Source organism: Adelges cooleyi, unplaced genomic scaffold (genome assembly GCF_023614345.1).
Source record: "Adelges cooleyi isolate 19-005CV unplaced genomic scaffold, UGA_ACOO_1.1 ACOO_flye_CR_arks_rails_tigmint_CR_PRNA_9, whole genome shotgun sequence".
Taxonomy (NCBI): domain Eukaryota; kingdom Metazoa; phylum Arthropoda; class Insecta; order Hemiptera; family Adelgidae; genus Adelges; species Adelges cooleyi.
In genome coordinates, this window is record NW_026096579.1 from 8,713,073 (window position 1) to 8,834,968 (window position 121,896).

At 29.8% G+C, this 121,896-nt stretch overlaps 7 protein-coding genes, 1 long non-coding RNA gene, 5 other non-coding genes and 1 pseudogene across 17 annotated transcripts; 7 read left to right on the forward strand and 7 right to left on the reverse strand.

The window, feature by feature from the left end:
* Positions 1-2,985: 2,985 nt before the first annotated feature.
* On the reverse strand, positions 2,986-9,852 carry LOC126846889 (uncharacterized). The gene is made up of 16 exons (XM_050586738.1): positions 9,705-9,852; positions 9,358-9,432; positions 9,088-9,165; positions 8,843-8,896; positions 8,596-8,661; positions 6,335-6,412; positions 6,065-6,142; positions 5,806-5,871; positions 5,560-5,625; positions 5,077-5,157; positions 4,962-4,994; positions 4,814-4,870; positions 4,690-4,758; positions 4,510-4,629; positions 4,384-4,449; positions 2,986-3,495 (listed from the first exon to the last, which is right to left on the reverse strand). Exons 1-16 carry the CDS (start codon positions 9,760-9,762, stop codon positions 3,002-3,004), a joined length of 1,539 nt encoding a protein of 512 aa, XP_050442695.1. The 5' UTR covers positions 9,763-9,852; the 3' UTR covers positions 2,986-3,001.
* Positions 9,853-26,641: 16,789 nt separating this feature from the next.
* Positions 26,642-26,763, reverse strand: LOC126847295 (U5 spliceosomal RNA). Its single transcript, XR_007687039.1, has one exon. It is a non-coding gene; the product is annotated as a U5 spliceosomal RNA (small nuclear RNA).
* Positions 26,764-28,357: 1,594 nt separating this feature from the next.
* On the forward strand, positions 28,358-28,477 carry LOC126847271 (5S ribosomal RNA; annotated as a pseudogene).
* A 1,739-nt stretch (positions 28,478-30,216) lies between these two features.
* LOC126846894 (squidulin-like) lies at positions 30,217-34,068 on the forward strand. Its single transcript, XM_050586744.1, has 7 exons — positions 30,217-30,387; positions 30,695-30,872; positions 30,957-31,021; positions 32,523-32,682; positions 32,746-32,810; positions 33,639-33,792; positions 33,866-34,068. Exons 1-7 carry the CDS (start codon positions 30,295-30,297, stop codon positions 33,967-33,969), a joined length of 819 nt encoding a protein of 272 aa, XP_050442701.1. The 5' UTR covers positions 30,217-30,294; the 3' UTR covers positions 33,970-34,068.
* Positions 34,069-38,694: 4,626 nt separating this feature from the next.
* LOC126846891 (uncharacterized) lies at positions 38,695-44,426 on the forward strand. The gene is made up of 15 exons (XM_050586740.1): positions 38,695-38,800; positions 39,434-39,503; positions 39,586-39,615; positions 39,677-39,739; positions 40,021-40,098; positions 40,365-40,394; positions 40,736-40,765; positions 40,854-40,880; positions 41,055-41,105; positions 41,435-41,467; positions 41,775-41,864; positions 42,268-42,324; positions 43,672-43,758; positions 43,877-43,894; positions 44,019-44,426. Exons 2-15 carry the CDS (start codon positions 39,440-39,442, stop codon positions 44,246-44,248), a joined length of 888 nt encoding a protein of 295 aa, XP_050442697.1. The 5' UTR covers positions 38,695-38,800; positions 39,434-39,439; the 3' UTR covers positions 44,249-44,426.
* An 8,646-nt stretch (positions 44,427-53,072) lies between these two features.
* On the forward strand, positions 53,073-53,191 carry LOC126847254 (5S ribosomal RNA). Its single transcript, XR_007687007.1, has one exon. It is a non-coding gene; the product is annotated as a 5S ribosomal RNA (ribosomal RNA).
* A 4,605-nt stretch (positions 53,192-57,796) lies between these two features.
* On the forward strand, positions 57,797-59,356 carry LOC126846896 (uncharacterized). Its single transcript, XR_007686944.1, has 2 exons — positions 57,797-58,326; positions 59,228-59,356. It is a non-coding gene; the product is annotated as an uncharacterized LOC126846896 (long non-coding RNA).
* Positions 59,357-60,368: 1,012 nt separating this feature from the next.
* On the reverse strand, positions 60,369-61,668 carry LOC126846895 (uncharacterized). The gene is made up of 2 exons (XM_050586745.1): positions 60,956-61,668; positions 60,369-60,832 (listed from the first exon to the last, which is right to left on the reverse strand). The coding sequence occupies exons 1-2, from the start codon at positions 61,010-61,012 to the stop codon at positions 60,482-60,484; spliced, it is 408 nt and encodes a 135-aa protein (XP_050442702.1). The 5' UTR covers positions 61,013-61,668; the 3' UTR covers positions 60,369-60,481.
* A 22,439-nt stretch (positions 61,669-84,107) lies between these two features.
* On the reverse strand, positions 84,108-90,567 carry LOC126846888 (uncharacterized). Of its 3 annotated transcripts, XM_050586735.1 has the most exons (13): positions 90,320-90,567; positions 89,603-89,774; positions 89,379-89,488; positions 89,118-89,280; positions 88,951-89,060; positions 88,517-88,688; positions 87,884-87,993; positions 87,179-87,350; positions 86,284-86,399; positions 86,179-86,223; positions 86,071-86,115; positions 85,338-85,500; positions 84,108-84,388 (listed from the first exon to the last, which is right to left on the reverse strand). In XM_050586735.1, the coding sequence occupies exons 1-13, from the start codon at positions 90,419-90,421 to the stop codon at positions 84,255-84,257; spliced, it is 1,614 nt and encodes a 537-aa protein (XP_050442692.1). In that variant the 5' UTR covers positions 90,422-90,567; the 3' UTR covers positions 84,108-84,254. The 3 variants fall into 3 exon arrangements, with proteins under 3 accessions (XP_050442692.1, XP_050442693.1, XP_050442694.1); XM_050586736.1 differs by lacking the exon at positions 86,071-86,115; XM_050586737.1 differs by lacking the exons at positions 88,517-88,688; positions 88,951-89,060.
* A 5,715-nt stretch (positions 90,568-96,282) lies between these two features.
* Positions 96,283-104,296, reverse strand: LOC126846230 (calcium-dependent protein kinase 4-like). The gene is made up of 8 exons (XM_050585497.1): positions 104,144-104,296; positions 100,412-100,482; positions 99,586-99,748; positions 99,440-99,504; positions 98,208-98,349; positions 98,081-98,145; positions 96,474-96,627; positions 96,283-96,395 (listed from the first exon to the last, which is right to left on the reverse strand). Exons 2-8 carry the CDS (start codon positions 100,475-100,477, stop codon positions 96,283-96,285), a joined length of 768 nt encoding a protein of 255 aa, XP_050441454.1. The 5' UTR covers positions 100,478-100,482; positions 104,144-104,296.
* Positions 101,228-101,346, reverse strand: LOC126847255 (5S ribosomal RNA). The gene has a single exon (XR_007687008.1). It is a non-coding gene; the product is annotated as a 5S ribosomal RNA (ribosomal RNA).
* Positions 102,996-103,114, reverse strand: LOC126847256 (5S ribosomal RNA). Its single transcript, XR_007687009.1, has one exon. It is a non-coding gene; the product is annotated as a 5S ribosomal RNA (ribosomal RNA).
* Positions 104,297-108,662: 4,366 nt separating the features above from the next.
* On the forward strand, positions 108,663-108,784 carry LOC126847294 (U5 spliceosomal RNA). Its single transcript, XR_007687038.1, has one exon. It is a non-coding gene; the product is annotated as a U5 spliceosomal RNA (small nuclear RNA).
* A 7,915-nt stretch (positions 108,785-116,699) lies between these two features.
* Positions 116,700-119,795, forward strand: LOC126846892 (uncharacterized). Of its 3 annotated transcripts, none has more exons than XM_050586742.1 (6): positions 116,700-116,874; positions 117,622-117,707; positions 117,837-118,332; positions 118,434-118,718; positions 118,808-118,909; positions 119,576-119,795. In XM_050586742.1, exons 3-5 carry the CDS (start codon positions 117,838-117,840, stop codon positions 118,895-118,897), a joined length of 870 nt encoding a protein of 289 aa, XP_050442699.1. In that variant the 5' UTR covers positions 116,700-116,874; positions 117,622-117,707; position 117,837; the 3' UTR covers positions 118,898-118,909; positions 119,576-119,795. The 3 variants fall into 3 exon arrangements, with proteins under 3 accessions (XP_050442699.1, XP_050442700.1, XP_050442698.1); XM_050586743.1 differs by lacking the exon at positions 116,700-116,874 and adding an exon at positions 116,889-117,138; XM_050586741.1 differs by lacking the exon at positions 116,700-116,874 and adding an exon at positions 117,127-117,249.
* Positions 119,796-121,896: the final 2,101 nt, after the last annotated feature.

Sequence of the window (121,896 nt, forward strand, 5' to 3'; positions counted from 1 at the left end):
CGGTACCGAAAAAACGGTTAAAAGTTTATCCAGAGAAATTTTTGAGACTTTGGGAGTGAACGCCGACGACGAGACGTTTAATATTGCCGTTAAAGGCATCGAAAATTTCCAAGAGTTCCAACTGAACGAGTTAACCGCGTTGACCGAACAAGTATGTGATGAATAATTCGGTTACGTGTCAAGTCTTCCCAAATATAATGTATGATCTAGTTAATTTGCTGCCATTCTATCCGTAGATCCTATCCCGGCCCGATCTAGACGAAGAAATTCGAGATTTTGTAAGCAACTGGATTCCGGGAGTCGAGTATCAGTTTGCGCAAAAATACTACATAAGACACGGGCCCAATCCCAAAGCCCTCCATTACGGTTATGTGGCAATTATTCAGTACTTTGTATCCGGTTGCACGTACATAGCTAACAAGTTTGTCGACGACCAAAGCAAAATCGAAATTGCCGACTTCTGTAAAAACGTCTTAAACCATTTGATCGACTGCCTTAATAAAGTCAAGGTAAGAGTTCATCTGACTTATGTTCAACGCTGAAAGTATAATATATGTTTGATTATGTTGTGTTGACGCGTTCAGAGCATTTGTGTAAAAATATAATATAGTGCTGTAACATCATACCCAACCTGGCCTGTCGACAGTGTGACCACTTGAAATAAAAATAAATACTTGTTTCATAAGTCGTTAAACACTGCACAGTAGAACTCTTATCAGCTATACAGATAAATACACAAATTTAAATTTAATATGACAATATGATAATATTATAACTGATAGATTGTATATTTTGTAGTAGTTAAACAAAATTAAAAATATACATACCAGAAAAATGTGATTTCGTCATTGTGGTCACACTGCAGTTCGCCTTCTGGCTTACTTTATAATATTTTACTTATTGCGACTTCTTGGTTGAGAGTTAAGATAACATAAATTTACTGATTCCTTAAGAGGTTCGGTATTGTCAAATTTTTGTTTAAATCTTAATCTAAAAACACAACTTCTGTGTAGGTACTTTTGTTACAGTTCATTACTTACAAGGTCTTTGCGTGTAATTAATTTTTTTTTCTTTATTATTATTATTCGGATATTAACTGTCCTATTTTTTTCCAACACCCATCATAGAATCATAAAATATTTGTGGTACTTAAAAAAAACAATATTGTACGACGAGCATCGTTCAATTTTTGACACTATAATTAAATACATTTTTATTAAAGTAAGTAAAAACAGAAAAAAATTGTATTTTAAAATAATTGTTAATAGAAATTAAGCTATTAGAGATAACGATAAAACGGGAAGACATATTATTATGGTGTAAAATATTGCTTCTATATGTTTGCAAAATAAGAACAAATTTACGACTATTGCAAAAAAGAAATGTAGTACGGTTTTAGGCAGATTTAGATATTTGATACATTTTTCTAAAGTATATTATTTAAGTACATTTGTACTCGCTGGCCAAGTTATATAAAAATCCTTTATTTATTTTTTAATTTCTTGTAAGGTTTACACAAGAATAATAGTAAAATACGATTTAAATATGATTTATTTGTTTAATAAGTAAAAAACCAATTTGTCTTTTTTTTTTAGGAAAACATCGTGGAGTATCGTAAGAAATAGATATTTAAATTTGAAGACGATACTTGAGCAACCTAAAATTGTTTAACTTAGTCCGTAGGACAAATTATGTTCAACGAAAAATAATTGTTTAAACATGGTGCAATAATTAACTCATTTATTATATTAACGTATACTGTATACATATATTGTACAATCATTTTTTATTAAAATAAATAATGAGAATATCATTATTATTTATTTGCTCAAACTACTAGACTGATTTTTTCCCCCCTGTCTAAACAATTCAAACAATAAACCCTAAACGATAATTATTTTTTAACAAGACCGAGTCTACAGATTCTCGTCGAAAGGTTTTTTTAAAAGTGATTGTTTCACTATAAAAACCACAAAATAAAATATGATATCGCTGAAACGCTTTTTTCAGCTGAACGAGTCCGTTTATTTGTTCAAATAAATGATTACACCAACTGTCATGAAAAATGTAATTCTAGTATTTTGAATTAATCTAATTCCTCGCAGAAATTGGAAACCCTCTCAATTTGTAAATATATAATGACATTATTTATTTAAATATTATTATCGAAATTCCAAAAAATGCTCAAAAAAAAAAGATGAATATGTTGTATAATTTAAGAACATTAATTTTAATAATTGCATTTTTAATAAGACTTTTATAAATAGACTACTAAGCAATTTTCAGATCATGTGCTTTAAAAATGATATAGACCACGAAACAATGAATTTGCAATATTAGTTGTTTTTTATTGTATGAACCACAATTTTTTTTTTTTTTTGGCAGCAAGTGTTTTCTTTAAATACAACCATGTGCCATGGTAATATGCTGCGCGTTTGATATACTTAATAAACAATGATATTTACTAGTACCCAAAATGATACAATATATTTTTGATCTTGTAAAATACTTTAAATTCTTATAATTTATTTATAAAAAGTACGTATCTAAAACAGGTCTGAATTAAAGTAAATGGCTTTTTAATCACCTGTTGTGCTACATCTACCACGGACAAGGTTTATGTTCCAAAATAAGAGTTCCTAATTCTTTTATATCATGGAATATTTCTATTCGGTTACCATTAGATGTAATTTATTTGTCTAGAAGTGCAATACGTTCAACTATTTGAGAAATTTACTAGACAACCAAAGCTTTTCAGGAGTCAGGTGGAAACGTGATTGGATGCGATCACCAGACTGTGGTTAAAGAATATCAAAAGAAGTGTGATCACGCGAGGAGAGCAATTATTAAACCATTAATAACTTTTGATTTTTGCTAATAATAAGTGCATTTTGTGGTTTTTCACAGAGTGTACGCGTTAGTTTTATTGAAAATGAGTGTGATATTACAATAAAAATGTTTATAGTTTTAGAAAATATAATCCATCACCTCCAGGTGGTCCCTAACTACCACGTTTGGCTGTAGGAACTGGACGCCGGCTGCTTCCCGAACCCCTACCTCGTCCACCTCCCTGGCTGGTTCCATGGCTGGGTTGTCCGGTCGAGGAAGCTGCCCTTGTCCTGCGCGCGGTCGGAAACGGCTCCTGTTGTCCCTCACGTTCTGGCAGTGGTTGGACCGTCTTGCCCGGTCCTGTGCCGGCTGGCGCCTTTCTCTTCGGTGGTTTTGCCCCTGAGACCGTTGTCTCCGCACTTGCAGAGGAAGGTCCCTCCCCGCTCTGGTCGCGACTAACCCGTCCGTGATACCGCGGTCGTAGGCGGCGCCCAGTTGTCCCTTGGCTCGCAGCTCCCGCAGCTTCACTACTCGGATTAGGCGGGCTACCGCTAGCAAAGCTTCCTCCGCCGTCCTGCGGAGCCACGCCACGTGGTCGTCTACCTCTCGTCGAGATGGTCGTGGGCGCCGGTTGTTGCTGAGGCGTCGGGATTTCATCGCGTGCTCCTGAAACAGCGGACGTTAAAACATTTTTACGGAAATGGGTATTTGCCAGTTTCATTCGCTGATGAATGGAGTCTAACCGGGCGTTTTCCCCCGGGACCCATATTTTTTTCTAACCTAACCGGGTCTAGCCACTTCGGGACGAACCCCACGGGAAATTCCTTCCCTGCGTTAGATAGGTGGTGTGCCCTGCGATATATCCAGTCCCCCACAGATGGAGTTTTTCTCGGGTAGTTGAGGTCATCGCCGGTTCGGGGTAAGGCTGGCCTTATTGCCACCCGTCTCTACTCCCCGCTGATCAACTTGTATTTTAAACCAAAAAAACTAAGAACTTTCTCTGTAGAGTACACGCTAAGTTCTATGTCCTGCTTAAAGCTAGGTTCTTTAGAATTAAATTTAAAGGGTGCGCAAAAAAAAAACAAAATTAATGATATTATAAAAAAAAAAAAATTTTAATTTTGCACTAACCTTAATAAATCCTACCGACTGCGCCAAATGTTGTGACCGTGGTGAGTATAGGGGTAGTGTTTGAAGAGAAAAGGTACACCGGGTTCGGTATCACGGATGACTTTATTTTTAGCATTAATAATATAATATTTACTACTATTGTGGAAAGGGTGGTTTGGCAAAGGTTGACTTATATCAACAGATAACATAGACAATAAAAAATAGTTTATTTATTCTTAGCTTCAATGCGAAGCTGAGTATCTCTTTAACCGTATAACTACTCGTATTTTCGAGAAGTGTTAGGTCTTTAAAATACAGATAGAATCCAAAAAGGTACTTAATTATAGCCAAATATGCAAATGGAGAAAGTGGTAATGTTTGTTAAAAACTTAATTTTTCGGACTATACTATTGGAATGATATAACGTCATATACATCGACTTACTATTGTTAACGGTGCCACCAAATCCTGATCCGTAGTACGAATTAGTTGACGGTCCATAGTTTCCCACTGAAAACAATATTAATTAGGTCTGATTGATTTGACTTGCTTTCATAGTTTGAAACATACTTGGAAAGTTACTATTTGGATAAACAGTATTTATATAATTAACGTAGTCTGGATCATTTGCTCCATGTACTGGTAATGGTGGTCCATTATACCAACTAGATGACGGTCTATAGTTTCCCACTGAAAACAATATTAATCAGGCCTGAGTGATTTGACTTGGTTTCGCAGTTCGATACATACTTGGAAAGTTAGGATTATTATTATTCCAGCGTTCTCCAGATGGTCCAAGTGGTGGTGATAGCGGATTTCCTAATTATTCAGACTATTAATAATGATGTAATATTTTTTATTTAAAACGACTTACTAATATTGTCGTTGCCAGCCATTCCGTAACTATTCGCAGGCTGTTCAGTGTTGTTCCCTGAAAATATATAAGTGGTAATGTTGGCGGATAACTAATTATTCAGAGTATACTATTGGCAATAATATACTACATGTATACATCGACTTACTACTATTGTAGAAAGGGTTTGCCCAAGGTTGACCTATATCAACAGATAACATAGACAGTAAATAATAGTTTAATTATTCTTAGCTTCAATGCGAGCTGTGTATCTCTTAACATACTTGGAAAGTTAGTATTAACATTATTCATATAATTATTCCAGTGGTCTACAGATGGTCCAAGTGGTGGTGCTTGCGGATTTCCTAATTTTTCAGAGTATGTTATTAATAATATATTTTTTTTAAGCGTATGACGTATATTGAGAGGCAGGCCAAAAAAACGATGGATGTATGGAGTGCGTCAAGATCTAGAGAGATTAGAAGTAATGGACTGGGAGCAAGGGAACCATAATACTTAGAAGCTTTTACAAATTAACTGATAAATTAATTGACATGGTCGAAATTGATTAAAACCTCTTTTATCTTAAATATTGCCTATACAAATCTCCCTAAAAACAGAATGCATGCTATACCCTTACTATTTATACCTCGTCTCTCAGCGTGAAAAGTAACTTATTAAAAATGAAATTTAAAATCCTTATTTCTGATACCTCTATCACACGCAACTATACTATTGGGAGTGAAATAATATATACATCTACTTACTATTATTTTCGGGGCCAAGAACTCCAGGTTGGTAGTAAATATTAATAAGCAGTGGACTCTTTCCCTCTGGAAAAAATATTAATTTAGTCTAACTTGTTAGACTTGATTTCACAGTTTAAATAATTTATATAAGTTATTACAAATATATTTATATTATTATTCCAGTATTTTCCTAATGGTGCTTGCGGAAATCCAAATTATTCAGACATAACTATTAGGAATGATATAATATAAACGTCGACTTACTATTATTGCCGGTGCCATAAACCACAGATTGGTAGTAAATATGAATATGCGGTGCTTGGTCTCTATCTAAAAAAAAATATAAATTTAGTCTAACTTGTTATACTTGATTTCGCAGTTTAAATAATTTATATAAGTTATTAAAAATCAATATATATTATTATTCCAGTCTTCTCCTCATGGTGCAAGTAGTGGTGTTTGTGGGTATCTTAATTATTCAGACATTACTATTGGGTATGATATAATATATCCATCGACTTACTATTATTGCCACGCAAATCAAATTCAAAAATGTTTTCCTCAACTCCGTAAGTATTCGTAGGTGATTCACTGTTTGCCCCTGAAAAAATATTAATTTAATCTGACTTTTTGGTTTGCTTTTACATTTTGATGTAAACTTGAACATTTATTAAGAACATTATTGATACTATTATTCCAGTTTTTTCTAAATGGCGCAAGTGGTAATGTTTGCGGATAACCTAATCGTACAGACTGCACAATTGGTATTGATAGAATATGTAAATTGACTTACTACTATTATTTAAAGGGTCTTGGTGTTGGCTGACTTGGGTTTCACCACCGATGTAAAAATCGAAAGTCGGTGGTACCTCTGAAAACAATATTAAATTAGTCTAAAATGTTTGACTTACTTTCGCTGTCTTAGAAACAAATACTATGACAGTTTTTTAAAAATAATGATTTTTATACTACTATGGGAATTATAGTTCCTAGTGAAACTAGACAGGTTGATAACCAGCTTTTTTATCGGCCAGTCAACTTTTTCAGTAAAATATTCTTAAAATAAATAACTATATGTTTTAGGCATAAGTAAATTTTTTTAAATGTTTGTATATCATCAAAATATCATGTGTAACATGAAATTCTGATAACACTGTTAACAGAGATGGGCAAAATTAATAAAAAATCTTTAATCGATTACAAACGGATTATGGATTACTTTCAAACCGGGATTAATAAAAAAAATTGGATTATATTTATATCAGTAATCTTTAGTTTACGGAAATTTTTTTTCTCCCAAATGAAAGATTTTATAAAAATCTCATGAAATATTACAAAATAATAAATTTCATAAAAATTATAGAACCAAAATTATAATGTAGCTATACTGCTTCTAAATGTTTGATAAACTAAAAAAAACCATTCACAGATTGTTACAAATCTTTACCTCGAAACATTCATTAGTCTAAATACTTAATTAATTGATTAATTTTGATCTGCTTTTAACCAGTATTTCCTTTTTTCTGGATTGGCAGAATAGTTGTTTCCATTAATCCGATATATTGGAATAATGGATTTTTTTAATCCTATATTACTTTAAATAATCCTGTAGATCTCTGTCTGTATTGTCGCCTACTGTGAGTTGTATTGATTAAGAAGTGTTATTAATGTCGTTTTTATAATATCATAATATGGCATTTAAAAAAAAACAAAAAAAAAATTAACAAATTTCCGAACTATTTTTAATAACCTTTACCTCGAAAACGGCAATAATTTCTATTAGGTAAATATTATTATACGTTAATAAACAAACCCAAAGTTATTATAATCATAAAAACCGGAAACCACTCAACCCTCGCAAATTTTTTTCAAGTTTCAAGTTTATGAACTGAAGTATTTTATTTTAAATAGACTTTTTTCAATTTTACAATTTTTTTTTAAGGAAAACAAGTTGGTTTTTTGAAATAGCTTATTTTTTTGTTATAATATTTTGTTACAAATATTATAGAGACTACTGTTTTTTTTTTTATAAATGCCAATAATTATTTGAGTTTACATTGGGACGATTTAATAAAACAATTATTATTATTATAATATTGTATTGTATCATTATGTACAAAAAAGTTATTTGCTATAATTATTGTAACATCAGGGTTCTACCGTGTAAGAAAAATGTTCAAACATTTGAATACACAAACGGCAAAACAAAATGCGTTAAAAAACACTTGTTTGTAGACAAACAACAAACCGTTACAATTCGTATGGTAATGTTTGTAAATCTGCAACAAATGTTTCTTAAAAAATCGCATGTGGGCTGATTTAGACCAAAAATCCACACAACATTCTAACTACTAACTAACTGCTAATATTTTTGATATCTTATTTTTTTTATGTATAAAATTATCAGGTTTTAATATTAAAAGAATTACAAATTACATTTTTTTAATTACAAGACAGTGATATGTTTGAATAAAAATTGGCTTCCTGCATAACATATACCTAGTAAAGTAGCCGATAAACCCGAATCACATTACAAAAATAAATTTGGACCATCCTATGTAGTCGACATTTTGTCTGGCTTTTTGTTCTAAAAAAACCAAAATGTCTTAGACTAAAAAAAACAAATTGTTTTAAATTAAAAATAATACTTTAAAGCATTAACAAATTAACTGGTAAATTAATTGACATGGCCGAAAGTAACTAAAACCTCTTTTATTTTAAATATTGTCTATACAAATCTCCTTAAAACCAATCCACATGCAATCCCCTTAAAATTGACCAGCTATTAAAGAAAATTTGTTTTCGTATACAAAACCGTAATAAAAGTAAACAAAAATAACTGTGTTGATATTATAATGTAAAAAAGCGTATCGAAGATGAGTCATAGATTATGTACCTATATAATGCTGATATATTATGTACCTTTTGTAGCTCGTGTCTCAGCGTGGAAAAGTATTTTATTAAATTTAATAATTAAAATTTAATATCTCTACTTCTGATCTCCCTATCACTCGCAACTAAACTTTTGGGAATATAATATATACATCGACTTACTATTTTTTTCGGGGCCATCAACTCCACATGGGCAGTAAATATGAATATGCGGTGCAGGGTTTTCCCCTGAAAAAATATTAATTTAGTTTAAGTTGTTTGACTTGGTTTCACAGTTGAAATAATCTATATAAGTTATTAAAAATCGATTTATTTTTTTTTTCCGTCTTTTCCTAATGGTGCTTGCGGATATCCTAATTATTCAGACTTTACTATTTGGGATGATATAATATTATATACATCGACTTACTATTAGTAACTCCAGGTTTGTAGTAAATATTAATATGCGGTGGACGATCTCTCCCTGAAAAAAATATTATTATAGTCTAAATTTTTACAGTTGATTTCACAGTTTAAAAATCTATACATGTTATTAAAAATTTATTTTTATTTTTATTCTAGTCTTCTCCTAATAGTGCAAGTAGTAGTGCTTGTGGATATCTTAATTATTCAGACATTACTATTGGGTATGATATAATATATCCATTGACTTACTATTATTGCCACGCAAATCAAATTCAAAAATATTTTTCTCAACTCCGTAAATTGTCTTAGGTGATTTAGTGTTTGCCACTGAAAAAATATTAATTTACTCTGACTTGTTGGTTTGCTTGCAAATTTTAAAATTCACTTGAAAATGTATTAAAAACATTATTAATACTATTATTCCAGTATTTTCTAAATGGCGCAGGTGGTAATGTTTATGAATAACCATATCATTCAGACTGGACTATTAGTATTGATATAATATGTACATTGACTTACCAGGATTATTGTCAGGGCCATTGATCATGTTAACATGGTGATGACGATTGATTTCAATATTAATAGAGTTCCTCCCTGAAAACAATATTAATTTAGACTAAAATGTTTGACTGACTTTCGCTGCTTTAGAAACAACATTTTAAGACATTTTTTAAAAATAACGCTTTTTAAAAAATAGTGATGTAGCATTCTACATAAGTTCAACATACATGTAGAAATTAATCATGACGATCGACTATCCTGTCAATTCATATCTTTATTAACCAATATTAGATCGTTAGACCAAAACCTTATTTACGTATATAATGTTTTTAATTATGTAGAACGTGCCATAACTTATACATTACTTTGGATAACTCCCATCGTAGCTGACAACAGAATAATACAAAAGAATAAGATCTTCATGATTATGATTAAACACCTATTTAGTAGAACGCCAAATACTTGATAGAAAAGTAAATTGAATGATAGGAAACTTGTAAGAACCACAAGAAACTGAATTCTATAGCTTCAAATTAAGAAATACCATATTTTCTTGCTGGCGCATCCAAGCTGAAGTAAATAAATTTAAGAATATTTTGTACGTTTACAAATACAGCTATATAAATAACAGATGTCGCAAATATTCGCTACATTGTTTCAATAACAATGTTTTTATAATAAACACATGAGTTGAATTTAAAATAAAAACAATATTTTCATGCTGATTACTAAGTTTTTAATGTTTGTAACAGTTACAAAAATATATATATATATATTTTTTTTTAAATTTAAATATGGCTTCGACTACTAGGTCATTAGCCTTTAGTTTACATTTACATTTACATTTTTTAGTACAATATTGAATTTTACAGTTTATTACATAAGTTAATTAATTTAATGAATTTTAGAATGTTTTCTTCGTTGTTTTCTTTTAGTGCGTTTTGAATGTTGTTTGGCTGGTTGAGTATGTGACGTTCGTTGTTGTAGTTGTTGCATTCTATAATGATGTGTTTCATGGAGATTGGTTTATTGCAGGTAGAACATATTGGCTGAGGTTCGTGGTTGAGTAGGTGTGCGTGGGTAAGGTGGCTGTGTGTATATATTTATACACAGAATTAGCACTGTTTTTATAATTTAAAACATACTGATTATACAAAATAGGTCCCTTTTATTAATTATGAAAAAAAATTAAAAATTTCATAGGTCATCTAGGTATTTGACTAACTTGTAAAATAAAGTTGATATTTTTTTTATTTGATTAAGTTATAGCCTATATGACTGTACTATTGATCAAATTTAAATCAATGTATGTACGAATCTATAGTAACTATAGTCGGTGGCAACTGGTTTACGTCTATGCAGATTTTAGGTGTAGAAGGAGACTAAAAATAGTATTATTATTATATATTATTATGTGTGCCAATATATTTTTGGTGCGTTCAATTTTATAAACATATACATTTGCCGCACAGGGGCACACTAAGTAACATTTTTGACCAAATTTGTTTTACGATAAACACTTATTTAATAATAATAATGGACGCATTACTATTCATAATAATTGTGTTGGCTTTATGCAAACTTCTAAGTTTATAATGGACGAAAAGATTTATAGTTTTTGCTGGCGGTACTTTTAAGAAAACTTCACGTGGCTTATCAGGTTTGTCATAGAGTTGAAACAGTTTTAAAGTAATACAAAGCAATTTTTATAGCACAATTGTTAACTCTGATATTGCATTAGAAAAACTATATCAATTGCAGTTTAATGACGTTGTCGAGTTCATAGGAAATGACGATTTAGTAGTTGAATCTGAAGAAAAGGTATAATAGTCTAAATTACAAATAAAAACGCTTAATTTTTTGGTTGTATCCTTACAATTATTGTTGGTATAATAATGTATATTTTAGGCATTTCAGTTTATCATTAGTTGGGTAAGCTTTAATGTGAATGAACGAAACCATTTGTTACCATGACGTGGTCGCATCGCGACTCCGGTGGTGGCCGAGTACTAATCACACTCGCCACCGCCGAATGACATACATTTACACCTATTAACATTCAAAAGTCAAAATTTATAAAAAAACAAAAGCGATTCTGAAAACCGAGGCGTTAACGATAAATGGGTAACTGTGGCACTACATTTTTTAGCCAGACGATCAACCCTTATCGTATCCACCCTTAAGGGGATTGCCTGCGGTCGATTTTTTTATACGAAAACGCCAGACAAAATTTCGATTACTTTGGATGGTCTGATTTTAATTCTGTAATGATATTTAAGTTCTTTGGCAACTTAACAAGGTTATGTAGGAAACAGATTTATGGTTTTATGCTTTTTTTTATGTAAAAAAATTGGGTTTTTTATCCCATGCTTTTGGTACTCCTTTAATATTAACACTCTCCCACTTGTTTATTGATCTTCCCATCTGTTTATTTTTTTCACAAATTACATTGATATTAATAAACAATGTCAATAACAATTTAATAGTAAATTAAAAACGAATTTTAAAAGTAGAAGACAAAATGTTTACACAATATCTACCTGATAGATCAATCCAACTACTATGGCTATATGTGATTAAATCTGGATCTAATTAAGAAAAATGACCTACCAACATAATAATTTTAAAGTTTACGGTTTTTAATTAAAAAAATAAATAGCTTACTTAAAGACAACAAATAAAAATCCCCTTTTACTACACAAAAAATGATGTGTTACAAAAACTATGTTATTGTATATTTTGCAGTTATAATAGTTTTATCAAAATTGTTTCTAATGTTACAACAGTTATTTAATCATTAAAATATTATTAGTGTACCATGTATTTTACTAAAACAACTCTTTTTTATTTTTGACAACCAGAGCAGACGATACAGAATCATAATAGAACCCGAATTTCTCGTGATGGTTTTTAAAGTTATGTGTTTCTATTTTGACTTTCTCTTCTAGATGTTTTATGCAGTCTGCGGCAGAGTTGGTTGGCTCTAAAAGATTTTGAACTCCATAAGTAGCAGTAGACATACCCGTAGTTCGTTGATGAACATCCAACAACCAGCAAGATCCATTCAGGAATAAGCGCAAATAATTTTCGACGAAGGACAGGATGTTTTCAATCGTTTTCAACTCGTTTGTGACTAGATCAGAATTTATATTTGGCGAATCGTTGTCGAACGCTGAACCGAAGAATGTTATGTTGTCAGAGTATGATTTAATGTAATCTAATATGGTGGAAATATCCGTTTTGTATGGCGTTTGCGGAGAAATCTGGTGTAAGTCCAAAAAAAAACATTTCATCGTCATTAACATTGTGTCACTCTTCTTGATAGATTGCAAGACGGTCAACAGACACTTGTACGACAAATAAGTATTTGAAAATTTCCTGCATTGAAGTCCTAGACCTCTACTGACATCGACGTAGTTCTTTAACGTTCCGGCGAACTTGCAGCTTAATGCCTGATGCACTTGTCGAAATTTACTGTCAAAGTTTTCCAACGTCACCGGTTGACGTTCAGGTCCGCTTTCGAATAATTCATTGAAACTGTATCGTTCGCCGGACTCGACTACGATGCTCAAATTGTTGCCATAAACATCCGTCGACAGCCATTCGGGTAGCCTTTCCAGAATCTCATTTAACTGGGTTATACGTGCATTCACTGATAAAGTTGTATCCGGCGAGTGCGGGTTAGGTACAGGCTTTAAATTTCGAAAACTTGTAGTGTCAGCTGATATCAGTGCGAACCCGAGATCGTTGTTTAACCTAAAAAAGCCATTGGCCAGCAATTCGAGTTTAACGTTTATTACTTTTATAGATTCAATGGGATCCTTGGTCTGGTAATAAGAATTATTTCTTGCTGCTGACTTGTTAAAGAAAACGTCAGCCAACTTTTCAGAGTCTGCCGTAAACCTGCAATTACTTATGAAAAACATGCGCAGTAATCTTGCGACATTGGATATAACGTCTTCGATTTGTTGAATATAAACCGCCATTTTAAATGATTTGATTCCTTCGCCGTTTTCGTAGAAGAATTCAGAATCTTCGAGTTCTTTATGGTTGCAGTGACTTGTGAAATACTCAATGATTTCCGTGACCTGTCGGTTGAATGCGATGTCTGGAAGAAGCTTGTAAAAATATGACAGCGAACCGATCATTGGCGAGCCAAATATTATGTTGCCCTCTTGGACGTCTTGCAGATAGTCTTGCATGCAATCGAATAACACATAAGGGTTGTTCTTTATTCTTTTGCACTGTTGGCCGAAACTCGTTTCGTAATTGCAAAATTTCGCGAACCAAAAAGCGTACTCACAACTCAACAGCTGATGTACATGCCGCATTTTTTCTTTTAGGTTTTTTGGTTGTATCTTGTTGTTGCTAATCGTTTCGAATAAGCACTGAACGTTATGATACATTCCGTTTTCTCGAATGTCCATTGGTTCCAGAGCGGACCAACCCTTGTTCTTCAGTAACCAGTTTATCTCGTCCATTAGTGGATTTGTATTTGCCGTTTGTACCAACAGAGTGCCCAAACAGAACATGATAACACACAGGAATGGGCCTCCTGTCATTTTTCTAATGGTTAACAGCGCTAAGACACTGTAGTTTTACCGTTGTTGTCAGCTAACCAAAAGTAATCTTAGATTAACAATAAAAATTTGTTTTTATTCACCAGCAAAAGGGAATAGTATCTCAACGCAATATTTTTTGTGGGTAAATAATATAACAACATTGACGCATGTACTTACCATATTATTATTATTTGTTTCGCCCTGGCTGTTAAACACATATGTTAGCAGCGGCTTGAACACATACTTATAATGTTTAAAAAAATATATGAAAATTTAGGTTACAGGTAAATAGATTTTCAGTTACGGATTTTGAAAATGTGTCCATGGATATATTATGTTTTATCTAGTAGTACAACTTGAATAAACAATATGTATTCGATATTGCACTTGTAGTTTATTCAAATATAAAAAAACATACTATTTTATAAACACAGATATTGAGATTATATAAAATATATCTTGTTGTATTACTTCTATCACTTTTGAGGAAAACATTTTTGTTTATCTATTTTAGTATTAACTAGGACTTGATCAACTTCTGAAACTTAAATGGTAACATATTATAATAACTTTTTAAGGTAAGAATAATTTTCTAAAAATGTTGACTGGTCAAAAAATGTTGACTGGACCATAAATAGTTTTAATGTAATTAAAGTTTAGTAGAGATATTTTTATCCACAAGCGTTGCCAACCGCACTCCACGTCCCGACTTTAATTTTATACTTAAATAACTTTAAAAATAATTATTTAAAAATGGTTATCGACCAGTAGAAATGTTCAGTAAATTATTCTTAATTTGAATTCTTGTAATAAAGTGATATATTTTAAAATACAGTAATTAAACATAGAACATCGGATTCAATCGTGCTTAGCTAAGGTTTGCATACGAATAGAAAACCGACGGCTGTTGAAGATTCATGACTGATCTGATCAACTTGAAGTTTACTCCTAGCAATATATTTTCTAAGTATTTAGCAAATTTTTCAGCGCATTTAATACTAAATGATGTATTGAGGTTGAACCGAATACCGTAGACCATTGCAAAGTTCGTAAGTTCAAGAGCTTAGATTTATTAACGTTATTGCTGTTATACCAGTTGAAATCCACCTCTTTTTTTTAAAAAGCTGGGTATTTTTTTGAACGAAACGGCTACTTGCAGTTTTAGATCGACGATTTCCTCTTTGGACAGATCCGATTTTTTTTTATTAGTTTAAAATCTGCTTCGTGTAAAAATAAAACAACCAAAAAACATCCGTGTGCAAATGAAGAATATTCGAATGGAATATGTGCGCTACCATGTTTCGAGCCCAAGGACAAAATTTGTCTATATGTTCATACAACTGGACGCTAGTAGGAAAGTTGTAACTGTCCGGAGTGATCAAAATTAAATGGTACAAAATATTGTACATGTACCTGCAAACGATTGCCTTATCGACCCTCTCGTTCAGTGACTGCAATCCGTCGAAAGACAACTCGTTGATGTGGTCGATTCTAGGTGATGTAGAAAAATGTAAACTCAAAAAATCCGTGTAAAACGTGCGTGAAAACCAAATATTCACATAAAACATATACATTACTTTTAGAGTATATTAACTGACATACCAGCAATTGTTGAATATTCTTTGGCGATGCCGGGTGGCAATTATCATTGTAAAAACATACTTAAAAAACTATTCTTGAAAAATATTCTAACAACATTATGGTATGTTAAATTATGAAAATACTAGTATATAAATAGTGCAGAACACTTTAATTTCACGCCCATACACTTTCTGGACACCAATACAATATTCAAACCGTTAATCAAATACAGTATTGTAGCATAGCAACTATAATTTTGTCTAAAAACACATTTCTAAAACGTGTACACAATGTTAAATTGCTGGCTGGGATAGTCTAACCGTAATTCCTAATAGATATTATCAAATTAAATATCATAAATAATGCAAAACACAATTTATTTTTTCTATTGTATCTAACCCACAAATCTAAGTGTATAACAACTTCTTTTAATTATACAATAGGTACCACTAACCACATAGCAATATATTTTCAAAAGTTTTAATAATAATTTTAAAATATTATTTAACTATATCCAATAAATATAATAATATTATAATATACGTATAATTTATGACAGAAAATCAAATATTAACAACACAAATTATTCAAAAATACTTTTTAAATATCATAAAGTTAACCAAGGTGTAGTGAAAAACAGGGTCAATCGGTATACATTTTTGAAATAATTAATCAGGATCTCTTTCGATTTTTTATCCACGAAGGAACTCTTTTTAATAAATTCAGTTTATTCGCGTTTCTTTCCTTTGTATCAGCTATATTGTCATAAATTGTCATAGATTCAGAAAATTCTACTTCCACACTTCGAAATGAACGAATCATTTTTATGGTAGTGCGACTTCCGATTAAGACATAAACCTTTGAGATGAAATTTTTCGCCACATTCAGCACATCATCTATTGATTTATTTATGGACTGCATTGGTGTTGTATCGGGAAAACCAAAAGAGCGTGAAAATGGGCGTACCGTTCGTTCAATGGAGTAAATAATATTAGTAGTTTGTTTAGAATACGTATCGGACAAGTACACTGTGTTAAAAAAATTGTAAAAGGATTCAAAATACATGTCTTCGTTTAGCCAGATGTTGTCCATAAAATGTTTTAAAATATCGGTACTGTATGTGTTGGCATAGTGCTTAGCTCTGTCTACGTCCGTTTCCATCATCTCGTCGAGAAAACCTACATACGTCCACGTTATTCGCAGGATAATTATTTCCATCGTCTTAAATACCATGTGTTGGTAAAATTTTAGACGTTCCATTCCTTTTAGCCCGTCATCGAGTACTTGGTTATACTTTTCCACTATGGAGGGCCACGCGGTTGCCATAAAGACGGGATCGTCTTCTTCTACGAGAAAGCCGTTAATCAAAGATCGAAAATTGTCAATCCCGTGAAAATATAAAACGCTGTCGGAGAACGTGTCGTCAATGCTTCTTACCATTCCCATTGCAACGTTTTCGTTGAACATATTCCGCAGTAAAGCCTTATTTTCTTTGATCACTTCCAACACGGTCGCCATGTCGTCTTTAAAGTTGCGTATACTTTTTATGCGTGCACTATGGTGCTGGTTATACTTCATATTAAAATCGTTGGAACAGTTGCAATGTGCTGTTTTTACACGTGTATCTATTTGCTTGGCCACGTATTTGTGCATCAGTTGGTTCGGTTTGAAAATATAACTGCCGTTGGCCGTCCTAATATCGTTGTTGATTACACGCTGGAAAAATTTACCAGCACTGATGGTGTACGCGTACAATAACCACACCTCGTTCATGTCTTTGGGTAATTCGCTGAATAACGAGTCGATCATAATGGTTGCTTCGTCTACGAATAGAAAGTCTTGTACGTTGTCGGAGCTGAGAACCGCACTGTTAGTCTTAGAAAATAATTCCTCCGTCAAGTGCAAATGCATCTGAGCCCCGAAAAGATACCCACATATTAGATCTAAGTACTTTTGTAAAACTACAGCTTTATCGAGATTGGTTTCGTCTTTTTCTAGTTTCTCTCGATCGTAATGGTATGTCTTCGAGTATCCGGTTTTCAATGGCTGCACTCTTAAACATTTATCAACAGAGTCTTCCACGGTTTCTTCACTTTGCCCAGGCGCCCCGCCCAAAGTATTCATCAACTGTGACACGAGGCAAAAAATTAATTTCCACGATCGCACTGAAGCCATTTTGTTTTACCAATTCGGTTGATTTGACGTAGAAAAACGAACTGTGTTCGTTTTTTTCAGTTTCAGCTTTAGCTAAAGATGTTGTTTGTTGTTTACCTCCAGTATTGCGCGTAATGTTTTATGTACTATAGTTTGTTTGAGATTATTTATTACAGACACTCGCAATAATATCCGAAAACATATTACCGTAAAATTTAAACCATTGTTATTTTTAATTTGGGTTTTTATTCAATTCGCAGTGTTTGAACCGCAAAAAATAATTTTTTAGAAAATACATTTTAATTTTTGCTAAAGGAATGGCTGTGATTATCTGACAAAGAAAATAATGACTAATAAAGAAACCGCATTACTATATTAATACTATAGTTGAAGATATATACTTAGATTTTGCGGTGGTTTGGCGTCCTCTTCAAGATTTTTTTAGCATAAAATGTTGCCTACCTACCTATATTATTTGATTTAAAAAACAATTGTTAAGTGTGTTTACTCGAATTTTTTCAATTGTGTTATTTATTTATTGTAGAGCTAATGGTTTTTGCTGAAAAAATATTTTTCTACTTACATAAAACTTGTTAAATACCAAAACGAGATACTAATATTAGCTTTACGCGTAGTTTTATGATTGATAAAATTCTGTTGGTTTAGTTTGACATTGAATCGTTTAATACAGTCTGAAATATTTCGTACTGGATAGCATTCTTGTGAAAGGACCCCATTGATAAATGTTCAGAAGTGAAGCCATTGAAAACCGGATACCTGAAGACTTGCCAATACGACCGAGAGGAACTAAAATAAAACGAAACCAATGTCGATAAAGCTGTAGTATTACAAAAGTACTTAGATCTAAAGTCTTTTCGCGGCTCAGATGCAGTTACACTTGACGGAGGAACTATTTTCTAAGACTAACCGTGCGGTTCTCAGCTCCGACACCGTACAAGACTTTCTACTCGTAGACGCAAAAAAAGTATACGAAACTTTAAAGACGACATGGCGACCGTGTTGGAAGTGATCAAAGAAAATAAGGCTTTACTGCGGAATATGTTCAACGAAAACGTTGCAATGGGAATGGTAAGAAGCATTGACGACACGTTCTCCGACAGCGTTTTATATTTTCACGGGATTGACAATTTTCGATCTTTGATTAACGGCTTTCTCGTAGAAGAAGACGATCCCGTCTTTATGGCAACCGCGTGGCCCTCCATAGTGGAAAAGTATAATCAAGTACTCGATGACGGGCTGAAAGGAATGGAACGTCTAAAATTTTACCAACACATGGTATTTAAGACGATGGAAATAATTATCCTGCGAATAACGTGGACGTATGTAGGTTTTCTCGACGAGATGATGGAAACGGACGTAGACAGAGCTAAGCAGTGTGCCAACACATACAGTACCGATATTTTAAAACATTTTATGGACAACATCTCATAGTTACTCATAGAAAAAAATTATTTAAATAAAACAAAATACCTTGAAGCTTATGCAAATTAACCGGTAAATTCATTTAAATGATCGAAATATATTAAAACATCTTTTTTTCTTAGATATTGCCTACAGAAAACTCCTTAAAAACAGACCGCATGCAATCCCCTTAAGTATAAAAACTTTTTTTTTTTTGAATATTTGAACAATACACGTGCACATTATTTTTCTACTTATTTACTACTTCTTTAGACGTTTAAGAGGCCCTCGGTTGTTTTCAATTTTTGACAAAGTCTAAATGACGTAACGGTTTTAAAATGTGTTTTTTAAACTAAACCGTGTACTATACACCTACGGTATATTATGTCATGCTAGAAAATGTGTTAACATTTCTGTAGTCTTCAGTATAAAAATTCTCGATATATAAACGTGAATATCGTTAAAAGGCTTTTGCATGGTATATTATTTCCCGAATAATCCTAGCAAGTATAATAATAATTACAATCATCGCAACAGTCTCGAAAAGCCGAAATAATAATTATTACAGAATATACATCAGCCTTAAATAAATCGCATTATGGCTTACTAGAAAAGCTCCAAATCAAAAGGAGTAGTGAACATTATTATTCATTTTTTGGCAATTAATTGATAATTATAATTAATTATCGGTAAATAAAAGTAGTTTAATTAAAGAATGCATGATGAAGGTATCAAAAAAATGTCTATTTCTTTGAATTTAGAAATGTGTTAATAATTATAAAATTTAAGTTTTCAGACTTGTCGAAGGTCATTATTATTCATACATATTTGCTGTTAAAACGAAATCGTTTTTGTGTTTTCTGCTGTTGTTGTTGTAATTGTTCTTATTTGTACTATTTTTTCGAATACGAAAATATTTCACTGAAAAACAATTTTTTTTTTGTTCGATATACTACCAATAATTTTTATAACATTATCCATATTGTTGTTTTCAAGTTTCCATAGTATTTTTTGCCCTTGAAAATGATTTTTCTGTTAGAATAAATATAAAAACAATTTTACATGTAATAGATTTACACTATACAGTAAAAAAAAAACTTTTTCGCCACCTAAAAATGTTTGCCGTTTATTTTTATTTAAAACCTTTTGAAAAATTCTATAATATGGTTTTATCATTTTCGTTACTTGTCTAAATAATAATTGTATAATAAATATTTTCTTATTTAGAAGCGTCTTAAAAATCACGTTTTAAGTTGTGTTATTTTTTTGAAATAAGAGAAAAACATATTTTAATGAGAGGTTTTCCATGCTTGTTTAAACAGTTACTTGTTAGCCAAACACCAATGCACTAAATAAGAAATGTATCGAAAAACAAAAACAACATCTTTAAAATCGACGTAGTTATGTTATATTTTGAAGTCTTCAAAGTTTACACGATTTCGATTATTATTATATGTATTTTGGGACTATTTATTTTTTACTTGAGCAATTATAAAAATAGGACAATTGTCAGTATTCTGACCAAGCCTACCCAACCCCCCCCCCCCTTGGTTCAATTATAATAAGGGTGGTATATTTATTATGCTTATAATCGTATAAATACTAGATCCGCCTCTGACTCTGAGTCCTAAAATATTTTCTTATTTTATTAGATCTCGCTCATTATTTCCTCGCTATTTCCAGCTGTTCTGTTAAAGTAATGCAGTTTCTTTCCAGGTCCCGGGTAACCCTGAGATCACTAAAAACGAGTTGATTCCATTACTAGCTCAACTTTATTTTTCCCTGATCCACATGGACTTGTCATCCACAGTTAGAAAATTCTTCAGCACTAGCAAAATAAAAAATTGTTTACAAGTGAGGCAAATGTGAAATAGTCCTCCTTTCCTCCCGACCTTTTTAATATGCCATCGTCTTGACAGCCCTAAAAACAGCCCCTAGCCTTGGTTACACATCATATCCTTTTCCATTCAAACATATGTGCATACATTTTTGTATTGTATTTAATTATATTTAAAGTTGGCTACAACCTAAAAACATAGGATGATATTACAACTTATGACGTTGTTTAATAAAGGCTAATTAACGTTTCGGATCCGAGATAAACATTAAGATGTGGGAAATATATATTGGTGTTCTTTTGAAAAGAAACATCACAGTTTTGAGTGACTGTTCTTATAACGTCATAACTTATAAGGTCGCGTGTAACCAACAGGTGTTTTTCATATTTTGTTTGCAACGCGACATTCAAATATTCAACCAGTCGTTGTGAAAATTACTGCACAACAACATAGTGTGTAAAAACATAATATGTATACCGTTGGTTTCTGTACAACGTACAGGGATTTTAACTAAAACTAAAAAATGCTAGTTGTATTATACAACTTATAAACTTATAATAATTATGTGTAAAACGCTAATTGTATCATTGTATGTAGCTGCATGTCTTTAGGGAAGAAATTTATAAATAAAATCATTCTAAACACTTCATTGGTGGTAAAATACGAATGTACAAAATAGGTATTCGCTGTAACTTAGGTAAATACACAGTACTACGGTGTAAGAAAATAGTTCAAACACAAAAGACACAAACAACCAAACGGAAAACTTAAAATGAAAAAAACAGTGTTTCTTATGCTAGTACAATATATATCTTCTCGTTTGTAAAGTGACATTGCGTCGATAAACACAAAAAAAAACTAATAACATGATACCCACATCGTTTTGAAAATATTTTGCCAACCGACAAAAATGTTCGACATTCGAACTCGAATAATTATTATCAACTATGACAAATAATTCAAAACGTTTATAATCTATGTATTCGAATACATTAGAGAAACGGAATAAGCTATTTATTAAGGGGCCAAGGATTTGGAATTTTTGACAAAAAATTAACTAGTTGCTATTTTAAATATGTCGACTTATTTTAAGGAGAAAAATATTAAGTGTTTCTAGTTATAAAACGTTTTAAGTTAATTTTCTCACAGTTAAGACGATAGTTTGATAAATAAAACATCTTAACTGTACTCAACCCGCATCTTTGAATCATTATGAAAACATTTGGTTTGAGTGTCCAATTCTATATAAATAAAAAAAAATGTGTAATAATTTAAAAAATCTATTGCTTAGTGTTATACTCAGTTTCAAAATATTTAAAATTATGGCAACATTACAATTTTGTATGAGATTTTCAAAAATTAGAGGTCTCATTTTAGGCTAATACGAATCAATAAGTCCACTAGCCATCAGAATCTGATAAATTAATAATAATAACCCAGAACGGGTTGTATATTTATACACATATATTTATATAAATGTACAGGATGATTCATTAATGATAAGACCATGTAAACATGTATACATTTTTTTTATTGTTAGAAAGTGAGATTTTCGTATAATTTCGCACAGTGGATCATGTGTTGGAAATGTGGCACCGAGCTCAAAAGTAAACCAAAATATAAAAATTAGATTTTTTATTAGGGTTTGCTTATCGAATTCCCGCCATAACGAAACAACATTTTTTTCTTGCGTTAACTCAAAAACACAATTTTTTTACACAATGTGTTTCCATTTCCACTGTTTACATAACTGAACCAAACTGTTTATAAAAATAAATTGTATACGTTCAAAACGCTGTAAACACTATTTAGATACCCATATTGAGCCTAACGTGGATAGGAGCCTAATGTGCACCTAACATCGTCAAGTACAGGATTTTAAAAATGCCCCACCTGACCTATTGGCGATTTTCTAAAATTATGAAAAATTACAAATGTGAATCGTTTATGGTTTTTACCGTACAATGATATTTCAAGGTTATTGTAATTTTTGCTCCTTTATAATTTTTGGAATAACTTACAGTAACCTGTATATTTAGGTAAGAATGCTAAGCTATTTTTATTTTTTTTTTGATAAAGTAGAATTATATTGAACTTTAAAGCTTATAACCTCAATCAAAAGAGCCGAAGCCTTTTGAAATTTCTTTTAAAAATTCGATTTCTACATTAATTGTATTGAATTTTCACGACTATTTTTAATTATTTAGTTAGATAAATTAATTATTGGTTTGTTATAATTTTTTTTTTTTTAATATAAATATGCACATTTTAATTAATTGAGGTAGGTTAAACGTCGGTTTTGTTCATATCTCTAATAGCTTCGTTATTATTATTTTAACTGTATAAAATTCAATTTTTTCTGTTATTAGCGCCAAAAAAAAAATTAAGACCAACTTTACAGGAAGACAATCATTCTAGTTTAAAAAAAGCACAGGACAAGTAGGTATGAAGATTGGCATGGTAAAAGAAATAATAAAAAAGAGATAATTCTATATGAAGGACAAAGTGTAGTAGTGTTTAGGAAAAATAAATGGATACCGGGTAAAGTAGTGCGAAAGGCAAATACTCTAAGGTCCTACAACTTATTATTATTATGATATAATATTAAAAACCCTTAACCATACAAAATTATATACTCTCCGCGTATAGGTACGACGTATTTTTTTATGGTTAAGGGTTTTTAATACTATTTCATTACATATAACTATAAGTTTTTTTTTCTAAATATTATTATTATTCTTTATTTCATTTTTACAAGTGAAGTTTTAGGGATCTTGGTCTGAAAATTAGACAAAAGGTAGATTGAACTATATAACGTGGACAATTTTCTCAAAAACTATTATTATTTTATTTTCAAACTATAACAAGAAATCATGATTTATACATACAACACCATACTTACTACAACTACTCACTTACGTATAATACTTTCTTACTGTGCTTGTTTTATACTAGATTGGTTTTAACCTACTATCCACAGATTTGCATCAAAGCGTTAATTCGAAAGTGATTTAATCACTTTTTGTTGTTATCATTTATACAGGTCTGTGAGTTCCTCTCGCCCTAATAAGCCACGACCTTATTGTATTTGCTTAATGTATTATTAAACAAATCAAAATTTACCAATAAAAAATATTATCCTATCATGAATAACTAGAAATTTGTGTTTATTTTTTTAAACGTATATTTGAATTATAATAGTCAACCAATAATTATAAAACGGGATTTTATAGCTGTGCAGATTTTGTAATTTTATAAAATGTGTATTTAACAATTTGAATATTTTATTATGCGAATAACTGTTGCGGCTTTGGATGAGGTGTTTCGAGTTCTATGGTGGCTGCGGATTTTCAATTATGCTAGACAGGTAATTCGTTTTACAGTGTGAATTTGTTTAAATTTTCTTGGAATTTTTTACGGTACGTACGTTATACGGGTTATGCCATGTATCGCATCGTACTCGAAGCCAACAGAGACCCAGAGTTCTGTTAAGCTAGAGTTGACGGTATCATCTATCCGCTTTTTAATTTCTTTCATTACGTCGAGGGGTCGATATACTTCATGCAACACCTGGATGTATTGCACAATTCCGACAATTCCATCGTCTTCATACGGTCTGCAAGCATTATTATAGAACGTACCTAAGCTTAGTAAGGCGGTGTTCATATTGCCTTGGGTAGTATTGATTATTGAGTCGTGGTAGCTTTGGTCGAGTGATATATTGTCGAAAAACCAGGTGCTGTAGAACCTCTTGAACTCTTCCAACGCTTCGGACACGCCATTGTCGTACGTTGTTATTGGGAATACATTGTTAATACACGAAAGCGTGGCCAGAACGCGCACCACGATTTGGTCGATTTTTTTTATCATTTCAATAAACATGGTTATACATACCGCGGTTATGGCGGGATCTTCAATGCCTTTACACTCGAGTATTGCGCCCAAATTGTGATGGTAACAATATTTCAGAATGCTGGCATACTGACAGCTGACAAACTGATGTACTTGACGGATTTTACGACCCGCGTTTGTGGCAGTGACCAGTTGGGGGCCGCCATTGCTGCCGGTTTCTAGTATATCTTTGGCGGACAAGATGCGGCCTTCTTCCATCCACGGCACGACTATGTTGTAAACATCGTTTTGCGGCAAATTCGTCCAACCGGGTAAATTGAATATATAATTCAAAGCGTCCACGTGGTACGGCGTTACCGGATCTACTGCTATTAAAGCGGGCATGTAATAAAGCGTTGAAAAAATAAAAAAAATATCACGTCCGGCCTTCATTTTTTTTATGTACGACGATCCACAACGCTCTTGAAGTACAGGCTTGACTAAAATCCGTTGCAGAAAAATCTAGGTATACCGACGATTTAATAAAAGCCGAACAATGGAAAATAGAGAGAGATATCAAATTCTTACTGCGGTGTGTACAAACGTCAAAAATACTGTACGCGGTGAACAACGACGATGATAGACATCGTTAAAAATTATTTTTGATACGCGTCAATCGGATTCGCTGCATATGAATATTAATCCGGATGGATTGGTGTCTAAAATGTATATATATATATATGTATATATTTTTTTTAAAGCTTTTACAGCTATTTCCCGCCACCTCATCCTATTTTCACTCTCTTCTAGCTCCGTTCCTGGTGCAACCTTTACCAGATCAGCTTTCAATGTGTCCATCCATCTTTGCTTAAAGCGGCATCTGGGTGTTCTGCCGTTGATTTCACCTATCAGTACTTGTTTACAGATACTATTGTCTCTCCATATAAGTGCCTTGCCCATTTCACTGCCCTTCATTTTCACAAATAAAGATTTGTAGGATGTCTGTTTTTTTGCATTCAAATGTATTTAAAAAAAATCTTTATTTGAATTTATTAATTGAAAGTTCCCTGTATAACTATTATATTGTAAAAAAAACACAATTTTTAAACCTGCCTGTCCATGACATTATAATATTATGTCAGCAGTCAGCCGAAAGTTTCAAGCGTTTTAAAGGGTGAAGGAAATTGATATTATGTGTTATGTTGTAACACGATCAATATTTAAATTAATATGTTTAATGTTGGCGTTATGTCTACCTGGAAATGTGTCCATTTTCTATCATTTGCCCTACTGCCCAACTCGGTGACAAAAGAGCTACAGTATGAACTTAAAATTTTTTTTTTTTTCATTTCATTTTTAAATATAATGTTTTGGTTTTTTATTGTTTTAAGACTAGATGTAACCACTAAGTCTACATAAAACGTGATGTACAATTATTTATTTGTTAATAAATTATATTTCATAAAATAAGAACTTCTTTTTAAAAACAGAAATGAAACAAATATTATAAATAAAATATTTATAGAATTTATTTCTTTTTCATTTGATAACACCAAATTATGTTATATTATAATAGTCTCTGTTTTAAATATGATCATTTTTTTATTGGTACTTTTATGGAAGAAAAAAGTTTAAAACATGAAAAAACCTGGAAATTATGCAAAACTATTACTTTTGAATTTGGTTTCTTTGAAATTTAATTCACAGCTTATCTAGCTATTTTTCGGACCATTCAGTAGAACGAACTTCTGGGCTCTATTAAAAGTTTATATTAGGATATCCAAGTATCCCAGAAAGGCATGAACGTGTCATGTTGTAAGCATTAATCGACGGACAATCACTGGCACAGGGTAGTAATGCTATGACGTATTTGCAGCACACCTAAGTATAGATTAACTGTTTTTGAGTAATGTGAGCCCAACTCGAAAATCGGGCATTAGAAAAATTATTTATCTAGACTCCTTTGAGTGCTCCCCTCCACGGAAATCTTTAGTAAAAGGCGAAAGATTTATTCGTCTTGAAAGGGAACCGGAATTGGGCTACTATTGAGCAATTATCAGTACTTATGCTCTGACAGCTGTGGTCTACCCGTTTAGTGAACTCCTCCTTAACCTTGTGTCATTCGACCGGAACTGACCGCCGACAAATGTTTTTTTTCAGCATTCGACCAACCCGTGAGTCGATGAAATGTCGCAGAATTCAAAAATTTTACTTTTAATGAGATTTCTAGTAAACTTTACCCTGAATTTTCCTATGAAAATAGGTGCTTGTTGGGAATTTTAATGGAAACTCCCAAAAACGCCATCTACCGGCAAGATAGTAGATACCGACTCGCCACCACCGCCGTCGCATTAACATCCTAATTTCAGTTCTAGAATTATTATTAATTATCGATTTATCAAAACAAAATGTTCAAATGGAAAAAGTAAAGAAGCCATAAGGCCACAAGTCCCGGGATACCTATCTGTCATTCTATATAATATGCAAGTTTTCTAATGTATTATTTGCTTTCTTAGACTTATCTCATCAAAAAGCCGCTGTAGTAAGTGAACAGTCGGTCTCCCTCCCCAGAGGGTCGCAAAGCATAGCATTGTGCACAATGTGAACAATTTACTTCTGTGTCATTTGAGTGTTTAAGATAGGTACCTAATTATTTTACAGTGAACTACTAAGGATTAAGATAACATGAAATACAAAGGATTTAGATTTTAAGGGGCTGTTTACCGTGTGTAACACAATATGACCTAATCTCATATTGAAACTTAATTTATACGAATAAAAATATTTACTTGTTTACCATTATTGTTCACTAAATTGTGTAGGTATCATTTGCAAAAAATTAAAACTATAAAGCTAAGAAAAAAGTTTTAAAAAAGTTACCTTATTTCATACATTTTGAATTTTATGCGACGGCGGGGTTCATTGATAATATACTCTTATCACAAAATATATTGTTTCAAATTTTGATGTGTGATATTAACACAGAATTAATAAAAATTAGTTATTCTGTGATTAGAGAACGTAGAATACCAGGAGGATGTGATATGGTGAAAAGTGTGTAGATAAAATATTAAAAAGTATTAAATATTAATTATTAAATCATTAGTAGCCGACATTTATTTTTGGAAAATTGAATTCATTTTTTTAAAAATTTGTAAACACTTGATATGCTTACATATAGTATACGTGGTCAAAAATGCTAAATACTCCCTAGGTAACCAAACATTTTACATTTCGAAATTCAGTTTTTAAAATTCCCTTTATCAATTTATTGCGTTGCAGTGTGATGTAACTTGGTAAATAATTGTATACCTAATCTTACAAACTTTGCTATGACTCTTAATAATCAAAATTCAAAATTGTTTCATCAATACATTATTTAACATATCAGTATGCCTATTAATCGACAAATAATGTGTTATACAAATAATTTTAAACGTGCACGATAGTCAACATATGAATATGATTTAGTTTATATTGTAAACTTTTATTTTAATTTATGCGCTGCGAAAACTAAATTGTGTGCAGTGAGTTATATATATATATATATATATATGTATAGTATATTATTAAAAAAAAAGAATAATAGTTATATTAATGCATTTAAATTAGTACAATAAACTCTTTTCTCTTGGCAACCATACCACGTTGAATACACTAGTTCTCGTCCGATCACTGAAGTTAAGCAACGTCGGGCGTAGTTAGTACTTGGATGGGTGACCACTTGGGAACAACTACATGCCGTTGGCTTTGTTTTGATATTTTTCTTTATCTGTACAGGGTGTCCCACAAAGACTTGACAAATGAAATAACTTTTGTTAGAATAATTTTTTTTAAAATTAATCTATAATCATTTGCGCTATAATAACCACCACAATTTATATTACTCGTAACAACTTTACTTTTATTAATTATTTTTTCATTTTTTTTTGGTTACTTCTATTTAAAAAATGCCAATTTGTTTAATATAACATAAAAATGCAAACTGAAGAAAACGTCAATCGCCGTAATACTTTTCAAGGGCATTTTTTAAGCAATTTAAATCTAAACAGGCGTGTACTCAAAATACTTACTTACACACAACTTACATGTTGTATGTTCTGTTTGGGGAATAACTTATTTTTCACTTATCTTGTTTATAGGAAAATATTCAAATAAAAACCGTAAAACAACAATTTCCGCCTTACATTTTGTATCACGCAGATTCACTTCCGAATGTTGTTGATGCAGTGGTGGCTCGTGGTGTTAAAAATAGGTGGTGCACAAAATAATAACTAACAAGCATTTACTATGATGTAACATGTTTTTACTGGTTTAAAATAATGTATCTTATTAATAATATGTAAGTCATTTAATAATATTTATATTTTTAGAATAATAGTCATTGGTAAAATGACGAGTATATTGCCGAGATTTTTGTTTTGTAACTTTTATTAAATTTAAATCCGGCACAGGTCTTCCCAATGTTTTAATTTTTTTCCTCATTTGTATAAAGAGAGATGTTTTTTGCAAAAGATTTTCTACTGAATTCATTTTTAAAGAAAAAATTGCGTGTTAATTCACTATGGCGGGTAAAATATAAATACATCTATTATGAATTATGAAATAATATCGACCATTCGATACAGAAATCAGAATACAAATGAAAAAAACCTCAAAATTAATCGTAGATAACGTTTTTTTTTTTTTTAAATCGGTTCACAGTAATAACTGCGCACCGAGTTGCATTGTATTTAGCGATCCCCCCGGCCCCCACTCGTCAACCATACGTATTTTAATTAGGGCTCCCTATTTCACGTGAATCACGGCTCACGGATTCACGTGAAATTAATCACGAGTTTATAAGACCCGTGATTGGAAATTGTCCGTGAATTTATAATTTTATTCACGAGATTCGCGTGATATTACGTGAATATCACGATTACGTGATATCACGTTACGTGAATATCACGTGATATCACGTGAATAATATTAATATACGTAATCACGTGAATTTCGTACAACGAATTCACGTGAATTGAATATACGGGTTTTATATTACTTTTATTCACGTGATCACGTATTACTTCACGTACGAAACCGAGACCCTTAATTTTAATACAGGCGTGCGGGGCTGTCACAGTGTTGCGCACCGATTGGTGTGTGCATTTTGCATTATCCGTTTTTACTTTAGGAGCAATAATATGTTCACGACATAATAGTTGTTTACCGAAAAATATTGTTGAATAATTTTTTTTTAATAGCACACCGATATTTTTAAAAAAACTGTTTACAACGGTTAAGTTTAAAAAAAATAAAAAATATTATTTTAATAAAATTGCATGTGGTGCGCTTGCACCTGCGCACCTACGCACGAGCCGCCACTGTGTTGATGTATATTTGTACACCGTTAACATCTAAAAACTATAGTACGTATTGAAATATAGTTTATGTTTGTTTTTTTGGTTGTTGTTTTTACTAAAAAACATGTTAGAAATATAATACTCGGTGTGAAAAAACATAACACAAAATTGTAAGAAATAGTTTAATTTCAAAGCGGACCACGTACATATTTCTAATATTACAATATGTTTTTAAGTAGTATTACAGTACTTTTGTGTGTCGTATGTTTTATTGGGAAAAATGATGCGTCAATTTCAATCGAGACCAATTCAACGGCGGTATTTATATATTATATTATCTAAAGCTCTTGAATATTAAAAAACATGTAGCATACGTGGCTAAAACATTTTCATTTCTAACAATAAACCGTAGAAGGAAATAATATAAGGTATACGGGTACAATGTAATTTTATTTTTAGTAATAATAACAAACAGTTAGCAGCACAAAAATAAACCTTCGTGGAAATGGTTTTTTTTTAAGAGTTGTTTACTAATTATATAATATTTAAACAAACTGATAGTCTCGTTCTACACATATTGGTCGTTATGTTTACTACAAAATGTATTCTCATGCAATACACTTAGGCTGTAATTACGAGCGAGGATGTTAACAATGGATGGCATGAGAAATTTTACAAGTACGACCAAGACAAGAATGGTTCGATCTGCGCAACGGAACTACAGATATTGTTATTTAACGAGTCAATCGGACTCGTCACCATTAGCCAAGCAAGCAGATATATATCTTTGTTAGATAGAGACGGTAATAATATTTAAAACAAATATACATAAACATACATATTTTGTATTACAAAATTTACTCTACAATTTCCATAAATATTTTCAGGTAACTTTGAAATTGAATTCGGCAAGCTCGAAAAAATCGAACCGATAGTGGATATCTTGTCAGAGGTTAATTCCGTTGTATTATTTGTATATAGTATTTGCATTTTTTTTGTGTTTCTGATTTCTACATTGTGGTCTATGTACCTGTACCTGTGAGAAACTTTGGACGTGATAGACATTACAGGCTCTGGATGAGTCCTTTAATTTAACAGTTCATACGTCAACACAGTGGACTCCGTAGAAAACATTAGGCTGTATCTATAGATTGGATTAAAAGCTTTCTACACAGTGGTCACTAATTAAAAAAATATCATGCTCGTATCATATTTTCTATCCATACAACGTAAGACAAAATGTCTTGATATAATTGCAATTTTAAAGGCTTTTTTTTAAGTTTGTTTATTTTATTTGACAATAAAAAACAAACAAGTACAATGGGGTCAACGCATAGTGAGAACGGGGCATATTGGGGCGGAAACCGTCAAGGGTCACATTTACAGAGTATATTTTTTCATCGTGGGCTACTAAATATCTTACTGGGTTGAGTTAATAATTACATTTTTTTTCCATAGTGTTTTTATATTATGTGATATCAATATCCTACAAATTTTCATATTTTAACTTTCCTCCCAAATTAGTTTGTTTGATAGCAACTTTTGAAACTTCAATGGAAATTATACTTTATTAACTTTTTAAATGGAGAATAATGTACCAATAATGTTGGCTGGTTGATTACCAGTTTTGAACAATTATTTTTAAACTTATAACATCAAAAATAGTTATCCAAAACTGGTTATCGAACAGTCAACATTTTTAGTACGTTATTCTCTACTTAAAAAGTTAATGAAATGTATGCGTTACCGTTTAAGTTTCAAAAGTTGATATCTAAATAATTAGGTTGGGGGGAGGGTAGGAAAATACAAATTTGTGGAAAATTGAGATCACATTATTTGAAAAAAAAATTGTATTATTAGTTAAAACCAGTGAGGTATTGAGTGGTCCGTGATAAACAAATAACCCTGTTAGATTATTGTAATCGTTGACTGTTGAATCACTCACACATAGAGCAACCTAGAATTTAAGGCTTAAAGTTTCATCTAAACAAGTGAAATAAACAAAAAGTTTCCAGCCCTTCAATTTTTATCGGCAGTCTAAAATACATTACATGCAAATTAAAAAATAATCCCACCATTTAAAAAAAAATTTAGATCGCCATTATTTTAAGTTGAAACTAAGTACATTTTTTTAAAGATTTTTTGACCGCATACTTTGGATCGAATATGAATAAAAAAATAATTTTAAGAACTTATACAAGTCTGAAGTTGTAGCGTTTTCAGTTTTGTAGCAACTGATAATAAGAAAGGAATAGGAAGAATAAAAGAAAGTTTAAAAGAGATTTTACCCTGATACTGTTTCACGTTAATTCATAAAAACAATATTATTAAATATATGTATTGTTTGTAAAAGTTATTCAAATACACACAAAAACTATTTTTTTTTTAAACTTAACCTTTCCAAATAAGTCGTTATAAAGTTTACATGTCATGCATTTTTTATAATATTTTAGAGAAAACCATTGAATGTAGAGGATAATGACTATTCATTCGACGGCAAAAAAACTATTCCGGCAATAGATTTTCTGGAATTACTGTATAAAGAATTTGAACTGATCTATTTTGACTCGCCAAACGAAGCTAAAGAAATAACCGACCTTATCGATCGAGACGGTAGTAGAAAACTTATATGTTAAAATTCGTTTAAAAAAAAAATGTATTTAATACTGTTCTTAGCGAATGGACAAATTGAATATAACGAATACGAGGAAATAGAATTAATGTTGGAAGCTTCGTTAAAGGTTAATAATTCATGTATTTTCCATAAATTTTTATGTTCCTCCCAATCCTAATTCTTATACCAGCATTTGAAACTTTTTTAGTTGAGATAAATGTACTAAAAATGTTGACCGGTTGATAACCAGTTTTGGATTTAACTATTTTTTATGTTTCTTGAAGTCTCAAGTTTAGGGCAGAAGGAACGTTGGAGTGTAGTATTATTTTTATCTGCGCTCACTTCTCCTCTTGTCCTAAATTGTAATCTCTTATTACTTTATAAAAAATGGTTTAAAACTTGGTTATCAACCAGTCAACATTTTTAGTAAAATATTCTTAATTTAAAAAGTTAATAAAGTATAAAGGTTACCATTTAAGTTTCAAATGTTGCTTTAAAAAAAAGTAATTTGGGAGGGAGATAAAAATATAAAAATGTCTGGGAAATTAAGATCACATTATATAAAAATACTATGAAAAAAAACAAAATTAAACCCTATGAGATATTGAGTGGTTCACGGTAAAATGATCACCCTCTATTTATATATATATAAAAATGAAAAAAGAAAAACATTATGGGAATAATAAACTTAAGACATTCAGAAATTTATTTATAATTTCCAAACAATATATTTACTTCAGAGAGTAAGTAGGTTACAAAAATAATATACTGAACACTAAATTTAAGTGTTAAAAAAACGAACATACGAATAATAATTTGTTTAAAACATTTTATACACATGTCACAAATGATATACTTCTGTTTTTAATTGCTCATCGAGATCGTTATTATAAAAGTAAAAACATTTGTGTTATAATGTTTTCAAAATCTTTAATATTTTATTTTTATTTTTTAGTTGGTCAGTTTATGTGAGATCTTTACTGTATTGGACATAAACAATAATGGCGTTATTACCGCTGATGTGATTGCCGACTTTATAGAATTAGTTTACTCAATACAGGTCAATTCCCAGGAAACCACAAAAGCGATAAATAACTTTGATGAAAACGGTAAAAACTTAATAAAAGAAACAACAAATTTATAGTGAATATTTTTATTGATAAATACCTCAATGTTTTCTAGGCAACAAAGTGATTGAATTTTCTGAGTTTTTAAAAAATACTGGTAATCTTAGTAAAGATGAATTTTCCATACTTCAAGAATTGGCTAAGAAGCTTGTTGCATAACTTCCAGATGAAGATTATTACTAAAGTATAATGTTTTATTTAGACACTTGTATACATTTTTTTTTATTGTTGCGTTCAATCATTTTTTTTATGTTTAATAATGGGGAACCAACTTCAAGTTACATTAATTAAATACAAAATTAATTCGCTTCATTATTATTTAATATTGTTGACTATAGATTTATAACATATTGTGCTATCGTTACAAAATATTTTGTTAATATTTAATTTAACCAATATAATAATTGATCTATCTATGATTGTTAACATAATTGATTATCTTTGCATAACTATTAAAAAAAAACATTGTCGTTAACCAATAATTAGGTAAAGTTGACGTTTTATAAACTTCTCAACTTTAATTCATTCATGTTGTATAAACTTGTATCAAATTAAGTTTGATTACATGTCAGTCGTCAACATTTTCTATTGTTATCGACTAGATTTTTTCTCTTGCTAATAAAGTCAACAACATTACTCTGAGTTGCTGCACAAACTGCCTTAACAAGTTCTTTAAACATGTCCATAGTTATAGCGTCTAAAACAAAATATATATTTTTTTAATTAAAAAAATGAATAACTGGGATAAACAACATTAGCAAAGGGTTAGCCATTGAGAAACACGGTAGGAAAAATATTATAGCGAACTTGTACATATTTTATTAGTTTAGCTCGTGCATAAAATTAATTATATTTCATTCTCTCCATATTTTCCAGTTTTATAGTAAGTTAATCAGACAAATGTAAATAATAAATATGATGGTTTACAAATATGATTGCTAAAAACAACCTAATAATATAGTTAGTATAGTATTTTGTTGAAGTGTTCAAAAGTCGAAGGATATAATAAATCATAAATTGACATTATTCTCGAATCAGACTTACTTTATTAGGATTTGTTACACAGATGTTTCAATATATATATACATATATGTCATAAAACAACATTACATTATATTACAGACGTTATGACATTGTATGTGATTTGTACACGTTTTTTTTTAATTTGTTTAATTTCAAATAAAATAAATATGTGATTACACATAATAATTATTTTATTAAAACAAAATGCATTAACCAGCTTTAAAACAAAAGCGAGATAAGATAATTTAACACTAAATCTAGGTTTTAGTTATTTTTTTAAAAAATCTGACAAATAGTTAAATTCTTATTTTTTTTTTTCAATCCGTAGATTGGTTGAATGATGAAATTCTCCTCTTCGTCCTCTCTTTTGACGACCTTGTATTGGCAGTCCCCACCCGGAGATCCGAATGGGGGACTCTTTACCTCTACAATCATCATCATTTCAATATTATCCTCTGGAAAGTTAATGCAGTAGTTTCCTCTTGCTTTCTGCATCGCAGTTGGTGAGCCATTACTTGAATTATCTTCAAACTGCCTCCTTCAAGCTTAAATTCTTATAATACACAAAAATAAAAAATAAAGTAATTCGGTAGGAATACACTAAATAGCATTTTTAAATGTTAAGAAGATATCTTATATTTTAACATCACGCTAATCTTTGTTTTTGGTCACACTATCAGTGGCTTCACAATTTAGTTTTGGAGTTACAGTTCCATCGTTAAGATCATCTATCAAAATTAAGAATTTCTAAATAAATTACTATTTTTGGTATATGTTGGTAATATATTAACGCGAAAATGCTATTAAAACCAATATAATGTAATACTTTATCTTATTTTAAAGTAAAATATATGATTAACTACTCAATAGGCGTTTACATGTTGTGAGAAAATTATAATTAAGTTTTCTTTTTAAGTATTATTAGGAAGGTCATTATTAAAGTTGCTACAAATATTAACAAAATAATTTACTAAATAGTTATATCATGCAAATATCTCTCAAACTGGCGTCAATCGGTACAATATAAGACCTTGAATGCTCCTTTATTGGTAAATAATAATGTTAATATACGTTCTTACACCTTGAGACAACTAATTTAGTATTTTTACTAGCCCTGACTATATAATCGTTTTTTACAATTTTAATTATTGTTTTCACTCTAAATTAAAAATAAATACTTTTCTGATTTCACCAAAAAGTTCCTTAATTTTCTTTGCATTTTATTTTAAACTAAAAAAATTATCTTAAATCCAATTTTTTGTACATTTTAAATTATTTATGGTTATCTTAATCGCTCTCACGTGTCGGTAGTTTTTTATTTAAATTAAAAACACCTGAATAAACGTAGACAAAAAAATAACTACATGATTGCGTTTTTTGTAGGTATATTACTGTTGGAAATAATATTTGCTATAAACTTATCTATATTTTCAGTTAGGTTAGATTCGTTATAAAAATATGTAAACAAAAATTGTTGTTAACATATTTTTTCAAATGTGAAATAATTATCGGCTAAGCAGGCGGGAAGAAGATATTTTCACCTTTATTGAAAATTAAAATTTTATTGATGTTTGTACTGATTATTATGAGAATACTTTGTAATCAAATTGTAGTGGATCAATTCTAATTGAGAAATCTTAAATAGACATATTATAACAAATATTTGGAGTAACCACCCGCAAAAAAAGAAAATATATTGTATTCAAATTGATTTTTATTTTAATAATTTTTGGAATTGAGATAAAAATGTGCTTAAATAACGCCAGGGTTTGATGCATAGCTAAGCATACGCCTTTAATCTGATACATAATATTTGGTGGCCTCTACTAAAAAAACGTTTTTATTTGTGCTACATAAAATTACTGTTCTTAAATTAGTGTCAGATTAAACGTTAAAATTTACAAGAATTTGAACCTGACCCACATGCCGTCAGAGCTTTTTGCAGTTGCAAAATAATCACACCCAAATTGCCCTAAAGTCCCTATTTAAAACCGTTTGCAAGTATATCTGTAAAAGAGTTTGCATATTTTAAATGTAGTTTCTCCCTAATAAATAAATATAGCTAAATGTCCTGCATTTAGCCCTCCTATAGTTTTAACCAGTACTTTATGTACTCAAATTTGTATTTTAAAATCATAGTTTAAATTGTTATCAGTAAATTATTCTCAATATCTCAATAAAAAAAAGTTCATGAAAGTCATACGTTGTCACTTTCCATTTAAGCCGTGTTAGGACAACATAAAACAAGTGGATTTTTTTAATACTATAACTTTTGTTCAGCAAATGATTAGTGGGTTTTTTTTAACAAATTCCTTTTAATTCAATAACAAAACTAGACATGCATGGTTTATAATTGGTAAAAAAAAAACCATAGCACAAATATATATCTTTTAGTAATATTAAACGGTTTTGTAAGATATTCGGTTTTTAATAAATACCGTTTAGAAGTCTAGCGATTTTTTTTTTTATTATTTGCAAGTAACTGGTACGACCGTATTTTCTTTTAATAATTTTAATTTAAGTTGTTATACTCAAAATCGGTCATAGATTATGAGGAGACGCTAGTGTGTACACAAATGTATTGAATTCCTTGATTTTTCAAGAAAACAAACATTAGATGTTTTTGAAATATTGTTCGCTTACATTACTAACAAAAATTGTATTTTGAAATAATATGTTTTTTGTTCATAACGCCAAACACCTATTTATGGGGTATTACAATTATTCAAAAGATAGGTTGCTTGGTAATTACTCCAACTGTTTCCACTTATTGGCCATCGCAAAAAATAGACACCAAAATAATAATAATAATAAAAAACTGAGTAAACTGCACTGAGTAACTAAAAATTGTTGTGCTGGGTCTAGATAAATAATGGAAAAAAATAAAAGGAATTTCCAATGAGTCTATAAAATGAGAGGTATGCCCGGTAAAAGGTATTAAACCTTAGGTGTGGACACGCTTTTCTTTTTATTAAAAAATTAAAGATATTTAACATATATTATAGTTAATTTTCAATTGTTTTCAAAGTAATTGACATTTTAAAAAAAATATGCTACAATTGGTAAATTGTTCTTGTAATATAATTATTTTTTACTTTTTAGTGCACTTTTTTAATATTTTTTAAAATGTATTAATTTTTATTTATTTGGTTTAGATCGGATGAAACTAAAAGTTGTATTATAGAATATATTATACATTTAAAAAGGGTGTTATATATCCGATTTTCTAGCGTTAAAGTCCAGGAAATAAATTAACTACCAAAAAAAGATTTTCGGTTTAATTATCAGAGACCTCAAGCCCTAAAACTTTGTTCCTAAAGACTTTGTCAATTCAAGAAAAAAGTTCCACCCATTCCCCAGGAAAGGGTTTACATAAGATATGTTTTTGGTTTGCTAAAGTTTACCTGTAGTGCTATCCGTCTAAAGACTATGCCATACCAATTTGGAACTAATTCGATTATTTTCTAAAAAGTTACACAGAGCGCCAAAATATTATAAGTTGAAAAATATGTCAATTTTCACGTTTTAATATTTGAAACATTTTTTGTAAGACCATGATGAAATTATCAAAAATAAAAACACTTTTCCGTCCAATAATATATTTTATTTATTTAGGTGTTCTTCGTTTCGAAATTTTGCCATAGTTCATATAGTTAGGCCGAAATTTTAAATTAATTTCAATTGCAATTTTTTAATGTAAACATTTAATGGTTACACGGGTGATTGTGAAACCTAAGACTAAGAAGTCTAAGTCAAAAAAATGTGTGTACACCATAAATTAAAAAAAAAAAAAAATGAGCCAACTGTGTAAATGGGTGAACATGTAAATGGGTTACTTCTTTCAGTTTCTGTCTTTTAGGTGGAAATATAAGTGCATCCATAAGTAACCAGAAGAACATTTTCTTTCAGAAGCCGATCAAGTCGATTATTATCTAAGAAAATATCAGCTATCAGCTCGACAATTCTAGTAAGTATTTTTATCAAAACTCTAAAAATTGTAATCACGCTAAAACTACAATGTCATAAACTTAATGAACCAAAAGTTATAGTGTAAAAAAAAACAGTAATAAGTATTTTTTATTGGCAACGTTTTTGAGCGAACAGTTTTTTACAAACATTTGTTTATCAAAACAGATACAAATATTGCGTTTCACACAATCCACATCATTGGAGAGCATTTTATAAAATAAATATTCCATTTATTCATTATTTGGCTCGTTTTATACTATAGGGATTAGGGTGTTGCGAAACAAACCTAAAGTAAAAAAAAAAAATTTTAAAAAAATATCTCCTCAAAAAAGTAATATTTAGCAAAATTATATAGATTTTATCCATCATAACTCAAAAAATTAAAGAAATATACATTTGAAGGAAACTTAATTCTGCATATATACTTGTACAATTTTATTTTTAACATTTTTTTATAATTGCCAAAAATAAAAAAAACATGCTAAAATAAGTGTATTATGGCTTTGAATTAATTTTTAAAGTGAATAGTAAAGTTGTTATTGAAAGATAACTTTTTCTTCGCTTTAGACTAGTTTATTTGACATCAAAATCAAATTTGAAAAAACAATTATATTTATTATTTTATTTGCAGATAAAAATGAAACTTTGCTGTTTGTTAATAACATATTATTTTGTCCTTGTAAGCTCAGAAGATTATGAAGGTAATCACTTTATTTTTACTACAACCATCTTATGGTAGTTATAAATTTGAAAACAAATTCATTATTTCACTTTTTTTTACAGCGGAATTTAGGAAGGAATTTTTCCGTACAAGTCAGTAATATTTTTTTTTAGTTTTATAAATATTTTTTATTATTTAAATTATGCATTACAGACCTAACCATCGAGAAAGCGTGTAAGAAGAATGTTATAATTGTAGAAGATAATTCTGTAGCAAGTAAGATATATTTACAATTAATATGCCAACATATAAGAGTTTTATTATATGTGCACCTAATTGTCAAGTTCTTTGTTGTGAATTAAAATGTAAAGCTTCTATAAATAGTTAAGAAAAGTGTGCTGGTAGCCTTTTTTAGTAATCTTATCGAAAGAGTACCGTTATGTTAAATTGCTTCTGCTAAGCAATGGTTTCATACTACTCTGGAGAATATATGATACCTAATTTGATTCTATTTTAATTTTGTGGTATAGCTCATATATTTGTCTATTTATTTCTAGGTGGATTGGAGTATATAATTGAAAAAATGGTTAATGATGATATTGATGACCATGAATATCATTCATACGAGAGTTTTGGTAGTCATAATTATAATAATAATAGAAAAAAATAAAGATAAAAGTAGAATGGAATCTAAAAAAAAACAAAAAATACTGATGATAGCACTGTCAACTAATTTGCTTCAATTCAGTCATTGTATTTTCACAAAGATTTCCAATAGATCCTAGTCTATTTAATATAGTTTTTTTTCTACTTTGACCTTTGTACTTTTATATTTTATAATGCAATAATTTATAATAGCAAATAAAAACCAATATCATTAATTTATTAATGTAAATTTCAGACAAACTTAATTTTCTGGTCGCTGTACCGGGTAATAGTTTTCGTTAACATTGTTATGAAAATATTTTATTAATATTTTCCAAAGAGATTTCCATCGTATTTCTATATACAGAGTGATCATTTTTATCGTGAACCACTCAATATCTCATTGGATTTATTTAGTAATTACATTTTTGGTCTGGTCGATAACAAGTTTTGGGTAAGTATCTATTTGTGATCTTTATCGACGTTTCAAGTTTAGGGCAAGAGAAAAGGTACATTTTTAACTAAATCCAATCAGATAATGTGGGTTTGCGATTAAACGATCACCCTGTATAAACAATGCGATGAATATGTATTTAATTTAAGCAATTTATGTGTTGTTAATTTCAGAACAAACGGATATTATCGTCAATATACCGGGTAAGGATTTTCATTGCACATTATGGAAGTGTTTGTGCTCAGTCGTTTGATGTTCTTTATGCACACACAATTTTTGTTTTAATTTCAGGATACGAACACCTTGAGCCAATGCATAGTAACCACATTTGTATAATTCATATTTGACATTTTCGACGCATATTCGTTATTTATAAATACTATGGCAATAATCATGTGTACCTATTAACAAAATATACAAATAGGACATAATTGGTTTCGATCATATACAAATATGTGGGTAGATTAAAATGTATTTTGTTTTACATTTTAGAAGCTGGTCATTTACAATATGTTATGCAACAAGAGATAAGAAATGAATTACGTAAATATAAAATTAAAAAATTTAATAATTGTACATATTTGTAGTTTAAAAGGAAAAGTATAAAAAAATCAATTGAAAGCTTAAATGCAGAGAAAGCTATGTATGTTTTATATTTAAGTTTTTCGATGATCATTTGAAATCAAATTTTAACCTTAGCTTTTTTCATTAAAATGTTGCTATTAGAAATAATTTAACATTTATACAATAATATTTTACATTCATTAATTAGTCTGACTTATTTCAGTTCTAGAGTGACTGTTGTACATAAAATATAAAATGTTTAAATCGGGTTTTATTAAGTGCATAATGTTTTGATTTATATGTTACAGTCGTTGTTATTCCTATTCCTGATGAAAGCATAGGTAATTACGAATTTTTCGACAGCCATAAATAGCCGTTAAAGGTTGTTTTAGATTTTAAAATTGCTTAATTTTATTTATTGAATGTTTATGTCGTACAATAATGTGTATGTTAGTTTAAGTTCTATGGGATTTCAAGTATAGAAACAATGCATTCGTTGCATTATACAACACCGAGTGTTGTACAAAAGATTAGTTATACCATTGTTCTTTGAAATGTAATGCAATAATTATTATGTATCTCGAGTATTTAAAACATTTTTTATTTTTGTTATTTCCTCGCAACACGTTGATTTAATAATTTTTACAGACTATGGAGCCTTAGATTTGACAACCCTTGCAGAACACAGAAGACGTTTTGTTGAACCGACTATAAAAAATATATTCAAACGTATATTAGGTAAATATTAATATGGGGTTGTATGGGGTTTGAACCATTAATATATTTATAAGATTAATAGAAATAGTTAATATTTAATAGAAATTATTCACTACAAAATAATTAGGAAACAAATTATTTTTATTTTTAACAAATATCCAAAGAAGTGATGACTACTAAGTACTAACACATACTTTCTTGTAACACATATAAATTGCATAGCTGTATAATACGGACACCATACATATTCTATTATTTTTTTATGACTTAATTTTCACAAATAAGATAGCTGTGTATTTCCTGCACCACAAAAAAATAATTAGTAACTAGTAAGCTCCTATTGACAAATACCAATATGACATATTGGTCTCAATCTTAAAAAATATGTAGGTACATTAAATATATATTTTGTTTTTAATTTTAGGACCCATGTATGACCAGTTTATGATGCAACTAGAACTAGAAATAAGAGGCACATTAAGTAAATAAATATTTTTAAATATCGATAATCATACATATTTGTAGTTCTTAAGAAAAACTAAAAAATATCGACTTAATGCTTAAAATCATAAAGCCATATATGAGCTATAAGCTATATAATATGAGAGTGGGGCACCCTGCCTCTCAGCAGCGCCTCCTAGTAGCAGAAAATTTAACTAATTTTGGCTCTAATTGACAGGAATTACAAGGTGACAGGTATCACTGAACCTAAACTAACTTAATCTAACCTATAAGAGAAAAGAGTGTAGGTATGTGTTGAAGACGGTAACATCCGAAATACGTACACCTATAGAGTATTATTTTGTGGTTTTTTTAAATATTTTATAACATATAACCACAAGTGTTGCTTACATTTTTCCTAGAACAATATTGAATTTTAATTGCATTTCATCGTACTACCGATCATACTCGGATGACGTTGTGCTCACTCTTATCTTTACGAAGGAAGTCGGATAGGTTAGATTATGTAAGACGATACTGTAACGTTGCCTGATTATACTGAGTAGGTACATAGGAAGTACACAGGAATGTGGATATGTCTTATATAATGCCAGATATCTGAATACCCGTTGCATCCAGCCATTTGAATCATCTCTCCTGTGAATGTCTTCCTCTTCCTTTGCGTCCATTGAATCTTCCTTCCTTTATGTTGGTTATGAAGGGATTATGTCTTATTAAATGTCCCATAAGTTTTCCGCTTCTTGATCTAATGATGGATAGCAGTACTCTTTTCCCCTCTACTATTTGGAGAATTCCTGCATTGCTCTTCATTTCAGTCCAACTAACACGAAATAATTTTCTCCACGTCCACATTTCAATTGCTTCTATTATTTTTGTATCCTGCATTGTTAAGGTCCAGGTTTCACAACCATACAACAAAATACTCCATACGTATCTTTTGGCAAAGTCTTTTTTAGTCTTAAGACTAAGATTTTTGTTCGCGAGTAGTTGTCTTTTTTGTACAAAGGCTCTCTTTGCCATGGCTATTCGGTGTCTTATTTCTACCGAACATCTACTGTCACTGGTTGGTGTACTTCCTTAATATTTATACCAGTACCTGATCAATTATTTTGTTATCTGATTGTATGTTAACGAAGGGGACTCTGCGCTCTTAACTTACTACCATGACTTTTGTTTTCTTTATATTGATCTTTATAAGGTATCGTTTTAATATTTCATTAAATGTAGCCAGTGATTGCTGCATGTCTTTCGCTGTCTCTGTTACCATAGCAATGTCATCAGCAAATCTAATACACATATCTATGTCAATATGTTTTATTTGTTATTATTTCTTCTCAGCGCAGTGATTTAATAATTATTTTCGTAGATTTCGGAGGCTCAAATTTGATGACAATTTTAGAAGAGAGAAGACTTAGTGGAACGTCTTTAGAAAATGTAATCAGACGTGTATTAGGTAAATATTAATATGGAGTTGTATGGGTTTAATAGTGACTGTTTTATTATATATATATTTAAAATATATACACCGGGTTTTATAAGTATCGCCTAATGATTTAATGTATTTGTTGCAGGAGTTGATAAAAAGCAATGTAAATATCGAATTTTTCGATAGTCGTAAATAGCCTTTACAGCTTGTTTTAGAGTTGAAATTCATTTAACTTTATTTATATTAATTTAAGCGTATTTTAATAAAAAAAAATTTTAATTTTTTAGACGAATCTGTTCGTGCTGTCCCTTTATTGGGGATGTGTCGTTTCATGGGAATATACTTGAGTACACGATTTCCAAAATCATACATAAAAAACCTTGTGATTGACCCCGATAATAATACTTGTATTCTGGATAACGGAACTACACAAAAAAAATTCAAACAAATTAATGGCGTATGGTGGCAAATGAGCACCGATGAACGTACACAACAACTACTTGACCAGCATTTATAATAATTTAGACCATGAACCAATGGAATACCTCTTCTAAATTTACAATATAATACTAGTGTTATTTCATTGTAATAGTGTTATCTTATTGCAATCATATCCTAATTCATATTGCACTAATAGCTGTCAGTTAATTTAATATATTTCATAATAAACAGCTTTACTCGAGATTATTATCACATTCGTTGCTTATGTGTTCTTCGTCATTATATTTTATTCCTTGTACGTTTTATCCGCAATCCAACCATCTATATCTGTCTGGGACGTCAAAGTGGAGTTAAGGACACATTTCAATGAAACTGCCATTCCTGAACTCCTACCCTTGTTATCATTTCACACGTCTTTCTATAGTTTTAGATACTACACCGTTTTGAAAGTTTCCTCGCACCCCCAAAACTAACAGTCAATATTGTGTGCAATTATTCACCATAACAAGCAAGTAACTTTACTCAAGTACTCACTTAAATATTCATTATCCTTATTGGGTATTGATATCACATAAATAAATAAATGTTTTCAACATTTTAAAATGTTTAATATCAATATGAATGATAAACAAATTTGATTTACATATTAAATTATAATATTTGATATCATTTGTTTTTTAAGTATCAAGTTAAAAATTATAGTCTAATTAACTGACAAAAAAAGAATTCTTTCGTAATTTATCAATTACAAATACAAATTTTAATTTGATTTACAAATTACTTTTTAATGGGATACATTTTTTGTACTTGAGGACCTAAATAGGTGCACTACCGGTACACCATACATACATTTAACAGTCATTACCAAAGTAAAGCTTGACCAATAAATCATAATAATTACACAATCAAGTATTAATGACAATTGTCTAAAAAAAATATAAAAAGGTTACCTCGTCCTCGGTAGGACCACTCAGTGCAGGGTTAGCAATTAAAAACATATATATTAATAAAATAGTGAACGTTTTTAAGTCCATATTAACCTTTAAGTCGCTTTTATATCTACTTAAGTTTATATTCCAACTCGACAACAAAACGTCAAAGTAATTTATTCTCTCTGTGGTTGTCACTTTTATATTGAATTAAAAAAAAAAAATTCCAACTAACAAGTATATTAAAAGTATACACTGTAGTAAAAAACAAACAGGAAAATTTAATATAAATCAACAAAATCACGTATCGTTTGTTTTATTCATTGCGAAGCAAACGGAGAATTTTTTTTACGTGTGTGAAGTTAGCCATAAACGAGCCAGCAATATTTGATAACAGAAAGTGTCATGGCGTTGGTGTATGTTGTGTTGCCAATACACTTATTATTCTAAGGGGCAGTCCATATATCCCCATACACCGACAATTATTATTATACGATATCGACTTAATTAATTAAAATATATTATAATTATCGACAAAACAGTAAGAGTATATTATTTAACTTAAAAAAATGGCACTTGGGGTTTTGCGGCCGCCGAACCCAACCCAGCAATAAAAAAGCGGCCGACCGCCGACCGAAACCGGCGGCAGTTATGTCAATTTTTGACAATGTTCCGGAAGAGGTCCCCTCAATTTGATTATACCAATCGAAAGCTTACTAAAATGTCTAAAAATTCGTCTCTATGAAAAAAGTTGGCACCGGGGGTCTTGCGGCCACCAGAAGCTGTCGAACCCAACCCAGCAATAAAAAAGCGGCCGACCGCCGACCGAAACCGGCGGCAGTTGTCTACTAGTTTTTTTAAATTGATGGTAAATAAACCAAGGTTAATTAGTGTCTTGTTTTTATTTTATTTTATATTTGTAGTATTATAAATTTTTTTATATGACTGTTAAATAAGGTTTTATAATTTTTCAAGATAATACAAATCATATTGTAACAAATTTACAGTCACGAAAAAAACTATGTATGGAATATTTAATTTTTCAGGAAATAGTTAATTATGAAAAAAAAAAATTATAGTTTGTTATTTATAATAAATAATATTATTGACTACCTATATAAATATATTATGTTAAAAATATACTATTTCCACTGAATTTTGCCAAAACAAACTAAGTGGTGGATATGGTACGTTTTGGCGCGATTCGTTTCACAAAATTATGTTTTAATGTATCGAAATTTAAATTTACATATTAACAATTATCATAAATAAGTTCAGATTTCTTTTATGCATTTTTAGAATATTACAGTTTTTGTCTATGACTTTCTTATATGCTACAACAGAAAATCGATGTCACTGGAAAAAGCGAAAAATGGCAGTAGCACGTTTTGCATTGTCGCCCTTCAATTTGGGTGTTCTTTATTATAAAGCTAATATTTAGTAGAGTAGTGCGACTGCAACAAGTACTCGGGTAAATTATATTAACTACAAACTGTTTAAAATATTTATTATGCTAAATATCCAGTTTAACCAATAATACTTTTTATTATTATACTAATATTAACTAAGTTTAAAAAGTGTTTAATTATTTAACAACGACTCCTAGTCCTGCCGATACCGTTAGTCGTTTAGTGTACTGTACGGTCCTTCACAGACGCGTACACTACAGCTGCAACGAATGGATATGATTTTTCTTATGCTACATTAAAATGATGTAGGCTGTATCCTGTAGGGCATGTGTACAAATTGCTGGAAATTATTATTCTACAGCTAAATATTAAATAAATATTATGAAATCGTGATGCTTAATTTATTTTCCTACTGCTGTAGTCTACTACATAGTACACTTACAAAAAAATAATTCTTTGGGATTTTTTTTATTTTTGCTTAAATTTGTATTTACTGGCCTATAAGTTAGCTACGCAAAATGTGTTTTTTAAAACCACCATGGACTATTTCAAAGGGATGATAGAATATCGGGTCTAGTATGATTATAAAATTAATTCAATAACACAATGTAATTATGTAATGAGCTCATAATTCAGGGTTATTGTTAATTTATGTTAATGGATTATATTATATATTAGTTTATATTATATTATTTTATATATTATAGTTAGGTTGTTTTGCAGGATGTCATGATTGGCTAAATGACATCATAGCCCATAGGCCTTAAATTTTTAAATTGTTATTACACAGTATTTCTTATTGTAAACTAGGTCACGTCTAGTTACCCCTTGTAATTATTATTAAAATTCGCGGGTGCGCGTGAAAAAGGGGTTAAGTCAACATCTATGAACTTTTCAGGAAATGGAAAGTAAGGTTTAGAAGAATATGTCATCGTAGGTGCGCGTGAAAAAGGGGTTAAGTCAACCACTATGAACTTTTCAGGAAATGGAAAATAAAGTTTAGAAGAATATGTAAGATCAGGTATTAGGATAAGATAAATATTTTTTTAATAAGATAATAAAATAACTTGTTTTATACTTTCCTGTATAAATTAAAATTAGAACACTATTAAATTGTAAATTCAAAAATATTTAAGTCGACTTATTACAAAATACACTAAGATCAGAAAAATAGTGACATCTCATCAAACACTTCTTTATTATTCATTGAATATTACACTTAGACTTAAACTGTAAAACACAAATGATAGTTTTTTTTGTGAATTTGTCGGTGCATATAACTCATTTTGCACAAAATGTTGACTTAACCTCTTTTTCACGCGCATCCACGATAATATTATTAGGCCTTCCTAGTTCTCTAAGTTTAACGTCATTCACTAATTTATATATTACTATATAAACTGTTTTTTAATTAACCACAATTAGGCCAGTTACTTATGCCAGATCATAGACAGTAATAGTGTGTCAGTAAAAGTTATAATTATATATATATAATTGTTCTTGTGTGTTTATTATAAATTACAGCTTTAAAGTCTTTTAAGTTAAAACGTGGTTTATATATATTCTCTTGGTCCTCAATTTTATGTAGTGAGCTCTGCTTACTACAATAGCATATATTTAATCTATAGTAGTGGGAAAAATAAAACAGCTAAATTGAGACGACTTTAAATTTATAAATTATACGTCATTGAACTGACGCGACGCCACCAGTTAGGTGCCTGTTATTTTTTTTTTTAGATACTCCAAAGTAGCTTAGCTGCTTTAAATAGATATTTTATATACTATTTATCATGGTTTTTTCCACGACACGGGGAACCTGCTGCGCCGGTTACTGTTGTCACGCCCAGTGCCTTTCAACATACGATAATGCTCTATTATTGTTATTATTGTTATTGTTATCAAACATACCAGTTGCCACCTAAAACCGGTTTTGGTCGCGGTGTCCGAACCCGGAGATTTCGGCGCGACCGATTCGCCGCCAGAAAAAGGGACGTTATTAATATAATATATAACGAGGAATTACTTGATGCCATTCTAGGGGGGCTAGGATTTTATAACACTAGAGATTAATGTATATTTATTTAATTTTAGTGTCAATGAAATATTAATATTTAAATCGAATCTGTTTATACAAATATATATTAAATACACTTTTATTTTATACAAATGTTTTGATTATGCATAAATGTAATGCAATGTTTTTTAAAATTAACTTTTAAAAAAATAAGTAAAAATTGATTTATATATTTTTTTCATAAAATGTAATATAAAATTATTTTAAAACAAATTATATGATTAGTTAACATTATATAAGCGCTTCTTCGGCGGTCGGTAGACGGCCGGCTGCTTATATTTTTGTGCCTGGGTTCGGCGGCTTCTGGTGGCCGCAAGACCCCCGGTGCCAACTTTTTTCATAGAAACGAATTTTTAGACATTTTAGTAAGCTTTCGATTGGTATAATTAAATTGAGGGGACCTCTTCCGAAACATTGTCAAAAGTTGACATAACTGCCGCCGGTTTCGGTCGGCGGTCGGCCGCTTTTTTATTGCTGGGTTGGGTTCGGCGGCCGCAAAACCCCAAGTGCCATTTTTTTAAGTTAAAAAATATATTTTTACTGTTTTGTCGCACAAAAGTAAGTAGCACACTCGCTTTAGTAGTAGCACGTAACCGGTACTTAGCTTGCAAAACACTTTTTCGAAACTAAGTATGAACTATGATTACTAGATAAAGGTACGATGAATTATAACGGTATACTTTAAAACGTAGTGAGCTGACTCGACACCGTAGCCGGGCACCCCCCTCGGAACTGCTGTGTACAGACATATAACATACTACGTTTAAACAAATTTTGTTTCACAAAGGTAAACCTTAACAGACATTTAGCTGACTGTCCTCTAGACATTTTTATTTGTTTTCAACTCATAAAATTAAGCGGGATGACACCGGCCTATATTGATGACGTGGTCTATAATATAACAACTTTTACCAAAGACAATTTCCATTGTACACTTTTTCCCATTGGCCAGGTTCTTATCAAGCCTCTTTAACTTTTTAAAATTTTAATTTTAAACCTGTTACCTCCTCATAGACTGTAGAGCGAAGCTCTAGTTTCTATATAATATATAAAACTATTTTAAATACTGTTGTGGTTTTTTTTCCATTTTTTCAACTTTTCTATTAATTTTTACCCCTTTTTTGTTTGTTTTTATGGAAATCCTAATTCATATATCATTAAGGTACAATGCATTAGCAATATTCGTATATATCTATCAAGTGACTATTAAAATTTAATTAATTTTTTATCTGATAATTTTCATATCTAAGTATTTTTTTATTGAACAAAAAAAAAAGACAAATACAAGGTGATCATTTTATCATGAACCACTCAATATTTCATTGAGTTTAATTGGTAACTGTTTTTTTTTTCAAAGTGTTTTTATATAACTTGATTTTAATTTTCCACAAATTTTTATGTTTCAACTCTCCAATCAAACTAATTACTTATATGAAATTTTTGAAACTTAAATGGTAACCATACATTTCATTTACTTTTTAAATTGAGAATAATGTACTAAAAACTTTTAATGGTCGATAACCAGTCTTGGATAACTGTTTTTGAAGTTATTGAAATTTCAAATTTAGGACAGAAGGAAACCACACTTACCCTCCCGTCCTAACTTTTAAACTCTTATAACTTTAAAAATAGTTGTTGAAAAATGATTATCAACCAGTCAAAATGTTTAGTAAAATATTCTTAATTTAAAAATGTAAAAAAACACATACGTTACGAGTTTTAAAATTTGATATAAAAATGAGATTATTGTTTATTTATCAATAGTTTTCATTTTGCAGTATGCATACAGACATAATCAAAAAATACCGATAATACAATTATTAAATTTAATTAACACACTTGATCGATATCTTTAGCCAAAGTGCAACTATGTAGCTTCAACTCTGCACTTAAATAACAAGAACAGTGACAAACAAATATTAATACTCAAAATGTGAAATCATAATACGAAAAAACATTGATTATGTAATAATAACTTGTATGTAACGATAACACGTAATATACACGTTATTACTATTATCGATTATAACATAATTTTTGGGAAAAATGTTTAGTTTATAATTTTCAGTCCAAAACTAGGTTTTGAATTTTGAATTATAAAAATAAATACTGTACTTATTCTAATTGGGCGACTTCAATTTACGTTGATAACTAAAATTTTGAAATGCAAAACAAAATGAAATGTTAACATATATTGAAAACCAAAATAGTTATTACTAATGTAAAATATGTCTGATAAAATAAAATTGTTGTCATTGATTTAAAAACTACCCTGGGTTTCAATATTTAATCTAAACTTTACCTATATTTTATAATTTAAAATTAAAAATTAAATTGCAATGAAATGAAATTAAATCAATCAGTTATTTTCAGTGATTAGCTGCGATGAAAATATATTAAAAATCATTGTTGCTAAAAAATGATAAATTTTAACTGCTAATTTTAAACAAATCGTATGATCACATATCTTTGGTGGACGGTCACATAATTAATTAATAGTCAAAATTGTTAATCTTCGCTAAAATTCGAATTAACTAAGTTTCGACTGACCGCCGAAGATATATTTGTTAGGCAGAGAGTCAAGACAATAATAATAAAGTAATTTTAAATAATAAAGACTAATTAAAATAATAATTTTAATAATAAAGATTATTTTTAAATTATGAGTAATAGCTAAAATATATTGTAATTGATTCTTTAGAACATTGGAATTTAAAAAAAAACATACTTTGTATTATTAGATATGAGAATCTAAAATATATGAAAATAATGTAAATACGATAATTTATAGTACAATTCAAACTATGAGAATAAAACGCAATAATAAAAAAATGGACGCACGACCAAAATATTAATTATTAATACTGATAACAAATTACTATTTCAACTATGTTCCATATAAGATAAAAATAAAATGACAATAATTGATAGCGTACATGGACTTTAACATTCATTAATTTTTTGAAATACTCGATTTATCGTTACATCAATATTATTTGAATCCGACTTATTTACAATTCATCTTTAAATTTTTAAATTCAAAATAATTACCTACGGCTATTTAAATATATTATAATTATAATACATTATAACATATTGTTACATCATCTTTTTAAATATAATTACAATTTTAATGATTTTTTCCCATTAACACAAGTTTGATAAAATATGAAATAAATATTTTGTGTATATGTGTAATTTGCCGTACATAGTTTATGTAAGTGTCAGCAGTTTAAAATATTGTAATTATTTAAAATTCACAGTACGATACAAAAAATGATTTGATTAATAAACAAATAAATAGCCATGTCAATTTTTACAAATTGCCCACTCAATTTAACTTAACATTTTCCCAAATGACATTTCTTTTTTAGGTGAAAATTCTATATTTATAACAACCACTTTCAAATTAAAGCCATACTAAACAAGATTTATCGCTTTATGTTTTAACGTCCATTATTCCCACCGAAATGACTAAGCCTTAACTTCTTAATGACTATACCTTAAAAACTCTTTAAATAAGTATAAAATATACTTTAATTATTAATTAATATTTTAACTAATCAATAGTATAAATAATAACTAATAAATGTTGTTTTTATTTTTTTCTTTGTTTAAAAAAAAAAAATTAGTTTAAATAAAATTTCCAAGAAATATATTATTTTGGAAAAACCATTTAAAATAATATGTTAGGTACTCCATTCCAAACAGTCGAATAAAAATATACTTTAAATAATAAATTACCTATTTCAAATAATTTATTACTTTTAAATTACCTATTTTTTGTCGTTAATATAAAAAACGACTATGTTCGCCTAAAGATTTATTTATAAGAATGTAAGACCTGTGTAATTTTAATAACGCACAACTTATATTTTTACACTGCCAAGACATTGGCAATAGGTCAAATAGAATTTCTTGCCGTGACTATAATACGACATTGATGTAAAACTAATAATGTTTGAATGACAAACAGATAAATTGTCGTATTTATTGTCATGTCAAAAGTTTATTACACATAAAGAAATCAATCATAAAAAAATATAGAATACACAAATGTTGGTAAATAAAAAACTAAGAAATAGATTTAAGATCCAAAAGCCAATAACAAGTGCTCAAATCATTAGTAACATTTAAAATTTGATCGATAAGAACTCAGTATAATTTAGAAAAAATTGCATTTGAAAATAAGATAATAGGTATATTATATAAAAGTCAGGTATTGATATCGGTTTGTCCTTATCTATACTCTCAAAATGATGCGCAGTCATCTCAAAATGTAGATACCAAAAAACGATACCCGAGTTAGGCGTATTTTGAATATTATTTTTAATAAAAAAAGGTTTTTTTTTATTCAAGTTAGGTAATTGTGTTAATTTAAAAATATATACATAAATAAGTGTGTAAAACAATAGGTTATTATTTATATTATATTTTAATTATTCAATAATGTTTTTTGATAATAAGTTAAATAAACTCTCCTCTAACGCCAACGACCATACCACGTTGAATACACCAGTTCTCGTCCGATCACTGAAGTTAAGCAACGTCGGGCGTAGTTAGTACTTGGATGGGTGACCGCTTGGGAACACTACGTGCCGTTGGCACTTTTTTTCTTTTTTAATTTTCTTGTTTTCTTAGCTTTGATTCGGAGCTAAGGTGTTGTAATGATCTTATTGTTTTGTGTCTGTAGACGAGATAAGTTATTAAGAAGTTAAGTCAACAGATAATGAAAAAAATTCCATTATATTGCTAATTATATATTATTATTTGGAAACCATGGCGGTACATTTTTATAGGCAGACCCTAATCGTGTTCGCCTTAATACTAAAAATTAATTTTCAAACTTATAATTGTCATTTGGTACAATGTTTTTATTGGTATTTGTATTTGTACTTACCCAATTACCAGTACTACTGTATACTGCTACTAGTAAACACACTTATTTTATAACGTCAACGGATGATTTTAATATCAATGAAATTGCTCGGTAGGTATTAAAAAATTTAATTAAAACGCAGTGCATTATTGACGTGCCAGCTCTACGACTTGATCTATGCCAACTATAACCCAAACGTTGATTAATTGGTCTGGTTATGACCAACAACCATGTGAGGTGTGTGTAAGCTATAAGCAAAACAAAAATATCTCACCTACAATCTTATTAGCGACGTGAGATTTTGTATTTATGTCTGTAGTCACTTTTTTTATAAGTGCTTATATTAAATAAAAAATATTACAGCACAGTTATCATAATCATTATTTATAGGTATGTTTAAACAGAAAAGAAGAAAACTATTATTTATATTTTATTTTTAAATCGTCTAATGCATAAAAAAGGTGTCATTTTCTTCAGCGGACAGTATCACACGAATAAATGAAAGTTCGACTGGCTTTAATGCATGTACTAGATCTTCAACGTAATCGTATAGGTTCATTTCGATACTCTCGTGCGACTCATGGGGGTCTTTTGAAACTTCTATTTCGTTTAATTTTCTATTGATGTCGGATGCACTGGCGAGTCCTAAATCTTCTGCAGCTTGACAAAAATAACTTCTCGTAATCTGTTCCCGTGCCGCGAGTTCTTTTTTGTCAATGCAATTCAGCTTCTAGAATTGTCTTTCGATGACTGTAGAAAATGGTTGAACAAACCTATACAAACCCTACAAACTGACAAACCTGTTACACTGTATGAGTTTTTGTCGTAAGTAGGTGGCAGTCCCCGGATTCAAAATCCTGTAGATTCTACAATACCCTACTTGAATGAGACTCAACCTGGCCCTGCAAACCAATGTAGCTATTAACTACAATTATTCATTTATTATTTAATATATTTCATATTTTTGCTTCGATGAGAAGCTGTGAAACATTTGAATTTAAGAAAGTACTCTTATTTGCTTGTATACAATTTTAAATATCATAATCGCCTACTAAAAAAGGGGACAAGTCTACTTTCCTAATTAGAAAAAAAATGTCTAATAGTTTTTTTTTTGAGAATTATTTTGTTTAGGTCAAGGACAGAACACAGTGGTACCACATTACCTCTCTCCATTCTAGGAAATTGTTTAACACCACAAAAAATATTAATAATATAATCTTCAATGTATATTTTTTAGGGCTGTTAGACATAATATTTTAAAAATAGATTTCAAGCTAGTGAAAAAAGTTGTAATCTTTATTCATAACTGTTCGACAAATTAATTAAACACAAAAAAGTAAAATTATATAGTGTTTTTTTTTTTTAATTATTTAAAATAAACGCACACACACATATATATATATCTATTTTATAGATTTGGTAAAATGTGTATTTTATTTATATTTAGTTATGTTCAATTTTACACACGTGTATGTGCTAGAATGGAAGAAATATTTTGATCGCATCCCCTTTGATGAAGTATTTGAGTATGCGAATTGATATAAACCACTAATCAAAATCTTCGTTGTGAATAACTGTTAAAAAAATAGTTTATACCAAATAAAAGTCGTAGAGTAATAGCTGGTAATTTTTTTTGTGGATTTATATTGTTGTTACTATTGCTTCTAACTTATTTAAACTGTAGAAAGATTTCTTTATGTTATAAAAAAAATAATAACATAAGTTAAAAAAAAATATTTCAGCTACTAGAAACGTCTTTCGATGACTGTAGAAAATGGTTGAAAAAGTCTTCAAATCCTACTATTTGACTGCGTGAATTTATGTCGAATATTGATGACGGTTCCGGTTGTCAAGAAATTGAAGCTTTCACAATATTCTACTTGAATGCGACTCAAATTGGCGCTGAAACCGAAAGTAACAATTGACTATACATAATTTACCATTCAATAATATTTTTTGGAATGGAAATATGCATTTTTTGTTATTTTTTCCTTAAGCTTGATAAATATTTATCATAAAACCTTCTTAGGTCTACATCATACCTAAAATGAATTATTTCAATATTAAATAACTAATATTAGGTTAACAGTGGATATTACGTTTCCTTTATGGCAATTATGCTATATTTAAATTTATCAATCAGGGTTTTTGTTCTGTAACCAACATTCGCCTGAATAGAACACAATCTGCGACGGTATGATATAACTGAATGCGTTGTTAGTTGGGATTTGTAAATTTGCTATTAACATAAATTAAGTTAAGGTAGAGAGCGTAGTGATATATACATATTGCTTTACCTATTATATAAATATATATATATATTTGAATTTAAATAAATTGATTTGTTGTAGATGAAATAGATTTAGTTCTATATAAGATACTCGTAAAAGGAATATGCGAGTTCAATGGGAAAACATACGCAGACTTCTTAAATATAAGAAAAAAGGCACTGGACCTACCGAAGAAAAGTTAAAGAAAAATAAGAAACGAGAATCAGCTGTCTTATAATATCCGGAATAATAATACCTACTCATATCCAAATTATGATTTTACAAATTAATTAGCTGCTCATTTGAGTTTAGTATAGTATTTATATTATTCAGCCATTAATAAAATGTAAGTAAACGATGTACAAATTCTCTTACTGTTTGTGTAAAATAGTCTTAATATAATACAAAACATTTTTTAAAAAATATAAAATTATTAAAATTTATTTATTATGGTAATGAGCACAGTGCGACTTACTTGAGTGTTATGATAAATATATTATATAGGTATAACATGCTTTGGCCTTCGCCCACCAATTTTAGGATTTTTGTTTTATTTTTAATTAATTTATACTCATTTGCGCTATAAAACCCACGTTTTTATTGCACTCAACTGTTATACTTTTTTAAATAATAATTTTTTTAAGTTTATTTTTATGCTATGTGGCAAATATGGGTAAATATAAAAAAACAATATTTTTTTTTTTTTTTATTAAATATAGTCCGCGACAGCTGTGGTCATTGGATTGTCATTATTTTACATAATTAAATAACAATCTTATGCATTATATATGAGTAATTTTATGAAAGAAACAGTTATATTTTTAAATTTTGTTGATAAGCTTGGAATTGTATATGAAATCTATGATGCTTTTGACGTTGCGTGGGTCTGGGTTCAATGACTCGGAAAAAAAAAATATTATTTTTGAAGAAACATAATGTTTGGTGTACACCAACAAGGATACAACAACAAGATATACTGGAAGGAACTTGAAATTAAACCTAACCGGTAAACAGTACAAAAACAAAAATGTCTAAAAAAATATTTTTTATTTCCATTAGAGCGCCAGTTTTGGGATCCAAGAGCTAAAAATCTCTATCTTCTATAAGTACACTGTTATTAATTATAGTTATATATTAACATGTTTTCGACATCAATCGATTTACCAACAAACTCTTATCAAACCATTTTTTTTCGAGTGATTTCTTCATTTTAGTTTGTAGTATTATGTTGTACTTAAAACTTGTGACCTCCTCGACCTCATTATGTAGGATGATAACGAATATCGTTATTTTCGTAAGTATGTTTTTCTTTTTTAAAGAAAAAATGAGGCTACCTAAAAATAACATCTAATACCGTAACGAGTCATTATAATATAGAGGTTTAAGCTAGGTTATCAGAGTTTTAAACGGACGAACGGTAACATATATAAACAATAATAAGTGTACTAATTTGAAATGAGTTTTTTCGTTATTCTTATTATTTTTAATTATGGACAGTAATAATATACATAATAATATAATATGTCAACTTTTAAACATTTATATGGAATATACTGGCACAGGTTTCGTTTTTAGACTACATATTGTGTCAATTTTAGTATGAAGTATGAAAATACTTGAAAGCTTTGCTGTATTTAATGACGTGAAATAGAATATTATAGAACATAATATTTATTTGTTAAATAACAGTTCTCCAATTAGAATATATTGAAAACAAAATATATGAACCATAATCAAAATCAGGTTTTTTTATATTAAATATTAAGTTTTGATGAACCCTTACTTACTGGCGTTAAAATAATTTTTTCATTACCAAACTTTTACAAGATTTTCTACTAACTTACAAGTAAGTATTACATAGTATGGGAAACTTTCGTTCAGACACAAATTGTGTTGTGGGTGATTAAAGTAATCTTGGAGGGCAATGGGAAGGGAGGGCTGAAAAGGTAATTTACAGTATAAAGTAATATGAACTGATAAGATAAATTAAATGCCATGTTGCATATTAAATTTAAAAAAAAAACTCATTCGATCTCATAGTGTGTGAGTTATACCTGATATTAGAATATTGAAATTATTATTGAAAACTCTATCGGTTCTTCTTGTGTGGAAATAATAATATTATGCTAATATATTCATGGTAGATAAGTAATTGGGTAAACTTCTTGATAAAATAAAAACATCATTTATATAATCCTATCTGCGCCGACGATGGTTCAATGTACTCGATAAAAAAACCGACAATGGCCAATACCTACACTGTTACTATAATGCACGGACGATCCTTGTACTGTTTGATCTATAGGACTTTGGACCTATTTAAAAATCCTATATAAACCGCTTGAACACGCTTGCGACCGTTGTAATACGCCTTATAGTTTCCATCGCATTAACGTCGACAATTGTCTGCAGACAACTTTCATTACAAAAATTGAAAATGGCCATCGAAAAGAACTCCTTGAACATAGTCGTTGTCGGACAGGTCACGAAGGGAAATGCTTTCATCGACCCAATCGTGCCCATTTTAAAAAAAACAAATCGACGATCAAAGAAATGAATTCTGAAATTTGGTACTAAAATAAGGAAATAAAAGGTATGTTACCAGGTTTGATGTATATATAAAAAAAAAATTGTGTAACGATGTACCTTCGAATGTTAATTTTAAGAAATTAATCAGAACTCGGAAGTTTGTGCATTTGCATGTTTTTACTGGATGCTTAAAAAAAACTATATAAGATATTTTAATTACAATTTAAAGAATCCAAACTCTATAGTTTATTTTAACATATGTTGAGGTTTTTTCATACTAATGCATATTTTTTAATTTTTTTTTTATCTTAAAGTATCAATGAAATATTGAACATAATATAACAATTTTTTTTTTTAGAAGAATAGAGAATTATTGTATAACATAAATTAATATTATCAGATGAAAAACAAAAAAAAAATTGTAAACTTATTTTGTTTTCTAGGTAATTTGTTTCAATTTTTTTTTAAAGAAATTGTAATTTTATTATGTATAATTTATTAGAAAAAAATAAATATTGTATATTACAATTACTTTTTTGATAGACTTTTCGGTTATGACTAGGTTTTAATTTTATACGATAAAAAACTTACTAACTTTTGAAATTTTGCTTCAAAACAATATTTAAAAATATAATGAACAAATATTTTAAGTGCATAGTGTACAGAGTATATACTTCCTAGCCCTAATATATAACTATACTAACTATACAATAACAATAATTATTGTATACGATTTGAATTATAAAATTGGGATCCAGTTAAATCAGTATAATTAATAAAACAAAAATTAAACTAAAACTACCCGGGGTTATTTATACAATTATTTTTCGGTCTTAGCAGTACAGTAGGTTATAACCTAACTCCCTAGTTACTTACAACTTTAGCATATATTTTATAATAGGTAATATTTTTATAAGCTCTACTTATGATTTTTTACTTATGAGTTGTAATTTTATTTTTTTCAGATGATCATTTCATCCAAATCGGTTAATATTCAAAAATGACTCGTGACGACTAATATTATATTATGTAGTTCAATAAGAAAATAGTAAAATTCCAAATATAGCCAATTAATATTTTAGTCCGTGCAAACATTCTCTGTTTATTGTTTTTTTTTAATATATACCTAACCTTATATCTTCTAATAAGGAAATGTTTAACGACTATTTAGAACCTGATTGTGGACCTGTGCTCTCGTTAGTGTTACAACAGCTGTTGTTGATAGTTGTATAATAGGTACTATAAAACTTGTAAGGGTTTTTTTATTGTTGCTCTATATTGTCACGTACAATACCTACCCTAAACATAACAATATCAAGGAAAAGGCCACTTACAATAGTGGTATATTAGCTATTTTTTACATTAAGTTCATCGAGTAATTAATAAAATTGTAAACCACGCAAAATACTTCTAAAAAAATATCACATGATAATCAATAATATTTTAACAATAAAATGGTGTAGCATTTTTTAAATATACATTTAATTAACTTTGTCAGGTTGTTTTAATTTATTTGTTTTCACTACGTTGAATTCCATACATTATATAAAACAGATATATTTAACAGAACAAATGTTTTAATCTGTTAATTGGTAAGCGTTTTTGTAATATTTTTAAAGCATTACCTTTTCATAATTTCTGTCTGAGATACATTAATTTCTCATTAAACTATTTGTAAGACATTGTATTAGGTAATAATAAAAACATTTTTAATTTAAAAAAATAGTTTTTTACCGGAAATTCGTGGTTTGGTATCATTTGAAAGTCAACTACAATGAATTTGAAAAAAAATTCAGTTAGAACAGGCGTATTGTATAGGCAACTAAATGTTCACGCCCTATGTGTTGTTTTACTTATTGACCGTCTTAGATATTATTATAATATAAACGACTATTGAATTGAAGTAAAATTGAAAGTCTGTCTTTAAAGTCCTTACTTTAAAGTCTAAGTTATTCGTTTGATAAAAACTAAAATATAATAGAAATATCATAATAAAGCAAAATTAAAATATCAAATAAAACATTTAGGATATTTCTATAAAAGAAACGATAGTTTTTCTAAAATTATGTTGATTAGTTTTTAATAATGCTCAATTGCATAGCACATAACAAAAAATAGATTATTTTTCAATTTTGACATTTTATTGAATTTTTATTGTCATATTACCTTATAATATATGTATAAAAAAAAATGGTTTTCCGTTTTACTTAATTCACTGGTTAGGTTAGGTCAATAGGACTGGATGAACTTCCGACGGGTATAGAAAAAGTAACCTTTTTCGTGTTCGGCTCGTATTGAAAACCAATATTGCGCATATGGTTTGTTATGAAATCCATGGAAGAATGCAATCGGTCTACATAAAAATCGTAGAGGTTCGGTATTGCAACTTGGCCTCCGATGCGAGGTTGAAGTTCATATTGAGTCTGTAGTTGCTCTTGACTGACGATGGAGTATGCTGGTTGACAGGTTTCGTTCCAAATGTTCGCCAAGTACGTGGCAACATTTTTGATATCTTCGTAAAAATGTGCAGCCCCCAATGCCGTGAGACCGCCTTTCGCGTAGGAGCTTGGCTGCATAAAAAAATCATGAATACTTAAACAGAGTGTCGTAAAATGTATTCTCGTCGGTAAGTCTGCGGTCTAGACCAATAATATGCACGTATGTGCGCAACAATATCAATATAGTAAGCGAACCTTTTTTGAGTCTGTCGTCGAGTTTTTGCCAACAATCTCTAGCGCAATCTTCATCATCTTCTGACAAATCTTTGCACTCGGTTACTGTGTAGGCCGATATCCAGAGAAAGTCAATCAATTTTTTTCCGTAACCGCATTCCATTAATAAAGGAATTATTTTCAACTTAGAGACTAATGAGTGGACAGGATAGGTCCATAATTCATTTTTCAGTTCCAAGTCCTTAAAGGTGTTCCTATTGACGGGCGCTCTTAATATCTTATTGAACCACTTCATCTCATCCCAATGTCGTGCTTGCCAAAGATGATTGATCTCATCCATCTTGTCATCGCTTGTACATTTTTGTATGCATGTTACCACTAACGTAAATAATACCTTCATGGTAAAACGTTTTTTCATAATTAATCGTTTAGCTTTTTAAGATTTTTACATGAAAAAACGAATGTGGCCTGCCTAGTGCTTAGTCTTTAGTAATAACTAAAATGTCTAAATGTATTAAATATGCGTTGTGTAGTAGTATTTTTGTATGCATGTTACGACCAACGCGAATAAAATCACTACAATAAAATGTTTTTCCGTGGTAAATCGTTGATAACTTTAAATTTTTTACTTGATACAACGAATATGACTTGCCTAGTCTGTAGCAACAGCTAAATTGTATAAATTTGCGGAATATGTCTTGTGTAGTAGACACAATACACCATGTTAAAACCAACCGACGCCTACTCATTATTTGCTTAAGGAATATATTTATATAAATATTTTTTTATTTACAAAAACAATCTGTATACATATCCATATACAATAAGTTTTTTTTCTTATAATTTTGTACGTTGGCGTGTGCGGAAGCCACCTATTGGAAATATCTCAAGCCATACATCAAAAGAATATCATGTCACTATTGAAATATTTTTTCTAACGACAAGCTAAATGTTTTCTATTTTAACACTTGTACACGTGTCTTCGAAGTTATATTAATTTGTTCTGTCGTTTATCGGCACTAACAGTTATTTTAGCTGGTAATATATTTTAAACATATTTAATTTAGAAAAAAAAATTAAGTGTTATAGTTAGGGCGGGAGGGGAAGTGCGCGCAGATAAATGTAATACTACACTCAACCTTTCATCCTCCCCTAAACTCGAAACTTTAGTAACTTCAAAAATAGTTATCCGAAACTGGTTATCGACTAGTCAACTGTTTAGTATTCTTAATTTAAAAAGATAATAAAATGTATGCGTTATCATTAAAAATTCAAAAGTTTTCTATCAAAATAACAAAGTTGGGATGGTAAAAGTAAAAAAAATTGTGAAAATTGAGATTACATTGTATAAAAACTATATAAAAAAATGTTTAATTATTTTTAAGCCATGTAAGATATTGAATGGCCCATGATAAAAGAATCGCCCTGTACTTAAAATTTAATTTTAATGAATACCAGCCAAAAAATGATAATACCATGACTATTGTTATATTTCCATACTTTTTAATATAATTAGTTATTTTATAAACAACCATTAATTTTGGTTTTAATTTAATAATTTTTTGAGATATTGAACACTTTATATGTAATATACCTATTATTTGTCGAAGTCATTTTTTCTCTCATAATAATTCTCCAGTCTTAACTTAAATATATGGCTTACCAGATAACACCAGCTGTTGTATTGTCAATATATTACTCCCATCTTTTACTAATTGCATTTTTTTAAAAATATTTTAAATTAGTGTTTGTTTCTTTCATTATCATCATTATCATTTTATTGATACCTAAAATGATCTGTCTTGGCCAACGCACTGTAATATTTGGTTGGTCATTAAATTGTTTTGAGAGATTTCATAATTTACATGTAGTTCACTGAATAATGATCAGTTGGGAGTTTTATATTCCATCATCGACTTTTATTTTTTTTTTATCTACTTTCTTAGTTATAAAATTAATTTGTACTGGTAAACGGTCGCTACTGAAAATATTTGCAAATTGTTCTTAATAAAATCTAAAATATGGTACACCGTAAGATTTGTACAACACAATAACATGACATACTTAATGCATTTTACTAAAATGTTAAAGCGGATTACAATATTTATATGACAAGAAAAAATATTATCTTATCTGTTTTCCCGTTTAACCATATTTATTGATGACTGGATGAACTTCCATCTATTCTGGTGGGCTTAGAAAAAATAACAGTTTTTCTGGACGGCTTGTATTGAAAACCAATATCCTCCGTATCCTTTTTTATGGACTCAGTGGTAGAATTCAGTCTGTCCACATAAAAATCATAAAGAAGTTTTGGAGGTTCGTTTAAATCGGGGCGTTCATATTCACCCTGTAACTCCTCTTGACTGATGACAGAATAAGATGGTTCACAGCTTTTATTCCATTCGATTACTAAGGATGTAGCTAAAGATTCGATATCATCGTATAACTTTGCTGTCAATCCAGGTTGTGGTCGCTTAAGTAATTTATGAATCTGCGGTAGAAATTCGTAAAACTGGTTGTCGTCGGTAATCCTTTTGTCTAATGCATTAATCTGTTTATTCATGGCCCACAATTTATATGTAATAATTGCACCTTTTTGGAGACTATAATCAAGTTTTTGCCAACAATCTACAGCGTTACCTTCACCACGACTTAACAATTCGCCACACTGGACTACTGTATAGGTCGATATCCGGAGAAAGTCAATCAATTTTTTCCCGTAACCGCACTCCATTAATAAAGGGATTATTTTCATCTTAGCGGCTATCGAGATGTTAGTCATAGTCCATAATTGATTTTTCACGTCTACGCCTTTACGTGTGTTCTTCTTGATGGGTGCTCCTATTATCCTATCGAACCACGTCATATGATCCCAGTGTTTCGGTTGCCAAAGATATTTGATTTGTTCCACCGTTTTATCGCTGGTACATTTTTGTATGCAAATTACAATCAATGCAAATAAAATCTTTACAACACAACTTTTCCTCATAACGAATCGTTTAGATTATTAAGATTTTAATATAAAAAACCGAATGTGACCTACCTAGTCTACAGCAAAACTAAAATGTCTGAATTTATTATATATTTGTTGTTTAGTAAAAACAAATACTCCACGCAAAAAGCAACTGTCATAAACTCATTTATTTGTTTAAGACATATAAAAAATATCAAGAAATAATTTGTCCGTCAACTGAATTTACTGTGTTTTAACACCTGTGCACGTTCTCCATTGTTAACTTAATTCGTTGCGCGTCAATTGACAGGCATAATATGTTTTTTTAGCAAGACATTTATTTCATGAATATTTTATTTATAATGAAAGTTGTATTTAATTATTTAAAATTGAATTTTAGCAAAATTTTAATTCTAATGGTTACCAGCCAAAAAAATTATTTCAACTTTTCTTCTACTATTTTTTCATACTTTACAAAAAAAATAATTAGTTTTATTTGTCAAAATTATAGCTAGTAAAAGTTCTAACTTTAAAACTCTTATGGTTTTTTTTTTGTTTTTTCAAATTTTAACTGTGAAAAAGTAAACTCCCCCCTCCCTTCCAAAGTACCAACTAGATGAAATTTGTGATTTATAGAGTTGCTTTTTAACCCAATATTGAAAAAGTTACAGTGTATAAAAAAACAAAAAAGCCCATATCATTGTAAGCTCATTGCAGTTGCTCAAAAAGAGTTATAAAAAGGCAAGACGGGCAGACGAAGTATTTTTTCCTCTCATAATAATTCTCCACTCGTAACTTAAATATATTGCTTACCAGATAGCACTGGCTGTTGTCTTATTTTTATTTATATTTCCTTTCTTAGTTATGAACTTAATTTGTATTGGTAAACGGTCGCTACTGAAAATATTTGCAAATTTTTCCTATCGAAAATATAATGTAAAGTGTGGTATACCTTAAGAGTTATAACACAAAAACATGACATATTATTTAATGGAGTTTATTAAAAAATTTTAAACTGGCTACAATTTTTATATGACAAAAAAAATATTATCTGTTTTACCGTTTTACTTAATTTTGGTGACTGGATAAAATTCCATCTATTCTGGTCGGATTAGAAAAAGTAACAGTTTTTTCGGGCGGGTTGTATCGATAACCAATTTTTTCCGAGTGTTGTTTTATGAAATTAATGATAGAATTCAATTTGTCTACATACAAATCATGAAGAGGTTTTGGAGTTTCATTTAAATCGGGACGTTCATTTTCAACCTCTAACAACTTCTCTTGACTGACGACAGAGTATGATTGGTGACAGTTTTTGTTCCATTCGGTAACCAACAGGTTAGCTAAATCTTCGATGTCTTTGTATAAACTTTCGGACACCATTACTGTGAGATAGGGTTGTGGTCGATTAAGTAATTCACGAACCTGCGGCAGAATTTTGTAAAACCGGTTTTCGTCGATAATCCTTTTGTCTAAATTACTAAGCCGTTCATTCATGGCCCATAATTTGTATGTAATAACTGCACCTTTTTTGAGACTGTCTTCAAGTTTTTGCCAACAATCCACAACGTTATTATCACCATCTTTTAACAATTCGCCGCACTGGATTACTGTATATGTCGATATCCAGAGAAAGTCAACCAATTCCTTTCCGTAAACGCATTCCATTAATAAAGAGATTATTTTAATCTTAGCGGCTATCGAGATGTTAGTCAGAGTCCATAATTGATTTTTCACCTCTACGTCCACACGTTTGTTCTTCTTGATGGGGGCTCCTATTATCTTATCGAACCACGTCACCTGATCCCAATGTTTCGCTTGCCAAATATAGTCGATTTCGTCCAAATTGTAATCACTCGTACATTCTTGTACGCAAATTACGACTAATGCAAATAAAATCTTCAATATCAAACTTTTTCCCATAATGAATCGTTTAGATTATTAATATTTTAACATAAAAAAATTGAACGTGGCCTGCCTAGTTTATAGCAAAACTAAACGTCTAAATTTATTAGATAAATGTTGTATAGTAGACGCAACAATCAGCGCAAAAACTAACCGTCACGTTCGCAATGTTTACTTAATGTCACTAAAAAATTAATTTTTTCAACGACTAACTGAACTTACTGTAGGTATGTGTACACCTGTGCAGTACGTGTCTCCTTCACTGTTAAACTTAGTTGTATCAGTTTTTTAACAAGCAATATATTTCAGACTTATATAATTTAGTTAAAAAAATTGTATTTAAATATTTAAAATTTAATTTTGCAATAATTTTAAATTTAATTATTACCAGCCAAACACTTTTTGTACCATTTCTATTCCTTTTTGTGCATACCTACTAAAAAAAAATTAATTAGTTTTATTATCAACCATTCATTTGTTTTTTGTAATATTAACAATAATAATGTCAATGTATCATTTTAACTTTAAATTATGTTTATTAAACCAATGCACGTTGTGTATTGAATCTTCTCGCCGAAGACATAATATATAAACGTAACAATATTTTACTTTAGTTATAAACTATAGTTAAAAGAGTGCGCTCAAAAAATATTCGGGTAATCAGAGTTGCTCGGAATTCCCCTCAGAAAGTGTTATAAAAAGATAAGACGGGAAGACGAAGTCATTTTTTTTCTCATAATAATTCTCCAACTTCAATATATGGCTTACCCGATAACACCGGCTGTTGTATTGTCAATAACGCAATAACTTGACATATTTAACGTATTTTATTAAAATTATAAAATGTACTACAATGTTTCTATGAACAAACAAAAGAACTTCCGGTAGAAAGAGAAAAAGTAACCTTTTCCGTGATCGGCCAGTAATGAAAACCAATACTGCGCATATGATCCCTTATGAAATCCATGGAAGAATGCAATTTGCCTACATAAAAATCGTAGAGATTCGGTATTGCAACTTTATCTCCAATGCGAGGTTGATGTTCATATTTATTCTGTAATTCCTCTTGACTGACGATATTGTATGCTGGTTGACAGGTATTGTTCCAAATGTTCGCGAAGAACGTAGCATAATTTTTCATGTCCTCGTAAAAAACGTCGGCCTCTGTGGCTGTAAGACAATTTTTCACACACGGATGTGGTCGCATAAGAAAATCGTTAATCGGCCACAGATTACTGTAAAATTGATCAATGTCCTTAATCCTGCGGTCTAATTCATTGATCTGTGCGTACGTGCGCGACAATATGAATATAGTAAGCGCACCTTTTTTGAGACTATCATCAAGTTTTAGCCAACAATCTCGAGCGCAATCTTGACCATCTTCTGACAAATCTTTGCACTCGATTGCTGTATAGGCCGTTATCCAGAGAAAGTCAATCAATTTTTTCCCGTAACCGCATTCCATTAACAAAGCGATTATTTTCAACTTGGAGACTACCGACAGTTCAGGTATGGTCCATAATTTATTTTTTATCACCATGGGCATATAGATGTCCTTATTGATAGGAACACTTACTACCTTATCGAACCACGTCATCTCATCCCAGTGTCGTGCTTGCCAAAGATAGCTGACCTGAATCATCTTGTTATCGCTTGTACAATTTTGTATGCGTATTACGGCTAACGCAAATAAAATCTCACCGATGACATGTTTTTTCATGCTTAATCCCGAATAACTTAAAATGTTTTACTTGATAAAACTAAGATGACCTGCCTAGTCTATAGCAAAAACTAATATGTCAACATTTGTTAGATATCTGTTGTGTAGTAGACGCATAAACCAACCGACATGCATTATTTGCTTAAAACATTTATAAATATATTTTATTTTTACTAATAAAAACAATATATACATATACATTTAAGTTTTTTTTTCTGATAATTATTTATATGGCTTGAAATGGCGTGTGAGGAAACCACCCATTGGTAACACCTTAAGACAAATGTGTAAAGACACTAAAGCATAGTTTTTTTTTCAACGACAAACTGAATTTACTTTATTTGAACGCCTGTACCCATACTGTCTCCGCTGTTAACATTAATAGTTGAAAGTTAACTTTGAATGTAAAAACATTAATTTTTTAATCATTTATAATTAACAACCTATAGCGATATTTAATCCACAACTTGTAGCTGTTAGGTTAAGAGGAGTTAGATATTTTGGATTCAAAATAGATTGGAATATTAGATGGAATTTAGATATTGATAGTACAGTCGAGGTCTGTGTTTTTTAAATATTTTTTTTCTGTTATTAATTAAATTTAACTAAATTGGACTTACTTTGTATTTTATATGTATATTTATATTATATGATACATTATAAATTAGATTCTCCCGATGGAAGCAATGTAGTAATAAGTAATAACAGATATTTGTCGGATATTCTACAAACATTATATACACATATATTTATAATATATATCACATGAAAAAAAAGTGTTTGCAGTTTTACACTACATTATTTATGTCTAATGTGTTAATGCAGAAAACACAAAATATAAACCCACGTATTTTAATATTATTTGTGTTTTTTTTTTTGTCTAACAAGTGGTTTTTGATAATTTTTTACACCGGTTTTATTTTCTCGGCATTTGGCGCTTGTTAATATTTTAGATTTATGCAATTTACATTTTAACCAAATTACAACTACCTATGCATTTTGATTAATTCTTAAAATCTTTAGTGCAATTATGCTCTGCGAATGATTTTTCTTCGCACCAATATAAAAAAAAATATATGTTTTTGAAACAAATATTTTGCTCTGGCTTTGGCCAATTACAAGAATTTATTATTACTCATTAAAATAGGAAAAATTTCACACTAGGAGTGCTATCAGTGCTTTGTTGTTTTATCGACGAGCCATCAATCATTAAATTTTAATGTATTTCATATTATGATGTTGTTACATTTAAAAATGTAATGTTATAGACGGAAATATCAATCATAATTACACCATGCATACATTGCATATGTTACAGTGACATGGGTGTTCAAAAAGTAAAAAAAAACTTTGATTTTCAGTGTTTGTTTGATACCCAACTGTTTCAAAGTTGTAAACATTTAAAGTTCAAGTTAGTGCCTTATTTAGAAAAAGTTATATGTACATTCAAATTAGATAACTGGGTTTAGGTTTTATAAAATGTATAATACTATACTTGAACTATTATTGTTAGGAAAAAAAATGCACATTTACATTTAACTAATTGCATTAATTGCTCTTTGACATTTTAGTTGATAAAATATACAGCAGAAATGAACGTTTCCGAACTTTTTAATAAGTTAAATGTTGTTCAATGAAATATTTTGCTCTTTTCCAATAATACCAGAAATTTAACATATTTATAGCATTAGGGAGGTAATTTTTTTTTGTATACATACAATTGAAGTCTACGCCCCCCAAAAGGGCTATAGAATTGTAAAAAATATATAATTCCAGTGAAGTACTAATCAATTTGAATTTAAATTATCAAATTTACACTATATCTCTTTAAAATAGTATGCACTCGACTAGTATTCACCTCGACTCAATAGAAACCTGGCTAAAAAATTGGAAAATAAAAGTAATAATCAGCTCACAACACTTTTACTCTGCCTTCCTGTGTCTTTATATGAAACTACCATTCCCCAATTCTCTAAAACCAAATATTCCGGTTTAATATTTGACTAACGCCTAACCTGGTCAAGAAAAAGGCCTAGCACTCAACTATCGACTAAATACGCTTCGGTCTCTACTACAATAAAAAACAAGCTCCTTTACAATACCCTTTTGAACCCAATATGGACCTATGGTATTATTATCTGAAGATCAGCAAAAACTTTTAACACCAAAACAATAATTCAGGACTTCCAATACATATGCCTCTGAATAAGAATTATAAAAGTGAAAGTGACAATTATTACTTTAACATAGCAGTAACCAGACTCATGGCGTCCCAAGGAGCCGTTCCCATATTTAATTATAATTTTAATTTACTATAATATAATTAACATAGAAATACTTAACCTTAAGAATTCAGACCATTTATGCTATACTCTCATAGATGCTATATTACCTAGGGTCGATCATACAAAAGTAAAACTAAACAGTTATCTGCAGACAAGGTGAGCCACATGAAAATAGATAACGATAAACTCGTATCTTTGAAAGAAACTAAAATCCTTGCGAAGCTCATAACACTTACGATCTACTTAAAGGGTTTTTTTTTATATTGTTTTATATTTATAAGACTATCTTATTTAATTATTTTCATAACTTAAATCAACTTTTGTAACTCTAATGGCCAATTGTATAATTGGGCGCTAACCAGCCATCAAATTATTATTTTTTGTGTCATAAGTACTCGAAAGAATAAGCTGGAGTGCAGTGCTGGCGTATAAAATATATTAGAAATAACGGGTTAGGGACTTAAATTAAAAAAAAAAAAATTATTTTTATTTTATAATCTTTATATGTTACTTAACAATCAAGCATTTTATTTTTTTTATTTTACATATTTTAAAAGCCAAAAAAAATTAATTAATTATCGGCATTTTTATTTTCAAAATAACAGAAAAAACAATATGTGTTTAGTTTACTTGGCTATAACTCCAGTTCAAAAAATGTTATTAAGTTGAAATTTTATATTTACACTAGTAATCATATACTAATGAGATCCTAGAAAAAAAAATTGATTTTTTGAACATTTTTAATGGCCTATTTTTGCCACCTAAATTTCATTCTCAGACCACTGTGCGCCTGATCAGTCATAATCAGATTTTTTAGCGAGCAATTTTTTTTCATGCATATTTAATTTGGGAAAAAACATTTATCTAAAAATTTTAAATTTAACTTTTTCCAAGTTTGAATTTGAATGATCACCAGCCAAAAAGTTATTTAACCATTTCTGATTACCGAAACAAAGCACTTGATCGTAGGACCAGTCAGTTGTCAGTAGTGAAAACGCTGGAATTAATTATTTAACACGACGATGTAAAAAATAACTTTTCCATATTCAAATGTAAAAATTAAAAAAAAAGTGGTCTGAACAAATGTAAAATAAACAGGTCGTTTGAAAAAAATAATCACGAGGTATATGGTGGTGACGGTTGCAAACGATTGTTTTGATAAGCTGTACTAAAACTATTATTTATTATCTTTTTAAATTGAAAATAATTATCTGAAAATATTTTTCTACGTATTTAAGGAACTAAAAACATAATATGTTTCCATTAGGAAAAACGGAGTCCAGAAAAAAAGGTTCAAAGTATTTGAAAATATATACCTGCAAGTATACGGAAAAAATAATTCTCAAAATATTAGAAAATGTATGCATTACACCGAATGGATCACCCTGTATAACAAAATAAGCAACATATAGGCTTCGATATATAGTCTAAACAAATATAACTGAATTGTCGAAATAAATTGTAAACGAAAAATGTCATTAAAAAAAAAACAAATAGAACTGAAAAATACTTTTTTTTTCTTTGACAAATGCCACAAATGTACACTTAAGTAAAATAAATAATCCAAAAGGGTCCAAAAGACCTTCCGTACTACTCATTATGCTTTTATTTTAATTTTCGGTCTTTTGTTCAAATAAATGAAAACACATTCAAATGACCAAAATATGAATTTTATTACATTTATTAAATACACCGAAACTAACAAACCACAAAACAATTATTTAAATTGGATTTAAGAAATCATTTCAAATTTTTAACAGATTACAATTATTATATGTTTAAGAAAAAAAAAATGTTATCTGTTTTTCTGATTTACTTAATTTACTGGCGACTGGATGAACTTCCATCTGTTTCCGTAGGAACAGTAAAAGTAACACTTCTCAAGTTCATCATGAAATGATATCCAATTTTTTCCGTGTGTTCTCTTATGGAACTGATGATTGAATTCAATTTGTCTACATACAAATCATAAAGGGGTTTTGGAGTTTCATTTAAATCGGATAGTTCACCCTGTAACAACTCCTCTTGACTGATGACAGAGTATGATGGTAGACAGCTTTTATTCCATTCGGCTACCAAGAGATTAGCAAAATCTTCGAAACCTTTGTGTAACCCTTCGGACGCCGTTGCTGTAAGATGAGGTCGTGTTGGCTTAAGAAAATCATCAATCTGAAGCAGAATTTTGTATTGCCCGTTGTCGACGATAATCCTTTTGTCTAATGTATCAATCTGTTCATTCATGGCCCACAATTTGTATATAATAACTGCACCTTTTTGGAGACTATCTTCAAGTTTTTGCCAACAATCTACAGCGGTACCTTCATCATCATTTAACATTTGACCGCACTGATTTACTGTATAGGTCGATATCAATCAATCAATTGTTTTCCGTAACCGCACTCCATTAATGAAGAGATTATTTTCATCTTAGCGGCAAACGAGATCTTATCCATAGTCCATAATTGATTTTTTTCTTCCACGTCCATACGTGTGTTCTTCCTGATTAGCGCATTTCTTATCTTATCGAACCACGTCATCTGATTCCAATGTTTCGCCTTCCAAAGATAATTGATTTGTTCCGCCGTTTTATCGATTGTACATTGTTGTATGCAAATTAAGGCTAATGCAAATATAATCTGCATAGTAAAATTATTTCCCATAATGAATCCTTTAGATTTGTTATTAGTTATTAAGATTTTAACATAAAAAGCCGAATGTGACAAAAACTAAAATGTCTAAATTTATTAGATATCTGTTGTGTATTAAAAACAAATACTCCTCGCAAAAACCGACCGACACGAACTCATTATGTGGTTAAGATACTATATTAAATATCAAGAAATTTGATAATTTGTCCACCAAACTGAATTGACTGCATTTTAACACCCGTGCACGTGTCGACTGACTCATAATCAGATTTTTAAGCGAGTAATTTATTTCATACATATTTAATTTGGAAAAAACATAAATAAATAGAAGATGAAAAAACATTGTAACATACAAGGGGGTTATTGTGGCCGGATTGGTTTTGGTGCAATAGCCACAAAAAAAAAACCTTAAAACTAATTATTCAGATCAATAACAGAAAATATTAAAAAAGTAGTGATTTTTTTCTAAAATCGACTGTATACTACAGGGTGTATCATAAAGAATGGTGGGATTTCAAACGGCTGTAGGTTGTGAAGTACTGGACCTACAGCGCTCTGGAGGACTTAAATGAAAGTCCGGGTTGTCAAGTTTCGAATGACTGCCACTAGATGTCTCTGGCACTAGATGTTTCAGAGACGAAACTGAATTACGCTTCTCACGAACTCGATCACTTCTCTTGTGAGGACGCTATCTCAACAAACTTAGCAATGAAGGCTGGCGACACAAACGGGAACGTGGAGAGACGCCTAGTGTCAGTCATTCGAAACTTGACAACTCCCTCTTTCATTCAAGCTCTAGCAGAGCGCTATATGTCCAATACTTCACAACCTACAGTCGTTTGAAACCCCATTATTCTTTATGATACACCCTGTATTATTACAGTGTTTATGGTACACACTGGTGTTTTTCTCCTGTATAACCAATATATAATCGAAAAAAAATCAATTCGATTTCAGTTTAGCAAAAATTACTTTTCCAAATTCAAATGTTAAAATTAAAAAAATTAACAAATATAAAATAAACAGGTCGTTTGAAAAAAAATCAAGAGGTTTGTGGTGATGTCGGTTGCCAACGATTCGTTTGCTAAGTTATAATACAACTATTATCATTATATTGGGCGATCCATCTGATGTAAGGTACTTTTTAGGTATTATTTTACTATATTTTTCAATGCTTAGACATTTTTTACTTTCTTCCCTTACACGTAAAAGAAGTGTAAATTTCGTTTCTTCAAACACAGCCGTCAGTTAATAAGATAGACAAGGACGCTTGTTTATTATTGTCTCAACACAATTTATTGTGCGAATATAAATATGAATTTTACGGGTTACTGTTTTTTCGAACAATTGAACAAATACGGGGAATTGTAATACGCTTACTAAGTTATAGAAAACGAACAGATTGATAAAAAGTAAGAATTCAAACGCTAAAATGTTTTAACATTTTTAGTTTTCATATTTATGAAATTAAAAACATAATACTATGTTTCCATTGGGAAAAACGGAGTCTAAGTTTGTTTTAGGGATGAAGATAAAATGTCCCTACCTAAAATGTATACCTATAAGTATACGGAAAAAAAAAGTTCTCAAAATATTAGAAAATGAATGTCTTACATCAAATGGATCACCCTGTATTATAAAATGAGCAACAGTCAGTTTTGATGTATGGTCGAAGCAAATACAACGGAAAAAATACTTTTTTTTCTCTGAAAAATGCTACATAGTATGCTTAAGTAAAATAAAAAATAAATGTATAAAGCAGGCGTACTTTTTTCTACCTTCTTGATTGGAATCTTAGACAGAAATATCTGTGGTGTTCGGGCAAAGGGGGATAAGTGTAAAATCGAAACTTTTGGAATCACTGAAACTAAATCACTTCAGTTACAGTTAATCCCATTTTCCAATTACAATTACATTTAAAATATCATCCTATGACATGGGATGATATTTTAATATTAATATTCACACGTGAAAAATGGGATTAAATGTAACTGAAGTGATTTAGTTTCAGTGATTCCAAAAGTTGCAATTTTACTCTTATTCCCCTTTGCCAAAACACCACAGATATATTGTGCTCTGAAATGCTGGCGAAAACTGTTTTAGGCTTGGCGTTGTTCGTTTGCCAGTCAACACATTCATCGGAAACCCGATGCAAATATCCCAATGACGTCAGTGTCAAAAATGATGTTCTCAGTTATGATTTAAAATGCACATAGGTGGATTGACACACATGCTGACTATAAAGCATCTGACCGGTCCGGTTTTTTTTTAGGGGTTTACCATTGGTGGTCGGTAATACAACCCATTACAACGTCAAAGCCTTGCTAGTTTCTCTCGATAATCTCGTTTAAAGAAAAGAAACAATAGACAAAGTAAATTAAATGTATGACGATGACAAGCTTAACATATCACCGAACTCTTTGACCTTGTTATACCCTGCTTGCGCGTATTCCACGTAAAGGAAGTTCGTACTAGTAAAAGGTTCTAAATAATAAAGGTGCTTTAACGTCAGCCGGAGCATGATGGTCGTTAGGAAACTAAATGTCAGTTCATAGTATAATTTTAGGTGTTCAAATTTGTTGCTGATCTAAAAATAATTCCAAGATTTTTTTTAATTGTTCGCCTGTGTCGGGCTATTCCACTCGCACGTTCATTAAGTCTGCTAAGAAAAAGTCTTTTGAACATATGTTGTTCATCATAAGAAATCCGATTTGTAACGGGTTCCCAACAATGTCATGTTCGTTATTTGAAAGTAAATCTTTGGCTTCCTTAAAGTTCTTGGCCATTGAAAATCTCAACTTTCTCTCTGAAGGATACCCATTTTAGATAATCTTCGTCTCGTGGTTAAATGAACTATCTTGACGGCAATTGTTTAGGTCTTTAAGCAATCTATCGATGACGTAATCGTGAGTGGCGATAATTTTCTGACCGGCTTCCTCCTTGTTCAATTAATCTGCGTAAAATTTGCTTAACATACCCACATAGACCATACATCTACATGTACATATGTAGTACCTACAAGACACCCATACGCATTACTTTAAGGCGGTACAGCAAACATATTTATTAACTTGTGAAATGGTTTCAATGGGTTGTATAACCACCAATGGTACACCCATAAAAAAGGGGGCCGGTCAAATGCTTTATTGCCAGCATGTGTGTCAATCCACTAAACATGTAATTGCATTTTTAATCATAATCGAAAACATCATTTTCTACAAAGTACAAAACAGCATAGTAAGAAATTTATAAAGAGAGGTGCAGTATTTACAATTAGTATTAAAGCGTTTCTTTGAATGTATAGTTTTCTTTTAGCACATAGCAATGGCAACAGCTTTTTATTTGGTTAAACTAACCACAACTATAAATTGAAAACTATTATATATGTATAACTAAGATATAGTAGAGCTATATCTACATTATATTTAGTAATCTTAAATATGGTTTAGATTGTGCGATTATATAATAATCATACCAAAAAAAAAAAATATATATATATATTAGCTTTGATATAAGGCTGTCAAGGTAACAATTTTACATCGATTACATGATTATTTTAATTTCGGTACTTTTGTTTAAGTCAATTAAAACACATTTTAATAATACACAATTGTTTTTATTACATTTATTAAATACGTCTAAGCTAACAAATCAACAAATAATTATATAAATGTATGTGGAATACCTTAAGGGTTATAACACAAGATCATGACATATTTAATGGATTTTATTAAACATTTTAAACTGATTACAGTTTGTTTATGGCAAATAAAAATATTATCTTTTTTTCCATTTTAATTAATTTACTGGTGACTGGATGATCTTCCATTTGTTTCGGTAGGAACAGATAAAAACACGCTTTTCCCAGTCAACGTGAAATGAAAACCAATATTTTCCGTATGATTTTTTATGAAATCAACAGAAGAATGCAATCTGCTTACGTAAAAATCGTAGAGGTCGGGTATTGCAACTTCATTTCCAATGCGAGGTTGATGTTCATATTCATTCTGTAACATCTCTTGACTGATGTTGGAGTACGATGGATAACAGGTATCATTCCAATCGTTCCCTAAGGACGTAGCATAGTTTTCGATATATTCGATAAAAATGTTAGCCTGTATTGCTGTGAACCCATACATCACACAGGGGTGTGGTCGCATAAGAAAATTATGAATCTCCACCAGATTATCGTAATATGGATTTGTGTCCTCAAGTCTGTAGCCCAATTGAATAATCTGCACATACATGCACGACAATTTGAAAACTATAAGCGCACCTTTTTTGAGACTTTCGTCAAGTTTTCGCCAACACTCTCGAGCGTAATATAGACTATCTTTTGCCAGATCTCTACATTCGGCTACTGTATAGCTCGATATCCGGAGAAAGTCAATCAATTTTTTCCCGTAACCACATTCCATTAATAAAGAGATTATTTTCAACTTAGAGGCTTCCAAGAGTTCAGGTAAAGTCCATAATTCATTTTTCAACACCGAGTCCATATAGGTGTCATTATTGATGGGAACATTTGCTATCTTATTGAACCACGTCATATCTTCCCAATGTTTCGCTTGCCAAAGATAGTTTATTTGAATCATTCGCGTCATTCTATTGCTTGTACATTTTTGTATACATACTACGACTAAAGCAAATAAAATCTTACCGATGGAAGAGTTTTTCATTGTAAATCGTTTAGAATGTAAAATTGTATTATGACAAAGAATTGTGACCTAACTAGTTTGTAGCAAAAACTAAAATGTCTAAATTTATGAGATATGTTGTGCAGTAGACGTATTTTAGTGTTCTTTTTAACACCTGTACACGTGTCTTCATAGTTAGCTGAATTCCTTATGTCGATTGACGGTCAGAATCATTTTTTTAGTAAGTAATAAATTTATTTTAAGCTTACTTAGTATAAATCAACTTATTTTGTTTAATGTTTTAAATTAATATATTTCTTTCTTTCAACACGATGAGGTGGAGGAGGAGGAGGAGGGGGGAAGGGAGGTAAGTTATAAGACAACTGCCTAGTAGAACATAACTAAAAATGTAAAATAAAATAAACTAAAATATTAGTAGTCAGTTGATGCAAAGTTTTTAAAAAATCACATTCATAAAACGCTTTGATGCAATTCTGTGGATACTGGACTCCACTTTCGTAATTTCTTACTGTGCTGGTTTGGATTGTGCTTGGTTTGAACTATTCTGGTTTATACTGTGCTGGAATTTTTACTCCTTCTGGATTCACATCGAAGCGTTTGATTGTGATAAAATGATATTTAGCTTTAATAATTCTTTTGATACAACATTGCTAAGTTGTTCTGTACTGATTTATACTGTACTTGGTTTGAAATGTGATTGGCTTACAATATACTGGTTTAGACTGTAATTAGTTTAAACTCTGCTTGGTTTAGACTAAGCTGAGTTTAACTGTGCTGATTTTTTATTATCACTATTCCCCACTAGTCCTGACTATTTTATTTTTTTTTGTTCCAGGTTTTTGGCCATGGCCCGTGTTTACTTTATCAACAATTAAATGCGACACGTCCGATGAAGAATACGATGACGCGAATCAGTTCGAAAAACAGTTTGACAATTTATATAAGAATGACGGAACTAAGTTTTATTCTATCAAAACCGGCTTGATAAGTTTACATAACACATTGTATCCTTACCTCCAACTCATTAAACTCAGTTGTGAAGACCCACTCGCTTTCAAACTTGAACATGATGATTTAATCTAAAAACGTTTGATTGCCGTTAACGAATATTCATCAACCTTTAACCACATAAATCGTTGCAAATAATATTACTAACTAATTATTCAAAGCATCGATATCATATTACTTGTTGACAACATTCACGCTTAATGCACATATTTAAAATGATCATAAACCTTGATCTCATTTATATTATATAGCTACACTTTTCAGATTTAGGTTGTTTAATATACCAAATCCTGATTGACACAAACAATAACAAACTTACATATGTATTTTTAAATTTCGCATACTTTAATTATATTAAAATAAATAATTTTAAATATTATCAATTAAAATATTCAAATTTTAAGTCACGTTTTTTAAATGAGATTATTAAAGGCTTCTGCTCTTTTGACTGATGTGTCACACATTGACCTTAAAATACATAAAGCTCGTTTTTCCATAATTTTAGAATGTCGTCAACAAGTCAGGTGAGCCTTGAAATTCTGAAGCCCATGAGTATTTTTCGACAATAGATGTACGATATTATAGTGCAAGCTTAATATCGGTACATGAAAACATAAGTTTTTTTCGAGTTGATACCTAGGTAAGAATTAGACAAACAATACTTTTGGATTCGGATTTATTTTTGAAACACACGTGTCGATGTGCGAAATTGTATTTAATAACCTCACTTTTTAACAATTGAAATAATTTTTACATGTTTGCATGGGGCATTCCACAGATAGAATTTTGATCCCTTGGTCTGAAGAATAGTGGAATTTTTAGTTCGCTTAAAAAAAAAAGGCTCTGATTTTTGGTTTTTTTAACCAATATTTAATGTTGCCGCCATCTTAAATATTTTTAAATTGGATAGTGCGAAGATGGATATATTTTTAAAATTGCAAATACTATTTTTTGTACGAATTGGACATTCATACCAAATTTTATCACAATATTACAAAGATGGGATGATAAAAATTAGTATTTTTTTTTTTTTATTATTTTATTAAACAACAAAACAAATTTCATTACAATATTCGCACCGATATTTACTATCAAATATCAGTTATTGATTTTAAATAACGGTTTCTTGTATTTAAAATAATACAAACTTAAGTGTCTCCAAAAATATAAACTGGAAAATTGGGAATATTTTAAGAGAAAATTAGTGTCTTGCCTTTAATGAATCACCCTGTATCTATAATCTCATACCTATGCTAGAAAATCGCTCTTGTTATAGGTATATATTTCGACCTATTATTATCGAAAATAATATAAGAACACTGGGTTCTAGTAATAAAGTTGAAGGTACACGAGCATTAATATAAGGTATTTGTTTTACAATAATTTATTACTTCGGTTTCTTCGTCGATGCAAAAAATAGGAAACAAACATTTGGCCAAATGTTAGGCGTACAAATAAAGATTCAAAACGCAAAGTACTTCTTGTAAAGGTCCACTAAACCAATGAAAAACAATTTTTTATAAAAATTAACGTAATATATATATCAAAGGTATAAATGAACAGTTTACCTAAATTATTATTTATTTGATATTCATTTTTTTTCAAATAAACAATTTAAAATTCCTATTTTGTATTAAAAATTGTTGAAGAGGTCTTTGATCAGTTTTACAAACAGATATAGATTTTTTATTACTTGCTTGTTGTATCGGTCGAAATATGTACATTTGGAATTTTGGATTTTAATAATACTATAAAGATCATTTTCTAATATAGTTGTTCTAAAGAAACTTTAATAGTAGCAATTTTACGCATAAGAATTATAAATTCGCTAAATTTTAGCGAAAAATACAATACAATGTGCCTAAAATAATGCTAATTTTGGAGCACCTTAACAATTTTTGTTTTGAGATTTTCTAAGAAATATGTGTGCGTTATAGCACCGTAATAAAATTAGCTACCGTCTAGTTTTTAGACCTTAAATACTAAATAGCACCGGGGAAAGGGTTTTTTTTTTTTGGTTTGTCGACAAATTACTACAGACCCTACAGATCAACCCCTAGTAGCATCCATCATAATATAAAAATTAAAATTTTCAGCTGGTTAATGACTACGACGGTTTCATTTTTGTACACGTTTTATAATACGATAAAATAATGTACTTTTTAGATACCAATAGGTTTTTGTTTTTTGATTTCGAGCTCAAAGCACCACCTGAACAAATATTAATAGGCAACGACACCGATTAACGCGGATAAAAAAAGAATTTTAATTTATGTCTATCGCCATTGCTTACCGCGTACGGTATTCTAGACGTTTATACTCAGTAAGGATTTAATATCTCTCTAATTTCTTTTGTACGGCTTTTATTAATTAATTCTACGATATACATTTTCCTGCAACGGATTTTAGTCAAGCTTGTGTTGTACTTTACGAGCGTTGTGGTCTTCGAGTAAAAATGAAAGTCGGACGTCATATTTTGTATATTTGTTTAACGGTTTACCTGCACACTTTAGCAGCAACTGATCCGGTAACGCCGTACCAAGTGGACGCTTTAAATTATATGTTTAATTTACCCGGTTGGAAGATTTTGAGGCAACACGACGGTTTCAAGATTGTCGTGCGATGGACGGAAGATGGCACCGAAAGCATTTTGTCTGTTAAAGATATACTAAAACCCGACGGTAATGGCGGCCGCGAACTAGTCACTGCCGAAAACGCGGGTCGTAAAATTCGTCAAGCACATCAGCTTTTGAGCTGTCAGTTTGCCAGCAATCTAAAATTATGTTACAATTACAACATGGAAGCAATTCTCCAGTGTAGAAACATCAAAGACCCCTCCGAATCGCTGGAATGTGTACGTAACTTTTTGGAAATGATAAAAAAAATCGACCAAATGGTGGTGCGCGTGCTAGGTACGCTTTCGTGTATTCACGAGGTATTTCCAATAACGTCGTACGACAAGGACGTGTTCGAAACGATGGAAGATTTCAAGAGGTTCTACGACCAGATGTATTTCGACGCAACATCATTGGACAAGAATTTCCACGGCTCAATTATTAATTCTCACGTAAATAATATGAACATCGCCTTAAAAAACTTGGGTGAATTCTATAACAATTTTTGCAGACCGAACGAAGACGATAGAAATGCCAGAATTACGAATAACGTCCAGGAAATGAACGAAACACATCATCCCCTCTTTGTAATGCAGCTAATTAAATACCGGTTAGATTTGATCGTCAACGTGACTGTAAAAGATTACGAAAAGTACTCTGTTGGCTTTGAGTATGACACCGTAACTAATACAACCCGTGTTACATACAACCCGTAACAAATTCCAAAAAATTTCAACGAATTCGTATAACCGAGTATCTGGCCAACATAATGGAAAATCCAACCAACATAGAACTGGAAACCCCTCATTTGCAACAAAGCCACAACAGCAATTCGCTTAATCAAATATTCAAGTTTATAAAATACATTTAAAAAAAACTGCAAAATCTGTAAAGCTATAAAAATCCATTTTATCATTATTAATTGGTTGTTATAATTCAAATATACGTTTAAAAAAACCAAAACATTTTAATTATTTAGAGAGAATTATTTTATTTTTTAGCCAATTTTGATTTTTTTTAATAATTTACATTAAGCACATCAAATAACATTTCATTAGGTTGGGACATATAAGGACAAGAGGAACTCTCAGAACTATATACATTATTGTAACTGAAAGTAATTAAATAACTTTTGTATAAACGCTTCGATGCAAATCTGTAATGGTGGAAGTACAAATATCGATAAAAACATTGTAATTTTGTGCCTAAAAATGTATTTACTATCATTAAAATCTAGTTATCACTAGATGACGGTGCATGACAAGAGGTAAGGTACGTCAGCAGCTTATAATTCAGGCAAAGCTGGGTACACAACTAGCTTGTATACAATATAATTAAAATAATATTTTCAAGTACGTGTTGACTGCCGATTCGATCATACATAGCACGGAGCACCCTAGACTATACTCTACGGTCAAAATTTAATTTTTCCTTTTTTTTTTTTTAGTTTCCCTAATTAAAAAAATATTTGATTACGGATTTTTGAGAAAATTGTATGTGCTTTAGGCTTATTCTAGATCTACCTTTTAAATTTTACCTGAAATTTGTACCGATTGGTACAAAACAATTAGAGTTTGCCTAGCCTGTACATATATTGTCTAGCTCCGATCTTTAGTAAGGATAAGATTTTTATGCTGTCTCAAAAAAATTGTAATTTTGTAGATATTCTTCGAAAATACTTTTAGTTTATTTTATTTTACAATTAGACAATATTCAAATTTGTATCATTAGTATTTAATATGGAAGAACTAACTTGAATGGTACGGGCTGCCATAAGCAAAATTTCTTTTGTCAACAAATGACATAACATAAGTGCTCACCTGATAATTTCACATTTACGTTCCCCACTCTCATGCCCCGTTGCAGGGGGTTATGTGTAATTACAAAAAAAATTCTCTTTCAAATTTGCAATAACCGCTCAATTCAAGGGGATTCAAATATGTCGAGTGTTACATAAAGTTTCAATGTTATCACACATGTGTTATCAAAAAGGTATTTGTATTCGATAAAGCAGAAAAAGGAGACAACCCATTTCAATAATAATAATAATTTATTCACTTGAAATTGTTTTAAATAATGTTTACAACGTTATTACTGTGATAGTAAAAACTTATATATCTTAAGATATAATATTCATATAGAAAAAAAAAATAAGTTAAAATATAGTCAAAATTGTGCTAATACTTATAGTGTAATTAAAGCATCTGGATTTTTATTTTCCAGTTCTTTTAAACGTGCACATTTTTCAGAATTTCCAAGCTGACCGACCAAGTTAATCGTTTTAAAATCAATGTCATTTGCTATACGCAAAGTGTTACAAGCATACTTCTTATTTTGTTCAGTTTAAATTATTATTCTCTAACAGTCGTTTTGGTGTGTTTGTGGTGCACCGTCTATATTAAAAGATACTCAAAAGCGTTTTCTTTTATTTCGTTTAATTTTCTGAATTTCGCTTCATAATAATATCACCTGAGTACACATTTGAAAATATATTTGTATGAGTACATTTTATATTTCACACCATATAGCAGTGTGTTGTTGGACTTTTTTATGTGCATTTAAATAAACCAAAACCTGGCAAGGCCCATTGGTATTCAAATGTGACTAAAAAACTACAAATGTGGATTTTAAAGGTTATTATGGCCTTACAAACTTGAAATATAGTGTATGAACTTCTATGAACTATATTATATTATAAACTTATGAAATATATGAAACACAAAAGTACTCCAAATTTAAAAGAAAAATCAAAATAATTAAGTTTAAAATATATTTTCGGAGTTATTTCAATTTGTTGAAAAAGGAGAGGTGTGGTGGAGTAGCGCTATAGGCAAAAATAATTTTTTTAAATGCCCATCTTAACCATTGAATTTCAAAATATTTAAGATGGCCACAATGTTCAAAATATGTAGAAAATGTTCAAAAAACCAGTAATCTTATTTTTGGACCTAACCGAACCAAAAAGTCCACTGATCATCAGCATCGCAATTTATCTGTGTATATATGTGAATTTATCAGTGATATAAGTACTTAATGATTTACTCATACGACAAATATTCAGTATAATATGCGGACAGAGAGCAAAAGATATTTAACAAAGGTTAATATGTATACAATTCTTAGGCGTGCATATGTAAAGTATGCGCAGCTTCATATCCTGTGACTTCAGGAAGGTCTCACATATTAGTTTTAAAGGGCCCAAAAAACTTAAATAGAGCATAAAAAAAAGGTAACAACAAATTAGTTAATGAATAGTCCATTTTTATAATTCAATTTGTTTATTTTTTATTAGCAATGAAGAAAGAAGATAGAACGAAATAGTCCATTTCAAGTACCTTCAATATCTTTACATTTATTAAATATTTTATTGTACTCTGTTAAAATTTAACATTTTACACTAATCATTTTAAATAGCAGTTTATTTATGGAAAAACAATTAATATATAATATTATACTAAACTCAAATGAGTTGCTTAATTTTATCATAATTTTGATATGAGTATTGAGTAGGTATTATTCCGGATATTATAATGTGATTCGTTTTCGTTTCTTAACTTCCGATGCGTCTTTTCTAATTTTTGCAAAGATACCTAAAGGAAGCTTATTGTCCTTGCAAATTGCTTGGACAAGCTCCTTGTATAGAACTAAATCTATTTTTTCTAAAACAAAATAAAATGTTTTTCATTAAAATATAAATATATTCAAATATACGCTCTCCACTTTAACCTTAATGTTAAACTATACTTTCTCAATCATAACTACCTAATACAACGCATTTATTCATATTATACCGTCACAGATTGTGTTTTATTCAGTCCATGATTGTTACAGAACAAAAACGCTGGTTGAGAAAAATAAATATAGTATATTTGTTATTAAAGAAACTTAATATACATTATTAGCCTAATACTAAGTTTGTTATTTTTTTGAACGATTTGTTTTATATTAGCTACAGACCTAAGAATGTGTTGTTTTAATAATGATGAGTGTTTTTTTTAAATTGTTTATTGTTATGCCTGGCTACACGATACCTTCGTAAACGATAAACCGGTTTCTTAATGTTAATAAGTTTAAAAATCAAAAATCGTACCTAAAAGGTATTTTATTGGAATAAGAAATTCTAAATGTCATCCCTTTTTCTTGTAAATGGAGAAAACCACCCGACAAAATTACATATTTTTCTAAAGTTCATGGACTGAAGATATGAAAATTAGACTAAAGATAAATCTTGAGTGGATCTAAATCTGTAGTCAAATTATTTTTTTTAAACTTTTTTCTTTTAGAGTGAATCTATCAACAGTGCCATACTTTTAAACACCAAGCATTTACCGTCGTACATACATAATATTATAGTTATTATATTTCGTTTTTATTTTGGTCCCTGAACTTCAGCAAAATGTTGTTTCAACACTCTTTGTTAATATATGTACATAGCGAGTTTAAAATTATATTTTTTGATATGTATATTAACAATGTTACAAATACAACAGGAATAACGTATTTCAAATTGTATAAACGCGAATAAGAGTAAATCCTTAGGCCGAATTACTTCACAGTTTTGCAACGAAGTTATTATTAAATGATAGATAAAGTATAGTTAGTGGTTACTTTTGTTTGTAGCGCCGGTTTGAGTATCTTTCAAGTAGCGTAGTGTGGAATTTACAGTTTGATCGTTGTTGCCAGCGTACGACAAAAATTCAAACACTGAAATAGTAGGTTCTGAAGGTTTCTTCAACCATTTTCTACAGTCATCGAAAGATGTTTCTAGAATCTAAAATATTATTTGTATTATTATTATTATATATTTTGTAACAAAAACATGTTTGTAAAATTTGAATAAGTCAGACTTTAGAACAATAGTCAACAACGCATTATGTGATACAAGTCCGGAGATTGACATTACCCGAATGTATGCTTATTTAAATTAACAAAATTAAATATTATTCTATTAATCATCGTTTATTAAATCGCTATTAAACTAATTATTCAGTAGAGACTAATTATTTTTTTTATTCACAATGAAGATTATGATTAATGGTTTAGATCAATCTGCAAATTTAAATATTTCAATTATACAAAAGGATTTTAATTTAATACATTATGTATAGGAATAAGCGTCAAAGATCAGTTAATAGTAATTTTTCTATGAAATAAAATTTAAAATATCAATTTGTAAACCACCATTCTTAGAATTATGCCATCAGATATAATTGTCTGAGAAAATATAAAACTTACATCGTGCTTTGTAGGCACCGGGACTAAATCTGACGGTTCACCCACGTGTGAATATTAGAAATTTACAATAAAATAATATTGTCTGGGAAAATAAAAAAAAACTTACATCGTCTTCGGTAGGCACTGGGACCAAATCTGACATTGCATCGTCCTAAGTATATTAGAATTATACAATCAAGTATTATATTGTCTGGGAAAATAAAAAAAAACTTACATCGTCTTCGGTAGGCACTGGGACCAAATCTGACAGTGCATCGATCTGTGTATATTAGAAATTTACAATCAAGTATTATTGTCTGAGAAAATAAAAACAACTTACATCGTCCTTAACATACGATGGTTCCTTTCTAACTCCAGCGAAATATGCTAGAGGAAGCCCAGTGTACTTGCAAAATTCTTTAAGAAACTCCTTATACAGACCTAAATCTATTTTGTCTAAAACGAAATAAAAACAATAACTATTTAATGTCGAATCAGTTCATTCGAAATTAGAAGCAGAATTGTGTTGTTTTAACAATTAGTGTGGGTCAACGATGTTTCCTAAAACGCTAACCGATTTCTTCACACCTAACAAGTCTATAGATTTTTTTATCTATAGACTTTAGATCTATGGACTTTTTAAGTCCACGCCAACACTTTCAACTATTTATCATCACCATTGTTACGAATTATAAACATATTCTTATGGTTATTATATTGAACACCTACTTCGAAACTGTAACAACTCAAAAAGTTTTTAGTTATTTGTATATTCGGATTGTATAAACGAAGTTGCATTACCAAAAAAACAAATTTAAATTTATCATGATTACTCTTCAAAAGATGGCGCTGTAGGTATCTTTTGTAAAAAATACTAATCCCATAATCCTAACTATCAAAACCATTTAAAACTTTAGTTTCTGCACGGGCATCGAGTGGCTACTGTTTTAATCTAGGTGCGCGATGTTAGGTTTATACTTTGATCACTTTTTCATTTTCATGAATATGTTTAATGGCACCTACCCACTTCCAATAATAATACGTTTTTTTCACACATGAAATTTAGAAAAATTAGTCTTTTGCCCTTTCTACAGTTGGCGATTCACATATTTAAAATGTTGTAAATGCGAATGAATCCACATTCTTAAATAATCCAAATGCTTCACAGCAGCTTTGTAACGAAATTACTATAGTTATTATTATTTAACGATAAATTAAGTATAGGTAATAGTTACATTGGTCTGTACCGCCAGCTTGTGTCTCGTTTAATACGTTCATTGTGGAATCTACAATTTGTTCACAATCGAAACCGTCATTAAAATACGACAAAAATTCAGACACTGAAATTGTAGATTCTAAAGGTTTCTTCAACCATTTTCTACAGTTATCAAAAGATGTTTCTAGGATCTGAAAATGTTTTTAATATAATTATATTTTTTATAACTTAAACAAATGTTTGTATGAATGATTTTGTAAGTTTTAACCATGAATAAAAGTTTATCCATGATCATTTTTTCAGTCATGACCAAACTAACAATTAATGTATAATCAATTATTCAGTATGGACTAGTTTATTTGTTATTCACAATGAATATTTTGCATAATGATTTATATCAATCTGAAAATTGAGATGTGGAGCGCAACAGGGGCCTAACATACCAAAAATTAAAAAACTGAGGTTATGATATATTTAAATGCAACACCAGCCTATTTTTCAATTTTTTTTGTTTTTCACTAGATAGCAGCACTGTATACTTTGTTGCATTAATTCATTTTATGTTCAATGGTGAAAATTAAAAAGCTGTATTACCCCTTTAAACCGATTTTATTGTATAGACCACTGATGCGCTTAATACTTCAATTCAAATATTTCATTGTTTAAGTAGCGGATGGAATGAACATAAATGTAAATGTAAATTAATTACAAAATTTTACAAAACCTCATCATCCGAAGGAACTTTTCTAATTTCAGCAAAGTATGCTAGAGATAGCCCATTGACCTTGCAAATGGCTTTAATAAGCTGCTTATAAAGGCTTAAATCTATTTTGTCTAAAACAAAAAAAAAATATATTAACTATTTAATGTGGAATCAATTCATTAAAGATTCGAAGTAGACCTAAGAAATTCTTGGTTTAAACATGTTGATATATGTCTTACAGCCCATAAATATATTTATTAGAGATTATATATATATATATATTTTTTTTTAATGTGTAAATTTGTCTAGAGTGGGGAGGAGTAATAGTACCATTTATTTGTTTATGTACAAAGCGTACATAATATCTACAAAGCTTATTGCAGGAAGGTTAGGTGATATTATCCTTGACTTAAAAAAAATAATTAATAAAATAACATTTTTTTTTTCTAACTAGGTACTATGACCATTAATTGATATAACCTATTCAATTTTATGCCATATTTTTAAAACCATATCGTTATTAATTCATTTAATAATACATTTTTTCTCAAACTTCATTAAAGCGAATTAATATAAATCTTTAAATCCAAATGCTACGGTTCGAAGCTTAGATAGTTGTTATTAAATGATAAATTTAGTATAGTTATGAGTTACATTGTTTAGCAGCGCCAGTTTGAGTTTTATTTATGTAGAGTATTGTGAAATCTTCAATTTTCTTACAACCGGAACCATCATCAATGTACGACAAAAATTCAGACACTGTAATAGTTGGTTCCAAAGGTTTCTCCAACCATTTTTTACAGTTATTAAAAGATGTTTCTAGAATCTAAAATATTTTTTTTTATACATATTATTATACTTGTTGTAATATACAATATGCGTTTGTTTAAATAAGTATAGAGTAGTGCCTGCGATTTTAAACGTGAAATTTTAATTACTTTACACAATTATAATTGTGTTTAAGTTTGTATAATTGAAATATAAAATTGAATAATGATTTATATCAATCTGCACATTGAAATACTTCAATTGTTCAAGTAGCGATGGCGATTAAAATGTTAATAAATTAAATACAAATTTTACGAAACCTCTTCATCCGATGCCTCTTTTCTAATTTTAGTGAAGAATTTTATAGGAAGCCCATTGACCTTGCAAATCGCATCAATAAGCTCCTTATATAGAACTATATCTATTTCGTCTAAAACCAAATAAAATATTGTTAAATGATAAAATATGAAGTATAGCTAGTGATTACTTTTGTTTATAGCGTCAGGTCGAGTATTTTTCAAGTAGTTTATTGTGGAATTTACAGTTTGACGGTAGTTACCAGCGTACGACACAAATTCTGACACAGAAATTGTAGGATTTGAAGGTTTCTTCAACCATTTTCTACAGTCATCGAAAGACGTTTCTAGAATCTAAGTAGAGAATGGGATTAAAATGTTTCCTCTTTTCTAGCATAATTATATAAAAAAGAAACATAGGTAATGTAAATTAAATATAACATTTTCAATACCTCATTATCCGATGGCTCTTTTGTAATTCCAGTGTAGTATTGTAGAGGAAGTCTCTTGAACTTGAAAAATGCTTTAACAAGCTCTTTATATAGACTTAAATCTATTTTGTCTAAAACAAAAAAAAAACTTAAACTATTTAATGTGGAATCAATTCATTCGAAATTTGAAATATCGTTATTATTGTTAAATGATAAATTAAGTTTAGTTAATGGTTACAACTTACATTGGTCCGTACCGCCAGGTTGAGTCTCATTCAAGTATTGTATTGTGGAATCTACAATTTGTTGACAACCGGAACCGTCATCAAAATACGAAAAAAATTCAGACACTGAAATAGTAGATCCTACAGGTTTCTTCGACCATTTTCTACAGTCATCGAAAGATGCTTCTAGAACCTAAAACATTTATTTTAACTAATATTATTAGGTCTTATATTGCAACTAAAGGGAAATCTGAATGTTGCGATTGTGGATGCCGCGTTAAGGAGTGTAGTTCTAAATACATGAAGTGACGCACATGCTATATTGCTTGATTGGATTAGCACGGGTTTTTATTAAGTTATCCCAGAAACAAACGTTCTCTTCAAACAGTGTTCTAATATGGCAGTAAGCAATTGTTTGTAATTGACAGTAAATACTTATCAAACATAATGTTTCCTACACTAGAACAAAAGTTATTTCATTTGTCAAATCTTTGAGGGACACCCTATATGTATATGTATATATATATATATATCTGATTGTGTTCTACTTTCATACTAAATTATAACATAATTTATGGTAAAATACAATTTTTTTTTTTACTTGAGCACGTGACTAAAATATAAGACAAAAATCGCTGACAATTGATGAAAGTATTACGTTTAATTGTCTAAGTAAATTGACCAACATTAAAAACTGTGCAATCAAGTATTCTCGTCTGATAAAATAAAAAAACTTACATCGTCGTTGATAGGTTCTGTGAACGTCTTCGGCGGTGCACTTAGTATACGGTTAGCAACTAAAAAATTATATAATAACAAAAAAGTGATTTTGGAGTACATTTCTATTGGTATATCTCTACTCGTGTTTCAAGTTTAAGCCGGCAACAAAACGAATATCTAATAATTGTCGCTTTTAAAGGGAATTGAAAAAAAAACACAATGTAAAATATTTTAAAAGTTTATACAAATGTATTGAACAAGCGGTAAATTTTAATATAAATGTTAAAATGACGTATTGTTGTGAAGCCAACCAAGATTATTTTTTTAGTTTCAAGAACAAGTGTTTTTTTTTTTACATTATGTTTTCAGGCCGGGCGTCAACTAAGAGTAGTCATGTGGTTATTTACAGGGTGATCCATTTATCGTAAGACACTCTTTCTTAAATAAAAAAACAACACTACACTCCACTCTTCCTAAAATTTAAACTTTATAAACTTTATAATTAATTATTCAACACTGGCTTTCAACCAGTCAAACGTTTCGAAATTTAATAAAGTATATACTTTGCCATTTAAACTTAGGCTTTGAAGTTATTTGTAAAAATAAATCATACATTTATTTTATACAAGATGCAAACACTATGTCAAGTAAACATGTTATTCAAAACACTTATGCTACTTACAAAATTGAAGTTTTCACTTGTAATTTTTAAAGTAAATCAATTATTCAATATGTTTAACGTAAAAACAATGTGTCATCACAAAATATTAATAGGAACAAAAAATGAGTTAAGTAAATGAAGTTCCTGCATATTATGGCTTTACAAAAGTTGTTGTCAACAATCAAAACTCTTTTCGCATCCATTTTCATAGTTATGTTGGCATTTAAGCTTTTTCCAATCTGTCACCCCCAATTACAATTTAGTCTTTGTACATCCCCCTCCTTTAAAACAAAATTCTGCCAATGGCAAAAATGAATTACATTTAAAACTAGAGCCCTACATAGAAATTAAAAAAATGTGCTCACCTAACATTCTGTGCAATTAACGTCAACCAAGATTATTCGTGTAGTTTTTCACACTTTATCTCCTCTACCCTTACCTTCTCTCCCCTCTCTTCCATAGTTAATTTTTATGCTAGTTTTTTTATTTAAGTACTACATAAAATATTTTTGAAATATTACAATTTGGTCATCCACCGAGATTACTGTATAATTATTATAAATAATAAAAATAAACCTGAATAATTTAAAAAATATGTGTATATTTAATAAATTAAAAATAAAGAGTAGTTACTGTGCATAACAGCAATGTAAACAGGTTACTGTTCTTCTTTTTGTTACATTTATGTAAATGTACCTTATTAATTTTTAAATGTATCTGTCATATTATACGGAATTTATTTCGTATTAAAGGTTATTATTATTATTATTATATCCATGATTCAATTTGTTTCGGTGGAGCGGAGAAAAAAACTATTTTTTTTTTAACTTTGTATTTATGTTGTTTTACAATACTATGAAATTATCAAATATTTACCGTAATACTAACTAACAATTAAAATGGTTTTGTATCACTAAACTTATGGTAATGAATAACTTACTTTATTTAATCGCTTTAATGCAATGTCAGTATAAACATTTAAATTTTAAAGTAAACATTTTCTGGCCAAGTAAATAGTATTATAAATAATATTGGATTATATTTCAAGTTTAATTTTTATACAAATAATAAACGCAATTTATTTTAAGATCACCGAGTTGATTTAAACTAACTAATACTTGTGTATTAAAAACAAAAATCAAACAAACATTATAAATTACACAATCTCACTGTAACACCCAGACTATAGTAGTGTCGTTTATTGTAAAAGTGAACCCCAACAAAAACCTAACAGTGAAAAAGGGCCAAGTTCCAGACCCTCTCCCAAAAAAGTCAGCTTATCAAAGTTGTGATATCTACATTGTGGCTAAGTCTGCTGTTTCTTTAGTCCATATCCTCACTTCACTCCCACTTTCACGAGCAACACTGTTCTTTCATTTGTATTGCTTAACACTTGGCCAGTTTCTGTATGAAATAAGACCTTTCTGAATGAGGTATAAAACAAACTTGGTCGCAATGTAGATACCCCTACTTTGATAGGCTGACTTTTTTGGGAGGTGGTCTGGAACTTGGCCCTTTTTCTTTTCTTCTAAATTATTTCCTTAGTTTTATCATTTTGATGATGAGTCAGTGAGTGAGTGAGTGAGTCAATAACAAAAATGAAAACTTTGAAATTCTCCCCTTTTGAAAGGGGCTTACTATTAAGGGCTCAACTTTTTACAGTATCCTAAGCTCCTCTAGCTTAATCTATGTTTTAAATTTCAAAAGCTAGTAATGTTTTAAAAGGAAACAGAGATATGTGGGTTAGAATTGATTCGTGTAAAGGTACACAGGCGTTGTTATAACTTGGCCTGGTGCACTGCTTAAAGACATTTTAATAATATTTATATTCCTTCAAAATAATCGTCGAAATAATCGTCAAAAGTCTTCTATTGGGAAAACCCCAATAGTTCAAATTAATCTAAACGGCGTTAAACTTTTGCCTAGTTATTAATTATTATTGTATTATTGCCGGTTCAATAATAAATAATAATATTCCGAGCCTAGGCCTATAATATTATATTTTGTAACATAGTAACAAAAATAACAAATGCAAAATAGTTTTGTCATTTCAACGAATTGTATAATTTATTAATCTTTGTAATTTTGTAATCTTGTTATCTAATTTTGCAATCTTTGTAATTATTTTGTCCCTTTTTATATTATATCCCGAAACACGTTTCGGTTCTACATATTTTACTCATTATTGAGTACACATCGTCCCGAAGAACGTTTATTCTGACAACTGGAAGTCCAACACCTACCTTGTCGAATTGATTTAGGTATCTCGAATCAACGGTATGTGTGCAAATACAATTTTACTACTTTCGCTTTACCTTGGATATACTTGGATAGCTGTAATAAAACTCAACATGCCGCCGTTGGAACGTGCCCGGAAACCATGGGAAGATATTGTATACGGATTTACACAACCTACGTTTCCGGACGAGGATGAGGATGAGGATGATTTCGTGGAAGAAGAGGACTGGGACATCGACATTGTAGCGGAAGCCTTACGGTAACCGCTCGAAAATGTTACACTTGTGTATTTCTATAAATACAGAAAAAAACATTACCCGTATACATTCCTTCGCCGGGTGTATATTATTTGCGAATGGTTTAAAAATATCAACTACACTTTTCTAGCGCCGGCGACCTTCGCACCACAGCAGAAGATGCAGATATCGCGTCCACGATCTCGACATCCTCGCTGGATGACAGTTCGGAGACAGACGAGTAAGTCGACCGGCTAAACAAGTCGAGGACCAAGTGTTTTTTTAATAACGAGCATTTTTGCTTTTTTACGATTAGCCATCCTGAAACCTCAAGATTTCCGGCCGATCCGGAATCGCCACCGTCCAGACTGCGGCCGGTGCAGTTGGATTGCAACTGTGACGTTTGCTACCTGAAGAATAAGTATGTAAACTTTGAACTTGAAATAAACATAATAATATTGTGTAAAATAACAACCACATTACATAACGACCACAACAGCCAAATTTTGTTTACATATATTATTTTCCCTCCGGCAAGATGATTATTATTATTACTGTTAAGCTACTAATATTGTATCTTGTGTCGCAATAATAAATGATTGAGAGGGGGGGGGGTTAGGGGTAGTGAACTGACTAAGGTCAGCGTCACCTCCCGAGTCTTGGTTAAAAATGAAAAAAAAATGTATAAAATATATATACCTTACAAATGTATGTTTAATGTTTTAGCAATCTCATCGGATATGGCGAAGTCCAAGATTACTGGCACACCGGAGTGGAGCACATGTAAGCTACCGACTGAGCGACAAGTCCTTGTATACGCTATTTACAATAATAAAGTGTATGTTTGTATGATTAGGAATCCTGACTATGCCGTAACCCACATGGACAGTGATATGAGTGAGGACGAATCCGAAACACAAGAGCGCCCACTAAAGAGAAAAGTGTCAGAAAGCGAGTCTGATGACGAGGAACTACCCGTCAAAAAGAGGGCCAATCAACAGTGAAAGGGACATTTTAGAATTTCGCCTTGAATACCATTTTGGTCAGGCGACTTAGGTGTTTCACATCTCCAATTATTGTGTTGTTCTTTAACTGTGTGTTAAACGTTTCTACTTCTTATTATTTGTCACTTCTATAATTTTATTTATGTATTTTCTTGTATACTGTACTGTCTTATTCTTACCTTTGAGCTACTCGGCAATTATTTGTATACATTTGTTGTTGTAAATTTTTGTATATTGTATGCTTTAAAACATGTTATAATATGTTATAAATGTTTACCTGTATACTATATTGAATAAATATTATTGTTAAATTGTAAACCGTGTAATTATTGTGTTTCAAACCGAATTAAATACTTGTAAAATTGTACGTTGTTTTTACTAGATTTGTTTTGCTTGTTTAGTCGATTTCGTTCAGCCGTGTGTTGTATGTATTTTTGTTTCTGTTTTCGCGATGGAAATAAATATTAAAACTCTAACTATAGCGGATCGTGTTAAATCGTGTTAATCATGGTGGTTATGGCGGACCCTTTGGGCTGGATAGGCACTTTACAGTAAAGGAAAATGATGAACTGATAAAATTAAGTAAAAATTCCATGTTGCACATTAAAAAAAATAATTATTTCTATTACACAGTCGAGTGAGTTATATGTAACTGGAATTATCAATATTAGATTATTGAAATAATTACTGTAAGCTTTTTTTAGGTTACGAGTAAAATCGTTATGAGTGAAAATAATAATAATATTGTGCTAATTTTGGTAAGTAATTGGGTACATTTTTTGATAAAAACATTATATAATCTTATTTGCGCCGACGATGGTTCAACGTACTGAAAGTGATGTTTCAAACACCCGAACCAGGTTGGATCTTTAGCTAAACATAGTACGTTCTTAGTACTCAGATATATCTGTGATCTATATTTTAATCTGGGCATTGAACCTACCTTAAAGTGTCCGTTTAAAAAGTTATATTATTATTTAAAGTCGACAACAAACGCGCTTGTTTGGAGAACGGCGTCAAGTGTAGGCAATTTAGCTACACGAATGAACAGTGTGCTTCATTGTGGTATTCACTTTTAAATACTTACATGTGTATATTATACAATTATCGAATAAAGGTATTTTCGAATGATATCATTTGGTTAAATTTAATTTCATCATTTAAGTCAACTTAACTTAAAAAATAAAATTATTTCCCGTTATCTGCTATACGATATTCTCACTCAAACTTATGAATCATCTGAAATATTTAATCTGCTTTTTACTAAAATTATCTCAGTTATGTTACGCTTTCAATCATCATTATTAAACAAATTAATTAATACTCAATTGCCGAGACTATTTTTATTGACAAGTCTTAATACATTCGTCATCATTTCCAGTAACAGAAAATATACTTTTTATTAAAAAAATATATATATAGAGCGTTGTTAAAAATGTTGTTAATGGTGTGTTTATTACCTATTAATTGTATTTAATTTAAATGAGCATTTTTATCGATTTTATGTGCTTAGTTTTATGATTTTTCTGTTTTGATTTTACATTTGTATTATTATTTAATCATTGTGGTTTGTTTTATAAATAGTATCATATAAAATATGTGCAATGATTAGTTAATAATGAATTCATAGTTAATCATAGTTATTCATAGTTAATAAATTATACCTACAGCCGTTGATCGATCAATATTATATTGATTTACTTATTGTCGATTTAAATATATTATAAAACTATAGTCAACATTTTTAAATAAAAATAAAGCGAATTAATTTTGTATTGAATTCAGTTTATTTAAAATTGGTTCCCTTGTATTAAAAAAAAGATTGAAATACAACAGTAAACACTAAAAAAGTGTTACACTAAGCTTTTTGGTAAATTCTTCAAATATGGAAAATTCATCTTCATTAAGATTATCGATATTTTGTAAAAACTCAGAAAATTCAATCACACCGTCGCCTGGAAAAAAATGTAGGTATTAATCAATAACCATTATGTTTACTATATTAATTTGGTTGTCGTCCATTAAGTATTTACCGTTTTTATCAAATTTCTTTATCGCTTCTGTGGCTTTTTCAAAATCGTCCGATTCTGAGTTTGCTATTTCCATCAAGGCCTGAACTGCATCAACGGTAACAACGCCAAGTTTGTCCGTGTCGAATATGGAAAACACCTCGAATAAATTGTCCAACTAAAATATTAAGATAAATGGAAAACATTTTAAAAACGTTCTAACACAAAATGCGCACATTCGTTGTTATTCAATGAAGAATAACATGTTTAAAATTGAAAAATATAATACTGAATTTGGAAAAAGAGATCCTATTAATTTAAGTATAAATGTATGTATGTTTTATAATATTTTTCTATAAATCATTTTATAAGTTATGATCTGTATAAAAACTATATTAATTTTAAGATAAAATATCTAAGTGATTAAAAATCTGACCAATGGGCTCACATTATTATTATATTAATTATTTAAGTAAAATATTATTAATTAGATATATTGTACTTCATTAAATTAATATGAGAGTTTGTTAATATATAAGTTAAAGCATGCCACTAGATAAGAACTGTTGTCTCCTCCACAAGTTTAGGCTTTTGGAGACAATCATTTATATTATATTTCATTTATATTATTTATTGTACACGTTTCTTTCCCTATAAATACAATGAACTATATTATTATTATTGTTCGTTAAGATTATACATGAATCTATTTACAATCACCCAGTTTTTTAAAATATTCATTTAAGTAACAAAAAAAAAAAAAAAAATACAAATCACCGCTAAAACGACAAAAAAAATGAAACTATTTCAAGTGAGAGGAAAAAGTTTGAAGTTGATAGTAATTTGTTATTACATATAAATTGAGTCACGACCTTGACAGAAGACTAAAATATGCTCATAATCTGTTTTTCTCAACTAAAAAGTTGTTGATAAACATTAAAACTGATATTGAACCTGATGTTGATTCATTAAATAATTGTATTCACTTTTACAATAACGATTTCGATGAGAACTTAAAAACAGAAGTATCTCATTTGTGCCATGTAAAAAAACCCAAAACCTAGGTAAGTACGAGCTAGCTTAACCTAACTTAACCTAACCTCCAAGGATGTTTTGGACAATTACACATCAAGTAAAGTCAGGAAAAAAGTTTTAAGCAAACTATTATTCATTTGTACTTATTTTAACACTTACATTTATTCTTCAATATATTATTTTTGTAACTTACTTTCTGGCAAGAAAATATTAACGTCCCCCTTCCTAATGATTTTATTTTTTAATTTATATACATATAATTGTATAACATGTTTAAATATGTATTACTGGCATATATTTATGAACAAACTTGGAATACTGTCTTGTCACTTAGCATATTTCTATAAATTTGATTTTCTTTTTTATAGCCTTTATTAAAAAAAATATGATGGCTCAACAATTATCTAATAATCTAGTATCTATCTAGTTAACAATGAACAATAATGACAAGAACGTTACAATACAATAAATACCTAGAGCATAAAGATATCAAAAATAGTGAAAAAAAAATGTCGGACTAATTCATTATCAATTTCTGTCGTATAGTTGTTAGAAAAAAAATAGACTATAAAAAACAAAGTAAAGTCATTATTAACCTGTAACGTAGCTTTCAACATATTTTCTATTTCCATGAACTTGTTATATTTAATTTGACCATTTTCTGAAAACAGTCGTGGGCAATATTTACAAAAACCGAATTTCAACAAATAAGTTTTGTACTACCGTCTTTATTAATAAGGTCGATTATTTCTTCAACTTCTTCCAGCGATTCGAAAATTGTCTGTTTAAAATTTTCATACAGCAATTTCTGGAAATCCGTCGACGAAATAGTTTTTTTGTCGTCCACTAAACTCAATGTTTTCCGCTAAAATAATATAAGAAATGCATGTTATGTACAGTTCAGTATGAAAAAAAAAATAATATAGTTTTTATGTGTATCTGAATAACTTTAAAAACAATACAAATATTTAATTATATTTTTTTTATGAAACAGTATCAGAGTAAAATATCTTTAAATTTTCTTTTACTTCCTAATCCTTCTTTATATTATAAGTTGCTACAAAAACAACAAACACTTGTATAAGTACTTTAAGGGAATTTTATATTCATGTTCAATTTAAAGTTTCAGCTCAATAAACCTTTCTCTGTGATTTTTTCTAAGACAAAAATTATCATTATTTGTCTAATCGGTTGTCAATCTTAGCTGTGTGTTTGCTATTTAAAGTGCTACTCCTACTTGGCATTAATTTTGAAAACAACATTTTTGTAACAATGAATCATCAAAGATCACGACATTTTTAATTTTGGTAGTTTGTACATACAAAAGATGGACCTAGGCTATCCTACTGGTTAGATTAGATTAATGAACTGGCCAATTTTACTAGTCAACCATTTAAAATATTATGATTTTGTAGCCTAAAATTAAGAGTTCTCGGCTCATACTCAAAATATTTTATTATTACGGAAACAGTGTAATAGTGTTATAAAAAAAAATTGTTCTTTAGCCGTCCTTTGCTGAATTCTATGGACGTGAATTAGTAGTAGTGAGTAGTTTTTAAGCTTTTGCCCTTTCAGTCTCTACCCGCCTAAGCCACTGCATATTATTGACCTATAATGTAAGCATATATTATTGTAAGAAAGTGTGATAAAAGAGTAATTTTGTTACCACTTCCGATATCCAAGGTCAATTAATCAGAAAATATAAATAAATTATACGATACAAGTATATTAGTTTTTATATTGGCGGCCACTGTTTAAGAAAGCTTTCAATCCAATCTACAGCCTAATGTTTTCCGAGGAGTTCACAACGATGCCGTATGAACTATTGAATTAAAGGATCCATATAAATCCTATTATGTCTGTTACGTCCAAAGTATATCACATATATACCACAGACCACAATGTCGAAATCACAACAAAAAGAAATACAAATACAATAATCATACGGACTTAACCTGTGACAAAATAGCCATTATCGGTTCGATTTTTTTGAGATGGTCGAATCTAATTTGCCCTTTGCCTGAAAAATATTAATGGCAACTGTAGAGTGATTTTAATGTAAAATCTAAAGACGTATTTGTATATTTTTTAATATTATTACCGCCTCTATCCAACAAAGGTATATAATTGGTTGCTTGCTTAATGGTGACGAATCCGATCGACTCGTTGAATAACAGTTTCTGTAATTCCGTTGCGGAGATCAAACCGTTCTTGTCTGTGTCGTACTTGGAAAATTTCTCTTGCCATTCCCCGTTTACATCATCCTTGAGTGTTTTGTGAATATGCATTTTGTTTATGTAAACATAACGATCAATTCGTGTAGAATGATAGTGAAATGTCTACAGACACTATGTCTGTAGACATCTCATCGATCCAACGACATTAGACATTTGTCTAATTTTATAGTTATTCTAAACTAGTTGCGCTGCCCTGGCTTCGCCCAAGAGTGAGGGCAGCTACGCAGTATACCAAACTGTCCAAATGTCAGCTGGGATATTTGCGCAAGTAATGCTATCTATTGGAATAAACTTTCACTAAAATTTTAAATTTTCCGTTCAACTTTTTCAATTTTTCTTTTCGCTAAAACCTTATTCGGACTGTTACGAACATTAAAAAAAAAAAAATAAGCTAAATCGGTCCAGCCGTTCTCAAGTGATACCATCAGCTACGAACATCATTTTATTTTTGTTCATATAGAAGAAGAAGATATCTGTTGACGAGAAAGGAAAAAATAAATATTTCCACGAAGGGTTATTCCTATGCTGCTAACTCTTCTTTATTATTGTAAAATTACATTGTACCCACCTTATAACAACATCTTCTACCATCTATGTTTTATCATAATGAATAGTAATATTTTAGCCACGTATACTACAATTTTTTTTTTTTAATGTAAGAGTTTTTATATAATATTATAATATACATACCGCCTTTGAATTCGTCTCGATTGAATTTAAGGTACTATTTACCTCAATGAAACGCAAGACACACATAAGTCCTATAATTGTATTTAAAAACATTGTAATTCAAAATATGTACGTGGTGTGCTGTAGATGACCTGCTTGGAAATAAAAAACTGAGTACTATATTTCTAACATTTTTTTTTAGCGAAGACAACAACCTGGCAAAACAAAACTCGAAACAAAAACAATGTACACACCTATAAAACTATACTTATATGATACATATGTTATTTTGTAAGTTAAATTCCTACAGCGCAGTTTTAAAATTTAACATTTTTCAAAATAAGTATAAACAACATATTGACTTTGTCAGCCAGTGCATATTTTGAAATACGGTTGCTACTGTACATAAGTATGATTTTGTATTTCACAATTTCCAAAATGTCGATCTAAAATCTGAAATAATACTGTTATATGTGTATATTGGCCTTTATATTTGGCAACAATACATTTTCCAAAAATATTCCCATTTTCTTGTTTACTACTAATTATTATAAAACATTGGTTTGCATAGTAACGAAAAATTAAAATTGTGTGTAAAATCAATAATTTTGTTTTCCAAAATTAAAATAAGAGCAGAATGTTTCAAACATAATACCTATTTAAAGCCGAAATGATAAAAAGAAATAACATTTTAAAAACTAATCCAACATATATTTTACCATTTTGGAAAACCACAGGGTGTAGCAATATATAATTTTAAACTTTTACGTCTTTAATATTATTAGAGTACCAGTATAAACAAGGAATATTGGAACCAAAAACAAAAAAAAAAAAGGATGCCAACGGCACGTAGTGTTCCCAAGCGGTCACCCATCCAAGTACTAACTACGCCCGACGTTGCTTAACTTCAGTGATCGGACGAGAACTGGTGTATTCAACGTGGTATGGTCGTTGGCGTTGGGAGGGAGTTTATTTCGCTTATTTAAACACAAAACTATTATCGGACACCGTCTTCCCTACAGCCCATGAATTATCCGTTCGCAGCTCTCCCTCGCAGCTGCCCGATAGAAACTCCGTCACAAGCGCAGCGTCCGCGTGTCCGCCCGTTGTCTTCTCCACTACATAGCTCAGATGAGCCTTCGCGTCGGCCATCACTCTGGCGTCGGGAGAAGTAAGTAACTTAACGCGGTGTCGACCGCCGCGATGTCTGAATCCTCGGCCAACAGCCGGATGGCACGCGCGCCGCTGACCGCCGATCCCGGTCTCAAGCCCACCGTGGTTCCGCACCCCACGCACACTACCGACGTGGTCAGTCCCACGAGGTCGTGCGTATCCCTCAGTGGCCTGATCAACGACTGTTTCGACTGCGTCCAAACAGCGGCACGTCCGGTTTTCATTTTTTACAATATATGACGATCACAACGCCCTTGAAGTACAGGATTGACGCCTTTAATTTAAATTTAAAATTATTAGATACTTTTGTTCGACCGATGGGACAGTATGCACGGTTTGTTTCCTCTGAGCCGTAGCATGCATATTGCCATCAGTAATTGTGCTATGGGCTTTTGGGGAAATTATGTATCTATATAATATTATTATGCCATAAGCATATATATTATAATATTATTATGCCATAACATATGACATAGGCATATATATTATAATATGTTATTTTTTTTTAGATCTATACTAACAGACAATTATTTTAACGACTAGTTTTGGTTGCTACAGTTTATAAGAAAATCCTACTACTTGTTATACAATATGTAAAAATAATGTAAAATCTTTAAATTCCACTTCCTCTATAGAAAGACCAAAATTCTATTCACCGAGTCTATGCAATTTTTTTCTTCTTTGTTGCTATTTTATTTATACAACTGTTTAAAATTATAATTTAATTCTACGGAAAACCAATATTTTCAAAAAATTATTATTTTACTTTTTTTGTGACCGTCACGATGGTGTTTAACAAAATATCATATTAAGTCTTATGTGAAATTTACAAAAAAACTTATACATTTTAATTGCCTAAAGTTATATACAGAATAATAAACGAATATTTTTTTTTTTTTAACAGATATAGTGTATGTACAACATTTTTAATATTTTTAGCGACTTTGATTCACCGTTTGCTGTTGTTCTAAAATTTGTGTTTTGTCTGTTTAATATTAGGCTGCTGTTACTTGATGGCAATCATTTTGAAAATAAACGATAACCATTATTTTGAATTTAGTTATACAATAGCAAACAGATTTAAAATGATTGTAGATTTTGACTTGTCCAAAATACTAGAGGTTTTTCTAACAATTATCTATTACTATTTTTCATATATTTCTATTTGCCGATGACGCTAAAATATTCAATTCAATAATATACCTAAGATATGTGATATCTGGAATATGGGTTATATTTTCAAAGATGCAACATAAAACATTTTAATTTAAAAAAAGCATACCGTCCTGTGTACTTATAAGAAGCTTAGGGCTGTTTTGATATATTTTCTCGATAAAAATAAATTTAGCCTATCCGCCTGTGGACGTACAATTTAGTTTATACAGCTACAGCTCAACAAAAAAATAGTGTATAGTTATAAAAAGCAAAAATTTGCCAACGGCACGTAGTGTTCCCAAGCGGTCACCCATCCAAGTACTAACTACGCCCGACGTTGCTTAACTTCAGTGATCGGACGAGAACTGGTGTATTCAACGTGGTATGGTCGTTGGCGATAAAACCGTGTTTTATGTTACTTATTTAAACACAATATTATAACTATTATTCTTTTTTTAATAATATAATATATGATGTAACACACTGCATACAATTTAGTTTTCACAGCACTAAAAATAAAATAAAATTGTACAATACAAACTAAATCACATTATTTTAATATTGTGCACGATAAAATATTTTAATACATTATTTGTCGATAAATGGGCAGACTACTATGTTGATTGTTGAACAATGTATTAATGAATCAATTTTGAATTTTGGTTATTGCAAAGTCATGGCAAAGTTTATAAGATACAATTATTTTACCAAATACTAAGTTACATCATAAGACCATGCGATAAATGAATAAAGGAAATTTTAAAAACTGAAATTTAAAATGTTTGGTACCCTAGGGAGCAATTGGCATTTTTGACCAAGTACATTACAAGTGTAGGAATATGAATTGATGGCAAATTTTTTAAAAACTGATTGAATTTTGCAATAATAAATGTCGGTTGCTAAGGATTTGTTTTTTAATGAATACTTCATAATATGTATATTTTATATTTTGGTGGCCATGGTGTAAAATGTTTGGTATTTGACATTTTTCAAAATAACTGGTCTTTAATTGTTGTTTAATTTTTGGGCTGTTGCGGCTTAAGCACGAGCGATAACTTTGAAATCAAACGACGGCTGTTTTTTAAATTAGTTACTATACAGTAGTCGAGGACAAAATTAATATATTGCAATTTAAACATAATATTAAACAAGTCCACAAATATTTTCGAAATTGAATAAATTTAGATTTTTCAAAACCTATGATTGTATTGTACACATGGAATTTCGAAAAATATAATGAATTTTGATTTATCCATAATAATTTTGAGTCGTCCATCGTAATTTTGAACGAGTCAAAGTAATTTTGGATCTTCCCCGGGATAGCCTATAACTTTAAAAGTACTTGTCTGATTTAGCTAGTTTTTACGCCTAAAATTAAATTTAATTTCTTCTAGTTTTTTCTAGATTCAAATTAGTTTGATTTACCTTCATATTATCAATGTTTTTTGTAAATCTATGCATAATTTCTTCTAATCTTCTTTTTTCCACTTGTAAAGATTGAAAACGTTCACTAGTCAGTTTCTTAGATGTATCTTGGGAATTAGCAAAATGTGACACAGACTGGTTTTCATTAACAGGTTCATCCGTTAAATCATAAGTGGGCATTTGATTTTTTTGAAGTAATGTATCTAATGTGGATTTAATTGTAGACATTGCACCCATAGGACCAATGTCTATATTGGAAGCAGCTTTTTTGGTTAGGGGTGCTTTTATATTTGGACCAATTATAAAAGCACCCCTAACCAAAAAAGCTGCTTCCGATATAAACATTGGTCCTATGGGTGCCTGTTATAAATCACAGATCCTGTATTTTTCTCCTATCACTACAATTCAGGTCGAACTGTTTACAGAAGAGTAACAAGCCTATGATAAAGTGTCGGAATCAACTTTTAGTTAAATCATTACTGTTAAGGCGAGCAAATGCACGCACCCTGCTTTACAAACTATATTCTATATATCAAAAAACTCCCGCACAAAAAAAAAGCAGAACGAAAATTTGGGAAAACTCAAAAAAATTGTCTAAAACGCTCGAAATATGCACGAAAACGTGCTGAAAGTTGCTCTAATTTCTTGTAAATATCAATTACAATTAAAATAATACGTTTCAAAAAGATTTCTTAATGATTTTGGATCGAATTTTTGAAAAAAAACATACCAAAAATTCACAAACTAAAAAAAAATCCAGCGGCCTCTACCGGCAGCCGCGGAAAATGCGGTCCCCACATTTGTGTATGGTCGCCTTCTCTACTGCTTTACTGTACATCCGTTAGATAGCACTACTGTTATGTTTGTAGTGATATAATATTTATTTTCAAAATTTGGAATAATTCAAAATACTAAATTATTTTGCAAAAGTCAAAATCTTACATTAGGTTTTTTTGGAAATTCAAATTTCAAAATTATTTTGGCCGTTAAAATTCATCTTATAGCGTTTTAGAAAACTCAAAATCAAAGTTATTAAAGCAAATTCAAAAAACTCAAAGCTCTAGTATTTAAAAAAACTCAAAATCCAAAATTATTTTGAATTTATCAAAAAATGTTCGGTAAAACCAAAATATCATAAAAATTCAAAATTGTTATGGTAAAGTTAAAATCTTATAATATTATGGAGAAACCAAAATCAAAATTATCATAAAAATTCAATATTACCTTATGGTAAATTAAAAATGTTTTAGTATTTTGGATAATTCAAAATCAAATATTATTTTGCAATTGTCAAAATCCTCTATTGTATTTTGAGATAGTCGAATTCCAAAATTTTTATCTTATAGTATTTTTAAATTCAAAATCAAAATTATTATGGAAAATACAAAAACCTCTAGTATTTTGGACAAGTCAAAATCTACAATCATTTAAAATCTGTTTGCTATAGTAACCAAATTTAAAATAATGGCCACCTATCGTTTATTTTTAAAACGTTTGCCATCTAGTAGCAGCAGCCTAATATTAAAGAGGCAGAACACAAGTTCTAGAACAACAACAAACTGTGAATTATGGCCTCTAAACATATTATAAATTATTATGTAACTGTTAAATATACATATATATAGTTACCGCTGGTGGACAGAGGGTGTTAGTACTTTGTTTGACAAAATTATTATATAGAAGTTATAAAAAAAAATTAATACGACGAAGCGTCAACTTGAATTGCCAATAGTTTTACGGCAAATTCTTTGCTCGGCACTCGAGTTTTAATTAAAGTTGAGCTCATACAGTTCAATAAAACATCCAATTGTCCTTCTTTCCTTTAATGTCCATGTATGATTATCTGGATGAAGAAAATAAAAAATTAGATAAAAATTGCAACAAAAAAATATAATAACATTTTTATACGCAGTTTGTCAATGAATGAAACTCTTTTATAAATAAAAAAAAAAGTTCCTTAAAAATAGTTGAAATGTGAATTTGTTAAACATAAAATGGTATAAAATTATTGTATAGCGTATTTTTTCATTTATAAAGTATATTATTAAGTTTTATATTGAACGTATTACACATAGTGAATTTAGCCTTTATATGTATTTATTTTTAAACTAAATTAATACACTCTAATTAATAGTGAAATTCATACCAAATAAATCAAGTTTATTATTTATTCAATATTCAAATAATAAAATATAAAATTATTATTATGTACAAAACTTAATGATTATGTAAAAAAAAAAAAACTGTCGGTTATCTTTATCTTGTGTTAAATTAATCCAATATAATTCGTGTGCTTTATGCTATGGATTTAAATATTTATTTTATTTTATTAAGTATTCCAATTTTTATTTTTTTGCTAAAACTCGAGTAAATTTATGAAAATAATTTTAATAATTTTTAGTAGTAAGCTTGTTGTTGTTGTATTAATCCCTTGGTGTTAGTAACTGAAAAAAATAAAAAAATTCAAAAGTAAATACATTTATAAGTAATAACTACCCATGAACTTTGAATACAAAATTCGTTGGTTAACCGTTAAAAGTCTATTTAGCTGTAAGCATAAGGAACATTTTTCATAGTTTTCAAGAGCATAAAAGTAAATGTGTTTAACATCGTTCTATACAATTAACCAAAATAATATTATAGGTACAAAAAAACAAAATACAAACCAACATTTTTGTGATATATATTTCAGTTTTTATCAAGCCAATAATAATTATAATAGTCAGATGATTTAAATATTATTTTTCGTAAATGTCAGTACCATATATGTACAACAATAGGTAAAAAAATCTATCAATACTTTTACTATCTTTAATATATACTTAAATTATTTTTGTGTTGTATGTATTGGGTTACAATTTTAAAATTAACCATCGATTTAAATATATTAGAGAAATACATTTCTAATGTACTGTGCAGTCCTTTTACATACGTACTAACGGTCATCTTGAAGTCGTAGCATTAATTAACGTCCAGCTATGCTCATCTGCTACAATATTTTGCTGAAATCCAATGAGGTAGTATTTGCGGATAACAGTTCTTATGTGTTATCTTATATGTCGTATAACATTTTCATGTTTTCTATGTAATACTCGACAAAACGGTAAAGGGAAATTTAGTCTGAGAAGTTATTATCCAAGTTCATAGTTCCACAAAAAGTTATTATTTTCAAAGCACTTTTTATACTGTGATCAAACTATCAAAAAAATTGTTCTTAATTGTTGCTTTAAAGATACAACACATTGAGCAAGTTGTGCATAAGCACTTGATTCATAAAGCATTTCTCTGCTCTTAGGTAAAGTTACGGGAGATTCTAACCGTTTTTCTGTAGCATAAAAGTAATTGACAAAGTTACTAAGGTTTGTTGGACGGTGTGATAATAAACATTTTCACTGTTGGCAGCTTGAATAATGATTGCTTTCTCGAATATTCTTTACTGGAGTTTTTGTTGAACAAGTGTTTTACTGGTGTACGTTTGTACGGTGATTTATCATTAATATTTTCTGTAGGAGACTATGGTGGAGACAGCACAGAACACTAAACAGTAAACACAACTACTAATATAAATTATAATAATTATTGATTCAAAATGCCTTATGGTCATATAATCTTCAGTACTATATTATTAATTGTGTTATCATTTATCAAGATAATATTATTATCACACACTCAAATTTGAAAGAATATATTTTGTGATAAGAGTATATGATCAGTGAACCCCGCCAGCCCATAGAATTCAAAATTTATGAAATAAGGTTTTTAAAACTTTTTCCTAAGCTTTATAGTTTTAATTTTTTGCAAAAAATACCTACACAATTTAGAGAACAATATTGGTAAACTAGTAAATATTTTTATTCGTATAAATTAAGTTTCAATATGAGATTGGGTCATATTATGTTACACACGGTAAACAGACACTTAAAATCTTCGACGCATAAATGTCACAGAAGTAAATCTTTCACATTTTGGTTGTGCCATGCTTTGCGACCCTCTGGGGAGGGAGACCGACTATTCACTTACTATAGCGGTTTTTTTTTATGAGATAGGTCTAATAATGCAAATATTACATTAGAAAACTTGCAGTCGTTCATACGACATAGGTACCCGGAGACTTGCGTGGCCTTATGGCTTCTTTATTTTCTCCATATAAACATTTTGTTTTGGTAAAATCGATAAATAATAATAATTTTAGAACTTAAAGCAGGGTGTCAGTCAATGCGGCGGCGGCGGCGACTAGATATCTACTATCTTGTCGGTAGATGGCGTCTTTGGGAGTTTCCGTTAAAATTCCCAACGAGCACCCATGGAAATCAGGGTAAAGTTTACTAGAAATCTAATTGAAAGTAAAAGGTTTGAATTCTGCGGCATTTCATCGACTCACGGGCTGGTCGAATGCTGGCAAAATACATTTGTCGGCGGTCAGTCCCGGTCGAATGACACAAGGTCATGGGGGAGTTCACTCGACGGGTCGACCGCAGCTGTCAGAGCATAAGAACTGATAATTGCCTCGCAATCGTCCAACTCCGGTTCCCTTTCAATGCGAATAAATCTTTCGCCTTTTACTAAAGATTTCCGTGGAGGGGAGCACTCAAAGGAGTCTAGATGAATAATTTTTCTAATGCCCGACTTTCGAGTTGGGCTCACATTGCTCAAAAACAGCTAATCTATACTTAGGTGCGCTGCAAATACGTCATAGCATTACTGCCCTGTGCCAGTGATTGTCCGTCGATTAATGATTACGACATGACACGTTCATGCCTTTCTGGGATACTTGGATATCCTAATATAAAGTTTTAATAGAGCCCAGAAGTTCGTTCTACTGAATGGTCCAAAAACAGCTAGATAAGCTGTGAATTACACTTCAGTTTTCAAAGAAACCAAATTCAAAAATAAAAGTCTGGCATAATTTCAGGTTTTCAAGTAAACTTTTTTTTTTTACATAAAAGTACCAACAAAAAAATGACCATGTTTAAAACAGAGAATATTATAGTGTAACATAATTTGGTACCTATCAAATGAAAAAGAAAAAAAGTTCTACAAATATTTTGTTTGTAATATTTGTTTCATTTGGGTTTGGTAAAAAAGTAGTTCTTATTTTATGACATACAATTTATTAAGAAATAAATAATTATTGTACATCGCGTTTAATGTAGACGTTGTGGTTACATTAATTGAAAATTAAATGAAAAAAAACATTTCAAGTTCATATTGTAGCTATTTTGCCACCGAGTTGGGCAGTAAGGCATATGATAGAAAATTGACACGTTTCTGGTAAAGGTTTCACTAGGAACGGAGCTAGAAGAGAGTGAAAATAGGGAGAGGTGGCGGGAAATAGTTGAAGCAGCGAAAGGCCTAATGCATGGGCTGTAAAAGCTTTAAAAAAAAAAAATACATTTTAGACACCAAATTGTTTTGTGTTTTTTTTTTTAATTTCCAGCTCAAAGCAACATCTAAATAAATATTCATATGCAGCGAATCCGATTGACGCGCAAGACGTTGTACATACCGCAGTAAGAATTTAATATCTCTCTCTATTTTCCATTGTTCGGCTTTTATGAAACCGTCGGTGTACCTAGATTTTTCTGCAACGGATTTTAGTCAAGCCTGTACTTCAAGAGCGTTGTGGATCGTCGTCATGTCAAAAAAAATGAACGCCGGACGTAATATTTTTTTTATTTTTTTAACGCTTTATTACACGCCCGCTTTAATAGCAGCAAATCCGGCAGCAACACGGTACCACGCGGGCGCTCTGAATTATGTATTTAATTTACCCGGTTGGACGAATTTGCAGCAAAACGACGTTCACAAGATAGTCTGGTCAGGCCGCAGCGTCTTGTCCGCCAAAGATATACTTGAAATCAACATCAACCATGGCCGTCCACGGCTAGTGACTACCAGAAACGTGGGTCGTAAAATCAGTCAAACACATAAGCTTTTCAGCTGTCTGTATGCCAGCACTCTGAGGATGTGTTACAGTTACAATTTCGGCGCAGTACTCGAGTGCAAAGGCATTGAAGACGCCGCCACAACCGTGGAATGTATAACCATGTTTCGGAATATGATCAAAACAATTGACGAAATGGTAGTGCGCGTTCTGGCCACGCTTTCGTGTATTAAAGAGGAATTCCCAATAACAACGTACGACGATCGAGTGTCCGATACGTTGGGAGAGTTCAGGAGGTTCTACAGCACCTTGTTTTTCGACGATAAATCGCTGTGCAAAAATTACCACGACTCGATAATCGAGAGCACCCGAAAAAATATGAACACTGCCTTAAAAGGCTTAGGTACGTTCTATAATAATTGTTGCAGACCTAACGAAGACGCCGAAATTATGGTCGGTATTGTGTATTCTATCCGGGAAATGCACGAATTATATCAGCCCCTCGCCGTAATGGCCCAAATCAAAGATCGGATAGATTCTATCGTCATCTCGAGCATAACGAATCTCTGGGTGTCTGTTGGTTTCGAGTATGATACGGTAGACAAGATAGCCCGTATTACGTATGTACCGTAACGAATTCCATTCATAGTTGAAAATCCAGTTAAAACAGAACTCTAAACACCTCATCCAAAGCCGCAACAGATATTCGCATAATAAAATATTCAAACTGTGAAACACACATTTTATAAAATTACAAAATCTGTACAGCTATAAAATCCCGTTTTATAATTATTAATTGACTATTATAATTCAAATATACGTTTTAAAAAAAAAAAAACACATTTCTAGTTATTTATGATAGGATAATATTTTTTATTGGTAAATTTTGATTTGTTTAATAATACATTAAACAAATACAATAAGGTCGTGGCATATTAGTGTGAGGGGAACTCACAGATCTAAACGATTACAACAAAAAATGATTAAATCACTTTCGAACAAACGCTTTGATGCAAATCTGTGGATAGTAGGTTAAAACCAACCTAGTATAAAACAAGCACAGTAAAATAGTATTATACGTAAGTGAGTATTTGTAGTAAGTGTGGTATTGTATGTATAAATTGTGGTTTCTTGTTATAGTTTGAAAATAAAATAATAAATATCAATAATAACAGTTATTGAGAAAATTGTCCACGTTATAGTTCAATTCTAGATCTACCTTTTGTCTAATTTTCAGACCAAGATCCCTAAAACTTCACTTGTAAAAGTGATATAAAGGGGGAAAAATTCTATCTCTTTTACGGGAAAGGGATTGTGATATGTGTTTGGGTTGTAAACGTTTATCGGTAGTGCTATGTCTTAAGAATATTCTATGCTTCATTGAAACTAATTGGACTTTTTTAAAAAAAGTTATAGAGTGATGTAAATCTAAGTCGAAAAAAAGTTTGTATCAGATTCTGATGGCCAGTGGACTTATTCGTTCGTATTGGCCTAAAATGAGACCTCTAATTTTATGAAAATCTCACAAAATTTTAATGTTGCCGTAATTTTAAATATTTTGAAACTGAGTATAACACTAAGGAATAGGTTTTTTTTAAATGAATTAAATTTGTATTTATTAGTATAGAATTGGACACTCAAACCAACTGTTTTCATAATAGTTCAAAGATAACCCAACCCATCTTTGTACAGTTAAGATTTTTTATTTATCAAACTTTCGTCTTAACTGTGAGAAAATTAACTTAAAACGTTTTATAACTAGAAAAACTTATAATAATATTTTAAAATAATATTTTTCTCCTTAAAATTAGTTGACATATTTAAAATAACAACTAGTTCAACTTTTGTCAAAAATTTCAAATCTTTTACCTCTTAATAAATAGCTTATTCCGTTTCTCTAATGCATTCGAATACATAGATTATAAACGTTTTGAATTATTTGTCCAAGTTGATAATAATTATTCGAGTTCGAATGTCGAACATTTTTATTGGTTGGCAAAATATTTTCAAAACGATGTGGGTATCATGTTATTAGTTTTTTTTTTGTGTTTATCGACGCAATGTCACTTTACAAACGAGCAGGTATGTATTTTTGCACTAGTATAAGAAAAACTGTTTTTTCTTTTTAAGTATTCCGTTCGGATGCTTGTGTCTTTCATGTTTGAACTATTTTCTTACACCGTAGTACTGTGTATTTACCTAAGTTATAGCGAATATCTATTGTGTACATTCGTATTTTACCACCAATGAAATGTTTAGAATGATTTTATTTGTAAATTTCTTCCCTAAAGACATGCAGCTACATACAATGATACAATTAGCGTTTTACACATAATTATTATAAGTTTATAAGTTGTATAATACAACTAGCATTTTTTAGTTTTAGTTAAAATCCCTGTACGTTGTACAAAAACCAACGGTATATACATATTATTTTTTTACACACTATATTGTTGTGCAGTCATTTTCACAACGACTGGTTGAATATTTGAATGTCGCGTTGCAAACAAAATATGAAAAACACCTGTTGGTTACACGCGACCTTATAAGTTATGACGTTATAAGAACAGTCACTCAAAACTGTGATGTTTCTTTTCAAAAGAACACCAATATATATTTCCCACATCTTAATGTTTATCTCGGATCCGAAACGTTAATTGGCCTTTATTAAACAACGTCATAAGTTATAATATCATCCTATGTTTTTAGGTTGTAACCAACTTTAAATATAATTAAATACAATACAAAAATGTATGCACATATGTTTGAATGGAAAAGGATATGATGTGTAACCAAGGCAAGGGGCTGTTGTTAGGGCTGTCAAGACGATGGCATATTAGCAAGGTCGGGAGGAAAGGAGGACTATTTCACATTTGCCTCACTTGTAAACAATTTTTTATTTTGCTAGAGCTGAAGAATTTTCTAACTGTGGATGACAAGTCCATGTGGATCCGGGAAAGATAAAGTTCAGCTAGCAATGGAATCAACTCGTTTTTAGTGACCTCAGGGTTACCTGGGACCTGGAAAGAAACTGTATTACTTTAACAAAACAGGAAATAGCGAGAAATTAATGAGCGAGATCTAATAAAATAAGAAAATATTTTAGGACTCAGAGTCAGAGGCGGATCTAGTATTTATACGGTTATAAGCACTATAAATATACCACTATTATTATAATTGAACCAGGGGGGGGGATTGGGTAGGCTTGGTCGGAATACTGACAATTGTCCTATTTTTATAATTGCTCGAGTAAAAAATAAATAGTCCCAAAATACATATAATAATAACCAAATTGTGTAAACTTTGAAGACTTCAAAATATAACATAACTACGTCGATTTTAAAGATGTTGTTTTTGTTTTTCGATACATTTCTTATTTAGTGCATTGGTGTAAGGCTAACAAGTAACTGTTTAAACAAGCATGGAAAACCTCTCTTTAAAATATGTTTTCCTCTTATTTCAAAAAAATAACACAACTTAAAACGTGTTTTTAAAACGCTTCTGAGTAAGAAAATATATATTATACAATTATTATTAAGACAAGTAACGAAAATGATAAAACTATTTTATAGAATTTTTCAAAAAGTTTTAAATAAAAAATGAAAATGATCGGTAAACATTTTTAGATGGCGGAGAAGTTTTCTTTATTAGATTTTTTTAACTATAGTTTTTTTTTTACTGTATAATAGTGTACATGTAAAATTGATTTTGTATTTATTCCAACGGAATCAATCATTTTCAACGACAAAAAATACTGTGGCAACTTGAAAACAACAATATGCATAATGTTATAAAAATTATTGGTAGTATATCGATAAAAAAAAAAAAATTGTTTTCTAGTGAAATATTTTCGTATTCGAAAAAAATTGTAAAAATAAGAACAATTACAACAACAACAACTGCAGAAAACACAAAAACGATTTCGTTTTAACAGCAAATGAATAGATTTTCAATTCAATCTTACGCGTCGATAAAATATATGTTTATATTTCATATTGTAAATTTCACACGTCATGAAGTACCAGCTCTGGCTGGCCTCTTCTAACAAGTCTACTGTATCAATATATTATTATATATTTGCCTACCATGTAATTTATCCTTTGTTCTTATTGTAATTACATTTATTACAGATTGTACAAATTCTAAATAAAAAACAAAAAAAAAAATATTGTAAATTAATAAAAAATTAAGAAATCGAAATAATTATAAGCAGAATGGTACATTGCAAAAAACCAAAATGTTACAAATAAAATATGGTATTTTAATAAAAATAAATGTCATACATTTTTTTCTAAAAATAATGTTACTGTTCTAACTAATCGATACAACCTATTAAATAATAATGGCCATTGATAAGCCTGAAAACTTATATTTTATAATTATTAACACGTTTCTAAATCCAAAGAAATGGAAATTATTTTGATACCCACATCATGTATTCTTTAATTAAATAATAAGATTATGTTACACATTTTAACAATGACGAGAAATCTTTAGTAAGACTATGAATAATAATATAGTTTTTACTATTTTGTTTATATAACAATTGACAAGGTTAAAATTGTTTTTAACAAGGAATCGATTTACATGTCACAAGAAATCTTTAGTCGATTGAATTTAAAAACTAGATAGTTTCACTACTGCAGTTTTAAAACTCTTTAAAAAAAACAATGGACTTTAAGTGTCGAAAAACTAGTAAATGTGATCGAGGAGCCGTTAGATTTAATAGTAAATTTAATTATATTTTATTACAAATTTATTAATTAAACATTCGAGTTTCTTAATGGCAGAATAAATGTGATAGAATAGACAAGAGATAATTTTGGCCATGCTGAAAGTGATGTTTTAGTCGTTTAGGGAAATAAACTAATGGCCTAACTTAGTGAATAATTAGCATCATAAGGAGCAGGTAAATCGGTTGTGTTGGACAGGTAGGTTAAAAAATTGCGACAACATACTGCTTCGATAAAGATACTTTAGAGAAAATTTCCAGGTCTAACGATAATGCCGTTTGCTGTCGTGTACACTTGAAGTAGTAGCAACAGTCCTAATCAAGTGCTACACAACATATGTATTACATTTTTCAAAATTTTTAATGTATTCGCATTTCATTGCTTTCTGCTTGTTTAAACGTTTTGAATTAAATTGTAATTAAATATGTTTTAAGATTTTAACAGAAGCCAAAGACAGTATTACTAATGTTTTTGTAATTGGCTATCAAACACCTTGATGAAAACCTATAAAAAGTATAAGTAATTTTAAAGTTACATACATCAATGATTTGTCACATAGTGACATACTTCTTTAGACCAAAGAAAAAAAAATATTGTACCATTGAACATTTTTTAGCCTTAATGCGAAACTGAGAATTTAATCCATCAAAATCAGTCATATCAATTTTACAATATTTCCTTTTTAATTAAGACCAATAATTGGGCCGATTGATGTAGCTAGATCAGTTGCAAACTTTATAAATATAGATAGTAATATTATTTTATATTATTTATTAGTTAAACAATTTATTTAAAAAAAAATTATAACTGAAACATTGTCTAATTATTTTCAACTTTTGTCGTGCTTTTTTTTTGATATTTGGAACAGCTGTATATTTTTAAAATTTGCTGAAGCTTTTATTTTTAAAATGCATCTAATAAGTTTATTTATTTTGCTAAATTTAACCCTGCAGTAGGCGCGCCCTATTTCTTAACGTCAGTAGGCGCGTGGCGCACTATAGTGCACCAGTCAGTATTTTCCACATTAGGACTATAAATAAGAAAAATAGGCTGTTTATAATAAATATTAATCATATAACTATTAGAATACCCATGCTTAAATAAAGAGAACAACTTGCATTATAACAAACAAATATATTAAAAAATACAAAAAAAATCCGAAAAACACATTTGAATTTCTATTGAAACTCTTATTTCTATCTCATCAGTGTTTTTGGAGTCTCTTTCACGCGTAAAATTATTTTTTATTTTATCAATATATATATTTGTCGATGTAGTTAAAATTTTTATTACAGAATCATCAAATAAAATATTGAAACATTCAAGTGGAGTTTTCGCGTTTTTTCCATGTCTTTTGGCACCAGGTAAATAAGTAATTATATTATGCCTACGAGTACGCGATGTGGGAGCTATAGGAAACTTAGACCATTTGGTACCATCTTTTCCAAAAAAAAATTGATTTCCTGCAGAATTAGAACTCTCTTCTTTACTTGATGAATCAATTTCTTGTTCTGTGTCTGAATTATGACTAATACGTGAAATAATATCAGGAGAACTATCATCAGAACCATTATATACAAAATCATCGTCAGGTTCATCCAACTAAGCAGAAATATTTTCAATTATATCAGTATTTTACCTTGTAATAACAAAATAATACAAAACATAAACCACTAACACATACGATATTCACGTAACGTAAATAGGCGCGTGGCGCACAATGGTGCACCACCGTAAAAAACTGATAAAATAACTGGGAAAGATAAGATCTAATCAAATCGCAATTCACTAAAAATACACAGTGGTACCTAATATGAAGGTAGAAGTAGGAACCCGTTACCAAATATTTACCTTCTTGTTACTATCAACAATTAACAATCAATGGCGCACAATAGTGCGCCGCGCGCCTACTGCAGGGTTAAACATAGTATTATCAAATATTGTATTGACTAAATGTAATCTATTTCAGATATTTATTTATTATATAGTGATCAAGGCGGATCAATTCAATGTTATTAAAAATAATAGATTCTATTATAAAAGTGGAAATAATGCATATTGATTGTGATATCATTACGAAGGCTAGCCATTGACAAGTGTACTAGCAGTATTAGGTAGGACAAACGACATTATTTTGTGCTACTCAGCTCTTCTACCATTGTATAGATTAAATTTAATGTAATCTGGTCTGTGCTCTTTTTGTAATAATTGAGTTATTCCACTGTGTTTGGCGTAAAGAATTTCAATATTAAAACACTTGTCGTTCTTGAAATAACAGGCGACTAACAAAAAAAAAACACCTTCACCGTGAAATTGTTTTCTTATCATTTTTCTTATCTATAGAGCCAACTTCTTGCACCACACACGCACCGCATTCGGTTAGTTTTACAAGATTTTGTTTTATTTCTTTATAACTATGTACAAATAATGTAAGTTAAAGTAAGTTCACATACCGAACCAGCTGTTACCAACATTGTTATGATTTTTCAGTAAGTTTATGGTGAAACGCATCGTTTTTTTTTTTTTATAATAATTGTCGACTTTTGTTTGAGAGTTTTAAAACTTGACTGGAATTCTGTATTTTGAACAACACCTGAATACATTTTCCAAGACAATTTGATGTAGTTTGGAAAAGTTATAAGATTTATTTATTTATTTAGGAATGCCGAAAAATAATTAAGTTAATTTTTTTTTTATCGTGAGCCAATAATTAAAACTTATAGTCGTTCATAGGATTGCAATGATTCAAACTTTTAAGTTTCAAAATAGATTTTATTAGAGAAATGAGATTTTACCTATTGAAAATTCCCAAGTATTTTGTATAATTTAGTTTTGTTAACATTTTTTCAACAATTTTTCAGGTATGTACAGAAAAAGAAAAAATTTTAAACATGATTATTCTAACCGAGAAATATTACTAAGCTTTTAAACTCCGTCACCGTTAAAAGTAAGTTTTTACAATTTCTTCAAACTGTTTAAATCAGGTTAGGTCAGGTCGAAAGTTTTTTTTTCTTAATTATTTTGCATGCTTTTTTTAATTTAACATTTTTGTGTTTATCTATTTCATAAAATTCAGAATGGACCGAAAACAACCTGACTACATTCAAATGAAAAACATGCTGAATGCTTACGAATATTGTGTTCGAAATAATTTGGACGAATTTACCGCTTTTGACAAGCAAAATGTCGCACATTTCCACAATTTGTGTGAAAGTACATTGGAAAACACTTGTTCCGTTATATTGCAATTGAAAAGAAAATTTAACATTAAACTTCCGAGTACAATTTGTAATCAGCTAAAAATTATTTTGAAAAATGGTTTGGAGGTTAAACCTGCTGTAAGAGATGCATGCACCAATACGGAACCGGAAATGTTTGCAAGTTCGACAGAGGCTAAGAAAAGCGAAGTGGTTAATATGGCATCGTACAATTTAAAAGACTGTAGAGTAATTTTAACAAAGTTGGAGAGTGACGCTGTTAATTCTCAAATCGTCAAAGTCACAAATAAACTTGACAATCGACAAATAGTAGAAGATTGCAACGATATCGAAATTTTATCACCTATGTTTAAGGTACAAAAAAAAAAAGATTTATCTACACGACTTACTTGATTAAAAATTTTAAGTTTGTTAATGTTTAATTTAATTTGTAATCTTTTGTTTCCGACGTGAAGAGAATGAGTGCAATTTGGAATCGGCTAACAATTGTTATGAAAAATGATTTGGAATGTAAACTTGCTGTAAGCAAGATTTGTACCAATAAGGAAACGGAAATATTTGAAAGTTCAACAGAGGTTGAGAAAACGGATGTTGTCTATACCTCACCGTACAATCTAAAAGACTGCCAAGTAATTTTAACAAAGTTGAACACTGTTGCTGTTAGTTCTCAAAACGTCAACGTCGACAATAAAACAGAGAATTGCAGCGATATCAAAAAAAATATATCGTCGCCGTTTAAGGTATAAAAAAAAAATTTATCTGTACCACTTAAACTTTTAAGCGTGTTAATGTTTAATTTAATTTGTAATCGTTTGTTTCTGACGTGAAGAGAACACTTCGTAAGAGGATAAACCAGAAAAAAGTTGCCCTCGTCCAAAGAAGATCGAGCCGAAGAAGAAATTTTTTTCATTCAGGTTGATGACAGTATATTGTAAGTATTGTATTTTAGGGTTGAACATTTTGGGAAAAGCAATATGCAAATGGATCCCCTTCGTACAATTTTTCCGCTTTTCCGGCAATTTTATTATAAAACACATTTTTATTTATGAAAACTAACTAACGGATAAAGTTTTCACTCAAAAGTTTGTAAACAATATTACTGATAATAAAATATTTAATTAAATACATTTCTTACGTAATGATATCTGTGTAAAATTGGTATTTGACAATTTAAAATGATTTTTTCCTATGCGGTACTTGTTATAAATTTGTTTGAAATATTTTCAAATAATAAACAATTTAAAATAATTATTCGAATCATTATTCTAATATCAATAAAATAGATATTTGTTTTAAAATTTTTTATTAAAATATACACCTGTTTACATTGAAACACTATTTTTTGTCCGGCTTTGTATTTATTTGTTATTTAGATAAGCCTATTAAATTGTATCGTTAACGTCAATTTAAATCTAAATTAAACTTTTTGAGAATACAATACATTTCTGTATTATGTTCTTAAATGGTTTTTTATTAAAACTAAGCTAAAAATTATTGTTTGTTACAAAAAATCTTTAAAATTTATTAACTTAGCAATAATAGTTTGTAATTTATAACAATTTAATAATTTAAATTATAATTTATATTTTTTTTTCAGTTAGCAACGTCAAGTTGTACAAATAACAGTTGGCTTATTCAAAACAGGATGCTGCAACATTCATTTTTGATACTTATTAATTTTTTGTTTACGGCAAATTTTATTTTTGTTAACTGAGTTAATTAAATTTAAATATATTTTTATAAACATATATATATTTTATATTTGTTTAAATTGTTAATTTAACGCAAAATATGGATCAAAACAATGATCAAAATAAATATTTGTTTTTTTTTTTAATTTTATTAAAAATATCTTTTAAAACCATTCTTTTATTGTTTTCATGATGTTTTTTATGTTTAAATGTATTTAAAAAATATGAAAACATTTTTTTCAAATACTTGTTTAAAACAATTTAAACCTTGTCAATTGTTATGTAAACAACATGGTAAAAACTATATTATTCATAATCTTTTTTTTCACGGTCCGGTTAACTTTGGCTGTTTGAACAAATCTTGTTATTCGGTAAAATTCGTAACACATTCTTATTTTGCCCTCAATTAGTTTTTAATTTTAGTTAACTGTTGATATTTCCTACAGTGCCACTTTTCCAGATGTTTTCTGGTGCAACAATTTTTTAGTCTGTACAAAAACGTATACTTATTGTTGAAATATTTTTAAAACAAAAATGTACAAAAAAAAAAAATGATAATTTTGTGAATCGACTACTCGGTGTGTTGATGGCCTATGCAAACATTTCTCGTCAATGTTAAAGTATGTAACTCTGTTTCAACAATATTAATTTTAATAATTAAATTGTAATGCGTATTATGTGTGGCGTATAATTTATAACGGGTTGTTTTTTTTCAATTCGCATTTTAAGGTAAACCAAACCTGTTCGGCAAAACACAAAATATAATTTTTTTTTTTGTATGGTAGTATAATATATTTTTATGGTAACACTAGTATTTTATATCTGAGGTATCTTTTGCGCCTTGTGTATAATTGGTACCAGCAACACAATTAACTTAATTTTAACCTTTTTATTTACCGGATCGGAGATCTATTGATAACGTCATCCACTTGTTCATTCTCATTTGAAATTTATACCCTTAAAACATATCAAAACATTTAATGCCAACACTTGTCTAAATTGTTTACACTAAAATTATTAAATAACTTAATATCATAAACCTCATGATGATACAATATAAAATTATCTTTATTATTTTAATTTTGAAATTACCTAACATCATAAATCTTTAATTTTTAAATAAAATCATAAAACTAATATATAGGTAATAATACCTTTAATTTTAAAACAATACTCATACATTAAAAAAACAAAGTGATATGCCTTTTATTTAGCTAGATTCCCTACAAAAAATAATTGCTCATATTTAAATATCTTATCTATACAATTTTATCTAAACTCAAAAATATATTATTTTATTTATGAAATTTGTCAAGTTGACCCTTAATGGATAATTAAAGAACTTAAATATAAACTCAATATTAAATTTATAATTTAAGGGGATCCATACAGACCATTTTTTCAGTCAAAACACATCATTTTCATTCCATCGCAGAGGCCTAACTAGTAATCCGATAAGCAATCTAAAAACAGATTTGAATTTGTCATGAAGTTTACTTAGGATCGGTCGAGGTACTTTTTTCAATTTTTAATTTTAACCCTTTCTAAATTTTATTTTAAAATGTTGAAATTATATAAGATGTTCAAACGTGTTTTATACCTAGTAGGAATAAGATATCAAAAAAGTACGTCGACCGATCTCAAGTAAATTTCATAACGAATTCAAATCTGTTTTCATATTACTTATCGGATGACTGGTTGAGCCTGTGCGATGGAACAAAAAATGTATGTTGTATTAACTAAAATGACTTTTACTCATAGACAAAATGATTTAAATTAAAAATAATACCTTGAAGCTTATACAAATTAACCGGTAAATTTATTGACATGGTCGAAATTTATTTAAACCAATTTTTCTTAAATATTGCCTATACAAAACTCATTAAAAATGGTCTGTATGGAGCCCCCTTAAGCGGTATGAAAAACGTATTGTTCTGTATAGATAGTGGTATGTTTGTAAATATTTTTACCTTACTTAAATACTTTTTGGATCGTTTAGGCCTAAAGTATGGAAATGTTTTGAGTTACTTTTAAGACAGTTCGAAAATCGTACACCTGAACCAAGAAAATGATTATGTTCTTAGTAATAAACTGTTTTTGTTTATGTTATTTCAAAATAAAAAATTACAATACAGTTATTATTTGTACAGAATACTAGTGCCTTGTGTTAAATTTATCATTCTGTCAACAGGTTTAACACCAGTACATATTTTGTTAAGCAGAAAAG

Coding starts and splice junctions, on each gene's coding strand:
- LOC126846230 (XM_050585497.1), bottom strand. CDS start 100,477: ATGTGTGTCTTGCGTTTCATTGAGGTAAATAGTACCTTAAATTCAATC. Junction 99,505..99,585: donor ACCTTTGTTGGATAGAGGCG/GTAATAATATTA, acceptor AATATTTTTCAG/GCAAAGGGCAAATTAGATTC. Junction 98,146..98,207: donor CGACCTTATTAATAAAGACG/GTAGTACAAAAC, acceptor GACTGTTTTCAG/AAAATGGTCAAATTAAATAT.
- LOC126846892 (XM_050586742.1), top strand. CDS start 117,838: ATGGACCGAAAACAACCTGACTACATTCAAATGAAAAACATGCTGAAT. Junction 118,333..118,433: donor TTTTATCACCTATGTTTAAG/GTACAAAAAAAA, acceptor TCCGACGTGAAG/AGAATGAGTGCAATTTGGAA. Junction 118,719..118,807: donor ATATATCGTCGCCGTTTAAG/GTATAAAAAAAA, acceptor TCTGACGTGAAG/AGAACACTTCGTAAGAGGAT.
- LOC126846895 (XM_050586745.1), bottom strand. CDS start 61,012: ATGATGAAGATTGCGCTAGAGATTGTTGGCAAAAACTCGACGACAGAC. Junction 60,833..60,955: donor CGACGACAGACTCAAAAAAG/GTTCGCTTACTA, acceptor TTTTTTATGCAG/CCAAGCTCCTACGCGAAAGG.
- LOC126846889 (XM_050586738.1), bottom strand. CDS start 9,762: ATGAAGATCTTATTCTTTTGTATTATTCTGTTGTCAGCTACGATGGGA. Junction 9,166..9,357: donor TGGCCCTGACAATAATCCTG/GTAAGTCAATGT, acceptor ATATTTTTTCAG/TGGCAAACACTAAATCACCT. Junction 4,995..5,076: donor TGTTAATACTAACTTTCCAA/GTATGTTAAGAG, acceptor CTGTTGATATAG/GTCAACCTTGGGCAAACCCT.
- LOC126846894 (XM_050586744.1), top strand. CDS start 30,295: ATGTTTTTAAGTAGTATTACAGTACTTTTGTGTGTCGTATGTTTTATT. Junction 30,873..30,956: donor ATCTTTGTTAGATAGAGACG/GTAATAATATTT, acceptor AAATATTTTCAG/GTAACTTTGAAATTGAATTC. Junction 31,022..32,522: donor TAGTGGATATCTTGTCAGAG/GTTAATTCCGTT, acceptor ATAATATTTTAG/AGAAAACCATTGAATGTAGA.
- LOC126846888 (XM_050586735.1), bottom strand. CDS start 90,421: ATGTACTCCAAAATCACTTTTTTGTTATTATATAATTTTTTAGTTGCT. Junction 88,689..88,950: donor AAGAGGCATCGGATGAAGAG/GTTTCGTAAAAT, acceptor AAAATATTTTAG/ATTCTAGAAACATCTTTTAA. Junction 87,994..88,516: donor AACTGGCGCTGCTAAACAAT/GTAACTCATAAC, acceptor TTTTTGTTTTAG/ACAAAATAGATTTAAGCCTT.
- LOC126846891 (XM_050586740.1), top strand. CDS start 39,440: ATGAAACTTTGCTGTTTGTTAATAACATATTATTTTGTCCTTGTAAGC. Junction 40,766..40,853: donor TATTATCGTCAATATACCGG/GTAAGGATTTTC, acceptor TTTTAATTTCAG/GATACGAACACCTTGAGCCA. Junction 42,325..43,671: donor AGAAATAAGAGGCACATTAA/GTAAATAAATAT, acceptor TTATTTTCGTAG/ATTTCGGAGGCTCAAATTTG.